The following is a 144,179-nucleotide window of genomic DNA, read 5'->3' on the forward strand; positions in this document are numbered from 1 at the left end:
AATGATTGACAGATGAGGTCATCTGAGGAACATTGGTTTGGAAGGATTTTTTTTTTTGGGGGGGGGGGGGCGTTCCCAAGTAAATCTGAAGAAATATAGAAGAAAAAATCGTTAAAAATATATGGAATGTTTCTAGATATTCGTTTCACCGCAAAAGTGATGTTGAGGGTATCATAAATCAACACAAATCAACATGCACTTGGATTTCAGGGACCCTTTGAAATATTTTACAGTGAGTGAACCAGTACCGCTTGTGACAGACACACACACGTATGCACACACACACACACATACTAGTCATGCTAGTAATACGTACACGAATACGAGTAGAGACAGTGGTGACTTTGATGCTTGTATACCATTGAACGGTAGAACGCCACCCTTTATTCACTCGTTAATCATGTTAATTTAAAATTATATTGTACAAGTCAATAATGTGATATCACGACAGTATTCTTATGAATTAAAAATAACAATGTATCGCGGTTTGCGATATTGCAAGGCTTTTTTTCCTCCTTAAACATTGCGATGGCAATTCTTACTTTCTTTTAACCAATATATCAACACATTCTACAAAAGAATTTTTAACAGAATGAATATCATCAGAACGCAATTACAATTACAAAAGTTATTCTGACTTCTACCTGGTGACTTTAATGTTAGTGATGACGCATTTTTTTCCTTCGAAAGGAAACAAGGGACAAAGTCTGAAAAATAAATACAACTGAATACTCATACATTTTTATCAAAAATCATTTCAGTAACTTTCTAGTACTAGGGGCGCTTTTTAGCCATTAAAAAAAAGTTCATCAACTCTCATGTATAGAATCATACATGAGTGAACTTGAATATTGAGAAACTTGAATTTCTAACAGATTCGGAGATACCTTGGGTATTCATTTCCATTCCCCTATTAATTCGACAGAAATACTGGTGTATCTGTACAAACAACTTTACCATTAACCTGTACACCCGTGTATGCAGATACACTCTAGAATAATACTCGGTCAGTAGGGGGGGGGGGGTATTCCTAGATTATTATGTCCTTATGAAAAGTTATCCATCAGATTTTAAGAAGTGTATAGCTTCTTGACAGCACGGCTTTAAAATGAAATCATAAGCGAGTATTTCATAGAGAAATAAAGCTCCTGTTATGGCGCATTTTAGAAGTCTTTTTGGCTTATAAAATCAGATGAAATATCAACATTTCTTGGCTGATTTGTTCGGTTCTTTTTCCCCTGTTTGTCATCGGAGCACGCCAGAGATAAAGATACAAAAAGGGCTGAATAAGTTAGGATTGCTGAATTAGGCCATAACTCATAAGTATATTGTCAACTGCACTTTATACGTGCGTATGCCAAGTATCTAGTTACATCTGCTTTATAATGTCTGCTGGTTATTTCTGCAGACAATGTTACACTGATCCTCACAAACATTGCCCTCGTTATGCCCTTAAAAAAAAAAAAAAAATACGTCGACGACGTACATATGCCGAATACTTTTGAGTTCAGCATAAAAAAGTAGAATTTTCACAATCAAACTTTGACCTTAACATTAAATTTGACACGAAATTACGAACATTCGAACATTTTATAATTTGTATATTATCTCAGACACACACGTATATACTTTTAGTCATTTTGATAGCTAAAGTAGGTTTATCTTTTTTTTTTAATAAGAACGAATTATCCATGGACGGACAGTCAATTAAAAAAAAGGAAACAAAAGCATGCCTTTCACGTCATTTCCTGTTTGAGGCGTAAGTGACACAGAGAAAGAGAGAGAGAGAGACAAAAGTAGGATAAATATATTGCCTGCTTTTCAAACAGCAAATCTGTACACTGTCAGCTTTCTCACGACACCATGTGTAGGGCCTACACGGTTTCATAAACTATTACAGCTGACATCAGTGACCAATGGTGACAGGCGATATGAAATCGAAATTCTATTGACAAGTACGAAAAAATACTTCATAAACATTACTTCACATAATTCTATCGATCATATTGCACATACCATCATAATTATCATTGATAACTTCATAGTACCACACAGAAAAATGATCTTATCATTGCAAATTTAAATTGTACTCTCAAGATACAACGCCAGACTCGATTATGTTTCAAAAATGATGAATCAGATCCTTATCAAATGATTGGTTGAGAGCGTGCACGTGACCAGGCATTTGTTTTGCTTAACATGCAATTTTGCTTATGACTGGCCAATAGTAAAGTATATTGACCGGTCATTAGCACGTTCAAGTCACAGTGGTGACCTGGCCAGACTATTTTAATAATTTCATTTACTCGCAATAAAGTTATCAAGATGAATGACAAGATCTGCTTCATAATTTTTATACTAAGTAAATCATACGCATCATTCTGTTCGGGGACTGCCCCCATTCGGTACCTTCCGAATACCCTCAGCTATCGTCTCGGGCGCGTTAGACTGTTCCATAGGTAGCTTGTGTGGATAATTCTCACTAACGCCCTCAATGATGTGCATTTTGTATAATATATAATTACCAAGCAGAAAGTTTGCTCATCAGCAAACATTCGATCTAAAAATCTGAAAAGAATGTCAAACGCGTTGCTTGATGTGAAGAAGGTCATCTTGTCGGCACACATCCACACATTAAAAAGAAAAGAATCGCAATGACCCTCTTAAGGAAATCTTAGAACATACTGAACACTGTTGAATATGTTTCCCCCGGCCCCTCACTGCCCATGTCAGCACTGCTTACCTCTGATATGAATTTCTCCATGTGAACTAGAGAGGGAGCTATACAATCTTTGACTATCATCATTCATCATTCAACAAGCCCTGCGGAACAAGGTGCAATACATTTACGAACCAACAAGACAAAATAAAATAATCCCTCCGTTGTCAGACAAAGGAGTTAATATATATAATATCTACCTTTGATAAAAAAAAAGCCTCTCTCTAATTCATACTGGTGATCACGATAAAAAGAAAATAATGGAGATGGTGCTGATGGAGATGAAATCAAGTTAGTAATGATGATCTATCATCCGTCTCTTTCTGTCCATACAAGCTCAGAAGGATGTAAAAAAGAATCCATGGTGTTATACGTTTGTAACACGGGAGCAATATTGTCGCTATTAACATTCGACACCACGACAAAACTCCACCAAATGGCGTAATTACTTCGGCTGTCTGCACACCGACTGGCCGTTGAGGGCAGCAGCGCAAACGATTCAATTAAGATTGATTAGTGTAACTACGTGTTCAACGTTTAGCCTATACTAGTATTTGTTTTGCTTTGCAAAATTCAGTGTATTTTTAACATCCTTAAAGTTCTTTCGGCTTACTTGATGATATCTTAGCAGGTTATTCATACTACACGCCATCGCTTTTCTTTTTTTCTTTCTTTCTTTTTTCTTTTTGCGTTTCCCACTGACATTTAAAGTATCTCCACCCCAGTGCTCGACAATGCTGGTTTACGACATGATAGTACTGGCTTATGTCCATTACTACGTTGAAAGTTTGAAATACTATTCAATCGATCGTTTTCACACTAGACATAACATAGACATCATTATACACTTTACATTGTTCTTGACACTAGGCGCAAAGTGCGTTAGTCCACTACGGTGTTGATAGCTCACAGCTCACTTCAGCCTTTCACACAGCGACAAGCTCGTGTTCTTTACAAAGTCTCATATAAACTTCTCGACATAATGAATTTCTATTATCACGAAGTGAATATTACTTGTGCAATGTTTCATTCCATGATTACATCAGTTAGTACTTTTTGTAACCATTTCTGTATTGTCACTTAGGTGTTTCGCAAAATTCTTTCCTTATCAAAAGTCCAACGTGATGAATGAGTGCATGAGCAGAAGATCAAGTTAGGAATACAGTCACACTGCGCGTGTAATCATACCGCCCTCTTTCGGTGGATAAACACATTGTGACAAGTAGGCCTTACAATTACCTCAGTCTATTATTAAATGTGTACATTTACTTGTATTATGTCTTAAAATACATATACGTTATTATAAATGTCGGTTCGACAGGCCGGACTACAGATGGACGATAAAGCTGTTATGACGTCACAATAATCTTTTCTCAGTTATGTGGCCTTTAAATTTCGACTCAAGGATTTACTTCCTCGCGAAGAGCACCTAAATATTATTAATATGCAAGTACGTTCATTAAATACTTGTGTCTCCACATTGGGTTGTGCTGATTTTTGGAAAACAAACAAACAAACAAATCAAAGAACAAAAGACAGAAAATACGAAATCATGGTCGGACTAGTCATTGAGAACATTTAGCAGTTGTAGCCGGATGAGAGAGAATTGATAAGTCTGGAAATCAATCATAATTGTTTGATGATACGACGATGCCAATCACTCGATTGTGACGTCAGCATGCCCATTGCAAAAAAAAAAAAATCCAGAGATCTTAAAACTTCTATGGGGGAAAAAAAAAAGACAAATGAAAATTTGTTGGCTTACGCTGAGGTCTCGAGTGATAGCTATGTGCGAATGAGAGGGCAAGGATGTTCCCTGTCCGTCCTGAGAGATAGTCGTGGCGTTTCTTAGCAACTCTTCCAAGCCTCTCCGCCGGCGTGCTATAGGCCTACTGTCCTCCAAGAAGGGAGGTGTGAGAGAGATATCTCCCCGCTCCAATCATGACCTCAAGCAATGACTGTTCGACTGCACTATATTAAAGACAAGCAAACAAACAAACAAACAAAGTTGCTATAGGCTTCCTATCACCTCCAGGCCTTGTTGACCCAGCCCAGAGTGTAGGTACTGCTGATGTCTGGCAGCGTCTGACCGAGGAAGATAGCCGGTTCCGAGCGGTCCTCCCAGGTGTGAAACAGCCGGAAGTTGGCCACCTGCAGCTGCTTGAGGACGCTGTACCAGAAGCGGATGACGTCGTCGTTGGAGCCCTGCACCTCGAAGCCGCTCCAGTTGAGGTGGACGTTGAAGAGGAGCTGGTGGATGCGGGAGACGGTGCCGTCGAGGAGGATGCTCTCCAGCACCTTCCACTCGGCGCTCTGGAGGTCGGCGCGGACGATGTCGATCTGGACAAGGAAAGAATGACAGATAAAGCCACCGTCTTTACTCATGACATGAGAAAAAAAAAAGAGAGAGTGCAGTTATAGCTGGGTATTAGAGTGTGTGATAATGAGGTCGAGCCACGACGCTAACACCGAATGATATCTCGGTCGGTTATGTATGTATTTTTCATGCACTACTTGTATCGCGGGATTTTAGAAGCAGTAATTCCCAAGCCCCCGTCTTTGCTAGTACTTTGTAGGTAAATCTGATTCTTCATTTCATGCTCATTGTGATACCCGGGTTATCTGTCACATGTCTGCGTTTGACAAATGGCTAAACTTTGCAAATACATAGTGGATAAATGAATTTTATAATTTTGAGGCTTGATTTGTTTTGTTGAATCCTGTAAGCTTTAGAGACGGAAACATAACATTCATGTTTCTTTTAGGGTTTTTTGTGTGTTGCAATACCTATAGCTAGATTGTATTCATGCAAACGTCATAGTGATACAATTAAAAAAAATCTGTCGTGTTCAGCATTACAGATCGTCACATTTGTGATCACCGTTTCTTTCATTTTTCAGGCGTTTGTTGGCGTCGTTTTTCCAAAGAGATGTATTAGATGTGGCCGTTAGATACTCACCGTATCGTGTCCGAGCTTCGCCATGATGGCGGACAGTTTTCTCGGTTTCCATGGCGACGAGCCATGGCTGTCCAGGTTGGAGTCCCGCCAGTCCAGGGTGGTCTTGTGAAACATGACGTTATGCAAGGTGGTGGGCTTGGCCGCAGAAGAGACTTGCGCCCTCACGCGGCCGCTGGGATCGAAGATGTGGACCTCGCACCCTCGTTCGGCCATTTCCATCTCGAATTTGATGTCGGACGAGCGTGCCCTATGACCGTGAATATCACCATAGATTTCCTTTAGTGCATTTTCTCAACCCATCGGCAGTATACACATAACAATCAATTTTGCTATTCTGGAACCAATTCAAATTTCAACTCGTGTAGTTTTTGCGTATATTTCGTAAACCGGAATCCTTGATTAAATTTTTTTTAACTCCATAGGCCTGTATTTGACGTAAGGATGAACAAAACAAAACAAAACATCAACACGTATTCATAAAAAAGAATATCTTACTCCAAAGCATAAATGTTGGAACAAAAACATAGAGACCTAAACAACAACATGAAAATGTGGAAAACACAAATCAAAAGTGCAAAAAAAAAACACGTACATTCGACCCTTTCTGTATTGGGGATTTTGGACAGTGTGCGCAATGCTATATAGGCTTTTCTGTGCTGATCGGCACTCAGAGCACACAAATGGCTTAACACAATAACCTAGCTGCTGTATAGATTTGATTTATAAGTAAAATTAAGTATAAATGATTACTAGCCATACAAGAACAATAGCTGTTTTGGTCTGAATGATTCAATGGGACTTTTATGAGAAATGTTTCACAAATCAACCAATGACAAAAAAGTGACGAGATGTAAAACTTGTTTCAGATTTTTAAATGTGCCATCTCGATGCCAAATGCCAGCTGAAGTTTAGAAGCTCTCGGAATCTAAACATGGATTGCGTAGACAATTAGTCATTTTCGAGCCACAATTATGCATCACGACCAATCACGCTTTGCACGAAGCCTGTTCTACTGCTCTACGATCAACTATTGACAACACTTTCAGGCCCATGCATCGTAAATTGCCGTTGCCATTGTATATAGACAGGTTAGCAGTGAGAGTAAGAGGGTTAATGAGCGTTTCTCACCCAAATGAATAGACGATACATCCGGGTCTCAAAGCACCCCTGCTATCGAAAGACGACCCCTCGTCGAAGCAAACCATCCAGGGCCAGTCGTTTCCGGTTCCAGCCGGATTGTTCCTGCCAACGGCTTGCTCCTCGCGGCATTGCACCTGGCGAAATGAAACAAACATGGACAAACAAAATAACGTAAGAATCAAACAATAAAAAGCTGATGACATCACTTCCTAATGACGTGGTGTCATGAGTCCATGTTTTAATTACGATGAGTAAATCTGGGCATCCACGTGACAAAAGTTTATGTTGTCTTCGTGATATTGGCATTTACTACCTTATCAAGTACAAGCTTTACTAGCTTCTCTCTCTATATATTTCATTTCCAATGTGAAAGTCTAATTCAAGCAATATATGAAGAGCTTGCTTCCAAAAGGCGATAAATCCATCATTTTCAATGGATTTAGCGCCCTTTGGAAGCAAGCTCTTTATATCATAATTGATTCTCCTCCAGCTAAACTGCTCGAGGAATGTTTAAAATACATCAAAGTCAAATACGTATGACACAGTCTTATTTTGTTGACATTAAAAACGGTTGTTTGTTTGTTTGTTTCATTTTCCTTTTGACAAGACGGCTGAATAGTTCATATTCAGCTGCAACAGTTGGTCTTCCATTCTGCGGGACTATTTCACCGGGTAATTGGCCCTACATAAAAATGAAAACAGGAAAAGGTGAGCGAAGCATGTGTAAAATGAAGGAATCCAATATTTACTTTCTCAGTGAAATAGTGCAGGGGTATTTCATTCACCTCCTTTTGTTTATTTTTTCCTACCCGTGACAATGCTTTTGATGATGAATATGAACCAGAATAGACGTATATCGCTTTTTTTGAGCGACGTGCGAGCAGCGCTGTCAGCGCATCAACGTCCCTCCTGAGTCGCCAAAAATTAACAGTGCCGTATCCTCGTGAAGATATTACTTTACGGCACTGCTCGCTAAACTTGTATTGCGCCCTCTATAGACAAATGCAGCACAGCCATTCTCGAAAAGCAAACTCCACCTCCTCACTGTGACAGCGAAAGCAAATTCTTGCAAACTACTAGTATTCAGTCATGCCAATTAATATGCCGTGAAAGAAGAAGATTTGGTGAATTTGTCTGCCTGTATGTATGTATGTGTAAGTGTCAGTGCCCTTTTTGGCATCTTCCGAATTTTCTAAGAGAGCAATGTACTGTGCCTTTTGATGAAATGTGAAATTTGGTAACATCTCACATAGCATCTCAGTCACACGACCTCATAGAATAATTATCTCGAGATAAAAATTCAGGAACGGCATGTCAGACGATTGAAAAGAGTCGTAGCAATTTTTCTTTTTTTTTTTTTTTTGTATTTGCTTTCCCTCTCTTCCAGTGTTCAATAATGTTCTTTGGGTTTCATCGATTTGGTTAAGTCCACTTGGGGAAAAAAATCTGAGGGTTTGTAATTTGTTAATTTGATTAATTATTGTGGTAACAATCTCATGTCTTTGTTCATTATTAGTGTGTACGCGCGTGTTAGTATAGTGTATACTCACCTGTTTTGTGGTAATGTACTGAAAGAAACGCCTGGTCTCTGAGGCTATGGAATGATCACGACTCGCCCACGGTTGAAGCGGAAGCCCGGCGAAGGAACGTTCGTCGCTCTATGTGCATGGAGATAGAATGGTTAATGAGCTCCGGTTAGATGTGGCTAATTTGTATTCACATAATGTTGTTCTTAAAGGTGCTGTAAAGTACGGTGTCTTTAAATACCCCCCCCCCCCCCAAAAAAAAAAGAAAAAAAGAAAAAAAAAGGGAAATACTCCACAGCTTTTCTTTTTCAAAGTATACGGATGGTGAAAATTAAAATACTAAGTACAATAATGGCAATGATTTCTGATTATAGCAATCATATCGTAATCATCGTCATAATGATAGAAATAAAGTTGGTGATGATGATAACTGCAATGATAACAATAATTTCATCAGCAAAACAGTCAGCAACAATCATTAGCAACATCGCAGCATTCCTTCGTTTTGTCTGCAGAATTTTGTTCTCGCATGGTCATGTTAAACCCCGGGATTTCGTGACACACCATAGTTCCTGCTTTTTGTGCTGACCTTTCATAACAGCTGGTTGAAACTTTGCATATAAAAAAATGCACACTTTGGTAATTAGAGACACAAAGGAAAGTTGGGAATTTATCCGTCCTATGCATTTTGATGAAAATCATGACTACAACACATGCAGCTAACAATCTTCTTCTATGTGTTGTTCGGGAGTAAAAAAAAAACTTGACGACTGCTTTAATTTAACGGTTGATGAGCTTTGGTTAATGGGTACTCAGTCTAAACCGTATGTTGACCAAGCGCCTATTATAATCGACCTCTCTTCGTTTGCCCGTGCAATTAGTAAAAATTGATGGGTAATTATCCAATCTTGACTGTTGAAGATGAGGCGTTCGATCACCGGAGAGGCCAAGAGGGGAGGGAGCCACCAACGTCAACAGACTGCTGGCAACATACCCTTCACCTTTGACCTTTGGTGTTTTTAATCTCGATGGTTGGTAGTCTATTTTTCTCTTATCTTGCTTCTGTTTATGCTGTTGATGTTTCTTACCCAGTAGACCGTACATTCTTCATAGTCCGTGTCATGGGAACGACCAGTCAATTTTCTTTTCATGAAAACATAACTCTCAGTAAAATTGCTAGAGATAATGCTGTTTCGCACTCCCTAACCACGCGCGTACTCCTGAGTCTCAAGAGTTAGGGTTATGGTTAGGACTAGAGTAAAGGTCTGTTGTTTTGTTTTATAAAGTATGAGAATGCCGATGGAGTAAGAAACTGCATTCGCGCCAAAATTGCTTTGCATAGTTCAAGGAAGTACATTTGTAGTAGTAAATACGTTTCGAACAGTTTGTCAAATTAGAATGGACAGCCAGCGCTTCTTTGCAGGAGCAACAGCAGCAGCAGATAGTATAGGCCTATACAGTAGTAGTAGTAGTTGTAGTAGTAGTAGTAGTAGTAGTAGTAGTAGTAGTAGTAGTAGTAGTAGTAGTAGTAGTAGTAGTAGTAGTAGTAGTAGTAACATCAGAGTACGTAGGAGATAATAGTGGGAGAAGGATATATAGTAGGGTTAGGAGTAATGGTACACTCAACAAAGAGAAATGATATAATAATTGCAGCGGCAGTAACAGGAGCTAGTGTCATTATTTATGTCAGCTGTTGTTGTTTACTTTCCGAAGGTGTAGGTCCATAAGCCCATGAAATAAAAATAAAGTGACACTCGAGAAAATAATACATTGTATTGTCATTTTCCGTTGCCAATAAATAATTTGAAAACACAATTTCGCGCTCCGCTATATACCGGTTTCTATAGATTAATGTCGATGTGTTTGTTTAAAGGCTGCCCGGTTTGTTTAAAATGGGTAGGCCAGTAGTCGTAAAATATTTGTTCTCGTTATATCCCGTACTTCCGTATCTGCCATCAGTACTTCACGTCTCTAATTGCTCCTGAAAGCCGGAATGATGTGTCAGGCATTGCAGTAATGTAGGATTGATTTTGTCGACGCTCTCTTCTTTTCAAGGGGGATCAGTGGCCCTGTATTTGGATTGCATTTTACCCGTCACGGTCGGCCTGGAATGAAGGAACATGGACGAGAGTATACCGGATTGATTTGTCCTTGCCCGCTAAATTGAATTTAAATGTTTCGCCTCGTCTGCAAGATCAAGAGATACCCTCCCGACGCAACGATAGCTGATGTTACCGTAATCACTTAATAAACAGCCGAACCATGTCCGAACTCGATACGGGGAGCGCAGCCTGCGCAGCGGGCGCGTTGATGCGTTAGCGGGCTCGTAGCGTGACATTTACGCGGTGTAAATTGCATTATCTTCGTTGTGACGTGATTAGAATGGAAGTCGATGGCTGTTGGAGCGCGGCTATATCAGCACTCCGATTATTGAAAATTAAATCCCACGACATCTTTGAGAGCGTTATTCTATGGTTTAATCAGATAATGGTCACGAGAGAAATGGCGCAAAAATGAAAGTGCAAAGTGCATGCACGGAAGTGTGAGAAAGAACGCGGGAATACATCAACATTGGCAAGGGAATACTGCCTATTAAGCTTGTGAGCCTTTTTCCGCGTTGAATTCTATTACGCAGACTTTAAATGCACCGTCACATTGATGACAACTCTTGTCCGGAACGACTGATTTGCCCAGCAAAGGGGTTTATCAACTCCATCATGACCCATATTCGCTATTATGCTATAAAGAAAGTTCGCTATAATACAGTCATTACCTCAGGGAACTCCATTGCAGTAAACATAATGGAACTCATTTGTCAGTGGCGAACATTCATGGGATTATTATGGTTGTAGAGATAGTGGTAGTTGTGGTACGCTGGTGGTAGTGGTGGTGGTGGTAGTGCTGGTAGTGGTGGTGGTGGTAATGGAGGAACTGGTGGTATAGTCATTGATAGTATAGTGGTGAAGGTGTTTATGATGGAGGCGTGATGCTTTGGTAGTGATGGTGGTAGCGATGGTGGCAGCTGTGGTGGTGGTGGTGGTGGTATAGCGACGGTAGTCGTTGTAGTGGTGGTAGTAGAACTATTGGTAGTGGTAGTGGTTGCATTGGTATCGTGATGAAGGATGTAGTTTTAACCAGCGCGCTTTCTTTTACGGTATCGATCAAGTGGTCAGATATTAACCTTATTATTGCCAATGGCATCTCCCATGCACTGGATGTCAACTATAGCTTGAAAGAATGGGTTCTGCGAGGATTAAGTTACTTATGATAGGCTGGGGCTCTTTCGTGTATTGGCAATATCGTATCTTTATTTTACATTTAATTTATCACTTAATATTCTTGTCTGTATGCTCATTTCCCTCTCTGCATGTACGTAGGGTGAGATATCGATCTGCCTGCAAATTTAGTTCGTGCAAACATGGCAAGTCATAGATGTAATCATTTCATGTTTATAGGCTTCGCAGTTTTACAATTATCAATGTAAGTGCGGTTGAGTAAAGATTGCTTTGCTGGCTAAAGGAGTAACTGTTGGTTGTGTTGATGTGGCACATTATGATTATGAATTCTACGCATTACAATTATGGATATCATTCTGTAAGCCCCAGGAAGTATAACTGTCACTCGTAAAACGCATTAAGGCGCAGAGTCAGGAAGTCGTCCAAACGGGACACACCCACCCGTTGTGGACAAAACCAAAAGGTGCTAATACACATTCATACATACAACATGCAATCCGCAATTTTTTTCTCGCTCTTCCCAGAATTCTTAGCGTGCATACATCACACAGTAAATTATACATGATAATAAAAATCACACGTAGAGTATAATGTGTAATATACGTCGTTGAGAATAGCCCCTCGTTTGTCTTTAATATCTAAAAAGAAAGAAAGAAGTTAATTCGGCTGAATATCGGACATGCAGAATCTTCCAGTTTCTTACGCAACTCCTTGTTTTTTATACGTGTACAGTATATTGTGGTAGAATGTTTAGATATTGATGAGATGGCTCGCAAACAGACACCTGCCCCGACCTTGTTAATTACACATCAACATCTCTGCATCTCAGAATCTAACTTTTGCCTGATTATGTTCAATTTGAATCCATCATACCTTGAAGAAAAAAAAAAGATTATTGAGACAGTTTCACTAATGAAACAACTTGCAATACTTCAACACAAATATGACTTTTTGATAAGCTAGACCGTCTCATACATTTAGATCAAGGCAAATCATCCAATTGTTGGCGAAGGCATGTACATCCATCCTGGCAAATAAAAAACAACGATATTCTTGCAGAATATCGCGTTGTCCTGACATTGGTTAGCATTCACGCTTCTACGCGGCACGAAAGACGAATTACAAGTTTACAGCTATGCAAAGAACCAAAATGATGGAAATTCGATTGTGAGTGCGCGTGGCAATTTAGCAGTCACTTCTTGCGCAGACAACTTATCCAATTTGGCGTAACGACTCCTTGTTAGGGGACCATTATCGAGAGATTTTGGCCGGAATTGCGGCAAAATTGAATTGATGGGTTCTCCGTCTTCTTCACTGCATTTTCTGCAAATCCTCGTGGGCTGCGGGACGAACGTGGATAGATAAGTTTGTCGCATAGCACTTTACCGTGACGTAACATTTAATGGTGAAACTAATGTGTGTAATTCAGAGTAGGGCGAGAATGACATCAGCAACTTTGTCTTAACTAAACAGCTGGACTAAAAAGCCTATACAACATTCGATTTCCGCCCAGCGCTTACATCTTTGGATAAGAGTTTTTACCAACAATGTCCCTCTCGACCCACGTGTAGAAAAGGGCATCAGGCAACTCTAGGGTAATAATAATGTCAAGGTCCTCTGGTAGAGCAGTGGCAACACTGAAGAGGCTACCCTGAAAGAAGACCTTATCATCTTTATCGTCATCATCAGAAGGGCGCAATAATGGAACCACGAGTAAGTTTTTAGAATTACCCTGAACTTCCACTTGAAATGGCACCATCATCAATAATCTAACAGTACCTATATACCCCCTATCAGACTAAATGATATGTTTCTCCATTTTTGGTCTATTAGAGTCAAACCGCCGTAATATCATAAAAGAAGTGATAATCTCTGAAGGGTAGAAATCAATGGCATCGATGAATAGAAAAGAGCACTCCGTCTTTTTTTTTTCGTATTAATATCGTGAAAACAAATATTGTCGGAGCCGTCCAGAATTTCCAAGCTTCAATCTCCGCAATTTGCGCAGACATGACATTCGTGTTTATTTACCTTTCCTTCTTCCCACTCTACCCCTCCCCCACAACCTTAAAACCAAACTTGACCACGCACGCGCAGACGTACTGACAGAGGGGGCTCATCACGTGACTTTAAATTACTTATACTTCAGTAAATGAAGTTTCGGCAATCGTCCGCCTTGTTTGGATAAAATCCTCGACAGCGTTTTTGACAGAAATATGATCTGAGGAGCATGCGCAGAGGTGGTCAGGATGTCCAGTACATGCATGACTTATAATAGTAGTGCTCCTATATTCATTATCGTCCACTTTTTGTGCCTTTCTTTCACCACTTTTGACCTTTGACATCCTCGATTTATTGGAACAGATTTTGGCGAACGTAATTTTCAAAAGCAGTGTTGTGAGTAACTGCGCCCACCTAGTTTTGTTCTAGAGATGTGGTGCAATTTATGATCAAACACTGAGTGATTATCATAATGAATATATAGACGTGGGTTTCCTAGCTACCTTTTAGTTTTGTTAGGGGGAATATTTGTGTTATTTTCCCGTCTTTCCCTGACCATGGAGCTACAAACCCTCGTAGCTCCATGCCCAGATCAACGGATGTTTTCCGGACACGTCTAGTGCATACAAAGGAGACCTCTCCAATGGCGATGATGCAGTCGCCTGGACTACCATCTTGGGAGGATAATCTTTAGCATGCATGTGATGTTATGCTAGTGGTATCCATTTTACAGATATCTCAAACACGTGGGTATTTATTTAAACACATAGTAATTTCTTAATGTAACTTACATCAGAATGCCGACACCAGCGAATTCATTAATTTCTTTAATGTTTGTTTTTGTTGTTGTTGTGACGAGCCTTCAGAGTATGGACGATTACTCAAAGTAATTCCAAGTCCCGCCCTGATCACCCTTGCCCATTGTCCCATGCAAATTCGAAACGCCACTGACAAATTGCTCGGCCCACCTGAGTCGACACCAAGGCCAATCTAATCTCCCCCATCGCGATCCAATCGATTGCAGAAAGATCGGGAAGTCAGGCTTGCTTGAAATCGGGATGATTAAACGCCGACAGTCAGTCGTTGATGTATATTAAACGAGAAAGGATCGCTTCGATCATGCGAACGTGATAGCGCCACCGCTTGGGACGATCCATTTAACATCCGGGGTCTACTCGAAATGCAGAGACGTGACTGGCGTTCCCAAACCATCGCTTAACTTGCAAGACCAAACAGCAAGGACATCATCGGTAAGATAATGATACTGGGGTCATACAGATTGAGAAGTTGATTAGATAGAATATGCATCTTCCTTTATTGCATTAGTTTTGCATTAGTTTTAACTCATGGCCACAAGAATTGTTTATATAGTATTGTGTCAATACAGAAAAACCATGACAACCGCTCCACATCATTTACTATACGTAATACATCACTGTACTACGATACAACCACAAATGAAATATGGAACACACACATCTCCTTCTCTTATTCAACGGTGATTATGATGGTAATCGATATTCTTTTGCAATGTCGTGCAATCGAGGTAGGCCTACTACTAATTCTGTATGTTGTGAACTCTATTTTTCTCTCTTTATTCAAATAATCATGATGATAACCATTAATCGCCAGCCCATACTGAGGAAAGGAGGGAGCTAAAAGTTATGCACAAAACTGAATAGATAGATAGATAGATACATACATACATAGATAGATAGATAAATAAATAAATAAATAAATAAAGAGATAGATATCATAGACAGGATAGATAGATAAATAGATAGATAGATAGATAGATAGATAGATAGATATCATAGACAGATAGATATCATAGATATCATAGACAGAATATAGATAGATAGATAGATAGATAGATAGATAGATAGATATAGATAGATAGATAGATAGATAGATAGATTTATAGATAGATAGAGATAGATAGATAGATAGATAGATAGATAGATAGATAGATAGATAGATAGATATAGATAGATAGATAGATAGATAGATAGATAGATAGATAGATGGATAGATGGATAGATAGATAGATAGATAGATAGATAGATAGATAGATGGATGGATAGATAGATAGGCCTGGGGAAACATGCAAACAAACTAAACTTTAGAAGAAATAGAGAGGACAGGAAGAATGATAATTCTGGGGATTAAACCAACATCCATCAGATTATGGTAAAGCATGACTCACCACAGTGAAAAGGAAATTGGAAGCAACAGAAAATATACGACAGAAGTGGTTATCATATTTAAAAAAAAAGAAATTGGGGATTAAACTAACGTATCTATGAGATTATAAGTCAAACATGACGCATCATGGCAGGAATGCAATTGGGAAAACACAAATAATATGCGACAGAAATTGGGGATTAAGCTTTAGAATAGCTATAAAAATTAATGTAAGCCTATGGATCATTGCAGGAAGGAAATGGGAAACAACAGGCCAATATGCAACAACAGAAATGGTACGGCTTAAAACGACACGCCACAACATGTAATAATAATATTGCAATTGCATACTCTATTATAAGCTTCCTTTTCTTAATCTCATTGGGATTATACACAGTCACATGTGTTATGCGCTATATAAGCTTTGTTAATTATCATCAATCATCATCAATGACAGAAACGGACAAAAGCGAGCTCAAAATATCTGAAGAAGAAAATAAACAATAAACAATAAAATCGAGCTGGAGCAGTGGGCGTTGCCAAGGGAAGTCGCAGATGAGCAGAAAAACAAAACGATGTGCACAACATTTACGCAAGGAATTGGATACGGATGGAGAAAGAGCCACGTTGGCGGGAAGATCGGCAGACGGCAGCTATGTGTCTGGCGGTGTGGGCGGACCAGAAGGAAATAAACAGAGAGTGTATGATAAATTGCTGATTATGAAGATTAGACATGAAGACGCTCTTATAGATAACGAAGAAGACAAGAACTTGTAATAAAGCCGCCAAAAAATAGAAGAGTGAGTGGATGTGGCGGGATCCATTTTTGTTTACATGACGGTGATCACGACGGTGCTCATCTCTCGACAGACACGTTGATGACACTGATAAGACATGCCCTTGTAAATATTATCGGTTGAGACTAAAAACACATTTTCTACTATGGGATTTGTTTTGGCATTAGATGGTGCGCAAATAGTTTCGCTTTAGCCTCCTTATATACCCATCGAGGCAGCGTGTCATCTCACAGTGTACAATAGAAGAGCAAAAATTGTGATTAAACCCAAATCCATTAGCTCTAAACTTTCCCGCGTGGTGTGTTAAACTAAGCCACCTGTCTTAAGATTGATTGGTTATTGTTCTTCTCTTTTTTCTTTTCCTTGAATGAAAGTAATAGATAGATGATGAAGAGTTTGTTCCTTTTGGATTTTTTTCTTCTCCATTCCCTGAAGTTATCAAACGGGATGGGTAAATATTTGGATTTGTGATGGAGATGGGTGAACGACGGGTGTCGAGGGGAGGTGAGCTTTGTTTGACGTGCGAGAAGAGTTATAAACAGTGGAGATGAGGTGGCGATGTAAAGCGTAACCATGGAAACAGATTAAGGAGGAGCAACTTATGGGACCGTCTTCGCGCACAATCAGTAATCGCAGGTCTCGCATGATGTGCCGGTATATTATCGCGCGGAGGCCTTCAAAGGGTCTTAGATCGTATTGCGACAATTATGAGATGCTTTTATGCTGCCATCCCGCTTTACTGTTTGCGACTAACGACTCACTAATCGCGCAGGTGCCTTAAAGGGCTTTTTACACTTGTAAATTTTTGCTTAGCCCCGGACCAACGGTGGGGCTAAGGGGGGGCCTTAGCCCCACCGTTGGTACGGGACTATCCTTAGCCCACTTTCTGTTTACACTCGTTTTTGCCAAAGTGGGCTAGCCCCACCGATAGTACGGTACTATCTGGCCCTGCAAAATAGCAGGGGTTAGCACCGCAATTGCGGTGCTAGCACCGCAATTGCGGTGCCAAGCAAGTGAGTGTAAACAGAACAAAAAAATAATCCTGGGCTAAGCGACGGAGACGAAGTGCGACCCTCACTGACCAATCAGAAACGAGGTAATCAAGTACTGCCGGTGCGTGCGTGTACGTGTACAGTACACAGCGTAATTATGAATATTCATGTGGTTTGGAAAGTCCGGGGCTAAGAAATACGAGTGTAAAAAGGTCAGTTTTCTCCTTAGCCCCGGACAAGAGATAGTACGGGACTAATTGGCGAGTGTAAAAAGCTGAAAAAATTGGTACGGGACTAACGATAGTCCTGGGTCAGAGAAAGTCCGGGGTTAAGAAACACAAGTGTAAAAAGCCCTGGTCTTAAAAACCATAAAAAGACGTTAGTAAGACGCTCTATGTCATCTTGTTTCACTCTATACGACTCTCAACGTTTCCTTGAAGAGCAAACAACGACAGGAGGATTAAACCACCGTACAAATACAAGATATCTTTATCATGTTTATGATATATCTTTCGCAACAGTAGATAATGGGTGAAGAAAGAAGTATTCATAATAACTTAAAATATTCTTGATTGAAGGGATCAGGGAAATACAAACTAAACAGAGAAAAAAAAACTTACTGAGAATCAAGGAAGCCCAAAATACAGTGCTTCTGTCGATTTTTCGCCATTTAATTGATTTGACATAGATTCATATGGCAAAACTTGATCAAAACCTGAGTTTCTTGTCTGGCATATGGCCTACCCGCACACAGGTCATGTTTGGTAACGTCTGTCCTCATGCAAACACAAATATATTTGAGTTACTAACAACAATTCTAACAATGAGAACAAACAAAAAACAGTCATAATTCAACTGAATCTCAGAGAAGAAGAGAAACCAAACACTAGAATATTCCCATGACGCCATAATGGCCTGCGAGCTCCAGGTTTATCTGTTGGCAAAATTATGGTCTCTGATAATTGAGCTTGACCGCTGTGCAGATCCGACGCAGAACTGTCAGGTGGTATGCAAACGCTCGTAATTAACAATCACATCATATGGTCCAGTTAACCCTCAGATAACTGCTTATTCAATATGCCCTTGCCATTGTTAACATATACAAGATGCCGACAACAATGAGAGGGTTAAGGGTTCGGGATAAAAACTATGAGACTAATGAATGCATGGGACGAAGAAAAGAATTTCCATCTCGTAATCGTCATTAGGATTCAGAAGAATTTGTCTATTGCTTTAGACAATCTAATTCCTTCCTGATTTTTTTTTTCATTTTTTTTTTGATAAAAAGGAATTGAATTGCCAAATAGCTATCCTTTTTAATATCGTCTTCTTCGTCTGCTTCTTCTTCTCACACTTTCCCTTTCTCCTTCATTTTCTTTCCTTTTTCTTCCTCCTCATCTTTATCATTTTTCTATTTTTTCTTCCTCCTCTTTTAACTCTCCTTTTTTCTTCTTCCTCTTCTTCTCCAAGCTCCTTCGTTTTCATCACCATCTTCTTCTTCTTCTTTGTCCTAAATGAATGTCATTGTACAGAAAACTCACTTCCACTGAGATGGGCTGGCAATAAATAAAGACGAGAACAGCCACTGCAGTGTGTTTGCAACCAATCGAAAGAAAAAGCTGCGCATTCTGATCATGGACCTGTTCTGATATAGGGGAGAAACAGAACTATTTACGGCGACTGGATGATATAGAATCGCTGTTCCTTCTGCAGTAAACAGGGCTGTAAATCAAGAGGAATTCCCATGGATTCCTGACCAGTGCCACAATTTTGAGGAAGAACAGCGAAAACCCCAAATTACAAATGGCATATGAGATAACTCCTTGGATATACTGAGTTCAAGTTTGACTGACTGTGAATTTAGTGGCAACCATTTTGGCAGATATAGGCCTACTAGGTCGGAATGACATCATGATTTCATAAAATATCGCCCCCTGCAGCTGCTGCTAATATCACCTCTTCAAAATGACAGAAGAAAAATGACGTGTTTCAAACTCTTTGAATCATCTTCCTTTTTTATTGTTGGTTCTACTATATTGTGAGAGCAAATATTACTGTATGAAGTTTAAATTTCTGAAACGCGGAAGATGGAACAAACCAAATTTCTTATTATTTTTTTTTTCTTACAATTTCATAAAGTTCGAACCACTGTCGAACGGATGAGCCGATCACGACTTTTCTTCTTTCTTTTTTTTTCACCAAGCGTTTCACTATCTTGATGCATTCGTTGAATCCAGATATACATTGGAGAAACTGTATACATCAGAGATACGATTATTCCAGTACCACGGTGAGTCAAGTCCGTTTCAAATGCGATTTCTAAAGAAAAGAGGTATACACGAGTGTTTGATATCAAATGAATAACTGACCTGAATATACTGTATCCTTTTTTTTTTCTACATATACACCAACGACTAGTTACTTTTTATCATGAGCTGAGATGAAATTGGAGAGCCACGTTCAATTTCACCGTTCAACAACTTCACAAACAGCCTTCTCCTGTGTCTGACGAATCAGTACAAAGGGACCACTGAAACCGAGATCGAGCACAAACAGCCAACTCTTTGGAATAAAGTACAATGTGTCTTAACAAAGTCTATAAAGCAGGAGGGGTTTCCTTTCCACCTCCCTGGTCTATCAAAATGTCTAAGGTTACTCCGCAATGCATGGTTCCAGCGATGGACGTAAATGAGAAACCGTCTTGGCAACGCTGCCACCACCACCACCACCATTTAACAACTTCGACGAGGCATGTATATAGCAAACTCGAAAGCTAAGAACAAGTGATTGTGCATTTGTCATAGAGAATGTTCAAGTGTGAAAATGACCTTTGTTTCCCTGTTGATTTTTTCTTTCTTTTTTTTTTTGCCCAAAATGAACGCATGCTGCATTTTGGCGTTAACTTGGGGAAGGGTGGATCTTTTTCCCCATGTATAGGGTCATCTTATCATATTCTTTTGAATGAACGAAGTGAAAACATCAGAAATAGTCCATTTCTTTATGTTTCAAATCCCATCTATCATTTCCCATCGGTGATACTTGAATCTGCCTGGAGATAGCGTTCGTTTTACTTCTTTACTTATGTTCATCTATTCATGTTTTCCCTTCAATATGAATGGTATGTATTTGATTTATATAGACTGCAGCTTCGGCGGAGAAAAACTCTTTATGCTCATGATAAGTTGAGAAGTGAAAACAGCACACACGTCAGAGGTTACAATCTCAGCGGAACTATACAAACTTTTCGTGGTACTCCAATATCTAAACACACACTTTATACCAAATATGTGCGTATAGTAATGCTGGATTAAAACTCAGCTAAGCAATCAATGGAGTATCAACACTCAAGCTTACTCATCACGATTATCAATGCAGAAATGTAAAGACTGCTTTCTGCCATTTCATTTCCGCATTTTTATCTGACGCATGTCAGGTACCTCTCAGTAATGGAATAACAACATGTTTTCTGAATCGTCGGACTTCAAAAAGTGATAGCACCAGCAAAACAAAACCACAACACAAAGGGTCAGGACTTTAGTGAACCGTAGAAGCATGATTCATATCCTCTGGTGTCGTAAATCGCCGACTGCATAGTATAGATATTTCTACTCAAGTTCAAGTGCTGTGCATGGTCATTCACGGTAGCAAAGAGTTATGTCCGACTCAGTAATGCATTTCAATTTACTCATACAGCCTATAAAATTTGAGGTTTTTTAATTTCACACATGAAATAAGGACTCATGTTACTTTGCAACAAAAATACGCCCATACAGTCTTTTTTTTCCACGGGGAATTGATGCCCATCCTATTTTTTTTTAATTCTTTGAATGTTTCCTTGTTATCATTTTCCGTTAGTGTGATTTTGATGGGCGGGAGTTGAGTTACTGTTTTCTAAGTTTTGTATGGGATGTGTGAACGTAAATGGTACATTTTGTTCCTTTAAAGATCCCAAGAATGGGCTGAGCCATCAGATCTGATTATACCTGCCCAAACTATAGGTACAGATAACGATAATCGTGCCTTCGAGGGAACATCGGCTACTGTGTCGTCTGTATAATATGATCCTCGTGTATTACTTAAAAAGCGATGGAGTATCATGCAGTTATGGAGTATCATGCAGTTCTGCTGGAAGCGTATCAGCTGACAACCCAATATCAACTGCAAATACATTTTAAACTCTTCTACATCTGGAAAACATACAGGGCCTCATGCGGCCCGAGAAAGTTGAAAGATTGCAACATGTCAACAGCAATCATATCACCAAGTATATATGCGAGATAGAGAGAGAAAAAATATATATGTATATCTATTAACCTTGTGACTATACGGACGGAACGGTTCTTTTACATTTGAAGGTTGAGCTTTTCTTGGTGTTCTTTTTTTTTCTATAGCTGCTTCTGCTGTTGCTGTCACAAGGGTTCGTAAAAGTCATGCTGGGTAAGTGGTCTCGACTTCAAGGGTATCGCGGCCGGAAGTCCCCTAGGAATGCTTGGCTCATTTAACGACATTAACCCTACTAGTCAGCTTCTCCTCGCCACACCTTTATCTATCTATCTATCTATCTATCTATCTATCTATCTATCTATCCATCCATCTATCTATCTATCTTTCTGTCTGTCTTCTTTCTGTCTGTCTGTCTGTCTGTCTATCTACCTATCTATCTATCTATCTGTCTGTCTACCTATCTATCTATCTATCTGTATATCTATCTATCCATCCATCTATTTATCTTTCTATCTGTCTTCTTTCTTTCTTTCTGTCTATCTATCTATCTATCTGTCTATCTATCTATCTATCTATCTATCTATCTATCTATCTGTATATCTATCTATCTGTCTATTTATTTATCTATCTATCTCTGTGTATCTACATATACCTATCTATCCATCTATCTATCTACCTATCTAGCTACCCATCTATTATCTCTCTTTTTTCTTTATTTCCATGGTCATTATTTCTTATTTGCTAATAATCTGTCTGTACCTATCTTAATCAGTTTATCTTTTCATCTGTTTTCCATCTATGTTACTGCCCATAACTGTATTTCCTTTCTTTTTCTTCTCTTCCCTCATTCTTCTCTCATTCTCTTGGGTTCAACTTCTGCCCTTGTTTCTTCCTCATCCATCGTCTCCTTTCCTTTCCGTCTTACCTTCTTTTCATTCTTCCTATCTTTCTGATAGTTCTGAAGGTTTTACATCCACTTAAAGGGATCGTATAGTTTTGGTTGAGACTTAACTTCAGGTTTTTATCATTTTTTGGTGAGATAATGAGAAACCTCTTATGAAATATGAAAGAGCACATCATTCCAAGAGGGATTCAATGTTTCTTTGATCAAAATTGGTTCTGAAATGGCAGAGATATCCAAAACAGAGCGATCCTAGTAAAGTGTGGGACCCACCTTTTATTACGATCGTTTTGTTTTACTTTATTTTACTCTTACTAACCCTAACCCTAACCCTAGCCTAATTTTCATCTCCACCAATACTGTACCATCCCTTTAAGCCTTCTCTCAGCATGTTATGTATACGCCAATGTCAAGATGGTTTAAACTGAACATTGGTGATCATGAAAATCGAGAATCAGGGTAAACATTGCATCATAGGCCTACTCAGCAACGTCATCGAGATCACTTTATATTATGGATATGTCAAAAACAGCTCTTTCTTTCTATGCTTCAGCAATATTCATTGCTAAAATGCGATTATGTACGCATAAGCAACTGAAATGTATAAATGCGAAGAGAAAACCATTCGCTGAATTCGTATTTCACTCAGGGCAAACCATAACCTTTCTGGGTTGACCGTGGAGAATCTTTTATCCTTAAAGGGATGGTACAGTTTTGGTTGAGATGAGAATTCAGGTTTTAAGATTTTGCAACATAATTAGAAACCACTTGATATACATTATGAAATATTAAGAGCATAGGAGGAATTAAAAGTTTTGATGAAAATCGGTTTTGAAATGGCTGAGATATCCAAAACAAAGTGATCCTAATAGAAGGTGGGACCCACCTTTTATTAGGACCGCTGTTTTATTTTGTGTTTGGATATCTGAGACATTTCAAAACCAATTTTCATCAGATAAACTTTAAATTCCTCTTAGAATTGTATTCTCTTTTACACTTCATGAAGTAGTTTCTAAGTATCTCACAAAAAGTTAATAGCTGATTCTTCACCTCAACCAGCACTGTACCATCCCTTTAACATTTGGTACACATGAACAGCTAAATCAAAATGACTAATGGCAGCGAACCTTGGTAAATGTCACTGAACTCAAACAAACCTCAACTGCAAAAACATGAAAACAAAACAAAAACGCAAATACGTGGCAGGTATAACAAAGACAGATTTTTCGTGTGTTTTTGCTTTTTAAAGTAGAGATTGAATTTTTGCCTTTTGCCTTGTTTTCCATTTATGCCGCCGGGAGCCGGGGATCTTGAAGTTGACTCCAGCTAAGTCTTCCTGGTGTTAGCCTTGACGAAGAAGAAAAGGAAACGCTGCCAAGTTCGCGACTTCTTGACACTAAGGGTTACCGGCATCCACTCTGGGACGAAATTGAGTTACCAGCTTGCCCGCCAGACAGTGTCTGATATGATAAGGGCATCTCTGGGAAGATACAAGCGAGTTGATGCAAAGACAATGCCCCAATATCGTGTATAGTGTTTGGAAAGTGCAGGCCATGCTGTACTGATGGTGGTGGCTTGTTCCCTACGTGTGCACGAGACTTTTGGCTCAGTCGATGGTTCCCATTTGTTATAATTTTCAGCCAAAAAGGCGTGCAAAAATGTGCAAGAAACTGTATACAGAAACTTTAAAGATATGTCAACAGTATCATTGATAGTTTGATAATGGTCGTGAATAGAATGTTGTTAAATAGTGGACCAAGTTTTAGGGTAATATGATAATCCTTTTACCTTAGTTACCAGTTAATTTTACACCATCCGATTCACTTTTTTTTATATTCAACACACAGTAAAAGAATGGCTAAAGAGCACTCGAATGGACCCTTAACTTCAAAGCCCCCTTTCATAAAAACTAGCATTCCTACACGTTCGTATTTCAGTCATCTAGTTCAGTGGGTTAGAAACATCCACTTTTGATGAGTAACATATCTGAAAGCTTACACTACAGTTGCTTCTTTCAGAATCTGACGGCAGCTAGAAATAAAAGTTAAAGAGATAGATATTTTCACCATTTTTCTTCTGGATGCCGGGTCACACATGCACGGTAGAATGACACTCTATGACCTCACTTTACTTACAGCAATTAGCTGTCATTGAGCGTCTGAAACGTTACGAAACAAAGCAAGCCAATTTTAAACCTCAGTGCATGTGTGTTTGACGCATTTCAAAACTTAGGACAGAATGTGTGAACCCTTGCTTCGATGGAGGCTGCCCAATATTTCTTTCACTAACAGTCGATACAGTGAAAAGCACGCTAAACGCTTTCCTATCTCTAAGCAAAATGTCACGTCCCGTTTTTATACGTCACTAAACGACGAAGCAGAAGAATCTGAGAAGGCAGATTATATTACCAGATTGACATGACCTAGGAGGTACAGAAAATTTTCCGGTTCGTTATACCATCCTGCATGAAAAACAAAAACGGGTGGCATTGATTGACATTCTATGTTGGCGCAAAGGACTTGTTAAGTTGTCATTCTTTCCTGTTTATTTTTTATCATCTATTTATTTCTTTTTTATTTATTTCCCTCATTGGCGAGACGAAGTTTCGACTTCGGAGTTAGGTGAAATTGAAGCAACACTGATTCTTAATCATGCGGTGAAAAATAAATGTTGGAAGGTTTTTACACAAAATGTCATTTCAGATGAAGGTTGAGTCGCGTGAAAAAAGGCAGTCAGTCGTATTGCATGTCTCTATATACACCTCAATATTAAACTTAACACAGCGATAAACAAACGTAAGTGAGTAGATGACACAGGCTTGTGCTGTGCTCCTCCCTCCCCCCCCCCCCCGCATTCTCTTCAAGCACAATTCTTATTGAACTGCGTCAACTTTTACCACGTCGTTGTGTCTATAAAAAATAAAAAATAAAAACTTTTAAATGACGATATGCCATCGTCACAGCCAAGGAAAACCGGGTCTCTCGGCTACCATTAACACTCTCCGCGACAGTTTGAGGACAAACGACTGATGCAACTACTCCCCTTCCGACCTCGGTAGTAATCTCTATACTCCGGAGTTACACTTTAATGTAATGACGAATATCAGCGTCATCTGCCATCCCCTCGAGACTAGGCATAAGGAGGTCGAACATCCTGACCGAATTATGTTCTGTCAGAGGCACATCTATTCATTTCGGGTTCATGTCGAGATGTGGCCGCCAAAAAGTGGTCTCGATCGCTCGACGCAAATCTCAAATTGGTAACGTGGTGGGTGTCGAAACCAGACGTTCAAATCGTAAAATGACATTGACTCTTTTCATTACTCCCTTTCCCTCCTCTTATCTCCCTCCCTCTCTCTCCATCTCTCCCTCTCTCCCTCTCCTGTATTTATTCATTTATTCATTTATTTATTTATTTACTTATTTATTCATTCATTCATTTATTCATCCATCTATCTATATCTATCTATCTATCTATCTATCTATCTATCTATCTATCTATCTATCTATCTATCTATCTATCTATCTATCTATATCTATATCTATCTATCGATATACCTATCTATTTCATCACCCTCTCTTTCCCTTTTCTTTCTCTCCATCTCTCTTTCCCTCTCTCTCTCTTCCGGGACGACGAGATCGAAACTCGACTAACTTGAGAAATTGACTTTACGTGAAAGAATGAGGCATTTACGTCAAAGTATTATAAAAACCACACACACACACTCACATTTGTTAACTCCATGATAAAGCGGCTCCCCTTACAGAGACTGTTTATAGCATGTGAGACGTTCATGTTTAGCCAGAATCGTTGGTAAATAATTAACCAGGCTGCATGGCAAGCCAGAGAGAGTGGAGGACGGACGGGGAATTAAAAGTTTTCGTGAAAATTCGCCACTCCAAGCCCTGTTGCGGGATGAAAACATCCATAAAACAAGTCTAGCCATGATAATTATAATAACGCTACCGACAACGGCAAAGCATACGTCGTTTGAAAAAAAAAGAAACCATGATTTATATATTTTAATATCGAGCCCCAGAAATCAACTTTAGCATCATCAATCAAAATGCGCAAGAAAAAAATTTCATCACGTCCTCCCCCCCCCCCCCCTCCGGTTGGTCAATTATGAAACGTAATAAAATACAGCACATTTCACAAGTATAGTCTCCGCCGTGTCTACTGAATAGATCTCTCAACTGGGCGACACGTGCCCCAAAATTGGTTTCCCCCAAATCGGCGATAAATCTGATCGACAGCTATACTTTAATACACTCTGCAAACTCGACTAAACTTGTAACATATCCAAAGTTTGATCCCACACACCGTGCGTACAATGTTAACTTTTGAAATAATATTATCGTAATGATATATAATACATATAAAAATAGTGATATAGTTGCTAGATTATTGATCAAAAACAAATATTGCTTAATAGCCTTTTTAGTTAAATATCTTCCTCTGCAAAAGTAATGAATAATGTGAGACCCCTGCGGTGATGAAGTCATAAACTCTTCTAATTTGCATGTATAGGCCTACATGTAATTGCAACCAATATCATCAGTTTTGTCGAGTATATGTAGACCATAAGATGCCATTAATTTTATCGTTTTCTTTCATGTCCGATTTTCATGAAACTTTTACTTACTTACTTACTGTAGTTCTTTTATTTATTCTAATAGTAATGATAATATAACTGATTAACAGAGTGAATTAGGTCTATAGACTAGCAGAGAGATTCGTCATTGTCCCACCCATGAGCTTTGTCATACAATTTTAAAGTTTCTGATGATTTTACAGAACAGTGATATCAGGAGTAGCCACATACACGACTTGCCGGTGATAATATCGTCAGCTTACTATTTATATAGTTAATAGTAAAAACAATATCATAATAATGATGATGATAATAATGATAATAATAATAACATTAATAATAATAATAATGATAACAACAACATTATTATTATTATCATTATCATTATTATTTACAATAACAATAATAATAATGAAGTAGAAGTAGTATCAATATCATTTTCATAATAATTACCATTACTACTGATAACATCATTATCACTATTACCAGGGAGGTGGAAGAGATCCCTGCTATTACTATTCTAAGCATTATTTGCACTTTTTTAATCAGAGTATAATGCGACCTTAGTTCGTTTATTTGTTCGTGATTGTGTTTTTGTGTTGTTTGTCTTGTTTTTGTTTCTTTCTTTCTTTCTTTCTTTCTTTTCTTAATGATTGAGTCACACAGTCCATAACTCCATAAAGTATCTGTTAATTCTGTTAATTACAGATGTCTCGACGTAAGACTATATTTCGCCATCCGAGGCTGCGCGCGCCGCTCGAAGATTCATAAACCCGGTAAACTGCCTACACTTGGGTGATTTATGGCGACATTGACCAACGTGGACGGATTTCATTAACAATGATTGACGAATGGAGTGAAGACTTCCTCTACAGTATGTTGCCATGGAAATATATATTTGAAATCTTAAAGAACGAGCGCCGAGAGAGAGAGGTGAATTATGTTATTCTGAATCTCTCTCGAGTGACACAGATTGAAGCATATAGAATCATGGCATTTAGTAGTATTGCGTGGGGATGAGAGGGACATTGTTTAGGTGTTCTTAAATAAATATGATAACGCACAACCACAAGGAACAGCAAAATATAGAATCCATCGTTCCATCGTGGGGCGGTAGCTCTATGGTTCCACCGCTAACCAGGAAAAGATTATGTGCTGACTTCAGCACAATGCTGGCAAGAATATAAGTACGATTTCGACAAAAGAATCTTTGGCCCGAATTCACGAAGGTGGTACAATCTTTGTACATGGTTTAAACCATGGACAAAGACCGTATAGTGTATGGGGCGCCAAGTGTCGCATGGCCTATTTCGTTACGAAATCAGTCATTTCGTCGACGAAATGTTAACATTTCGTGACGACATGACTGATTTCTTGAGAAATAGGCCATGCGACACTTGGCGCCCCATACAAAACTACGGTCTTTGTCCATGGTTTAAACCAAAGAGGTACTAGGCTCGCCTAGTACCTCTTTGGTTTAAACCATGGACAAAGATTGTATCACCTTCGTGAATTCAGGCCAAATGGGTGCTCATGATCGGTAGGTTCTCCTCGAAAGTGCTTTCAAGTTCAGATATCATCAACTAACAATTATAACAACAAATCTCTTCCTCTTTCTGTCTATTCCTTTCTCTATCTCACTCACACAGACATACAAACAAACAAGCAAACAAAAACCAGAAACAAGCACTTTCTCTGCAGTTGTGAGAAACGTTAAAGAGGTCATATGCAATGACAAGTGTTGTTTTCGATTCCTGAAAGACTGCAGCTCAATGAAGACTGACTGCACGGATCGACCGCAAGGGATTCTGGGAGAAGAAGACATTCTTCTCGCTCGATTAACATCCGTCTCTTCTCGCTTTCCGAACCGAACAATCTCGGGTTTCTTATTGCACGCTTTTAAAGACGCAGTAGCGAAGAGATGCTATGAAGAGGATGGCTGGCGCGGCCCGGTTCGGATATGTTCTAGAATCCCCGTAACGCATTGTGTATAGCTCTATCACTGATCTCTATGTTAGTACACACACAGCCGAAGAATTCCGACCGGAGTCGACCGCAACCGATGACCGTGAGCTTCGATGCACATATTCGCTGACATGGTGGCTGATAGGCAATATCCGTGGTTTGAAATGTACAAAAGTGAGCAGCGAATAAAGATTGATTCAGTTGAGAAAGTAATGTTTTCCCATGCTATCAGTCTTTAAATGGTAGGAATTTCGACCTAGCCCTGATCCCCGAAGCATCCATGTGTTCGTAACCAAATCATGAGTTTGTTTGTTGTTTTTGTTTTCGTGTTTTTGCCAGAAGTGTCCCCCCTTGGTTGCCCTGGCTAAAATACTTCGACAATGTAATATTTAGAATGCTGAGCGTTTTGAATGTAGCCTTTGCAACACGACGTGCGGCCCACACCTCACTTATTATCAGTGCAGGAAAATATTTTCAACATTTCAATCATTGTCGCTCCTGTACCATATCAAACGTCAGTCTGATATTTAACCCTTCGAGCGAAGAATGCTACGAACATTATTTTAACATCATTTTCACTGGAAACATTTCTGTCGACAAACATGACGAAATGGGCTGAGAATCCTTAGGTTGTTAATGTTACCATTCTTTAGGTGAGGGAACTTTTCGGCATGAGGTTCAAGTTTCTGGAATGCACCCCAGAGCATTTACTTGAGAATATCCAGCTACATACATCATTTAAAGAACCGTTTTACAGACGTCTTTACTTTCATTTTCATCTATATAATGAGTTTTATTTTAGTACACTTTTAACGATCAAGATGGTTGCTGGTATTTCTTTTTCTTCTTCTTCTTCTTCTTCTTCTTCATCATCTTCTTTTTTTTTTTTCTTTTTTTTTTGGGGGGGGGCGGTAAGGGGGATCATATTAATGTATCTCTACGTTAAAATTATTTTGTTTGTTCTCGACCGAATCCAATGTAACCTAAAACGCCTAATCTGTCCCCGTGGGTCGCCACCTGGGAAACCACTCTAGCGCTACGGCGACAATGTAGTTTGCTGACGTAAGTGGATGACGTCACGAATGTACAATGCATACATACATTCATAGAACATAAGATAATGCACCAATGTTTTTCAATCACATTGAAGGTCTTATTACCGTACATCAATAAAAAAGGGAAACCAAATTAAAGTTGAAGTACGAATTTATCGTTATGACAAGAAGCTTAATGGGCCAAATAGGAAGGATCTCTGTAATCTTTAACCAGGCTTATCTTTTGATATGGCACATAATATCCAAAATGATTGTTTGTTTACGCGTGTGATTTGTATAGACCCTACCGGACTCGTTCTGTTGGCAAGAAGCTGTCTTTATTCGACGTATTCATACTACTCATATAGTTTGACGAGTTTTGCCATGAATGTGGATTATGACGTCATCTTCCACGTAAGTGAGACAAAATTCCCTCCATAGACATATGAAACTCAGAAGAAAAAAAACACGGGTGGCATGGACCACTAATCACCAAGGCAACCATATATTATAATTTACCGTAAACTGACTTATTTTCCATTCATGATTGAGATGGGACGTTGTTAGACTTAATGCCTGCCTTCGTTAACAAAGCTTGTCCACTGGTTTGCCCAACATACCAACAACTAATGCACGCAGGTCAGACTCCGAATGCAGTGATTAGCTCATTTTTCCGTCCTCGGACATAACTTTAAATGTTGAGGCTACATTGTATATCTCCCAAGTGAGATTGCAGAACGTATTACCTTTCAAGATGGCACTAACCGACCAACACTGCACTTTGCGGTGTTTTCAAAATGTTGTCTTGGCTGCACCTGTTTCAATCGCACTCTTTTCCGTAGCTATGTGCTAGCGGATTGGCGGCTCGAAACACTTAACAATCACTGTAAATAATCTCACCTGCGCAGTCGTTCTTTGTATTACTAGTAAGTTAAGTCACCTGATACCCATTTGTCGTAAAGGGCGCCCTTACACCTTTGAAAGAGCCAAATAAACAAAATAAGATTCGACCAGTGCTTCGTCATTAAAATCAGTGCAGTGAAAATACTAGTTTGAAAAGGTTAAGATTTGTGAAAAGAATTGTCATTACATCTCTATATTGAGAAAAAGAGAAGAATATTTCCGCTTCATTTTGTTTCAGTTGCAAAGTTTGGAAGAGCACATTGACATAACTACATTATGTCGTTCTGAAGTAACTGATTTTTGCGAAGATGAATTTTTATTTAGGCCCTACCTCAACTGGGTCTGTTTTATTCATAGTTATTCTACGGGATAGCCTGTCTGTGAAAAATTCTTTCGATACAAACATTTTTCGAGGTATATCGCAGGAGGTAAATGTAGGGCAATGCAGAAATTGATTCCAGCTTTTACAGTATTGGTATAAATCATCAAGCACCGTTGCTTAGTAACCGGAAGCTGATGGGATATCAACACCATGAAGCTTGTGTAGGAAGAGGTGGGAAGATAGTAAATACACATTATACCTCACGATCACGCCTGATGAACCCAGGCTACAACCTCAACATACCCCCCCCCCCCCCCCCCCCGTCCCCAGCCCCTTCTCTCCACCACACCTAGTCTGGGCTCCATCCCTTTTTCCTTGGTGCGATATTTTGCCAATTGCGACAAACCAAGAGAGGGCGCAAAATTTCCGATTACGATTTAATCATGGGACTGCGCGCACACTTGCGCATCGCGCAGTTCTCGGCATACCGCAATCCTCGGGTGTCACGCCCTCTTACGGCTTGTCGCCTACACTGAATCACCGCTACGAGTAAAAGGAGTCCAAAAGCTAGACTATACACCACACCCCACGTCATCTCCTTCCGATCCAGATCTTTTCAGATTCGTTGGGTCAGTGGTGACCTGGGGTGAGGTCACACGTCTGTAGGGGTCATGACCTTCAGGTGCCCTGGGGCGGGAAGAAAGCACAAGGAATCGTGGTGCAGTCTGCCATAGGATCAAGTCATGTTTTTGCCCACAAATTTTTAATCATCCCCCCCCCCCGCCTTAAAATCAAGAAAATCTGTCGTCTCAATTCCCAAGAAGTCATACTCTTCAAGCTTTTGTATTCTCACTTTCGGAGCAGAAAAAGTGCAAGCTCATTTAAAATCGTAAAAGACGAACAACATTTCCCCCTTGTCTTCGTGCCTAGCTGTCATGCCTACTGATGTGTAGGGCATTCACGGGAGCCTGGGGGCACATTCCCGATTATTCTTGGTTTGGAAAAAAGAATTATAGCTTGTCACTTGAAATTGTCATTCAGGGGGCATTTCATTTTTGTTTTTACATATACATAGAAAGTGCACATATATTCAGAAGTACTGTAATAATATCAAAAGTGCATGAGTATTGACTTTTTTCCCCTGAAGTATTGACAACTAAGTCGATTTCGATCGATGTTGCCGGGAGCGGCGCTATTCATGCATTGCAGGCAGAATCAACAACCGCGGCTGTCCAGGCAAGGCCTCGCATACTCAGAGTGGACTGATAGAGCACTTTATTAACACTTGGCTTTTATGCGAGCAAAATGACTTGGCGGGCATCAGCTGGCTTTAAATATTTCATTCTATTTTCGCGATGCGAGCAATAGCCAGCATCAACTCTCGCTATCACCACGCGGAGAACATGGGGGATCAACTTGCACTATACTGTGTCAATCACAGCCGACGGCTTTTGTAATGATACCTTCAAGCTCACGTCTTAACTTTTAAGATGAGATATTTTGAGCTCGTATACAGCCCCGGCGTGGGTTTCGGATTGCTGTCACTCCACACCAAGTAGACAGCTATTACCACCCATTCAAATGGCTTGTGTTCTCGGCTTACATATAGTTTATAGCAATAATCTCGGCCTGCTCCGAGTCTGGAGGGAACTCTCCTCTGTATTAAACCGAGTGCCTAATCGCCATAATCGAGATATCACTTCGCGTGTGTTCAGAATCATCTTACAAAACCTCGAGCTAAAAGAAAAAGAAAAAGTTTTATTCATCGTATTCTTTGTCAGCCTTTTTCACTTTTCTCCGCACATTTTCATCCCTTCCTCCATTATATTACATGTTATACTTTCGCTGCTCGTTACTTTTTTTTACCTTCTTTTCTCTTCCTTTTCACTTTAGTGTGTCTCACTGAAGCTTGTATTCCCTCTCATGTTATGCCGTTATTTTACCAAATATGCCTTAGATAAATGTCATTTCAGCCAATAAAAAGAATCTTGCATTATATTGCGAAATCATAGTGGAAGCAAAAGCCCAATGCAAAATGTTTTCCCGAACAAAATGCATGAAAATAGATTTTTGATTGCGTCTGTCATTTCTGATTGGCATCATAATGTCATTGATACCAAAGCGGTGACGTATCATACTATATAATCCAAGAAAAGGGCATCAGTCTGTTACCCTATAGAAACATTAACGATCTTGTTGTCCGTATACTAGTAAATCATGTAGGCCTATAATGATAAAGGGTGTTTGTCGCACAGATTTCTTGTGTCCCAGTTTCCTGTGCGTGATAAAATCTACTTTGTAGGAGTAATCTATGCTTACCCGAGTACAATGGTGAATAAAAACGTGGCTTACCCACGACTTACAATACAAACTATAGTCGAAGTTTCTATTTTCAAACGGTTATCTTTGCCGTGCTCGAAACACAGATAATTATGACAAGTGACAATATTCAAGCCTGACAGAACCCGTGTGATTCTTTCACGTGTCTTGGATTTTATTTTTTTTTTCGCATAAAAGTCAAGATTGAATAGCATAACTATCAAGTGACATGGTGTATTAAATCCTCTAGCGCAAGTTACTGATTCAGCAGGTTTGAGGAGTGAAATAGGGTGCAAAAAGAAGAGTCGGTATTGCTTTGCTGTCTGCAGCGGATGGTATCAGGTATCAACTGTCACTAAGATTTTTTTTAAGATAAAATGTGAAAAATTCACAACATGGTCCCCCTGGCAAGACAGACCATGCCAACACATAGGCCTACACGCACACACACACACACCCATAGCTGCCGAGGACTTTTCGTCCGTCCGACCAGGGAGGTCTCTCTTCCACCTCCCTGGTCCAACTTCCCGCGACAGACGCTCTCTTAGCCCCGTGCAACCCGACGAGGGTCCTGACGTATCTATTACGTAATCGATATAGCCCAAACATAAACATGTCTGGACACACTGACCTCAACCGGTCAACAACGACAGGCGTGTCCTCGTAAGGTCATACGACAGGTGTTCTGTTGACAAATCTCGAATGGGGCCAAAGGGGATTGGGGAGGGGGGGGGGGGGGGTGGGGTGACGAGGGGAGGAGGAGGAGGGGCAGAGATAAGGAAAAGAGGGTACTTAGTCTAGCTCTCCAGACACCGCCTGATGACCTGTTATTATTGCCAGCGTACATATTAAAGGGATAGTACAGTATTGGTGGAGGTGAGAATTAGGCTTTTAACTTTTTGCGAGATACCAAGAAAACACTTATGATATAGTACAGAGCATACCATTTTAAGAGGAATTCAAAGTTTATTTGATGAAAATCGGGTTTGGAATAACTGAAACATCCAAAAACAAAGTAAAACAAAGCGATCGTAATAAAGTGCGGGTCCCACACTTTATTAGAATCGCTCTTTTTTATATCTCAGCCATTTCAAAACCAATTTTCATCAAAGAAACATTGAATTCCTCAAAGAATTACATGCTCTTTCATAATCAAAGAGTTTTCTCATTATCTCACCAAAAAATGTTAGAAACCTGAAATTAGGTCTCAACCAAAACTGTACGATCCCTTTAAGGTCTATACACGAGAGACATTGCTTGTGTCAGCAAATACAGTGAGAACAAAAATGACCATTCGATTATCAAGAGGGGAAATAAAAAGACTATATGACGCAATACACTCCATGGTATTCAACTGGCAGATGTTTTGAATATACTAACTGAGCTTAACTGACATCATCATGCAGCGCGCAGGCGTGAAGAGAAAAATTGAGAATGATGTAGATCTTTGCTCTATAGAGTAGCAACGTGACATTTTAATAGTGTCGGCTCTTTGAATGTTCAGAACGCGCGTGGCTTTTGCCGCTTTTAGATTTGTAATCAACGTACTACACTCTATGCATGCTGACGTTGCCCCGACTCTGCTATAATACGATACTAGTATTACATGCATGTGTGTGTTTGGGTTTGTGGGTGTGTGTGTCTTTCGGTGTTTGTCTCGCTTAGACTGACGAAAATAAACATCTTCGCTATTACTTATTCTTTGCACGGATCCAAGCACTCACATCCCATAAGCTGGTAAACGTGCTCTCTCCATGCGGTCTGAATACTCATCTAAGATTCAGTACGGACAAAAAGTGTATTTTTGAATCACACTGGTTGCGTGATCTATGCTTATATTATGACCTGAAATTTCATGATCATGTAGACACACGACAATCACAAATTATTGTGGTCGTCACCTATGTTCACGGCATAAGTCCTTCACGGCAGACACGGACGACGGTCTATGGAGAACACACCAATGGATACCCCACAAACCTAAGTCACTTCGGACAGTTGCCGATGGTCACAAGAGAGACGGGTCACTTGGAGGGATTAAAAATCCCGCCAGACCTTGTACGACAGTCTTTAATTGGCGTGTCTCACGGCTGGACGTTTAAACTTGGCACTACACTCTATTCGGCGGTGACCCAACATGCTTTCCCCCTTTAGAGGCTCACCATCCAGAGGCCGCCGCCGCCGGCGCGCAGTAGGTGGTCACGGGAGCGAAAAAAAAAGAAGAAAAAAAAATGTTGGCCCCAAAAAATATGGACAGTAAAACCGACAGACGAAAGTGGAAAGTGTTTATTATGAAGGTAACGGGGAGATAAATTCTGTATACTCTTGTTTTGGAAGTGGTGAGTGGCAACAAGGCTAAAGCGAAGGCCAACTCCCATCCCCGCTTCATGGCCACTCGTTTTTATCTCATTATGCTCTTGATTAGGCATATTTCGCATTTCATGAAAACCTACTTTACGACGTATAAATATAATTCATCACCATATCCACGGCCGAGCGGTATTTTTGTCTTACTTGTTATGTTTGCTGGATTTTTTTGTAATACTTCAATGTCATCATCATACCTGACTGCTATTATCATCATCGGCAGCTTTCGCATACTTTGCCGGCATGCTTACGCGTGTGTAATAAAAAATGACCTTTATGTGCACGAAAACAATGAAGCGGATCCTAAAACGGCCTCCTTCTTTACCAACTATTACTCTCTCTCTCTCTCTCCCTGTTCATTTCTCCCTCACGCTCCTTTTTCCCCTATCTCCTACCTTCTTATTTCCTATCTCTTCTCTCATATATCTCTCTCCCTCTATTTCTCTCCATGTATGTTTTCTCTTTTATTATTTTTTATCTTAAACAAAAGATAAAACCAATACAGGGCTCATCCCCATACAGCTGCCATACACACACATTTCTAAGATCTAGATCACGATTATATGCCCTGGCATCGTATCATTTTGTTTGTCTATCTATAAATAATCTATCCATTCCCATTGGTCGATGCGACGACCGGTTTGCGGAAGAAGACAAAAAAAAAGTCTGAAGCAAGACATCATGCAAGAAACAATGCTCAAAAACATTCATGAGCGTGACCGAAACTGTAAATACAATGGTCCACATTTTGACCCGGCATTAACTTTCTTTCTTTACTTTTGCAATATTAAGGGATTTTCTGTGGTATATTATAGCCACGATCTATTGAAAAACAAAATTGGGGCAGGAAATCTGGAGCGGGTATGGCATGGACTTGACGACTTCCTTGACTGAAGTAGCGGGGGGCTAGAGAGGCTGGAGAACCGATCTATACCGGTCCTTGTAACTGTCTATAGCTTATACTATAGGATCGGGCCATGGTCAGTTGCTGCTCAGTTTACCAGCTCGGTTGGCAAAGTTTAATTAAGCAGCTTATCATTTTCCTTCGGCAAGTCTCAAAACGGAGTTAATTTGATGTGACCCTTAAAGATTGATGACAAAATTTACCAAGTAAACTTGTTTTCTTTTCTTGTGATTTTGTTTTTCAATTTTTTCTTCTGCACGAATGCAAGTATCATCAAAGACAAACTAATTGAATAGACAATATTGTAGCCGTGTAAAATGACGATTTTGTAATGTATAGTCTCTTTCCTTCATAATATGATTCACATGAACTAATAAATGACTGAAATAATTGGTTCAGATAAGTGGTTCCAATTATCATGTAAATTAAGTTATCTATATACTCGCTAATTGATATTCAGTTGTTACTAATTTGGTTTTATATGTAATATTTCATGTGAGTAGCTCATGCGCATCTTCACAAATTAGCATGTTGTCACATCCAGTTTAGTAGGCCGATTTATTAGACGAAAAGTTTATAACAAGTCAGAGACATAGGCCACGCTATCGTGAGACGACTGGTAAGAGAGACTAGCCACGAAAACAACATTTTCCTGAGACTTGTACTTGTGTAGTCTTCGACGCGCCATAACTTGCTACAGAATGTACAGTCGTTAGTACACCCTAAAGAACTCAGGGATTCAAATTAGTTGTCGAGAGCAATATCGCCTGACGTCATACATTATTCCATCCGTCAAGCTCTGACTCTTGAAGTAAAGAAAAGAGTCCCAGACGATCGGCAAGCGATGTAAATCTGATTCTCCAAGAACTGACCAGTCGAGGGAAACCGTGGATATTAACTAGCGACCAAATGCATCTCATTTCGAATCGATAACAATTCTCCGCCAACACATTCCTCGTAAGTTGCGTCCCTTGATACGCGTTGAACTTTCGACGGCCTGCTCCTTCAACTGTACCGTTATTTTTTCTTCCCTATTTTTTTACACTTGCTGCGTTGACAGATAAGTAGCTCGGAAGTATTCCACTGCATTTAAGTTATAATTCCCCTGCATTTAAGTTATTATTCCCCTTGCCGCATGATGGTATTTGACTTTAACTGCCCCTCCGAGATTTCACAAATGGGAGGCATTCGCCCAAGTGTTATCCTTCGATAGAGGCCTATATTTTGTCAACCGTGGATCACGGCCGTTGCCTCAGCCCAAACTCTCTTGTCCCATTTTCTTTCCCTTTCTCGTTGTCATCCAGGCTCTATCTCTCTTGCGCAAAGCATGATCCCATTATAAATATTATTTTGTAATTTTCAACCATTTCCCCTGCCTTTACTAACCATAATGAAACCCTAGTTCCTTTATAAGTTGAAAGGTTGTTACAAAAGCAAAGTGAAACCGACAGAAGAGCAGAAATTTCATGAAGATGATGCATTTGCTTGAGTTTACTTACGAAAACGGGCAAAAACTGCCGACCCTTTGTGGTTCGCTCCAGCTGACTAGCAATAGTCAGCAAACGGTACGAGTACTAACAGCTAGGCACATTGTGCCGTACGCTTGACTGAACTAATAATGAGTTAACTTCAAGCGCAATTTGAACACAACGCGGAATTTCACTAGGTATACAAAGTATTGATCTGAATGTACGGCCAGTCGCACATGGGAAAATAAAAGAGTAAACATGGCGGGAGAAATTGGTTAAATTTTATAGGGTACATTGATCACTCTGTGTTTCATGAGAAGGTATAGGTGGACTGACTTTCGCTCGGAGACGACTCAGGCTGAGGAAAGATTCGTAAATATTAACGTGACTATGATGTTGTCACATATTCACATTCACGCACACACACACACACACACACACACAAACACACACACATACACACACACACACACACACACACACACATTTTTTTCCTCTGGTATTTATTTCATTTTCTTTCAGACAACGTTGAATACAGTGATCTAAACTATTCTTTCTGTACAAAATAACAAAGTATTCTCATAATTTTGAGACAATTCTCACAAAATACATGCAGATGACCACTTCTCCAAACCAAATACACCCGCATCTTTCCTCCCCATCTCCAGCGCCCCCCCCCCCCCACATCTCTCCTGAAGCCCCTTTGTAACGACCCCTTCGGGACATGCTCCCAGTAAACCCCCGCTGGCATATTCGCCCCCATATTTTTCCGCAATCACGGACCTGTTATGACAGAAAATATACATAAAGTACGCCAGGCCTACCATAGGTATCTAGGGAATTATCACCAAGTTTAAGTGTAGCAGGCGAAGAACGTTTTTTAATGGTCCCACCAACCTGTACTTGACATCCGAAATATCACATCCTGCTTCTCCGTTTCCATGGTTACAGAGTGGAAAATAAAGTTCACCAGCGGGTTACGTATAGAAAAATAGAATTCAGCTAGGCGAGGTCTATACATAGGCCTACATGGAGTAAAGTTCTACGTGGGGAAAGTAAATGGTAAATTCGCTTTTACATTTCAATTACTGATTTTCTTACATGATATATTTCATGTCCTGTGCTGTCTCGTACGTACTCCGAACTTGTGGAGGCGGTTATACCATTAGTTTCAATCTTTCACGTCACGAGGTTGGGCTATGTTGGTTCATCAACTCGTGTATGACCTGGCATCGAAAGTCAACGACCCACAGTGCTATCAGTATCATCAGGTGCAGAGGAAGTAACATAATATAGTAATGCTTGAAAAATCGGAAATGCAGTTGCGATAAATTCTTTCCCTACTTACAGTGTATGTATATACTAAGAAGAATAAATCCATATAGAATTATTTATTTCCCTAATTATTCCTTCGACCTCTTCCGATGTCGCAAAAACATAAGGTGTTCTTTGAGATTTATATACTGATGATAATCATAGAAGATAAATGAATAAACACTAAAACCAAAATTAAATCAAATCAAATCAAATCAAGCGATCTCACTAATTTGGAGAACTCCATGCAAAGATTCGAAGGAAAACTTCTTTTTTTTTGCGCCCATTAGAATGCCTCTCAAATCCGCACCGAGCTTGCCGAGTGATCGATCAAAAGGTAAATGTACTGGTGAGGCTAATTTCATTCTCGCTATATAGTCACGATAACTGGCCTTCGCCTTTTCCACGCATCGCGGGATCATCAAAACTTAACAAGCGTTACTGTCACCACAGAAGAGCGAGGAATGACTGCAGTTTGCATCCGAACGTATGATTGAAAGATAACCACAAGAGACCTTAATGACTGTCGTTGCTTTTGTTTATGGATTGACGTGTAACCAAAGAAATAACAGTATCTACTAGACTATGTATCTGGTTCAGTGTCGTTAATGATAATGCATTGTTTCCGGAGAATGGTCTCGCCTTTAGGAGGAGGCTCGCCTGCCAAGGGTAAATCCTTGGTGTCGCTATACGCAGAGTGACGGCCTCCCTTTCGCTAATGGACCGACCTTGGCTGTTAACGCCACATATAGCGTTCATTCGTTTAAGCATTACGCGTATCTGTATACGCCACATCAACTCATCACCATGTTAACTAATCAACGGTCTCTTTTCGTCTCCCTCTCTCTTTGGGTGTGTATTTATTCTATATATATATATATATATATATATATATATATATATATATATATAATGTGTGTGTGTGTGTGTGTGTGTGTATGCTTGCCATAATTTCTTTCTGATGGACCACCATCCCCTTCCCAATATCGAGCCCCCAACCCCCTCCCCCTTCTCTGGCCTTATTTTCTAGTAAGGATTTTGTCTTTTCTCTGTCGGCCTTTCTCGTTTTTTCTTCTTTAGATAAGTGTCGCATTCTCTATGTAACAGTCCGTGGAGCTACCAGATGAATTACAATTCATCTTCGTGGACAGAAACCACTCTTAACTCTAAAGACTTTCCCCTCCTCCTCCCACCCCCCCCCCCTCCATAAACTTTCTCCCCAAATTTGATGGTGCTGACAGTTTCATGTTCCTCGCAACATTTGTCATGACGCACGCTAGCATACCGCTTCCGTTCCCGACTCTCTTGCTCTGCGGGAATGCACTTAAAATGTGTCGGGGGCCCCAAGTCCATTCTCAGCGCTCCCCTTTGTAATGTTTTAGCGTCGAATCGGATGCAATAACTCTCAGGATCAAGCCACAAGGGGCATGATAACAGTTTCTCCTGAGGAATGAGTCAACGGCAAAAAGCAAATCGAGTCGTCTTGCCGAATAAGTGTTGCTTTACAGGTCAGTGATGTTTCATGTTTAACCGAAGAAAGCGGGGGAGAGAGACAGAGAGGGAAACAAATAATTTGTGGTGCATTCGCATGTGTTTGAGAAGAGCACTTTAACAGAGATGTGGCAGAACGACGCAGATTGATGAGCTTCTGCAATTCCATTTGCTCCCGATGCCGGCCAAGTACTTACCTCGCTATCAAAGGGTTGCTAAGAATGCATCCTCAACTCTAAACGACATCGGGCTCACATTACGCGGAGAGGTGAGAATCGCGATGTGCATGCGGGATGATTGCAATGCTAATTTTCTACCGCCACCTTGCAATCGCCCACCACCCATCACAGTCATGACAAGAGGGTGTCCCGATGATATCTGGGCCAGTAAACGATCCAGATATCATGTTTATTGATACAGGATAAATATAATTAAAACAGCGATGGACCACGAATGATTCATCGGGTCGTGTCGGCCGCGCGGACCCAGGATGTCCGACACCATCGTATCTCACCTCTTGCCACCAAGAGCTCCGTCCCTCCATGGCATGTCGTCTATGGATAAAGCGACGGCTTACCCGCGATGACAGCTAGATTTCTGATTAATCAGACCATAGATCCCTCCTCCTCTTCCACCGCCCCCTGCTTCCCGCCACTCTTTCTTCTACAAAGGGGTATGATATGAAATCGCTTGTCTTCCAGACGTTTTCGTTTTAATCTTGAACAGGTCGAGCATACTTCTTTTGCACGAAGCGTCGTGAATGATAATATAGGCCTACGCTTTATTGAAAAGCATGATATGCAAATTTACTAAGAAAACATATTGGATGAATACTGGACTCGTCGTATGATATGATATGAAAAAGTAGATATCTACAATAGACGATGAAATAAAGAGTACACTGCAAGCGACGTTACCATCACATTGCCCTCTTTTAAGCAAAAAGAACTGGGTCTCTACAAAGAAAACCAGCGTGATCGCGTCTATTCGATTTGGTTGATGACTACATCTTGTACTTCTTTTTCTTTCATCCATGCAAAACATGAAGAGAAAGAATTTTGTAGCGCGAGCAAGAAACGGGGGAGGGGGTTAGGGAGAAAGGGGGGAGATGGATACACACGCATTATGAAGGTCTTGGTCTCTCGAAGGGATGCTGTGGTGTGAAGATTTTCCCCCTCTCTGCTTGTAATAACTAGGACGCCCTCAAGCTCTGTACGCTATCGAACGAGAACGAACGTTTTTCCCACACCTGGTACTTAATATACCACAGATGAAACATACACTGTCAGACGAAATTCTTTCACCACGCTCATAGATCCATCTTCGTTAGGGTTATGGGAACAAAATCAACAACAACAACAACACACACACATACACACTGCACACACAAATATCATTTTACCTCTCACAACACAATGTCAGTACTGTACCGTCCTCATGCACAATATCAAATACTTGAATATCATTATGCTAAATTCAGTCACGTATGTATACTCTGCTAGGTATCATTAATAGCAGACAAGACGTACAACAGGCCGTCCGTAGATATCGCTTCGGACAGAAGCGGTACTATTAAGAGTTGAAGTTGCTCATCTCCTCAACTGGGAAGGGGAAAAGAACCTTAGCATCCATCTATCGTAAAGAGCAAGAGAAAATGTAAGACATGAACATTACGGGCATGTAACACCTTTAGACATCTCTGTTGTTTAGGAGGGAAGGGAGGAGGAGGAGGGAAAAGTGGGGAGGGGAAGGGGCCAACATCACATTAGCATCCGTCTTTCCTCTCCTCACATCGGCCTCATCAGCGGCGGGGACTCGGCCTGCTGGGCACCGGGTAAGTCGACACCGCAGGACAATTTAGCCGCGGGAGTTGTCATCGGTAAGAGCCATTTGCGATGGCTTTATGACTCAGACGAGGATGCTTAGGTACTGCTTAAAGACATGAAGAACTCAAGCACCACGCGCAGATACTTGAACGAGGAGCTTCAGTTTGGTAGCCAGGTGTAAGGCGATGTGGGGAAAACCGCGGCCCTTGCTAAGCCTCGTCAATCATATGATCGCTACATGGTTAAAATGTGTAGCAAGCCGAAAAAGGAAAAGGTAAGAGTACTCTTCGACAAAAATTCACCATATCAAATACGCGAAGGGATAGGTGAATTAATGGACGAAGAAATAGATAAATAAACGAATAATGAATAAAGAATAACGATTGAAAGAGAGGAAGGGAAGAGATTAATAGCACCTGAAAGAGCGCAAACTTCCATCAAGACTATTGGGTCACTAATAATCATAAAATTTTGCTTGCATCTAACCCAACGATTGTTACACTGTTTGGAAACGAAACTCTCAACTTCCCCATAGATTTCCCACGTACTTAAATTACCAGCTTCCAGTTCTTCCTCAATGAGGAGAAAATTGTTCGTCTTCCTGAAATTCTCATGTATATAATCATATTTGTACACAATTCTCACGTGTGACAGCCCTTTCACTCAGCTGTCTTATTTTCATGCATCCTAGCAATTTTTTTTCATTAATCTTCCGCATCATTTGTTATAGATGATGCCTTTGAGTGGGAAAAATAGAGAAGGAAAGATGGGAGAGAACGGGAGAGAGGCTAGAGAGAGAGAGAGAAAGGAAGGAGATTATAAAGACTACATTAAATTTCCATGCAGTGCCATCAACAATTCCACGCGCTACATCAAAGGCGGAAAGTCAATTTAGCTTTATCGAATTGGCATTACACCAGTCACGTTTGCAACGACAAACAGGACCAGTGGGTGTTGGCTCCAATGCCTCATGGTAACCATGGCAACGATGGAGGACACTCCTCACTCATTGTCACCAGTGACCCTGCAGAGAAAACCATGATAAGTTTAACCATGGTGGTTCCATGGTTGAAATGATAGAAACTGTTATGCCTGATACTGCTCGTTTGTCAGATTACACCACATCATAGAACTTTCAGCCAATCCTGTTGAAGAGAATTACTAATGAATCATGCATTACACAACTAAATACAATTACCTCTTCTTGGAGACAGCGCTACTGAACATGAATTTCTCACTAACAAAATAATGAGACTTATAACAACTTAATGAGTAGACGCTCGGGCGAAGCAGCTTGGCTTATAAGCAATGTATCTTGTTGAAAACCCTGACGCATTAAAGCGTCCTTGTCATTATGGTAAGTTGTATATGTTTCTCTTTATCTCTCTCTATTACTCTCACTCTCATCTCTATCTATAACCTGTTGATGGATATATAAATCATATATCTGCATGTGAATCCCTATTTTTCTAATCTACATACTACCTAGCTGTCTCTATCTATCTCTACATCTATCTAAATTTCTATATCTCTCTCCATGCACGGTATAACATATGCATTAGTCTATCTGTAATAATGATCAGTTGTATATGTTTCTCTTCATCTCTCTCTCTCTCTCTTTCTCTCACAATCATCTCTATCTACAAACCTGTTGATGGATATATAAATGATATATATGCATGACTATCAATATTTTTTTAAAATCTACAAACTACCTATAGCTGTCTTAATCTATGTCTCTATATTATCTATCTAAATTTCTATCTCTCTCTCCAAATACCGTCATTCTCCATCAGTCTATCTACAATATCTATCTCTTTCTCTCTTATACACACATATACATATGCACACACACACACACACACACACACACACACACACACACACACACACACACACACACACACACACCACTCTGAAAGCAAGACTGTCCGACGTTTCGATTTGTCCTCTCAATCGCATGCAATTAAGATCACGGCAGCTACCCAACATAAAAAAAAAAACCTGTCGCTTTGGATAATACAGACCGCGTTCATCCTCCGTGTTGTCTCTCATAATGATAATACAGAGTGCATCACAAGCAACCTTCACACATCGAAACTGTTCTCAGCTCGCCGATGGCGATAGGTTAGCGGGGTGTAAGACCATGCACTGTTCACACTTGAAATCTAAGCGACCAAAATCAAATCTTGAAATCATTATACACGTAGTATATTATCTCCGTTACAGGCAGTAACATAGTGACACTACAATTATCATAACAGTGTCATTTCTTAAGCTAGTGAAATACTAATCATATCGCTATTTGATTTCTCATCATAAACATATACTCAAGAACTATCCACCAATGGGTCCAATGTTTTTTTGAATAATTAAGTTCTCCCGAACAGCATTGGCATCTTGGCGTATCCCCCCCCCCCCTCTCTCTCTCTCTCTCTCTCTCGCACCGTATATTATGAGTTGTTGTTGTTGATGTTGTCGTTTTTGTTGTTGTTGTTTTTGTTGTTGTTTTTTTTTACCTGGATAATAAATCGACAGTTCACCCTTTCGTCAGGTCTTAAACCACCTGTAAATGATTCTCCATTTACATACATGTAAACAAGGAAAAACTAAAAATTCAATGAAAACACAAAAGGATCTAATGTCTCAATTTGTTTCATCCTAGAATTTGCAGTGAAGTTAATTTTCACATTCCGCTCAGAGGTCCTACAAGAAAGACTACGGTTTCACCGCCTACAAATTTCACGTGTTTTCTGAAATTTACCCGCAAACAATTTAATGTAATCCTCCTAAATGTTATAAAAAAAAAAACTTGTCCGGCCACCAAATGGAGGGTATTTACGTAGAGGGATTCATCCTCAGCAATCACACCAAATTAGTTCTTAACCTGTTAACAGGTTGGTTTTTTTTTTTTTCGTAGCTATTCCCCGATTTATCATTGGTACGACCATGGTAGGGTCCACAGTACGACAAAGTGATGGGGCTCGGGCTGGTCCATTTTATTCATAGGGGTAAGACCTTCAATCGTCACTCACCTATCAATCCTCTCGCTCCTACAGGAATTTCCTCCTCGTCCAATTCGACAAAAATGCGTCCCCAATAAATGAAAAGTTAACATTCGAGGCGCGAGGCCGATCGCGATCGAGCAATTCAATAAATTACACGAATTCGCTTTCGAAATCCGTCTGGGTGCGATGTTTACTCAGGCCATGTCGTGCCACCCTACAGTCCTTAGTGTTATGTGGGACTTCTTCTTCTCTGTTTTACTTGCTTTCTTTGTTTTTTTCTCTTGCTGGCCCGTCAATCTCGTAATTTTGCACAGCTGTGTTATTGGATGACGATGAACTCAAACTTGTCCAGTCACCCAGCTTGAAGAACAATGTCAAGGAAACTTTAAGAGCCTGTCATGTACAAAGCGGATGGTTCCTGACAACACGTGAGAAGCACAGTGGCATCCCATGCACTTGTATACGAAATCCGTCGTTCAATGACAAGTTCAAGTGCATTGTTCGTTCGGATGAAGATCCCGAATGTGAAAAGAGAAAATAAAGTGCATGTTTACCATGCTATATAGATTTATCTTCAGGCTGTAATTTCTCAAAGTCTCAAAGTGTCATCATGTCTGGATATTATTTTTGATGAATCATTGTTTACGTTCCAGTAACTTACTTAATATCTAATAATAATAATAATAATAGTAATAATAATAATAATAATAATAATAATAATAATAATAATAATGATAATAATAATAATAATAATTTTTCATTCGAATATAATATCAGCTCTACCACCGGCAGTAATTCTACGTAGTTTGGGTTCTAAAATAGTTCACAGTGTCGACCCATAGTTGTTGATAAAATTTATGCGTCCCAGGGTAAATATTCAGTAAACCGGGCAAAGTCTACCCTGGTTGAAATTCTATGATAGAAAATAACGACGCATTGTATAATTAATGTTTTGTCACCCATGTCCCCCTACAGTTTCTCCTATAAAAGTACATAAATATTGTCCACTTTGGCCAACTGGAAGCGTGTGTATAAGCTATGGAGAGAGGAGTTTCTTCATACCACGACTCATTCTTGTCGTTTCACTAGCTCTGACAGCGAAGCCGGTAATCGACAGTTGTTGGGAGAAGAAAGAGCAATGTTAGCGCCTGAAGGGGTAATCTGTCATCCGGAAAAAAAAAAGCAACGAAGTCCTCGATGTCTTGACGAGCGAGGTATTAACGTCAACCATTTAACTCGACGATGGTGATTACCCGCCTGCCAGGCAGTCGAAGCTAAAGATGCGACTCCGATGAGTCATGTAATACCACCGCTTCTCTCTGTGGTTTCTACCCAAAGCTCATAGTGTTCACCGGATTGAACAATTCGCGGTGATTTAGCTCAGTCAGTCTGACTCCGGATCCAGAGGACCCGGGTTCAGTTCCCGGGTCTAACTGGGCAGTATGGTGTGTAATCGATTATCATCTCTTCTAGTAAGAGGCAAAGGACTTTATCCCTTGAACAGGACATAAAATGGAGGGTCCCATGTGTGAGAGAGTCAGAACTCATGCACGTAAAAGATCCCGCTTCATTCATTCATCGCAAAGAGCAAGGTGGAAAACCCGGTGTAGTTGTCCCGCCTCACTTCCAACTGGACCCCATGGAAGACCATAAATAGTGCAGCTGAATATGGACTATGCAGCTCTCTTCTCAGACAGAAAAATTAAACAAACAAACAAACAAATTGCCTAAAGTCCTGTTTTAACAGACCTTACTCCGACAACGTCGGGACAACGTCTGCAGAACAAAATGATTTTATCGCTTCGAGCACTAAAACCTCAGGAGAGAACAAGGGGTACATTACGGACACATGCCGAAAACCTTCAGCAGGTATACGTTTCCATATTCTACCCGTTCATGAGCGAAGGGGGTATGGTAACAACCTATGCACGTGATCAACTAGCGATTTGTCATTATGTTTGGACTACTGCGCTTGCGCGTTGAATGTATCAAAGAAATTTTACCGCGAGAGCATTTTAACAGAAGAATTGTCGGGCCAATGTCGGGGTAATTATGTCGGGGTAATAACCCTAGCTGGCTAGGGTCGTATTTGGCAATACCGCAACAACGTCCGAGCAATATTTTGCGGGGACCGTTTTCAATAGGCAGAGTAAAAACAGATTGCCCGGAGGTTGTGGCGGTAACTCTGGTTTGAAAGCTAGGTTCTGTTAAAACGAGGCTTAATACTCCTTTTATGCTAAGCAAACTTCACGCTAAATATCCCAGGAACTCGAGGGTGAAACGCAAAGGGGAAACAACATCTTGCAAACCGTTTCGCGCATACGTCATATCGTGTGCCTGCTCTGCTTCGGCTGCTATGGGCGAGAGAAATTCAAGCAGGAGTTCATTCGCTAGCACGAAAGAAATTTCTTGCCGGTGTTCCCCGTTTGATTCCCCGTTGAATCTCCCGGGTGGTCATCCGAGTGACTAGCGTGAAAGGGGTAAAACTAGGCACACGACGCAAGACAACCAAAAGCTACCGATACCCTTTTGATTGCAAGTTCGAGACGCAGAATTATGGCCTGGCCCCGGTCGCGGCGTCCTAATGAAAGTTCCATGTGATACGTACCTGCTTACAGTTGATGCATGTTCTATCATAATTTGGGCAACATAAGGCTTACTTAACTAATAATGTCTTGGTAATGAACAAGGGGAATAACGTCGTCAGAAATTAGCGATCTTGTATTCAATGGAACCACAGGAACAGACGTGCCTCCGCCACCTTTCGTCGATGTTGAATTTCTAGATTCTTGCTGAGGAAGGATTATAGGTTATCTTATGTAAAAGAGATGTTCTCGTCGTGTGGACACATTTCTGAATATCTAATGGATGAAATTGATACACAAAATGATGAAGGAAAGCTCATCACATCTCGCTAATGTTCATCCCCACCGTTTGAACAAATCTGATTGGTGATTACAAACGAGCTTGATATACGTTGCCGACATCACAGTCATAACAGGCCTACATCGAAACGCTCACTACGTTCTGACGAAGATTGGACTAATGAATTAAATCACCTGCTGGACGAGTTGACATTCAGCACATAACCATCTCTTAAGAGCAATCACGAAAACAAACCCTGGTAATAGGAAGACATAGAGAAAGAGAGGGAGCAAGGGAGAGGGTGCAAGCGGGAGAGACGGCACTTTTTTTAGAGAGAGAAGGGAAGAAAGGGAATCGCGAAGGTCAAAGACCTAAGGCATCTGGAAAAACATTTTTTTTCTCTCTTTACGTTTGTGTTAATCAGGTCTTTCCTCGTGCACGTTTCCTGCGAGATTTAATACTTACAAATACGGACTGTAGCTGCAGCTGAATCCGACTGATGCGGTATATAAAATATGCAGCGTTGTCCAGATAATTCCTAGCTGGGCTTGCTATAGGTGACAGCAATTAGGTAACAACGCCAGGGAAAAGTATTACAGTGTATTATCTGTCGGCTGCTGCCTACGTCACTATGGGAGCTCGTTGCGTACGCGTTGCGGATACGATGTGAGCCTAATGAAAATGAATGCGTCGGGCTACTTAGTGTCTCCGTCGTTGGACTCCTTCAACATCCACAAACTGGGTAATTCGTTTTCATAAGGACTAATAAGTTGGAGAAAGTGCATGTGCCATGTGCAGCGTCCCTATCATGTCCTGTTTAGGAAGAGGCTAAATCTTGTTAGTTAGACAACATGCACATTACTGCAGAGTGCGCAAACTCCCGCCCTTTTATCAGGACTCCAGAGAATCTGCTCTGTAAACATATTATGTACCAAATTACATCCCTATTAATATACTGTCGTGTATATCATAATAAGGAATGTCCATGCCGATGCCTTACTTGGCTAAATTACACTTACAGTTCCAGACGAACCGAAGAGATTAAAAGATATAATAAAGCTGGCAAACTTCAAAGGAATGAATTAGACATGTTGGTTGTTTTCCTCATATGTGATGTAATATTTTTACATATATATTATGATAAGGTACTCGAATGTTTAACATGACATTGCATTTCATTCGTATATTATGACGCGTTTACATTCACAGTTACGTAGCCTTTGTACAACACGTTATCATCACTGCATTATTGATGTCCCATCAGAACACGAGCACCTGGCTACATAAATGAATAAAAAAGAAACCGGGAGCCACCACCGCAATGTTGGCAAGCCATTATGTGGTCGATTCTATTTTCCTTATATTCATGACATAGTAGGCTTGATGGGTTTCACAGTGGAAACCGCACTTTTTCAAAGGCGGGAAAACTGGGCTCTAGTCCGTGTCATAATGGTAGACTAATATCGTGCGCAGACTTCAGTGCATTTTTCATTCTATATGCACGACAACCATGGCACTGGTTATTTAGGTAAATACTTGCTTAGTTTTGTCCCTTTTTTAGATGAACAATAAACATCGATTCGAGATGAATTCAGTAATCTTTCAAGGTTCCATGGTCTCTAAAAAGTGGCATTTTGTACAAGAATGTTTCAATGTTGGGACAGCTGATTGCTGTTCTGACATAATGAGAAATCTTTCATTTATCAAAGCACGCGATTAAAGCTGGTCAAGACACCGCTCCATTTCCCAACTTTTTTCGTCTTGCTGAAGTTGTGGGTAATTATTAATGGCAACAGTTTCATGTTAGTTGCAAAAGGAGTGAGAATCTCGTAGATAAAGACGATACTTTCTATCGTTCCGTTTGTTTAGTTCCCATCCCATTAGGACCCCAAGACCAGCTAGTGCAGCTGAATATGGGCTATCCAGCCATCTTCTCAGATGGAAAATGAAACAGACAAAGCACAAGTTGTCAAGCTTAAAGCAGGCAGCGTGTAAATTGAGGGCTTTTTACACTTGTACATTTTTGCTTAGCCCCGGACCAACGGTGGGGCTAAGGGGGGGGGGGGGCCTTAGCCCCACCGTTGGTACGGGACTATCCTTAGCCCACTTTCTGTTTACACTCGTTTTTGCCAAAGTGGGCTAGCCCCACCGATAGTACGGTACTATCTGGCCCTGCAAAATAGCAGGGGTTAGCACCGCAATTGCGGTGCCAAGCAAGTGAGTGTAAACAGAACGAAAAAATAATCCTGGGCTAAGCGACGGAGACGAAGTCCGACCCTCACTGACCAATCAGAAACGAGGTAATCAAGTGCTGCCGGTGCGTGCGTGTACGTGTACAGTACACAGCGTAATCATGAATATTCATGTGGTTTGGAAAGTCCGGGGCTAAGAAATACGAGTGTAAAAAGGTCAGTTTTCTCCTTAGCCCCGGACAAGAGATAGTACGGGACTAATTGGCGAGTGTAAAAAGCTGAAAAAATTGGTACGGGACTAACGATAGTCCTGGGTCAGAGAAAGTCCGGGGTTAAGAAACGCAAGTGTAAAAAGCCCTGTAGTGTGATGGCATCTAGCAGAGTGGTCAAAAAGTAAACGAGGAGTATGTCGTATTTAAGGACTATCTGGGATTATCATCACCAAAATGATCACGTGTTGTTGCGACTTACACTTAAACATAAATGTCATAATGTCGGTTCGATTTCAATGACACATGAACCATTTCTCCTCGATCGTCTATTTCACTCTACCCATACCATCTCCAACTTGGTGTGCAATTGGACTTTAGTGTTCTTAAATGAAACCTGCCCTCTGTTTCGTACCGCATATAGTCTAGATTCAAGACTGGTGTTCTTTTTCCGCCCTTACAGCTCGAAACTTTCTACATGGGTTGATCAGGGATCAGTGTGATCTCTGGGATTCTCAGGAATCGTGCAATGACACCCTTACATTGACATGATCTGATGAATTGTCAGTGCGTGTCACGCTCTGACAACCTTGGGGAATTGTATAAAATTTTCTTGAGTCTTGAGTCTGGAGACCTTACCACGGCAACATCGCGACAACGTCCTGAGAGCAAAATTCCTCGCCTCGAACAATAAAGCAGCAGGAGTTTACAAAAGCAAATTGCAAAAGTTACTGCGACAACGGCCGACCAACATTTTGCGGGGACCGTTTTAACAGGCAGCGAGGGTAAGGGGAAAAAAAAAAGATTATCCGGACGCTACCCGGACATTGTCACGGTAACTCTATTAAGACCGAGCTTAAGAGGCCTAATGCTGCCCTTGACGAGCGACGAATCTTATGGAATCGAAATCGAGTGCGGAGCAAGGTGTACGTATGCAAGCCATCTTCAGTAGATTTACGGCGCTGCGCTTGACCTTGTGATGGAGAGCGCCAGGTATAGCAGGTCAGGCCGATCCGGTAAGTGTAATGATTTACACGAGAGAAAACAAAGGTTAACGGGCAGAAGATGTCCCTCCATGTAATTCAGACTAAACAAGACAGTTAAACTCGAGAGAGTGAAAAAAAATACACACCAAAACGGCGGGAAATTGCATGTCGTCTGTTTGCATCACCTTTGATGTCACTATTTACGGGGGCCGGACTGTGTGACAGGACATAAGTTATAATACGCGTTGCCCTATAGCTCTGACACAACTGTTCACTGTATAGTCTGCTGTTTAGGCTGTTGAGATGTTTTCTACAATTCGTGTGCATGGTATTTACGTCCTTATTATAGGTCAGTCTTGAGTGAAGACTATTTCCTATCAACACGTCTTTAATAGTGGTCAATCAAGGGAGTGGGATAGTTCAAATGGGAAGACACAAAACTGAGACGTGGTCAAGCAGTTCTGTTTTGAAATTAGTTCTTTGCAATCGTTTTGAATGTAAGAGCATTGGAAATCAGAGTACTCATCCGGTATGCATCACAATACCTTCAGGACAAAAAAAAATTGTAAAACTACACTTTCCGATAACTATTACGTAATTACTTATGATAAGTTGTTAAATTAGCTTTTATTCAAACAAATACTTCAACGCCTGAATAGAAAAACGGAACTGGTAAGATCATGGAGCCACTAGCTCCTTGGGAAGATATTGAACGTCGTCATTTTACGCTGGGAAAATATTCATGCAAGATTTATGTTCACCTGCAAATAACCTACATGACTATGCGTCCATTATCGTACGTGGCTGTACAACGGCCTTGGGGCAGAAAAGAAGGTGAAAAGCTGGCGGAAGCCCTGAAATGGCTTTTTAAGGCCAATTCATTTCACACGATGTCTCGAAGCCAAAGCCGGCGACGCCGTGTGCGACGAAGCATAAGCCACGTTATAGATCAACTCCATTGCACGGCCTCGAAAAAAGCCACAGGTCCATCGACATTCACTGAATTCGCCACCACAGCGCAGACGACCGAACTCGGCGCGTACTTGACACTACCGCTCAACATTCCCTGATTGATTTTTAGACCGAGTTTCCGAGGCATACTAGCGGGCCAGGCAATACCGCACGCAACGGGCGAGGCCATAGGGGGAAACCCTACAACAAGATGACGAAATCTTCCACTCTTTTCTCCTTCTTCTCGATCTGTCTTTCTCTAACCTCTCACACTCTCCGTTCTATATCTCCTTCCTCTAATTCTTTCGTTTGTTCGTTCTTTCTTTCTTTCTATATAATACAGTTTTCTGACTCTCGTCATTCTTATAATTATATTCACTTTATAATTATTCGACTCCAATGATATCAGTTTCAGCATACTTCGCAAGTTTACCCGGTTGTTTCATCTTCTCCTTCAATCTTTCATAGTCACAGGTCGTCCCTTTCACACAGTAAAATGTGAATGAAAGTGTGCTTGTGTGTGTGTTTGTATGTGTGTGTTTGTGTGTATGGCAGAGAGAGAGGGGAGAAGGCTGATTGCATTGACAAACGCAAGCTCAGAGCATACGGCATGCAGAACCTTTTTCAAATGAGGTTGGTACTGTGGCAAAGCGACTAAATTAGGTTTGAACAAACAAGCAGTGATCTTACGACTTCAGGTGTTGTTCTGCCGGTTGAATATAATACGTTTCCTTTTCCGTCAAGATCTATTCTTCGCAGTTTATTGCGAAGCTCGTAAATAAAAAGTATTGCAGTTTCTTTATCGTTTCGACTTGTAACACTGATGTTCATAAACCACGGAATCCACAGAATATAATGATTATCCATGGTCCCGTTTCTGATATAATTGGATATCCATACTCACAAACATTATGTAAAAAAATCGTATTAATCTAAAATTCCATGATTTCTTCAAACCTCACATCACATATAGAAAAGCAGACAGACGTGTAGCAAAATCGACAGACAGAAAGAAAGAAAAAAGAAGGGAAGAAGGATGGATAGACAGAAAAAAAAAAGAAAGGTGGTGACACGTGGTTTCAAAGCCGAGACCCCAATTAACTCGACGCGACCACAGGTCCCGCGGGCTAGGCTCCCCGCATTGACCAGTATTGTCCCGCTGAGCCCAGATCCACTCCTCTCTTTGGAACACAAAATCAAGAAGTTAAACAAGTTCATCCCCTTTGGCTTCTACACGGATTTAATTTCGCTACAATTCTCCTTTTTTATAAGAATAAATCATTTTCATTCGCTACTCTTTCTTCTGTCTACATCAATAGGTAATGCACGATTTTTCTTCCCCCAAAGAGTATCGAATGTACAACAGTCAATGAACAGTGATTATCTGAATAATGCTGAAATTATCGTCAACAATGGGCCGTTAAATGCGTAAATCTTTTGACCTCTATGAGTAAATTAAATCCAACCTCAACGTCCTGCCCGAAAGTGGGGGGGGGGGGGGGAACACAGTTTGTTTGGTCACTTTTTGTACAATAAACTTTCAGTTCACGCGAGTTAGTCAAGGGAGCGTATACGACCCGTATTCCTGTGTGCGGCATATTCCGGTAAAACTATGAAATTGAAAAAAAAAAGGGGAACATGACATCCAAGACTGTTCACCAAGCAAGACGGATTTTGATTGATTGATTTATTGATTAATTGATTGATTCATCTATTTATTTATGTACGTATGTATGTATTAAATTTGTTTATTTATGTACGTTTGTATTAAATTTGTTTATATATTCATTTATCTATCTATTCATTCATTCATTCATTCATCCATCCATCCATCCATCCATCCATCATTGCTGGTGATTTCAACATTCATGTCGACACTTCTGCTCCTGATGCCAGAGAGTTGATTGATGTTCTTGACTCATATGGTCTACAGCAACATATCCAGCAGCCAACTCATATACGGGGCCATACTTTGGATCTGCTCATTTCACGAAAGGAAACTGATATAATCATGCTTTCTGACGTCAATGTCATCGATGGTATTTCGGACCACTCAGCCATCACATGTCATCTTCATGTAAGAAGTCAGAAATCATCACGACAAACTGTTGTGTCCCGAAACATCCAGTCTGTAAAGGCCAGCTGCTTCATGGAGGATCTGGATAAAGCCTCACTGACGGATAAATGCATGTTGACCAATGCAGACATTGCCATCAACAACTACATCTCTATTCTTGAGGAGACTCTAAGTAAGCATGCTCCTGTCCGACAGCGTTCTGTAATTGTTCGTCCAAACACTGAATGGTACACGCAAGAAATCGCAGAAGCAAAACTGTTACGTAGGCAACATGAGAGAAAATGGCGATCGTCCAAGCTCGAAATACATCGACAACTGTATCGCCAACAATGTCAACGTTTTCAATCTTTGATTCGTACAGCCAAGAGGGAATACAACTCAGAACGAATCAAGGATTGCTCTGGAGACTCAAAACGACTGTTCAAAATTGCAAGTGATCTTCTGAACAGAAAGCAGAAATCACCTCTTCCAACACACACCTTTGCTTTGGATCTGGCCTCACGTTTCAACAAGTTCTTAACCAATAAGGTTGATGCTATACGTGCATCATTGCCAGATGTTAGAAGACCTTCTGGAGCGCGTCAAACTGCTACAGTAATGGACACTCTGACTGCTACCAATGAAGATGAAGTCCGAAGGATCTTGTCAGGGTCACCTGCGAAATCTTGCAAATTAGATCCTATCCCAACATCTCTTCTGAAGAAGTGTTTTTCTGCCATTGTTCCTGCCATGACAAACATCATCAACACCAGCCTCGCAACTGGAGTAGTTCCTGCAGATCTGAAGAGAGCTATTGTTCGTCCGACACTAAAGAAACCAAGAATGGACACTGAGTCTCTTCAGAGTTTCCGCCCAATCTCCAACTTGTCATATCTCTCCAAAGTCTTGGAGCGTGTCGCTTTCTCTCAACTTTCAGAATATCTGTATGATAACATGCTACTTGACAGCCATCAATCTGCATATCGGCCAAACCACAGCGTGGAAACACTCCTGACCAACTTAGCAGATGATGTACTACAGCAGATGGATAGGGGAAACGTTACAGCTCTAATTCTCCTCGACATGTCGTCGGCATTCGACACTGTTGACCACGACATTCTCCTAGACCAACTTTTTTCTTTGGGAGTCAGTGGGACAGCCCTGCGTTGGTTTACCTCATATCTGACAAATCGTCGTCAAAGTGTGATCATTGGTGATGCCTTGTCCCAAGAAAGCAGTCTGATTTATGGCGTTCCCCAAGGTTCGGTAGGAGGCCCCCTCCTATTCTCCCTGTATCTGCAGCCTATTGGTCCCATCATCAAGAGTCATGGCATCGGCTACCACTGCTACGCCGATGACATACAGCTCTATGTGTCATTTCCTCCAACCTCCACCTCGATGTCATTAGCTGTAAGACGCCTTGAAGCTTGCATCAAAGACATCCACGAATGGATGTGTGCATCTGGTCTAAAACTGAATCAGCAGAAGACAGAGGTTATTGTTCTGGGCTCAAAGCAAATGCTCGGCAAAGTTGACATGACGGACCTTGGCATCCACGTTGGTGATAACGTCGTCTACCCATCCCCCCAGACTCGCAATTTAGGCGTTATCTTCGATGTCAATATGTCTTTCAATGCCCATGTTTCTCACATATCAAGATCCATAAGATACCAACTTCGCAACCTCAGCTTCATTCGTAGTTATCTGACCAGAAGTGCAACAGAACAGCTTGTCCACGCTCTCATCTCCTCTCGCCTTGACTTTTGTAACTCTCTCCTCCTCGGCCTTTCCCAACGACAGTTCTCCAAACTTCAACGCCTCCAAAACTCTGCAGCTCGACTTGTCACCCTCACTAAGAAATCCTGTCACATAACTCCCGTTCTTCAGTCACTTCACTGGTTACAAGTTGAAAAGCGTATCATCTTCAAAGTTCTCTTACTGGTTTACCACACAGTCCATGGATCCTCGCCACTCTACCTCCAGAACTCCATACATTTATATCAACCCCCTCGTAGACTCCGTTCAGCTGGTACTTCACTTCTCCATGTTCCTCGATCCTCTCACTCCTGGGGAGACCACAGCTTTTCCCACGCCGGTCCTTCTCTCTGGAACAATCTTCCCCTTTCTCTTCGTCAGGCTTCCTCAACCAATTCCTTTAAGCAACTCCTCAAAACACATCTGTTTAATTCCAAATCGTGAATGAACGTGATTGTTATAATTGAGTCGTTTTGTACACTGTATAAGTTACTGTATAATTTGTACATGAAGGGTTTTTCTTATGTTCTGAGATTGATTTCGTTATGTATAGTAAGCATCTTGTTTTTGTTTGTTTTTCATTCGCTATTTCATATGTAAGAGCGCCATTAGCATCATCATTGATGGACTTTCAGCGCTTTATAAGAGGCCACTATTATTATTATTATTATTATTATAAATTCTTCAAGCAATTTTTTGGATGGAGTGCTGACGAGTCTAATCAAACCATTTCTAAATTCTAAATTTGCGATACCAACAAACAACAACATCTATTCGCTGTCAAGTGACAGTATACCGAAGCTTCCTTCGCAATCCTGGTAATTGATAAAGGAATCGCAAGCCAGAATAACTCACTCTCAGCCTATATATGACAGATATCTTGTTTGACTATTATTTTTCTAAATTGCGTTTCCCGTGATCATGATATGGTTTTGTACGTATGTTTGACTGATGAGATGAAATGAGTTTGTGATGCACATTTTCAATGCAAATAGGTGTAAGCACCTTACCAGCACTGCGTGTGTAACACTCAAAAAATACACAGACATCAACTCACATACTCACTACATTCGAAGAAAAAATGGTTCTTTTGAGCACCATTAAATCGTTCTCAGCACTGTCACAATAGCGATACATTTTTGGGATTTCGTGAGAACCTTTTTAAATGGTGCTTGTCAGCACATTTTTACATTGGTGCCCATTAGAACCTTTTCCAATGAAATGGTTCTCATGAGCACCTTTTGAATGGTGCCGATCAGCACCATTTTATTGCTAAAAGTGGTCATGAGCACCCTTTAAAATGGGGGATGTGAGCACCTTTTCAGTCAAAAAGGTGCCTATACAAAATGGTACTCACGAGCACTATTTCATTGGAAAAAAGGTTCTAATGGTCACTTTCTGCAAATGGAGCTGACAGGCACTATCTAAAAAGGTTCTCACAAGCACCAAAAAGGTGTCGCTATCGCGACAGTGCCGAGAACCATTTAATGGTGTTCAAAAGAACCTTTTTTTTTTTGCTCAGAGTGTGGTGTTTTGAACAAAGTTGGACATTTCTACAGAGAAGCCGTTACCTGGTCATTGTTGGTAACATTTTCAATGATGTGATGATCCACAGATTAAATAGGCTGCAACGTTATAAATCAAAACAACTATAAGAATGGAAATGTTTACAAAAAAGCAATGGCGGAATTTTCTGTGTTATCGTGTCATGAAAGAAATCCAAGTGTCAAAGAAGAACAGACCTATCGATGATTGTACTATATACAGCTATCAACTACAATTACTGCTGCTACCATGTATCATAAATACTACAGACACTGTATTTTCTACAAAAGATCACTATATAACCTACTGGGTTAATGTTCCGACACGCTCATTCACCGTGACTGAAAACATGTTGGTAGACTACGGGTGTATAAGCAACATAAATAATCAAGGTTGAAAAAAGAAAAGGAAGAATAGCTCGCATGACAATAAGTATTGAAGAGAGGAATATAAGAAAACATGTTTATAAAAGAAACCACAACAAAAAAATCGCGCGACATTTATGAAAAATGGGGTGGCATAAAATCATTTGGCTGTAACTCTGAGTGTGAACGTAACACAATTGCGGCAGACTTACAATTTTTGTAGAATTATCGACAAGTTCGAACGTTGATGACTAATTCGTCGTTGGTTTTTAATGTATTGTTGTGAAACACAACAAACATAAACCTTTTCTCTCCCCCCCCCCCCCCCCCTCTTCCGAGCGACCAAATTTCATTGACTGTACTTTCATTATTTCAGCTCGTTCGGAACTGTAATAGTAATCGCACAGACGTCAAAACGATTTCACTGGGGATCGTATAATCCCTTTTCATGCTTTATCTCCGTTCTGCTTCGAGCGAATTTAATCTCGTGGAGACACTGGCTTGGTCACGGTCGCCGGTGAGCGAGCGGGCAAAACGCAAATCAAAATTTGATCACTGCCTAGGCGACCTTTTGACAGACAAAGTATAAACGTTAAACTGAAAATATAATTGCTTTTTATCGATTCTGCTGCCATGTCTTGTACTCCAATTCCTTCACCGTGTATATCCCAACAGAACGGTTTTTCAATTCACATTTTGAAGACGTTGTCTATCATGCCTGCTTACATGTATTGATTAAAGTGGGGCCCCTTCGTAAGCTTACTTAGACACGTTAGAGCATGGAACATTTTTGCCATCTGTAATGTTAATTGTCTAAGATAAATCAGAAGCGTAACAAATACAAAGAAAGAAGGAAAGAAAGAAAATGTAAGAAATAATGATTGAGAAAAAAAGACTAGGAGGATACAGAAAATATTGCAAATACACCTGTATGTCGTTATTTTTATGCATTATCAATATCTTGATTTATATACTGAGGCTTTATACGTGACTTTCAGCTGAAATTATACAGACTGAAGGCAATGAGCATGATGGGTCTATAAGTAAAATGACAATAAACGGATTCCTTATTAATGGCATACTTATAAAGTTCACTTATTATACTTTGTAATGTCAATATAATAATGCATCTTCTGTGTTTAAAAAAACCCCAACAAATTGCATTTGCATGTTTGCAAATTCGTGGGTATATATTGTCAAAGACGTAAGCACTGGGCCGGATTCGAACTCTGTACCCTCTTTTTAAAAGTTGAAAATCTTATCCACTTATCCATTTCAGCTTTATGTCTATACAAGAGGGGAACGTTGCCCTCATATTTAGCACCCATGCACACAAGAGAACGCAATGAAGAAAACCGCAGCAAGCACGCTGCAGTGTCCTGTGCATCAATCTCTGCTCAAACATTCAGTTTTCCAAGCTGTTCGTGATAAATGTCGAACTATATATACTGACTTCGATTGCCAATATCACCCGGGGCAAGTTTGCTCTTTGTTTTGTTTTTTTCAGGCTTTTGACATATGTTTTTTTTTTTCTTTCTTTTAGAAGTTAAAGCAAGAAAAAGTCATTTCTTTGTACGGAGAGTGGGCACTTATCCCTTTATCAGTGCTGTCTCCTACGATCACCTGTTCACCTGTTTTTGCCCTCGTGGTCGATGGGGATGCTGGAAGTCTTACCAGCAATGTGCTCAGAAAGAAACGGAAATGTAGAAAAAGGGGAAAGGAGATCTACGCGTTTTGACAGCAAGAAATTGCGCTGTCCTACTTCGGTTAATGTGAAAGTGGGTTACGAGGTTTCTTCTTCTCCCCCCCCCCACCCCACCCCCTCCAATCTTTCTCATTCTATCTTTCTCAAACGGCATAGTAAGAGGTTTGTTGTCATCATAAGGGGGGGTAAGTTATGAGGAAGATGAGTCATACTAATGGTCACGTGACGTGATTCAAAACCATGAGGCTTGAACAGGGTTCTCGGCAGGAATTTCTTCACGCTTGTCGGCATTTATGCGCGCTGTTCTGGGGGTGGGTACGGGAGGGGGGTTCCCCCTCCCGCGCGAAGCGCGGAAGCCTTCGCTAATGCTCAATACAACACAGATGAATCGCCGCTAAAATGCCACTAAATGCGACATTTTCACGGAGATGTAATGAACGTTGTGAGGGGCATATTCTCACAGACACAATGCAGAAACTCCATACATTTTGTTAGCGGCAGTTTCTAAATAATAAATGAAAGAGAAGTAGGTGCCGATGGTGGAGGTTCCGATTTCTTTTAGGCCTTTCCTGTTTCACTGTTGCAATAATTAGCCGTCTCTGCATCGCAACTACGCGCGCCGTGTTGCTTTCTCGCCGTCTGCTCGACCACGTGGTAGGCCTATTGCATGCAGATGCGCGAGAAGCGATCGAGAACTTTCGGGACATGGTTGCACTTTCCTTTCTGGGTATACTGCGGTAGTTTGGCCGTGACATCAAAGAGATATCATACAAAAATGTACAGATGGTCATTATTCCGAAGGTTTGTTTAATCATAAAATGAAACGATTCATGAGTACTTCGAGGGTTTGTAATCGAAAACAACAACAACACCAAAGGTCGGTACTACAGATGAATGTTCAAAATAAAACTGATTTCGTTCGAAGATTAACAAACATTTTTTATTTTTTATTTTCCGATCAACGAACCTTCAGAAAGGAATCTATCATCTATCATCGTGATTGCTTCAGAATAAGAAAACACCCTTTTGGGGCCGTTGTTGTATTCCGAAATTATACTGGCAGAACATTCGAAATAACAAAACTGATTTCGTTTGGATATAAACGAATATTTTCTCCTTTATAATTTTTCTATTAACGGTCATTCAGAATTAAGAATGTAGAGTATTATTTTGCCATTATTCTTTCGGAGTAACGAACCCTGAGGGTAAGAAAACTGTAACCGTTTTCATTTCTTCTTTATCGTTTTCCGATTAACGATCGTTCAGAATTAAGAATCTAAAGTATTATATCGTTATTCTTTCGCAGTAACGAACCTTCAGAGTAAAAGAAAACTGTAACCGTTTTGGGGCCGTCGTTTATTCTGAAATTTCACTGACGGAAACGTTCGAAATAACAAAACTGATTTCGTTGTGAAATGAACGGACATTTTTTAAAATCATTTTTGGATTAACGAACCTTCAGAATAAGGAATATAGCATTATTTTTTCATTTATCTGTCGGAGTAACGAACCCTAAGAGTAAGAAAAGTGCAACTGTTTTTTGGGCAGTTTTATTCCAAATTTCACTGGCAAAACGTTTGAAATGACGTACTGATTTCGTTTTGAAATTTACGGACATTTTTCTTTATTCAATTTTCGGTTAACGAACCTTCAGAATAAAGAATCTATTATTATTTCATCATTACTACTTCTGTCGGAATAGCAGACCCTTATAGAGTACGAAAACACGCTGTTTTGTGCCGTCGTTTTATTCCGAAATTTCACTGACAGAAACGTTCGAAATAACAAAACTGATTTCGTTGTGAAATGAACGGACATTTTTCCTTAATCATTTTTTGGATTAACGAACCTTCAGAATAGGGAATCTAGCATTATTTTATCATTAATCTGTCGGAGTAACGAACCCTCAGAGTAAGAAAACTGCAACTGAGTGTTTTGGGGCAGTCGTTTTATTCCCAAATTTCACTGGCAAAACGTTTGAAATGACGTATTGATTTCGTTTTGAAATTTACGGACATTTTTCTTTATTCAATTTTCGGTTAACGAACCTTCAGAATAAAGAATCTCCAATTTATTATTTCATCATTACTACTTCTGTCGGAATAACAGACCCTTAGAGTACGAAAACACGCTGTTTTGTGCCGTCGTTTTATTCCGAAATTTCACTGGCAGAACGTTCGAAATAACAAAACTGATTTCGTCGTGAAATGAACGGACATTTTTTCTTAATCATTTTTGGATTAACGAACCTTCAGAATAAAGAATCTAGCATCATTTTATCATTAATCTGTCGGAGTAACGAAAAAAAAAATGAATCTTGGTGGCGATAACTGATGCTGGTGTAGAGAAAAACAAAGACAGCTCGCTCAAAAGATGCTTCCTTCTTTCAGTTTATTTTCTCCCCAGTCATTCCCATCGTTCTCCTCCCATGAACCCCTGCCATGCAGGGACGATGAACAAAACAAAATGTTACCGATGCTGCAATGAAAAAAAAAAGAAGAAAGAAACACGTCCTCAAAGCAAATTATCTACACTTTTCAAGTTGAACAAATTGATGTTCGTAATGAAGAATAAAAAAAAAAAGCACGACCTCAAGCAGTGGGGAAACTTGATATCATGGCTTGTGGAAATTTCCATGAAATTTCCACGAAAGCCAGGTGTCAGATAAAGAATGTCGCGCGTACTGCCATCTTGCTTCAGTGGTCGTAAACAGCGTGTACATAGCATGTAAACCAACTGGGAACATTGATGAATGATCATCATTTATTTTCTGCCCGTGAAGGCCCCCTAACCCACCTTTTAACAAACCCAAGCCAGAAGCACGTGGAGCATTACGTATACGTTGAACTTGAAAGACCATCATGACAGAATTACTATAAATTTCGGCCCGGAGAAGGAAAATGGAATATTCACGAATGACGTTTACAAATCCATAGAAATTGAAAAGGCTAAAATGGAACGCATGGCTTTTTAGATTAAAAAAAAAAATAACCCACTGAAACTACCAAAACCTAAATAACAATTTGCATTTGCTTACTCCATCGCAAGTTCTTTTTTCATTTCTTTTTTTAACGAAAAATGGAGTTAATTTTCTCTCTGCGGCAATGCTTTGAACGCATCTAATTTTGCGTCATTGCCGATGGCCAGCTTCCTAAAGAATTGATACGAATCCTTTCAAATATACGAAACAAAGTCTAAAGATCCTGGATCCTGGCGGTGAATTTCGGTGGTATTATAAATCCTGCTCACTATCAAAATTTAATCATCTGTTCATTGCGCCATTTTACCAACCAACTGTTCCTGAAAATTTCATCCTAATCTGTTCCCAAATTTTGACTTATTTTGCGAAAAAAGAGACAGACAGGCAGACAAACTAACAAACAAACCAAAGCAGCCAAAAAAAAAATACAACCTTTGGCGGAGGGGGGCATGCATTTCATATCGTTTGTTTTTGCGTAACCCGACAACAAGCGTGACAACAAGCGAGCACGTGTCAGCCTTCCTCAGCCTCCTTCGGCCTCCAACCCTCTCTTTCCGTCCTCTCTCTCCCTCTCACAATACACTGTATCGTTGTACACGCACAGGCGGCTGTAAGTGGCCGGCTGGGTGCTTGTGCATGTGTGTGTGGATCCCAAATCAGAGCGCATGTGAGTGAGCAAGTGTGTGATGTGGTGTGTATCAGCAGGGAGGTGAGACCTCCCTGGTATCAGCTAGTACGTCGCTCTGTTGAGCCGCGTTGTTGTGATAGGTGCGATGACTGCGTGGGTAAATTTTTGCACTTGTATAAGTATGTAAACTGCTGCTGCTTTCAACATCTAGCTTCTTTTCTAGCCAGATAATAAAGACTGAAAAAGGCGAGAAATTGGTCCGAACTTAGCTCGTCAAGCAAGTTACCCTTGTCGGCAAGTTCACGCGTGGTGTTACCCTTGTCGGCAAGTTTTACCCTTGTCGGCAATTGCTTCTTCAAACCGCACGCTTGTCGGGGCCGACAAGGGTGATATACGCTGGCGAGATCCCTGTTGAATGGAGAATGAGAATGAGGAAGAGGGAGGGGAAGCGTGCAGAAGGAGGAGGAGGAGCAGGAGGAGGAGCAGGAGGAGGAGGAGGAGAGAGAGAAAGAAAGGGAGATGGGGGATGAGGAAGATGGGAGTTGGCAGAACCGGAAAACGGGGGGCAAGGGTGAATCGACTCCTAAAGGTGACGCAAGCAGTTTGCATCTGCACTTATACATACCTGCTTCCCAGGAATGCATAATGCATAGTATATTCCCTTGTGGATTCCACTTCCAAGGACTGTAACTTGAAAGTAAGGTCGATGATGTAGTTGAAACGAAGGAGAAGGACATAGATGATTGTCTGAATATTACTGTCTTTTTCAGTGCAGATGGCAGTGTATAGACGACGTCTAGCGTATGAACATGTTTTAGAGATATGCTAGAAAGAAACAACTCGGTGATAGTGATCACCTGCTAAAATGACAAGTCTGAACGATATTGTGTATAGTGTGATGGATGTGGACTCTGGATCATCAAATATTCTAGGCATGGACGTGCTGACGAAAAAGTGAGGCCCAGTATGGCCTAGACACATACACAAGAGCGAATAACTGCTGGTAGTGTTCTTTACACCATGTAGCAATATTAAAGGACACAGAACGCCACTACTGGTTCCATTCAACACTTCACTTCATTTCACCTAAAACACACTTCAGCCTGAGCAAATATCACTGCGACGCGCAGACGGGTCACCTGCTCCAAGAATATCTAATGAACTTTTGAAAGGAAGAGCGAAATGGCAATTCATGAGCGTGTATACGCGACGTACTTAGTAAGTGTGTGCATGCGTGTGTGTGTGATGCGTGAAAGTCACACCCGTTACAGGTGTTTCTCGCGAACTGCTAATGTTGGAGATGTCCTCGTAGCAGGAATAATATGTGTTGGTAAAATACTGGACAATGAGGCTCTCGGAAGCGCGGTGCTCAATGCAAATCGAGTGGAGAAATGTCACCGTCCTCGCTGGTATAATAAACTTTTCCCAGTGCGCATTCACGCTCTACGTGCGCATTCACAATACGAGTGCGTCAGAGACTTCGTGCGACAAAGTTCGCTGTTCATTGATTGGCCCGCTTCGAAATACAATGTAGTAATGGATTGACCAACGCCCGGGGAGCAGCGAATCCCGTGCTTCGGTTTCTCTTAGTTTTCTCAGATAAACCCCCTTTTCGAATGTTTTCTGGAACTTAAGGAAAAGTAATTGAAACACAGTCGTTGTTGTTTTGTTTGTTGGTTTGGTTTGGTTTTTGTTTTTTGCACCGCGTGGTATGTTATGCCATGCAATTATTTATCGTAGTAAGAATATTCAAATTTTTGGAATGACTATCAATTGACAGAAAATAATAATAATATTATGGTTCGATCTATAGCAGTAGGCCTACCTATGCAGAGTATAGGGAGGGAAAAGTTGGTCCCATATGATATGTATAATTCATGTACTAGGTAGTCTAAGATCGTGATGATCATGCCCGTCCCATTAGCTACCTATCATTTTGCACAGTTCCATGCTACAATAACGATTGTTTAGGCTGCGTTTAGTTCAAGATTTTGTTGTTCTTTTTGTGCCTTTTCTTATTTCCTTCCTCCTCCTCTCGTTTCTGTATAGGAGGTCATTCAGGTCTTTGCAGGTGTTTCTTCTCCCGCTGTACAATCCATCTGTGCAGCTCCCCCTCGCTTTCTCTGTCTTTTCCAGTGCAACTCTTTCTGTTGCTTGCCATTTTCCTTCCTATACCTACCCCCTCACTGCCCCTCCCCTCTCTCCTTTCTTCCTTCCTTGTACATCCGCTCTTCCCCGCAACAATTTCTCGCAACATTTAGCACATGTCTGCATCACGAGCATGAATGAAAATAAATGTAGGCTGACGAGGTAGGCGAGCCGTGCAGCGATGCGTTATGTATATTACTGCTGTTACCTTCACGGAATGATATCATTGCGCTTCGGAGATTAATAGCGCGGGTTGTCTCACGTCGTTAATTTCGCAACTGCTCGCCGTGTGTTATAAAAACGGTGTTTGTTTTTTCCGACTGCTGTCACGGAGCAGATTTTCCCTTGCGCATGCCTCATGCGCAAGTTTATGCTTCCAGTAGAGCGTTGGTTCGTCGGCGTACTGCCAAAGCACTCGACGATGCTATAATACGTCTAGAGAGAGACATTAACCCCGGTAAACAAGCCTCTTTTCGAAGAACAAATTTACGAGCATTCTCGACAGTCAAGACAGTGGGTTACTACATCCTGTGATGTACACTGCTGACGAGAAGAAAGAGATTAGATGCCTAAGCTTTCAGCCTATCCTTCCTTCGAAAAGAGACGCGAGAAAAGACACAGTAAGAATACGCCATCAAACTCGATCAGAACATTATTTTCTTGTAACCAATCAAATGGCAATTAGGCCTACACTTTATCCTACATTACCCCTAAACATGACGACACATCCACAAGTTCATGTGCCTCCCTGACTTGATGTCAAAAAACCCGAATTTCATATTGAAAAAAGCGGGAAATTAACCACAACACGGGTCACGTCTGTACCGGGGATCACGTGATCCTCTATCTCTCGCATTTTCCATTTTGCCGGGTCTTAACTGGATTCATCATAACTGTTAGTAACTTGCCCCACGTTTACTTTTTTTTACACCTACTCCAGTCTATGACATGGACATGTATCCTTTCACCACAGCTGCGTCTGCTAATGTAAATAAAAGCAGGAAAGACGGAAAGAAATCAAGTAAGAAAGAAAGTAGGAAAGAAAGGCATTTATTTCCTTTCCTTGCTAAACGAAGCCAAAGACGAATTTGTCTGTCTCGACGCATGAAGAAATTCATCGTTTACATTACACGCGAATGGTTTCAGATCTACGTAAGATGACATGGCGAGGGGACAAAAAGTTCTCCAGTGGGGGCGGTGCGTGAACGTTCGTTTATTCCCCTCAGGCAGTCATTATGTAATTACATGAGGTTTGTTACAGCATTAGAAGGTAAGGCATTGATTCGATGGAAACGCCCCAACAATAGCACCAATGCTAAATAGAACCCATTATAGCATCATCATACATTGTTTACAACCATGCCAAACTCTTCATAATCCATATATAGATTCATCATTAAAGGCACAACGAATTACGGATTCAGTAAAATGCTTTCAGCGAGGGATCGTATAAGTCTCTCTGTGTTTACGATAATGGATTTTCTAATCAAGGAAAATGATTGATGCGGGGTTCCAATTCCTTCATACACTGTATCATCGTTGTCACCGATGATATTCCGGCTCATTAAGTGCGGTAGTTATCTCGACGAAAGGTCATGCCGTCTTATGGTATCAAATTTTACAAGCATGACGTCGTGCGCAACAACGGAATTGATGCCCGCTCGTAAGACGCGGATCGCTTAAAGCAGAATCATCGCCAATTCGGTTCTTGCTAAGAACTCCCTTAGTTTTTCTCTTTTCGTGTCTACTGTGGTCAACTCGTGCTCAAAATTTTAACGTATCGGGTTCCTCTTCATTCAGTTCTTATGGGAGAGCGAGAGAGTTCGTGAGTGAAATGGCAATTGTCGGCGGTTTTATGGCACACGGAAAATTGCAGCATTAATATTTGCACCTCAATAAACAAGAATGAGTGATGACTTAAATCGCGATTATATTACAATTGCTCTCTCGGTATAGACGTATTAATAATTATAATAAAGTCACTTGAACAATACATTACAGCAAGCCTGGAATTCGTGCAACGTCCGCTATTCCACAGGACCATTACATTATTACTTTAGGTATACTTTTAATGTACTGTTACCATTTCTACGATATGATTACTGCCACTTCTTCTTCCAATACCACTATACGATAACCACCACAAGTTCCAACCCTAATCTTTACTTATACTCACACTTTTCTATGTCTTAAAATGCTACCTCGCGTCTCCCGTTCCACACAGGGCCCACACACGTTATTACTTTTGACCAGTATTATACTACTACTACTACTACTACTACTATTACTACTACTACTACTACTACTACTACTACTACTATTACTATTACTACTACTACTATTACTACTACTACTACTACTACTACTATTACTACTACTACTACTACTACTACTATTACTACTACTACTACTACTACTACTATTACTATCACTATTACTACTACTTCTACTACCACTACATGCAGCCTACTAATCCTATATAATCTTCGCTGCTCTCACTATTTCTGTCTTACGTATAGATTTTATAACTATCAAAGCCACTTATACTTCTGATTTGTGCATACACCTTATATAGGATTAATCCTTTCTAAAATATATCATAATCAGTGACAATGGATTAAATCACAACAATGAATATATCAAATAAATTTTTCTTTCTTTCTTGGAATCTTTTTCTATTAACACTCTCGTGTTCCTTTCTTCTTCTTCCTCTTCTTCTTCTTCTTTTTGCATCTTCGTCTCCGTCTTTTTTTTCCCTTCTTTTCTCCGAAATTCATCCTCTCCACGACTTTCCGGTTTCCGTCTTCCACCTGTAAAACGTGAGGACCGAGACGTGCTGCGTCAGTGAGTCGATCTACGTCTTCCGGCGGCAGCGGTCAGAGTACCACTTGACCTTTCACCGAGGGTTCTGTGTGGCCACGTGACCGAGGTGACGTTTCAATTAAAATGCAAGAAGCACGTGAACTGTGAAAGCACGCCCTCTCATACTAATGCGGATGTAGTAAAAAAAATAACAACAACAACACAACACACAGAAAACACACACATACACTCACATTCACACACACACACATGCACACATGCACACATACGCTTCTTTTGCCATGTAGTAGGCCTATAACTTTTTGATAATAATTATATGTATTTCAATACCGAGGCTACCTAATCTTGGGCATGTTTCATAAAGATTGAGCGTAAGTTGCAATCAATCGCAAATTGCGTTTCATAAACAACTTTGCGATTGATCGTAAGTAACATTCAATCTACTGAATCTACTGAAAGTTACGTTTGATTTTTCTTTAAATCAAGCGTAAGTGTCTTTATGAAATAGGACTTACATTCAATATTGAACTTACGCTCGATTCAGTGAGTTACGCTCAATAAATCGAGCGTAAGATCAATCGCAACTCCCAGGCAATATAACATTTGATACTACTCCCTTAGAAGAAGTTTCTTCCTTTAAATTTCTTGGTGTTTGCGTCGATAACAAGCTTTCATGGAGGAATCATATTGATAACATATGTAAAATTATATCACGTAACATTGGCGTAATGAATAGATTAAAATATTATCTTCCTTCATCTGCATTATTAACTCTTTATTCTAGTTTGATATTACCTTATTTAAACTACGGGATTCTTGCTTGGGGTAATACATGTCAGATGTTACTTGATAAACTTCTTTTACTGCAAAAGAAAGCGCTTAGAATTGTTTTTAATTTACATACCCGAGAACATACAGATGCTTTGTTTTCTGACCATAAAATATTAAAAGTAAATGATTTGTATGTGTTTCAACTTGGCCAGTTTATGTTTAATTACAACAGTAACTTTTTACCTAAAATATTCCATGATTCATTTCATCGAAATAGTCATGTTCATAACTATCCCACGCGACGATCCGACGAATTTCATCTTCCATTAATGAGAACCGCACATGCCCAAAATACATTTCTTTATACCGGACCCAGACTTTGGAATAATTTAGATAATAGTTTAAAAGATTCCCCCAAATTTGTTACATTTAAATACAAACTCAGAAAATATTTACTTTCTACTTATAATCTTAGATAATTTAAATTGTTTTGATTTATGCTTGAGCCTTCACTTGTCCTGATGTCGCAGCACTTGACGTGTTCTGTGTGCAGACTTCTCTTCTTTCTTCTCTCCTCTTCCTTTCCTGTCTCTTGTTCTTCGTAGACTTGTTTTGTTACCGTCTTCTCTCCTCTCTCGGTACTGTCTCGCGTCTTACAGTGTATACGTGTGGGTAATCGAATGTGTGTACGAACGTGTTGTCCTTGTCATATTTTCCCGGTACACGTGGTTCAGTGAGCAGTGTCCGGGCACTAGCATTGGTATTCTATATTTTTTCCCAACCGGTGTATCTCAAAATAATTACATGTATATTGTTATAGAATAGTATATAATTTACTCATTATTTGTCTAGCGATCCACGTCCGACAAGCTATGCTTTTTAGTGGATCACTATTTTCCATAATCGAATTTATTTTCCGCTCGCCCACGAAGTATTTATACAGTGTTTTCCTAAATATTGTACATGTTATATGTTGTTCTATAATATGTCTCGTATATATATTACATGAATCTTATGCAAACGTTTGAACAATATTTCATCACATGTATACTTTGTACTATGTTTTTTGATTTTCGATGATTGGAAATAAACTATGATTGAATTGAATTGAATTGAAAAATTGAACTCTTTATCAAATAGGCCCCTTGTTTCGTAAACGATATTTAGCATACAGCCCTACTCTCACGCTAATCCCAGCATTCATAATATGTATCTGCGCAAGTTTCACTTAATTCCTTACCATGCAGTTAATAGGACCAATGTTGGCCAAAGGTAGGTAGGTCATGAGGCGACTGGGATATCTGTGGCACCATAGCAAGAGCGACAAAGCATACTGAAGTCGTGGGGTTTTTTTTTTCTCGTTTGCTTTATGAAACATTTTCAAAAAGAGCACCCTATGTCATGTACAGATGAAAATGGGTCTCAGTATTTAGAGGATCATGGCGTTCATCATGACCTCGCATATTCGATTAATAAACTCTTAAGTTTGACCTTTAACTCTCGGATCTTGTGCGGAGTATAGGTTAGGGTTAGGTGATGAAAGAACCCTATATAAAGCTGCCTCGTGCGTTTCGAGACTAGCCCAGGAGCCCCAAGATCAAGTGGGATATAACACTTATTATGCGTATAGAATAACAACAACGCCATGTAACCGTCTGTGTGTAGAGTTTATAATGAGCGGCACGGTGATCCCGCGCGCTATCATGACAGTGTTTAATAACTCCGAACCCTCAACGTTTAATTTCAGTAATGATTAATATAGCGATCACAAGCTTCTAAACGCTTGTAATATACCCTGCCTACAAGTTTTTACGGTCACTTAACAAGCTTAGGCGGTGGTGTATACTTGCCAATTTATTTGAACCAAAAAAGCCCTATCACCTGTCATCCCGTATTTGCACTTCACACGCCTGTGTCGTATAGCTGTCGTAAAAACAAGTAAAGCGGTATAAAGCGGGCCCAATTTATCGCACGAACGTTGTATCAAGAGTAATAACAGTTGACCGTTAGGTGCTTAATCAGCGGTTGTTTAGCACTCGAAAAATGCCGTGCGAAGTTCATTACGACATGGCCCTATAGATAAACTGATTATCTAACCAAGTCGTACTTTGGGGTTTGAATGTCGCGGGGTTACGGCAGAGGAATGTCCAACATCATGGCTGTATTGTTATGTTCTAAGTAGATAGAAACTGATGAACATTACGGATCAAAATGATCTGAGTTTCATTAATCACGCTCAAACAGTCCAATATGATTTTTTTTTTCATTTGAGCATTCCTTGCTCTGTTGGCCAATTGTATGACACAAACTCTTGCAAAATTCCCTTCAAATACAAAACACCATGCATATATTGTGTGCCATATATATTTCTTTCATAATGTGATAAAGAGTTTGAAATTTTAAAAGTCATGAAATGTATACACTATTTTGATCGAAGATGATATTTGCTGTGGGTCATTCTGTGTAACACCTATAGTAAACCAGTCATAATTGAAATTCGTAAAATCCTTCTCCCTTTATACTTGCATTTTTATCTCTTTGTTTACCTTTCTCAAGATGTAAACGCGCAGTAGTAGTAATATCATTGTTCTGGAAGAGCCAATGTTTGACGAAAGTGCACATGCATTCATCATTTTGACTCTTTTGTTTGGAAACTCGTCTTCATCGTATGTAAGAGAATATCTCCGCTAAAATGTTACCATAGATACAAAAGTACATTAACCCTTATATTTGCATGAACCTTCATGCTGAGAATTCTTTTTCTTTTTTTTCTCAATGCCCTTTCCCTCATCTATTGAAACCAAAGTAAGATGATTTTGCCCCGAATGTCAGTGGAGACTTGAAGCAATCTCATCGACTAAGTACCATCGGTAGTCATGACTGCCCCTCCGCGGGTGAGTAAACAGTGAAGGCATCCCGGCGAGCCAGTTTAGTCACGGCTGGACTTCGCAGCACACGCCCATCACAGTGCAGTGACACTCACGGAGTTTTCGCTCCCCGATCGCGAGGAAGAAGACAAAAAAGAACCATCTAAAAACAAGGAAAGTGTAAAGAAATCATTCTGGTGGACAAAATGAATGTAGCACAAAGTTTTGGTCTTTGTTCTGTTCTGTTTCCACGCACGCCGTGAAATTTGTAGAGCGTGTGGTTCCGTCAGATCAGGAATTCTCGTATTAGTACCTGATGCGATGCATGATTATAATCTCCGAGATGGATTACAGTAGTTCATTAGGTTGGCTGCTGGGCTCAATTCACAAAAAACCTCTTTCCCTCTTTCTCCTCCTCCTCCTTCCTCGTCGTCTATTCTCTCTTTCTTCATCATCTTTCCTCTCAATCTTCTTCTTCTCACTCGCCATCATTGTCTATGCAATTGTATCTCCCCTTTCTTCCCTCTCTTCTGATTCTCTCTCATCTTCTCTTTCATTATTCGTCTTCCTCCTCCTCCTCCTTCGTAGTAATAGTAGTAGATGAATCACTCCTCGGGCTGATAGAACACGCTCCTGTCTAGACAAAGTTTTATCTTATGTTGGTCATTTGTTGCTATTAGCAAGCTTTAGATCTGCGACGCAAACGCTATTAGGCCAAAAATGGTGTTTTGCGCATGCGCGAGACAGCTGTTTCCATTGTCCAACCCGGGAGGCTGCGTCGTCTTAGCGTTCGCGTCGCAAATCGAAAGCTCGTTGCTATTACGCCCTGTTGTGTCTGCAGATTTCTGCGGTCCAAGGGTGATCCAAGTGTGCGGACGTGGTATGACAACCATTTACAATCATTACATTGGCATCATTCATTGAAGAATGAAATGCTCGTTAAGGAAAAGTAGATGAAAAAAAACCCCGAAAAACTGCTGCCGCTGACATTTTGCCAACACCCCTTCAATTCTCTCAGTGTTGAATGAGGCTATTTTTCTGACATATCATCCACCACACAAACAAGTTCCACTACAACCATGTATGGTTGGCAAGTAATTAGGAAACTAAGAAGAAGACAAAAGAAAAGTGATGATCATGGGTAAAACTCTTTTAAGCACCCGCACTAAAGATAACTATGTGCAGTGATTGGAGAGATCATAGAGCTACATTAGATCCACTGAGAGACCAACGACATGGACGACTGTAGTTTTACCTTGCAATAATCAACGAATAAATGGGACATAGATGCCCAACATTAGATGGGAGCAAACAATTTGTTCTCTCCATTCAGCTTCAGGTCTATTTGCCCTCAGCAGAGAAGGGGGGGGGGGGAATATATCTGAGTATACCCGCCGAGTGCTTGGTATTTAAATATAGACATTTCACACAGCATCACGACGTGCCTTTACGTACGATTGAGTAACAGTGTTTGCTCTCGCCATCCGCTCATCATGTCCCCTGCGCGATTTGACCGAGAAAAACCATCAGTGAGTTCGCCGTGGAGTCACGTGTGTGTGTGCTCAGGTTCGGCCAAGATCAATACTCTCCAAAAGACAATGACAAAGACTTCCGCACTTGACAGAAACCACACACACACACACACACACGGAAAACATAATGAGTACATTAGATTGGGAGAGAGCGGTTCATATGGAAAGAGAAATGCAGAATGAGATTATGTGACCTTGCTGGTCTGAGCAGGAACTCATGAACGGATGGAACGCCATGACATTGAGACCGAAATCTCGCACAGTGACTCATCTTTACCACATGGGTCAATGTACCCAAATATACGAAACATTTCAAGCCAGCCACATCCCGTGCTAGGCGTCGCGTGAAAAAAAAAATTACCAGTATGTCCTAAGAAGCACGTCCACTGAGACAGACACACCATGGAAACATGTCCTTAAACAATTTTAAAATAACAACAACAAGAAGAATCGCTCGTCGGCTAACGCACATATATTTCTGAATCCTAAGATTTTCCGATTCCAGGCAAAATTCATACATTTTCTCAATGTTTACTCAGAAATGAAACCTTCCAAACAAACACAGGCAAAAAAAAAGACAACAGAGTCCTCTTAGGGCATTCAAAATGCAATTGATAAAAATAATGTTCTAAAGAATGGTACGAAGGCAGCCATTTTTCCAGATGTTTTGATATCTTTCCACGACAAACGTATCTCACAAATAGGCCTATATGTTTGGAAAGCTAACTTCAGGAATTAACAACGAAAGTTCTGTATTCTATATTCTTCGACACATTTGTTTAAAAGCTGACTATGCTTTAGCACTCCTTGTATTGCAAAAGCGTTCTTTCTGGTATTCTTCAAGGACGATTTACTGTAGGTCTGAAGCGATGACTTGTTAAGATACTGATGCTCTGCCCATGTCCAATGAGTTTTAGCTAAACCATTCATTGTGAGGTCGATGATATTTCATAGCAGTAACCACAATGGCTGTTGTAGTCACAAGTTCATGGAATACCCTTAAAAAACACACATCACGGAGGCGAAATGTGCTAGCGTGGAGCAACAGATCAATGAACCAAATCTTCGTCGATTGTCCACGCTCCATCACTTCAGTTAACCAGACGCAAAGTGAAAGAGATTCTGGATGTTTTCAATGGTTTGCGGATCACAATAACAAGGTACTTTTATAGTCGACGGAAATGATTATTATAGCGTGTCCATGGAAACGCGGGGTGCGACTTCAAGACGGGACGGGACCAAATTGAAGGAAAAAACAAAAGCGTGAAAATAAAGGAAATCTCGCCTTGTCTCCGGGGGCGTATGGACGCCACATCCTGATTGTCAGAAGTATGAACAAGAAAAATAAATCCTCGGGCTGACAGTACAAGCTGACAGACAAACATGAACTAAAGAGCGTGCTATCCTGCAAATCATAACAGGAACGATGTTATAAATAGCGGGAATTGGAAAAGGATTTGTTTGCTCAGCAAATCGTTTTCTCGTGAGTGTATGCAATAGGACATCTTCGATCTAAACGATCAACAGTTGTGAAAACGTAGAGCGAACAAAAAAGAAAGTTCACCTCATCGGCTGAAAAACAGCACAAGTTTTGCATCAATCGTGCAAAACGCAAAATCCTTACTAACCCACCACTATGTTGGTACATTGTACTTCGCAAGCACACCAAAAACAAGACGTTGTGCAAGGGTGTAACCTGCTCAAGCATAAGATAATGTGTAGTGATTCCATATTCATTGTTATTTCACAGAAAATCGATCAGGCCTACGGTCTTATGTTAGGAAGGATAAGCCCTCTACTGTTAGTACATATTCTTGCGCTTTGTTTGTGAATTTACGTTAAATCACATATATTAACGCTGACCATCATCAAAACCATCGTCAAGTCACGGTCGAAACAATATGTATGGCCAATTGACAAGGATTTCATTTTTCAATTCCTTTCATGATTCACTGGTAAGCCGTTAGCGATACGAGATCCTGCTTCACAAAAAGTTTGTGACACTCCATTAAATCAGTACATTTGCACTTTGACAGTGAACAATGCATGTCATGTAAATGAAACCCACTACCTTCACCAAAAGGTGACGACTTTACTATAGCCAAAACGAAATTGCATTTGCTCGTTCTATGGTGTTTTTTTTTTTAATGTCACGATGACTTAACCCGTCGTCATCGAGGTTTATATCATTCCTATTGATTCTAATGATGCCAAATCCGGGTCTCCGCAGGCAACGGGTTAATCAACAAAGTTAAAAGAGGGAATTCTGTCCCAGGATGGAAATGGTTGGGTTGCGAAGAAGGAAACGAGCCCAGAAGAGAAAAAAAGAACTAACTAGGAATGGTCGTCGCTAGAAATAACCACGGAAGTTTGACCAGAAACTTGGACTTCCCTCCGCTTGCAACAACAAATTCTGTCAAGTTTATGTTTCTGTGTTTTCAGTCAAAAAAGACCGTCATACTTACTGTTTGTCTAACAAAGTTTCACATGTCAAATGCTACTGTCCCCGTCAAGACTGAAGGAAGCGCTTTGCTGACATCTCGTCCAACACGCGTACGTAATTGTAACGTCACCGTGGATAAGTGTTAATGTTAAATTCACTGTATGATCATGTACACATGAAGCTATCTACGTCAGTAACACAAATAGCACGATTGGTTTCAATCATATAACATAAAAGTTCTCGTGCTGCACCAACTCGAACACAGTCACAAAAAGTCCTCTCTCGCATATTTTCAAAATGCCACCAGCAAGTGTCATTACGCTTGACAATGCTTTTGACAGAACACACACACACACACACACATGAATCATGGAAGCATTGGACCACAATATACGAGCGTCCAGTCCTTTGTTTCACTTGAGACAGATGAAACTTTGTATTACATATTGTGCCATCAAAAAGTGACTTGTCAAAGAAGCGTAGTGATCGATGATGATGATATTCATGATCACAATCACACTAGTCATAACAGGCAGGAGAAGGAAACGAGGGAACATTATCTAAGTTAAATTCTTTCTGCTCCCGTAATAGTTACCGGTCACAGGTGGAGATGATCAAGAATATGACTCACCTCAGCCACCGCTGGGTATTCGTCTCCAACCGAAGATATCCGTTTCGATAGCAACGCCTTCCTCCCCATCTGGTATTGCCCCACTCCCGCCAGGTTCCCCGTCGACCCCCCACTGTTGACACCCCCAATCAAATTGGAGTCCAGGGCGTGGTTCAACACGCGATCCTGTCTCTCTGCGTTTCTCTGCTCGTCGTTAATGTCAATATATAGCAGTTCGTTGTCGTCATCCTCGTCGTTCGCGGTGCGCCGGAGTCTCTCCGAGCTCTGCCGGCGATCCTTTGATCCGTCGCCGTACCAAAGTATATTGTCGTCATCGATGGGTAAGTGGTTATCGTACATTCTCCGCTTCGGTGGTTGCCGATGCGATCTCGCCGCCGAGGAGGATTTGTTGGCGAATTCGTACTGGAGATGTAGGCATATCAGCATGAACAGGCAACCGATCGCTATCAACTGCACGGCAATCCTGTGTCCCAGCGAGCGACCGAACGGTCGGAACAAAAGTGTGAACGACCTCATCATCATGGCACAGGAAGTCTCGCTCCCGCCGTTGCTAGGGAGGAGCGCGAAGATGCGGAGGGTAACGCTATCAAAAGACTCCGAGGCTCCAATGCGCAATTCCTGCGATGCGGCTAACGGCTAATCTCCCGCGAATCCAGGCTTGCTTCTTCGTCATGGTAATTAGAGACCCTCAGATTACGTGATGTCGGGGGAAACAAGAGTTCGTCTGTCGTAATCAATTTCATTGGGCGCTGAGAAATACAAATCACCAAATTTGCACTGAGGCAAAGAAGATTACAGCAGTTTCTGACGGAGACAAAAAATAAAAGAAAGTGTGTCAGGTAGTCGGTGATACAGAAGAGTGAGCGCGCAATGACGCGCAATATGAACCACGCCTATCCTTCAGTAATCCTCCCTTTCAGAGATCCTCTCGACGTTCGGGCAAGGTGTCTGCAAAACGGCATGACGAACTGATGTGCGATACGAAATCTCGAGTGCTGCTACATACGGGATGAAGTCTTAGCTACATTATTTAAGGCATCTGCGATCTGATAATTGCATGCAAGGAGTGCCAACCTGAGATGAACGTGGAGGTGAAACTGGAGCCGCTCTTCCATCCTTCATCATCACCGGTCACCCCCTGAGGCGCCCCGGCACGTTTTTGCCCTGATTTCGTACTCCTCGTCGGGAAGTAGTTGTGCCCCACGGTAATTCTTGCGGCTGCTCCGTAAAGGCTCCCCCGCCCCTTGATAGCCTCGTTGGATTGCGCGGGCACGGCTAGCTCCTTCTCCCTGGGACGAGATGCATCAGAGAGGGGCCGATGACCTTCCAGCGAACACCTTGAACATCTGATGACACAAAGGAAGAAAACAGAATGGAAACAAAGTGAGGACTTCACACCCAATGATATGACTCCTTGACAACGAGTCTTTTTTTTCTTCTAATCGTCCAAATGATATTAAGCCCGTAAGCATATCCCCCTTGTTTGCGAAAATCGTAAAAGAGGTCATCAAGTCCTTAATACATTGTCATCGACTCATTATCTTACAGTATGAACGGTGATATGAATCTCAATCAAATGATTGGCCGAGAGCAATCACGTGACCAGTCCCTTATCTCACCTAATGACCCAACTTTACTTTCACCGGGCGTTAGTATTATACTAATGACCCGTACTGACGATGGTTCGTCCGCGCTCAGCCGCATTGTCTGTCCGGTACAAAATGAAGTGAAATTGTTTCTGTGTGCAGTTAAGTTAGCTTTGAGCTGATGCAGGCCTGTAAATCTTGCTATAATGGCTTAAAATGCAAACATTGAATAATGTTACCATTGCTGAACCAGGATTTCTCAGGGGAATTATAGGATATAATTTCGTTCAGAAGCCGTAATCCCACTCAAGAAAATTACTCATCGACAACGGTCTCCACCACCTGTATGTTCGTATGTATAATATATTCAATTACATATATATATATATATATATATATATTGAAACAAGGAAGGAAAAACTGACCAGAAACAATTGTAATAATAAATAGCGAAAACTTTGAGCAAAGAAAATGGGTTTTTCCGATGAAAACCCATTTTCTTTGCTCAAAGTTTTTGCATATATATATATATACATATATATATATATATATTTATTAATATCAAATACTCTCGTTTATATTCTGATGTGAAGGAATGATTTCGTTATTTTGTACAAGTTTTGTACAAGTGGAGAAATAATTCCAACTGAAACTGATATCCAGCTGATATCGATCTGCACAAACCCGCGTCAAAAGCATCGCGTATATGGTACATGTATAAGCTACGACTGTACGTTGACGCCCAATACATTCGTGATGACTCTAGTACGACTAGTGATGTTTTCTTGACTCTGCACACACACATGGTTAGCACCTGGGGGCTTGATGCAAGGTCACGGACGGCGGTGTTGAGCCGCCAAAGCTCAATCTTCGAGAACTGATGCCCAACAAAGGAGAAATGCGCGGGTCGATTTCTCGAGTTGAGTCTCAAGGTCGGATGTGTTTTCCGGCGGTAATCTCAACCAGCTTCAGTGAACGTGGCGTTGTAATGAGCAACATTAAACCCCCTGGATTGGGGTTTTCTTTTCTCTGTGTGAAATCATAGAAGGCATTTCAGTGTACAGTCTTTATCATTTTCTTACAACATTTGCAACCTTTTTAGCTGTTTTTACGGGTAATGACGCCCATAAAATTATATGTTACTCAGAGTAATCATCGAGGACTTTTTTCCGTCTGTTCTATATAACGGCAATTGATCTGTACTTCTTGTCAAGATAATGAACCGAAAGTTCATTGGTTATAATTGGAAAAACATTTTGTGATATTTATCTATTCCTTGATCGGTTTTAATTCCGATTGATGAAATTGGACACGAGTGAACACTTAGATGTTGCAAGCGAATTATCCAATAACCTAATAGTCGCGGTCCTTTTCCCACCGAAATTTAATTTGGCTTATAGAAAATGTGAGTTCATAATTCACGCCACAAGCAAAGTAGGTAAAAAAAAACGCTTTTCACAAGAATGACAACGATTATATTCTCATTAGGAGGGAATGATCATGATAATTGATATATAACACAGCAAGAACAAGGTTAGGAATAGACAACAACAAAGAAATAAAGCAAACGAGCGAAAACAAAAACCGACACAGGGGGAACATCACCAGCTTCTAAAACAAAATGCCAAAGGACAATATCAGAACCCTGGACTCCCCAAGGAGGGTTCATTTTGTGTAGAATTTGTTCAAACACGAAGGTCGCGGGAACTTTTCTCTCGACATCGTTTCGATATTGGAGCATTTTCTTGGGACACATCGGCCCAGTCGATGTTTGAATTGGAAGAGCAAGATGACAGAAATCGATCGAGGCCTGCGAAACTATCAACGCAGGGTGACAGTTTTATGCTATCTGACAATTTTGGGCACGTGCGCCAGTAAAAAACAAAAACAAAACAAACGGCGACGGATAACAGAAATGAGATAAAGAAAGGGGGAGAGACAACTAGTGGTGAAAGATAGGGAGATGTAGAGACGGGAGAGATAAGATGAGATAAGAAAAGGCAAAAGAATGAAGACACCGTACATATAAGTGTATTATAGATTGGAGGATGATTACCATGACATCTCAAATTTGACCGCGACGTGTTTGACAATCTCGCATTTCATTGGCCATGGTTTATGGAAGGTTATCGTTCTCTCTCCGAATACGAAAAAATGGACATACTTAAAGAAAGAGGGTTTGAATAGAAAGCTGAAGGATTAGTGTGCAAAGGGAAACAAATGGAAATATATAAGATGTTTGCGGTTAAACGCATCACAACCTTGGTAGACGTGATATTCTGCTAGCCTGCTGGATGTGGATTTTTTTTCAGCGAGGAGAGATTGACATGAACAAAAAAAGAATGATTGCATAATACAAGTGGGAAGAGCATTCAAAGATTGTAGCTAGGTCCATCTCGAGAATGTCCACAGTGAGTGCATCTTTTACTCAACGACGTCACGTAGACTCGCGAATTTAAAGATAAATGAATAGGCCTATATCGTAATATCTGTACATCTGATTACATTTATTCATTCAATTATATATATTTTCCTTATGTGTGTATGTGTGTGCATGTCACATTATTATAATGGGTGTCATTTATATAGGTCCTATCTATTATTACCATATTTTATTAAAACTCCTTTAATTGTCTGATAGAGCTTGAAATCGGCCATTAAACAAGTAATGACAAAACTACACACACTGCTGAACGGACCAAATCAAAATGTAGAGACAGGAGCGTCCATACATACTGGTTTATACATCAGTGAACAATGGGCAACTGCTCAACCCTGTGGTTACTCATCAACAGCTGAGATTATTATTTCCATTATTCAAAGAGTGATAAAACATGTATTTGACCGTCCTGGTCATCGCATTTTATATATGCATACATATCTTACACTCGTGACAATACTGGTTCAGTGAATCAGGATTAACCTTGTCATAATGAATGAACACCGACGTGCAATATATGCTGTAAAACTGACCACAGTTTGACCCGTGTCTCGCATTCCGATGCCTATTCATCTTTTCTCTTTTATTCTATTTTTTCCTGCTCGTGTATGATATCAATGAACCCCCTTATCTGTCACACTGTGCCCCCCCCCCCCCCCCTGGACTGGGGAAGAAGATATATCTTTTCTGGCTCCGTTTCATAAACTGACATATAATCGAGTATGATTGTAGTATACGCTGCAAGAGTCGCGGTGATCACAACATCGACTAGCGTAATTGAATGGTTGATTTCGAGAGATGTTGCCATGGCAACCGCAATTTATTGCAGGGCTCGATGGCACACCGCTTTAGGACACCGATCCAAACTGATATTTTCAAAAGTATGATGTATGACATTGGGAGATGCAACGGAGTTTTGTCACAAAAGCCAAATGCAGCCCTCAAATTAAATATAAATATGAATTCTATCCATTGAGAAAACAACTTTTCTATTACTAGATCCCTTTGTCCCTTTCCCGGCTCCACAGTAAACACATTTAAAGATGAACTTCGGTTGAGGACTTTCACTATTGTCTTCCTAGATGATGATGATGATGACTGTACGACACAAATTGATTTTGATAATTATGATTGGTAACCATTCCTTGCTTGTAAGACGCAATGACATGTCCATGACATATTTCTTCAGTCTCTTCAGTTGATAACCATGGCTAAACAAACCAAAATTCAATATTACAATATTCCTCGTCATGAACCGAATGCGTTAATCAAACTTCCTTGCTCAAAAAGCATTTTCATGTTATTTTCGAGTCATATCACTCGAACACGCTAAAAAACAAACAAGCTAATTGTATATTAAAACGTCTTGTGCTGTGAGGACAAACGTGGTTTACACTGTATGAGGAAGCTCGGGTGAAAATCCAGCCCATGATCAAAAAGGCTTGAGAAATAGTTCAGAATTAAGCAAGCCAAATTAAAGTGAAAGGGTGATAACGATTCAGCGAATCAAACCTTTGCAATGAAAATGACGCTAGCGTAGCTGAGTTTCACAAGAAGAATTGCATTATAACTATATGAACAAAACAATAGAAGAGATATTGTGACGACGATATAATCGTTTTGTCTAATATGTATATAGTATCCCTATTTTTATTAAACTCAAGTAAGACTTCATTGTTTTCGTTCGACAATGGTGGAAAACTTCTACCGATGCGTTTTTGTGACGTCACTCCGCCGATCATCGTCAACTTCAATACGGAGTGGTTGGAGTCTCCCTTTAAACACGAAGCAAATGTGTTCGACGTGACTGCAATACGTGATAATATGACAGCACTCAGCAGGATGGAAACTTGATGCCTTGCCTGTGGGAGTTGTGTCGAACATCTACGATGCCCAACACATTAATTGTCATAATGGTCCAACAGGTAAAGGCCAAACGAACAATCGCAGACGACAATCCAAGTCGACAGGCTCAAGAGGGAAAAGGGCTATTAAATTTCGCGGGGGAAAGTCGCGCGAGGTCCATCTACAATGTTGGACTGATAGGGTGTACAGTATGTATGTCGAGGAAGGCTGACGACGGATTGGACAGGGCGGCTACGAGGTCGAATAGCAGGGTTCTCGGCAGGAATTTCTTCACGCTTGTCGGCATTTATGCGCGCTGTTCTGGGGGTGGGTACGGGAGGGGGGTTCCCCCTCCCGCGCGAAGCGCGGAAGCCTTCGCTAATGCTCAATACAACACAGATGAATCGCCGCTAAAATGCCACTAAATGCGACATTTTCACGGAGATGTAATGAACGTTGTGAGGGGCATATTCTCACAGACACAATGCAGAAACTCCATACATTTTGTTAGCGGCAGTTTCTAAATAATAAATGAAAGAGAAGTAGGTGCCGATGGTGGAGGTTCCGATTTCTTTTAGGCCTTTCCTGTTTCACTGTTGCAATAATTAGCCGTCTCTGCATCGCAACTACGCGCGCCGTGTTGCTTTCTCGCCGTCTGCTCGACCACGTGGTAGGCCTATTGCATGCAGATGCGCGAGAAGCGATCGAGAACTTTCGGGACATGGTTGCACTTTCCTTTCTGGGTATACTGCGGTAGTTTGGCCGTGACATCAAAGAGATATCATACAAAAATGTACAGATGGTCATTATTCCGAAGGTTTGTTTAATCATAAAATGAAACGATTCATGAGTACTTCGAGGGTTTGTAATCGAAAACAACAACAACACCAAAGGTCGGTACTACAGATGAATGTTCAAAATAAAACTGATTTCGTTCGAAGATTAACAAACATTTTTTATTTTTTATTTTCCGATCAACGAACCTTCAGAAAGGAATCTATCATCTATCATCGTGATTGCTTCAGAATAAGAAAACACCCTTTTGGGGCCGTTGTTGTATTCCGAAATTATACTGGCAGAACATTCGAAATAACAAAACTGATTTCGTTTGGATATAAACGAATATTTTCTCCTTTATAATTTTTCTATTAACGGTCATTCAGAATTAAGAATGTAGAGTATTATTTTGCCATTATTCTTTCGGAGTAACGAACCCTGAGGGTAAGAAAACTGTAACCGTTTTCATTTCTTCTTTATCGTTTTCCGATTAACGATCGTTCAGAATTAAGAATCTAAAGTATTATATCGTTATTCTTTCGCAGTAACGAACCTTCAGAGTAAAAGAAAACTGTAACCGTTTTGGGGCCGTCGTTTATTCTGAAATTTCACTGACGGAAACGTTCGAAATAACAAAACTGATTTCGTTGTGAAATGAACGGACATTTTTTAAAATCATTTTTGGATTAACGAACCTTCAGAATAAGGAATATAGCATTATTTTTTCATTTATCTGTCGGAGTAACGAACCCTAAGAGTAAGAAAAGTGCAACTGTTTTTTGGGCAGTTTTATTCCAAATTTCACTGGCAAAACGTTTGAAATGACGTACTGATTTCGTTTTGAAATTTACGGACATTTTTCTTTATTCAATTTTCGGTTAACGAACCTTCAGAATAAAGAATCTATTATTATTTCATCATTACTACTTCTGTCGGAATAGCAGACCCTTATAGAGTACGAAAACACGCTGTTTTGTGCCGTCGTTTTATTCCGAAATTTCACTGACAGAAACGTTCGAAATAACAAAACTGATTTCGTTGTGAAATGAACGGACATTTTTCCTTAATCATTTTTTGGATTAACGAACCTTCAGAATAGGGAATCTAGCATTATTTTATCATTAATCTGTCGGAGTAACGAACCCTCAGAGTAAGAAAACTGCAACTGAGTGTTTTGGGGCAGTCGTTTTATTCCCAAATTTCACTGGCAAAACGTTTGAAATGACGTATTGATTTCGTTTTGAAATTTACGGACATTTTTCTTTATTCAATTTTCGGTTAACGAACCTTCAGAATAAAGAATCTCCAATTTATTATTTCATCATTACTACTTCTGTCGGAATAACAGACCCTTAGAGTACGAAAACACGCTGTTTTGTGCCGTCGTTTTATTCCGAAATTTCACTGGCAGAACGTTCGAAATAACAAAACTGATTTCGTCGTGAAATGAACGGACATTTTTTCTTAATCATTTTTGGATTAACGAACCTTCAGAATAAAGAATCTAGCATCATTTTATCATTAATCTGTCGGAGTAACGAAAAAAAAAATGAATCTTGGTGGCGATAACTGATGCTGGTGTAGAGAAAAACAAAGACAGCTCGCTCAAAAGATGCTTCCTTCTTTCAGTTTATTTTCTCCCCAGTCATTCCCATCGTTCTCCTCCCATGAACCCCTGCCATGCAGGGACGATGAACAAAACAAAATGTTACCGATGCTGCAATGAAAAAAAAAAGAAGAAAGAAACACGTCCTCAAAGCAAATTATCTACACTTTTCAAGTTGAACAAATTGATGTTCGTAATGAAGAATAAAAAAAAAAAGCACGACCTCAAGCAGTGGGGAAACTTGATATCATGGCTTGTGGAAATTTCCATGAAATTTCCACGAAAGCCAGGTGTCAGATAAAGAATGTCGCGCGTACTGCCATCTTGCTTCAGTGGTCGTAAACAGCGTGTACATAGCATGTAAACCAACTGGGAACATTGATGAATGATCATCATTTATTTTCTGCCCGTGAAGGCCCCCTAACCCACCTTTTAACAAACCCAAGCCAGAAGCACGTGGAGCATTACGTATACGTTGAACTTGAAAGACCATCATGACAGAATTACTATAAATTTCGGCCCGGAGAAGGAAAATGGAATATTCACGAATGACGTTTACAAATCCATAGAAATTGAAAAGGCTAAAATGGAACGCATGGCTTTTTAGATTAAAAAAAAAAATAACCCACTGAAACTACCAAAACCTAAATAACAATTTGCATTTGCTTACTCCATCGCAAGTTCTTTTTTCATTTCTTTTTTTAACGAAAAATGGAGTTAATTTTCTCTCTGCGGCAATGCTTTGAACGCATCTAATTTTGCGTCATTGCCGATGGCCAGCTTCCTAAAGAATTGATACGAATCCTTTCAAATATACGAAACAAAGTCTAAAGATCCTGGATCCTGGCGGTGAATTTCGGTGGTATTATAAATCCTGCTCACTATCAAAATTTAATCATCTGTTCATTGCGCCATTTTACCAACCAACTGTTCCTGAAAATTTCATCCTAATCTGTTCCCAAATTTTGACTTATTTTGCGAAAAAAGAGACAGACAGGCAGACAAACTAACAAACAAACCAAAGCAGCCAAAAAAAAAATACAACCTTTGGCGGAGGGGGGCATGCATTTCATATCGTTTGTTTTTGCGTAACCCGACAACAAGCGTGACAACAAGCGAGCACGTGTCAGCCTTCCTCAGCCTCCTTCGGCCTCCAACCCTCTCTTTCCGTCCTCTCTCTCCCTCTCACAATACACTGTATCGTTGTACACGCACAGGCGGCTGTAAGTGGCCGGCTGGGTGCTTGTGCATGTGTGTGTGGATCCCAAATCAGAGCGCATGTGAGTGAGCAAGTGTGTGATGTGGTGTGTATCAGCAGGGAGGTGAGACCTCCCTGGTATCAGCTAGTACGTCGCTCTGTTGAGCCGCGTTGTTGTGATAGGTGCGATGACTGCGTGGGTAAATTTTTGCACTTGTATAAGTATGTAAACTGCTGCTGCTTTCAACATCTAGCTTCTTTTCTAGCCAGATAATAAAGACTGAAAAAGGCGAGAAATTGGTCCGAACTTAGCTCGTCAAGCAAGTTACCCTTGTCGGCAAGTTCACGCGTGGTGTTACCCTTGTCGGCAAGTTTTACCCTTGTCGGCAATTGCTTCTTCAAACCGCACGCTTGTCGGGGCCGACAAGGGTGATATACGCTGGCGAGATCCCTGAATAGTCCAGTATGTTATGAATGAGACATTGAAATTGACAGCGTTGGTCGTTGTGAAAAGGAACCTTAGCCTCGTCGCAAGGTTGCGAGGTGATTATTTCTTCCCGCCAATGCGGATGGGAAGTCACAATCTATAATTCGACGAATTTAACCAAAAGAAAATGTTGATCAGAATGGAAGGTTCATGCGCAAAAGAAGAAGAAAAGAAGAAGGAGAAGAAGTAAAAGAAGTGGAATTTAAAAAAAAAATCGAACTGGTTCTAACGTGAGATATATATCTGATATAATTTCAATGATAATATAATTGATCATCTTGTAAGCGCTCTTATGTTTTCAGCTGTCTCAAATTTCTGTTCGCAGTATTCCGATGTATGGCGATGACGGTGATGACGATGGCGATGACGGTGATGACGATGATGACAATACCATTATCATTTTTGAAATTACTTCTATTATTATCGTTTCATTATTATAAGTAGGGCCTACATTATTATCATTATTATTATCATTACTATTATTATTATTACAGGGGCGGATCCAGGAATTCTGTAAAGGGGGGGGGGCGTGACTAATATTTCTGGTGTCACTTCCGGGTTTCATTTCATTTTTTTTTCTATTTATTTCTTTTGTTTTTGACGAAAATTAAAGGGGGGCGTGCGCCGGTTGCGTCCCCCTCTGGATCCGCCACTGTATTATCATCATCATCATCATTATTATTATCATTACTATTATTATTATTATCATCATCATCATCATTATTATTTTCATTATTATAAACATTTCATAATCATTATTGTTATTATCATTACTATTATCATCCTCACTATTATCATCATAAGCAAACCTTATTTCTTACACTCGACATATTTTCTTTCTTCATTCTGTTGCAAACGTGAATGGCACTACGCTACAAAGCCCGTTCCCACATTTCACCTGCATTCACACTCTCATAGGTCATTCTCGAATTTTTCTCTCTCATTCTCCATACATCTCTTCCTTTCTTCTCCCTTAAAACTTATAGCTGCCTGAATAATTTAGGGTATTCCCCCTCAAGGCAGTGTTCACTTCGTTCACACAGTCTGCGAATGCGTCACGCATCGTGTATCTTTTGCAGGGGGGATTAATCGATTGTCAGAAAAAGGCGCGAATCCATCTCTTCAATATTTCAAGACTCGCGATGTTGCGCTCTTCTTGTTGCCATAGAAATCGACGACAGACAGAGAGATACAGCACGTTGTCGTTCCGCTCACGGCAACTCCGGAGATGATTATAGCTCAGTCATAAAAGAAAAAATCGTCGAGAGGTGCCTGATGTCTCCATGACACCTCCCGTTTTCTGCTGCGGGCAGAGAGGGTCGAGGTGTCCCTCTGCTCCACCACCCGGAATCATCAACTCTACTGATCTCCAGTGAGCAGTACTTCAGTCTACATCGTTCATTCTGAATTGAACATTATTCGCGAGCCATCACTGCGAACTTAAAAAGTTTAATACATTCAGGAGTTGAATGCCTCCACAGCAGTACTTGGTATATCCAAGGAGTTATCCTTGGTATATCTGAGCTAATGTATCCACTTTCAAAACTAGCACAGTGTATTTGGAAAGCTTTGTCATATTTGTCGAGCCAACCCCTCTACTATAATTATGAGTTACTCTTTGAATAGTCTACACGGAGTTTGTCATCTCGTTTATTTTTTACTGACAGTAAATTCCTGAGAATGATGAAAGATTATACAAGTGAAATATCAGCGATATCTAAATAAAATGATTATAAACAATACATAACAGTTATATCTTTGCAACTGATTAACAAATTGCCCTACATCGACGTAAATAAGCACTGAATTGTTCAGTGTTTTAGTAGTAGCCATGATAATAAATCATGGGCGTATATACTCGAGCAGGATTCGAACCTACGACCTCCTGATCACCGGACAGGTGTCATCTCCACTAGACCACCGAGCTTTCGCCCGACAGCCAGTGTTGGTTCTCATCCTTATAGCGTGCAGCGGGTACTGCGTAATTATTCAAATTCATGAAATTCTTCCGTCGAGATGTTTTTCATATCATTTTTTATTTACGTCGATGTAGGGCAATTTGTTAATCAGTTGCAATGAATACATGTCGACGGAAGAATTGCATAAATTTGAGTTATTTCTTTATTATACAAAACAAAACAGTTGACAAAGTGATCGCCTCCGTCAAAACTATTAGTGTTTTCATCACCCTAAAGTGAGCTGCGTTCTTATAATATCTATCTAAACGTCTAAATTACACACGCACACACATACACATACAAAGACACCTACAATCACATGATCACATGTACAATATAATACATACAAAGAAGATAAAAGTACATAACTTCGTAAAAGATAATAATGCATTTTGACAATGGGATTGAATGCATCATTTTTAGATATCGCTCTAATATGTTTTATTTGAGTTTTTGTCTGTTTGTCTGTTGTTTTCTTTCCTTTCCTTTTCTTTTCTTTTCTTTTCTTTTCTTTTTTGGTACTGCGATCTCCATTTCAACAACTGCCTTTCATGGGCGAGCTGTCTTGCCCCCACCTCCCCCCCCCCAAAAAAAAAAAAGAAGAAAAGAAATCTCCACTTTCAGGTATGTAGGCAATATTAGGACGAAATGGATAACTTACATATATAAGGTAATAAGTGCAAATAATGACGAGAATCACAGGCGGCCGCCATTTTGTAAAATGCATGTAATGCTATAGGAACCGAAGAACGAAATGTTCCCCTTCACATCCAGTGTCGGAAAGTTTCGTAACATTCGTCATGAAAACCGATTTTTTTTTTCTGATAGGAAAGAAATGTATGTACTGTACTCGTTATTGTTGCATATCTCAAACTTGTAAGGAGAAGAGATGAAAAGTTGAGACATTTCTCTCTTTTTTTTCACTTCGTTGGTGAAGTGGAAGCATGACTGACTAGTCTCTCAACTTTTATGATCGGCAGAAAGAGGCGTTAGAGCCTGGAGGGACGAAACTATGCTCGTTCTGCAAATTATAATCCAATATAACTACGAGAATTGCGGAGTTCCTCCCTCCCCCTCCCCATCTTTCTCTTCATAATGTAATAACATCAAACGTGGCGTTGTGATTGTAATAAATTCAATTGCTCCTGGACTTTGCGGTTTGCGTCCTGCAAATCGGCAAGCTTTTGATAAATACGGGATATTCGCGAAACGACATGGCTTATTTCAAATTTGACGCTCAGCGTAATGCTCTGCGCTAGATTCGCGGCAACATTTTGCAGCAAATCAGTCCTGGCGGTCTGATTTTCTTTTTCTGTTACATTCCACGAGCTGTTAATGAAATCGAGAATTAGTTCTGACGTTGTTAGGTTGATGGAATCCAGGATTAATTTGAGCATCCTTGACACTCTTTGTCGTATCCGGTGCATCCAAACAAAATACATGAAATAAAGCAGGGTACAGTGATAAACAGTTCGTGATATTAAAACTATTAAACACTCTGTAGTTGGATGAGATTGCTAGAGTGGGAGAATGTTGATTTATATTGATTTACTTCTAGCCAGTGATAGGTGGCTATAAAAAAGTTGTAAAATTGATGGAGAGATCTTGAAGGATAGCTTTGGCAATGTCCACAAAATGTAAACACTGTTTATCACTCATTCGATGGATAAGAATGCTGAGAAAATCACCGAACATGTCATCTTGGTATTGTGAATAACCGTCTATCTTATCCTCTGCTTCCACTTTCCAATTCAGGTTTACAGGCTCTTCTGCATATGACATTTCACATTGCACATTAAAAAAAAAAAAACCCAACTGCATTCGATCTAAGTGTCGATGTTGCTGTCGTTGTCGTTGTTGTTCATACTGTTTTGTTGCGGTTGTTGCAGTTGCTCCTTTATTGTATTGGGGCCATGGTAGCCTGATAAAGCATGACCCCAGGGCTCGGTATGTTTTAATAGCGATGATCCGGTTGCCTGGATGGGGCCAATAGAAGTTGATTTGGGGCCACCTGATTTTTTAAAAAGTTGTTTTGTTTTGTTTTGTTTTTAGGCTCGATCGGGCAACAAAATTTCAAAAATGGATCGTTACATTTGTTTCTGTTTGGGGCCACCACATGTCTTTTTCGGGCCACCAACATTTCAGATTTTAAGATTTTACTATAGCAACCAGAGGAAAAAGTTAGTGTCGATCCCCGTATAGGCTGTAAATCAAACAGTCTCGAAAAATATATAGATATACATATATGCCAGAGAGCATCAGAGAGAATAGTCTATATCCAGCCTGGTACATTGATTTTTAGCTGATACGACAGGGCAATAATTTTGACGCTACCAAGTCGTGGAGTCGTAGCGAACATTCACCCCATCCTCCTTCTTTGCCAAACCCGCCAAGCACCGTTCATCGGCGTGCTGAAACTGACCTACAAATTATTGGTACGGGTTCTTGTTGCAAATCAAAGGTTTGCGTCGCTGACGGCTCAAGAACAAAAAAAAGAAGAAGAAGAAGAACAACAACAACAACAACTATTTCAATAAGCACCTATATCTCTATAGAACAAGTACAAAGCACTATGTCGCGAAAACGAAATCATGCACATCTAAAAGCATTCCACGTTTGAAATTGAAGCTAGATCTGTCAAGTGGACTCAGCCGTGCAGGACACATTCTTGGGGAAAAGAATGAACGTTGATTGCAAAATTTCGTACGTCAGACGTGCTCAGATCTGCTAGTATAGTATGTGATGATCGAACGAATTCCATCGACAATATCGGGTTGATAGAAAGGATTACAACATATCGTTGTAAAGATCATAAAAACGGTGAGGAGATTGTGTTTCGACAATGATTACGATTTCAACCACTGTTGTCGTTTTTTTTCTTCAAACCAGCAACAGTTTTAACTTTTACCGTCACATATCATTGGCCACATTTTCCCTATTTGGACTTCACTCCGTTGATATTTTTTTTTTCATCTTGGATAGACGATATCAACAATCTCCAATTAGCGATAACATCCTACAATCATGTAGCTCATGAATATTGGGCAAATTGGCAACGTTCATTGCCACTGGTAAATGAGGAATGATTAGTCGTAATTACTTCGTAATTGTCAGATGCTATATGTCTCTATACGTTGGATTAATTCTCTCGGTATTACCGCTGAGTGCAGTTTCCATGGCTCTCATGCGATCCAATAATTGAGATTGAGTCTGCGCATGCAGACTGAGTGAAATGATCCTAATTGTTTGAGAATACACTGTAACATGTGAGGCGCAAAGAGGAACTGAATATAAGCACCTTGGGCGATGCATGACTCTTTTATATCATTTTCATTTATTAAGTTTCAACACAAATTATACAGTGTTGTATTTGTAACATACATCCATTGAGATCAATGACAAGTAACGCATATTTGTAAATTCAGTATAGACTATAATAATATCACATGATGCAAAATGAATTTAAATCAATCTAAAGTACGTTACATTCATAATGGATGTTTAAGATTATGTGCGGGGGAACCTACATGGAAGCATATAATATGCTTGTGAGGGTATAGGTTTCCAGAAAAAAAAAAGTCAAACACAATCAGTTTTACACACACACACACACACACACACACACACACACACACACACACACACGCTGCACGCACTTGCATGCGTGCAGTTTCTTACAGCTGTATATGACAATTGTGATGTTTCTTATGTGATGACATAGAGCCTATGCATTGTATGACTTGCGATCATCGTTAACATTACCATCATCATTATTTCTTATCATTACAATCACCATTACAGTGTATTACCATTACCGTTGTTATTATCATCATCACCGTCGCCATGTTCACATCATCTGTAGTAGTATAGTTAACGCATAAACAAATACATGGTAGCATTCATAGTGGAGGTACTACATTGAAATCTACCCTTGAAGACAGGGCGTTAATGTATGCTGCTCCGAAATTATGGAATAATCTTCCTCTGTTTGTCAAGCAAGCAGCGATAGTTAATGGGTTTAGGTCCAGGTCAAAAACTCATCTTCTAAATATGCTACTTAGGTTGCTAATATTCATGTCATGATGACTATATATATATATATATATATATATATATATATATATATATATATATATAGCTGTTACCCTGAGGAAGATCCGTGCAAGGGTCGAAAATTTGGTTTACAAATAAATGAAGTTGGATTCTAATGCATTATGTCAACTTGTTTGTCTTCATCGTCTATATATATATATATATATATATATATATATATATACATATACATATACATGTATATATCATGTTATAATGCGCAGTGGAGTCATATTTATAGTATCTAAGTAATATAAAATTTCTTTATTATCATCATTATTACAGGTATAGAATCGTTGTTTCCATTTGTTGTACTGCTTATAGCCTCCTTACATGAGCATAATTTTCCTTTGTTATCAATGCTCTGTTTATTTATTTATTTTTTTGACAACAGTAATAGAAACACTACAGCAGTACATATGGACAGTGTAGTGGTAAACAGGGGACTGTATGTGCTACCGTATTATGATAAATGGTGAATGATTTCAGATACACTGTGATACATTATTTGCACGTCAAATGCAATATTAGCCGAAGTGTTGTTTCATTCCGCAGAGACCGAAGGCTGGGGTAGAGAGGAATCGCATGGGGCTGAGTGATATTTGTTTGGCAGCTGTTTGGAGTGCACATTATACATGTATTTCGGAATAGCGCAAGACAGCTAATGAAATAGAAAGTTGTTAAATTAAAATGCACTTGAAATGCACTTACGCAACAGTAACCGATCATTCATAGTGAACGACGGTTTATTAATATTTGCAGGTGTAATTGTCAGTTATCCCTTGTAAATGTTCTGGGAACAGTAAAATCATTCTTATCGCTGGATATATCCATAATACATATACAGTAAAACTTGTCTTAGCGACCACTTGTCTATAGCGACCACCTGCCGTATACGGCTACTAAATACAATTCCCTCCAAGAGAAAAAGCATGTTAAAAACTCTGTCTATATAGCGTTCTTTTTTCGTCTCCTTGGGTGGCCGCTATAGACAGGTTTGACTGTAGTATCCCCCATGAGTCGATATTGTTACTTTTCATCAGAATATACCGCACATGGATGTCAGACCGTCTTGCCCAGCCAACGAAAGCTCTTCCGATTTTACCTCGATCGGCGAAACGTGATGTCGGGTCGGGGATACCAAGTTTTGGTGGTGGTTGTTTGTTTTTCTTGCAAAATTCACACGCCGAGACTAATTCACTAAATATGCAAATCTGTTCGCCCCGATACATTGATATAATGCCTCATCACTGTCTACCCCCCCCCCCCCTCCCCTATCATTAGCTATCCAGTATATAGCGGTGGAAATCCACCGAACAATTATTTACAATTCAATTCCTTCCTCTTTCCAGTAGTACTTCCGCTAAGCCCATAAAATGTATACCCCCAAAAAAAGACAAAGATGAATAGTTTTATACATTTCGAACCTGTATGGAGACTTACAGCCACTGTTTACCTTTGGGAGCAGTAATTAAAAAAGTGTTCGAGTTTTCACATTTGATGCATATGTGAAGTTCACTTGTATCACAAAACATACACGCACTCTAGATAAAATTTTTGCAGTAAAGCTACAAAAAGGAGATATCACTCATTTTCTCAATAAACCATAGCGGTAGACGATTTATTCTATATAGAAACGGTTTTAATTAAACAATTGATCACATTATGTTTACTTAACGATACTTAACAACGAATACACTAATCAACATTTTTACATTGGATGTTTCTATCCCTAACTCACATTGTCGAACTGCTTTGAAGCACTAAAGCTGGGGGTCCATTGCAAATGGTAGATAGTGGTTTTAAGTGACTTCATAGCTGTGGTTTGCGCATCACGCTTCATTTTTTGATTGGTCACGTATTCGTCAGCGATATATCATGTCCGAAGAGATAATGGCACTCACGGACGAAAAGAAACGAAAAAGAAACTTGAGACTAGTGATAATAATCTGCCAAAAGATATTAGCACTCCGACTACCACTGGCTGACATGGTAGATTCCACGTTCGACATTAATCATTTTCAGATGTATACATTTTCTATGCGATGTGCCGAGAGATTTATACGCGAATTTATATACGAACGCCTCAAAGAGAGGAAAACGAAATAAGTTCGGTTTGTTTTTTGTCACGGTCGAGGGGCCATGAAAGGACAATTTAGGTCGTCAATGTCGGGGTTACCACCCCCTCACTCTTTAAGAGAAGAGAGGGGAGGGGTTACCTCCATATCAATTATGATGAAACTGACATGAACCCGCGAATATTTTTTGCCATTCAATATTTTGACGCCTTGAATGGACGGGCAATAAACTTTGAGAAACGAAGATTGGACGCTTTCACGAAAGGAAGATGAATCATTTCAGTATCCTCTTTGTTCGGCCAATCTCAAAAGTGTCAAAATAGGAATTCAGGTCTGACTGAATGTCAGTGGGTCGTCCTTAAAAACAGTTGGAGTCACAATATATGCTGCCAAGTATAATACGGAAAGGATTTGCAGCTTTGGTTTGTTTAACACAAGAATCATACTAAAGGGACAATTTTCTCAAACAAATTCCTTTCCGTTTAATACGAGTAGTGGTGTTAACACCGGAATATTTGAGTATGTAGGACAGCATGACATACATGAAAATATCGGATGCCACATACTACAAACATAAAACATCCTATGAATGTTGCATTAAGGAGATTGTTTTGTACGTTAGAATATCTCCCCTTTCACTGCTCATAAGAAGACAGATATTCTTACTGATACCGCTTACGGTATCATCAAGGACGCAATGCTGTCCTTCAACACAGAGGCACTGATTCCATGTTCTTTTTTTAAGTAAATTGTATTTGGTGATGGGAGGGGATTTCCAAAAATCCTCACAGAGACCTAGGTCACTTATCTGGCTTATGAATGATACATTTAACTCGACAAAGGAGCTAGGGCTAGATATTGCAAGGACACTGTCATCTATGGCGCGTATAACAACATTTAATTAGTACGTTTTTATAAAACATTAAGAGGGGAAAAAACCCTCATAAAAAAGGAAGTAAAAACGTCTGAAGCACAGACGTAGACATACAAAGAGCACTACTGGTTGTCTGATCTTGAAGTGCTCTTCGTTTACTGTCAGTTTTATGCATTTTAGCCAGGATCATCTAATTGCCTTGTCGGTATTTGATTATCTATGATTATGATTACAGTGTATTCGATCATTCTTAAATAGGTATACTGATTACTAACATTAATTGCGAAAACAATAACGAGTTCACAAGAGCAACCGCACATTCATCGTTTTAGATTAACAGCAACTTCGCTGTTAAAGATAATGTTATACATGTAATCCCACTTATCCCCCTCTGTATCCTCTCTCTCTCTCTCTCTCTCTCTCTCTCTCTCTCTCCTTATTATGCCGTGATAACGTAGAGTGCAGTATTTTAGCCTCGATATCACCCACGACAACATAATGTGATGTTGTTCCCCAATAATTGTTGCATAAAAAGCACCTGCTCGTGTTCGGAGAGCCGCTGTCCTGCATAGACACAAACATGTTCTAAGACATAAGCTTCCATCATGTGCATCGCACCCAAGAAGATAGGAAGCAGCGAAAAAGAAAAAAAGACTGATGTAAGGAGCGTATAGAGCTGAAAACGGGACTGGCGCCTCAACTTTCCGTTCTACTATCAATCTGCCCCACCCCCCAATATTGCAAAAGACGTCTATGGTATGGTTCGCGTGTCATGAGGAGTAACGTTGTAGTGTGTAGATCTACTAAACAAAATGGCTACATGAAAAAAAAAGTAACTTATCAATGTCTAGTCGTGCTGTTGTGAATTGTACATCATCTTCTTTAATGCCAGACTATTACAATCTAACTCTTTAGCATAACATATGGACTACAGTGCGTGATTAGCGAGAGGTAAACACGATGAAAGAAGTTCTAAATGAAGATTTTCTTTAGAGAATATTATATATATATATATATATATATATATATATATATAGGGGAAAGGGGGGCAATTTGAGCCCCCTTTTTTACATTTTTAAAAATATCTCAATAAATAAAACATGCTGGAGCATGATAATACCACAGGTAATAGTAGTAGATAGGCTGAATAATACCATGTAGAAATTATGTTACCAGCTATTCCAATTTGCATATTAATTGGTGTTTAATAACTACAACAAGGGGCTCATTTTGCCCCATGAAAATGGGGTAAAATGAGCCCCTTTTCAAAACCATGTGTAATTAATCAATTTCTGTTCTGTAACAAACTGTAATGAATTTTGCTTTTCTCATAAGTATTCTGGAGTATAAAAGTGTTGCTATAGCTTAATATCCCCCTAATTAATTACCACATTAATTAAAGCAATGTTAATGACATAGCTTATGTGTTTCCACCATGTTCTATTTCCGTAAGTGTTGTCACACAATGCATAGTGTCTGTTTTATATGATTTGTTAGCAATAATTGCTTACAAAACCTGCTGTAAAGTCTAAAAACTAAAGAGAGATCAATGCCACAGCAGCAAACACCCCTGCAAAACAACTTTTGACAGAGATAACAACCAATGAACTTGAGTTGATGGTATCATCAATTTCACCACATGCTTCACATTTTTCGACTTCATTGTCATCCATTTTGGGTTTCATTGTCACTAAGTGGAAGTTCCACTGGCTCATCAAAAATATTCTGTTTCATCCCTGTCTTTCCTTTGTTATCGATTCTTTCTGTTCTGCTTTCCTTACAGTCTTCTTTTAGCCTCTTCACTCTTTCTTATTCTCACCCAATGTTCCAATGTACCGAATAATGGCACAAATACTTAGTGCAAGATGCATCCTATTATTGTAGGGCCACATACACCTGTATTCTCTTTAAATGTGTGCTTGATTACATGCATTTCTCTTATTCAGGTATATTTCATGAAACATTCAATTAAAATCATAAATTGTATTAAAATTTATTACTCGATCCATTATTCACAGTACACAGCGTCCATACATAACAGAGGGGGCTCATATTACCCCACGGGGTACTATTCCGTACATTCACATCCAGGCACAAAATAAAAATGATTTTCTCTAGAATTATTTCATAACTTGCACATACTATGGCTACTTAACACAATCAACAAAGAATATAAATAATTGAAGCAAAGGGGTGGATAGGGTACTGATCTTTCCAAAGTGGACATGCCACTTTCGAGATGAAATTCCTTAGTGCTATGTGTTTAACTGCTCCTCCTTGCCATATGAAATAGGATGTAGGTGAATATTATACTGCAACTTGTGGCAGAGATAGTGGACTAACATACCACAAAGTAGTAGCCAGTTTGGCCCAGGCACATTAGAGCAGTGAGCAAAATTCCTCAAGGGGGCTCATTTTACCCCGGGGCTCAAATTGCCCCCCTTTCCCCTATATATATATATATATATATATATATATATATATATATATATATATATATATATATATAATATGCATACATAAAATCTATATTAATCTAAATAATATCAAAATTGGCGTCCAGTCGAGTTCTTTGGCGCGCTCTGTCGGCGCAGTGTTTTTTTTTTTTTCTAAATGTAGCTGCCACTCTTGCCTGAATCTTTCTGATGTGTTTGATATCGTCTCTTTTAACTTCTAACGTACAAAGACCGAAAAATAAAGAAACGTTTCGACCCGTTGAGAATAAAAAAATAAACTGTCTGCGGAGACTTGCTCTACCCATTCCCAACCCCCTCCCTCCCTCATATTATGGAGTTTGAATTCAAATACAGTGTATATAATGCAAATTGGTTTATTTTCATCCCCCACCTGCGACATCAAAGCGGCAGACGCAACATCATGTAATGCCCCTTTGCACTCTCATCGGTGGAAATGCTGACTCTCCGTATTCATCGTGGCCATGAGACCGTGACCTTCTTAATCACATTCATATTTCATTTTTTCATTATTTCATTCCCACGCTTCACATAATAACATGACGCAAACTCAAAACATGCACGTTGAGAACATAACAGCTAATGATCAAGACACGGCCGTCTCCCATTACGGGCCTATTAAAGGGATAGACATAGTTTTGTTTGAGATGGGGAATTCAGATGTTGACTTTTTGTGAGATAATTAGAAACCACTTATATGAAATATTAAAGAGCGGACAATTCTAAGAGGAATTCAAAGTGAATTTTGATGAAAATTGGTTTTGAAATAGCTGAGATATCCAAAAACAAAGTAAAACAAAGTGGTCCTGATAAAAGGTGGGGCCCATCTTTCATTATGACCTCTTTGTTTTCAGATAGCTCAGCCATTTCAAAACCAATTTTCATCAAATAAACTTAGAATTCCTCTTAGAATTGTATGCTCTATAATATTTCAGAAGTGGTTTCCAATTATCTCCCAAAAAGTTAAAATGTGAATTCCCCATCTCAACCAAAACCCATCCGGGCAATTCCACATCGTGTTCAAGGTGGCTTACAGGCCTACAATGATGGTATATGGGTTTTTGGTTTTCAAAATGGGCCTGATTTAACTTTTAAAGTTTACATGTTTTCATAAAACAATGAAATTAGTCATATCTATGTACTGAAAATAGATGGAAATAGTGTTGATGCATGTAATGGCCTAACTGGTCTAGCATAAATACATACATGAAAATTTTCATCACTTTTTTTTTTTTGGGGGGGGGAGGCAACACGGACAAATGGTAGGTCTATCATTTGCATTAAATGCTTTATGTGTTGAATTATCCTACAGCAATGGCGGCATTTAAGGAAAAAAGCTTTGTACACTTTAGTTGGCAAATTCTCGACTAAAACGGTTTTTATGATATTTTGTGCATAAATCATTACGAGATTTGTGTGTTGATAAATATATATAAATATTTTTCATTTATTTAGATGAAAGTTTGCTGAAACCATGTCCATTCTTTCCGTATGAGTTCACTCAACCCGTTCTCAAGGCCATCATAGACATTGACAACAGGCATGAAAGGTGTTGAATTGAACTTCTACAGGGCGTATGAAAACGATTTTCTTGCGTGCTGGATTCGCAAGTGACGTACCTCGGCACGGAGTGGTGTAGTATTGACTACCCCTTGCGGCCACCCGCGAAAACATGACTAATACAGCACGTATACATAGGGCCCTAAAGGGGAGTCTTCCAGCCTTTCACTGCTGTGAGCATTTGGTCGTTGTAGCAGCCGTGAACGGGAAATAACCTACTGTTTAACCTTAAATTTCTTTTTATGTAATTAGACATAATGAAAATGATAGTTTCATTTAAGAGAGAAAAAAAGTTATACGCTGTCTATGTAGTCACTATCAGAATACCATAACCCTGATAACTTGTCTTGTGCGAACCTTTCAAAATCTTTATCTACTGAAGCAAAACCTAAAATTTAAGCGACAGCTTGTCAAGGTTTACATCAATATCATTTTCCCCTCTTAACTTGATTTCAACTGCCTCGAATGCGCTCAACACTATGTAATAATGACTGTTTACACTCTCCAATGATATTGTTGTATTGCATTTTGAGACTAAATTCAATATTTGATATTAATATAAAGAGCAAAAGGTCGTAATTTGACGCTTCTGTCATCTCGAACCCTCCCCATCCCCCACCCCCCATCCCCAATCCCTTCTCGACAATGATTAGTAAACCAGGGCTAATATTTTTAAGCGCGCGCACAATCACGCTGGAAAAGTTATCAATCGACAAAGTACACCTTGTGATGCTATTATCATCACCATCCTCATTCGAAACACGCACGGAGCTAACTGGTATTGACGTTTTGAGTGTATAGGAACATCAGCTGTAGTTCGCGGGACAGTCTCAGAGCGGCCCATGCAGCAGATATTCCTGCGCAAGAAAGCTGTATCTTGGAACACGTGGGACAATGACCGCAGTTTTTTTGGCATTTTATAATGTTAATCAATAGGCCTATACTGTTTTGTTTCTTTGGGGTTTTTTCCCCATTGCAGAGCTGAATGCGTCAACATATCTGTAAATTCGTCAATTCATTCATACCTCTTTCATCTACAACTCTTAGCATGTGTATTTACAGATGATGGGTCAGTGGTCTCTTCAGTCATGACGTAGTATATAGGCCCTATGTGTATTACATAGCCTATACATCACATCACGTGGTTTTGACATCAGCACTAAGTCTTGTCCGATCTGTCCGCGCGCGGGGCAAGTGAAATTATATGTTGGGCTATTATAAACATACTAAAAGTTACTTGCCCAACCAGCCAGGTAACTGATTTTAATAATAATGAAAATCCGATGCTCAGCAAGTCAATGAAAACAAAGACGGGGGAGAGTAAGTGCTTTTTCTTGAGGGCAAGTAAAAATCTGAAAATTGATGCTTTTATAAACTTGCCAATGAGCCAGTGAAGAAAAAGCTAATATCGGCCCTTGTTTTCTTTTATAACTTCAATCTATCCGACCATGTGTTATCATCTTCCTCTAACACGTATACCTATCTCATCTGATGACACCCATGCCAGTAGTGGACGTGGGTAATACTTACTACAAGGAAATGTCTCATTAAAGTTAATGTACAATCATTCGTTTATTTAACACACGTCACCGTGAATCTAATAAACATCCATCAATGCCGAGGAAAGACTTTAAAGGCAAATTGGAGGTCGGAGCTTGCAAACACCAAACCTGAATTGTCATCTTAAAAACCTCGAGTTACGCGTATACCGCTTGGTAATGGGATATGCATTTCAACATAGAATTGCACGAACTTGGATTTTGCTCTTTTAAAACGAAGTTGATCGAGAGAGAGAGAGAGAGAGACCTATATTTGTGTTTATAAGATGACTGTCAAGTACAGAGAACAAAATATCATGCAGAATTTGCTCGAGGTAACAAATATGCACAGTTAAAAAAAAGTTTAAAATAGTTTAAAAATTGACCAATGTAGGCACTGTACGTACTCTTTAAACCGTCTGAGACAGGAACGAATAGGGTGTGTCGGCAAGCGTTGTATATGATGAAGACTGATGATAGATAAAACTGTATGCTTTCTGTAAGGATGGTCTTTGAAATGAAAGGAGTAAATTTGCAGCGTTTGACGGAATATTATTAGCCAATGCGAGAACGGACTTTAAAACTAATTAAGTATAACTGTCTGTCCTCCGAACGTCTGATCGGAGACCCGAATACATCAAGCTCGTTTTAATCAAAGGCCCCGACTGACCATTGCGAAGAACTCTGTGCGAGGGACTGAATCACATATTTCACTGGCCTAACAGTTGCCTTGTCGATCTCATGAAATCCTTTTACCGTAACGAGGACATAACTTTGCAATGTCCAGCACTATATTTATTAAGATAGAGATTATAATAGTAATTAGAAGATAAAGTTGTAATAATAACAATAGCAGCAGTAATAATAGTATAATGATAATGATGATGATAATAACAATGACATTATGATAATGACATCCAATAGTAATCACGATATGCAGTTGTGAAGAGCATGATAATCTAGATCATGCAGAGTATAGAATCTTCCGTGCCAGACTAGCTGCTTTGCAAGTGGAAGAGGTCATGTTCCGCAATGTCTGGTGCTAATTGGTAGTTGGTTTCCTGGTGATGCGTGATATTTCATTTCATCAATTTTGCCTCTTATTTGCTTTATTAAATAAAAGCTCAAATATCAAGATACTTTGTTTTCATGATCAAGATTAAATTACAATAAAAGATTAAATATGAAAAAAAAAACGACTGCCCTTTTAACCATTTCATGCCACGCGGAAATTGTGATTCTAACATCAGACGGCGAGTAAAATTTGACATGAACAGGAGTCATTTTTCAGCACTTACTTCAAGAAAATTCCGTTTGAACTGCCCTGTTGTGAAGATCTAAGTCATATACAATATATAGATTATCATTAGTTGAGCCACACAGAAGAGAAGTCTGTCTAACTGCTGACAAAAACTATGCAACGGCAACGTGATGAACACGAAGTGCAACGTGATGAACACGAAGTGCAACGTGATGAACACGAAGGGCAACGTGATGAACACGAAAGACAACGTGATGAACACGTAGGGCAACGTGATGAACACTAAGGGCAACGTGATGAACACGAAGTGCAACGTGATGAACACGAAAGACAACGTGATGAACACGTAGGGCAACGTGATGAACACGAAGTGCAACGTGATGAACACGTAGGGCAATGTGATGAACACTAAGGGCATCGTGATGAACACGTAGGGCAACGTGATGAGCACGTAGTGCAACGTAATGATCACGTATCTTTAGGGAAACGTAATGACCACGTATAAGGAACACATGAACAAGACTGAGGCTATAAATCACACTGCAAACAGCACGAGAAAGTTTCGATGCACCAATCATCGCATTAAAGCCCAATGTATCTTCACCTCATCTCCTTCGTTGTAGATCTCTCGTTTTCATTGTTTTCCTTTAATTTTCGTCTTCTCCACTACAATCATCATCATCTTCTTCCTCCTCTTCTTCTTCTGTCTGCACTTTTCCATGATTAAAGGTCGACAGGTGCGGAGAGGACCATCCGAGACACAACGTTCGTGTAGAGACCGGGGTCAAAACGAAATCTCAGCTGGTTTCGCCGCTCTACGCTCTAATTCGATTGATGTACAACAGCGTGACATCAGAGTCAGCAGACATCATCTTCTGCAAGGGACTAGAACTAGCGACCAATGATGCTTCCATTCTCTTGACTTAGTCGCCATTCACAATTTTGCTTGCTCATTTTCTTTTTCCGGTCTCAAGTTAAATCCTCAATTTATGCAACATTTGCCAATAAATTAAGAATTAAACTTGAGACAAAACTTAATACGAAGCTAAAATCAGTATATGTAAGCAAATATTATGCTCCCTTTTAATCATTCTAGGAGCAAATAAAGAAAATCACAAAATTAGCCCATTTTCCTCCCCGATAGAAAAAGCAAAGCAAACGAATTAACATTCAATCATTAATTGCTACCGTTCATAGGCACTAATCAACATTCTCATCTGTGAATTATCACTACTTGGTCACCCTTCTGAAAGTCACCATAAACTCTTTTGAGTTGTATGTTACTTCTGATCTGGTGCACATTGATAATGAATTTTTCCTCATATAGGGTAAAGACATTAGCCCTCCGGGGTTTTTATTGGGGGGTTTTTCCCGAGCACTAGCAGAAGATCGAAGTCTCGCAAGGATTGGCAACGATAAAGCAAGATGCTCTTTGAATTTCTGTTTGTATTTTGTATATTACATAAATTTAGCTATTCAGGGCAAGGGCAGAATACTTTCTAGTTGATTATACGTACACATAGACGTCTTAAGAACGTATAGGATACGTTGGAAGGGGGTACTGACATGATTCGGTGGTCCACAGAATGTTTTAAATGTGGGTTTCTATACGATTGACGGGCATTTGGACGTAACTGTGGAGCAATCCCAAGCTATTAACAAAGGTGGGAAACCCTCTTCCTAAGAGCAATTAATCCCCTCACACATAGGGACGCCTTTTTCAAACATTTCATTGTCATTGCACATAACAGTCTCATCTCTGGCTATGATCGGGTTATGGAAAGACATCTCGATGAGAATGAATGAGAACGAGTATACCGAGGTTTCCAGTGTCTCTATGAAACAGATGATATACACATATTTAATAATCATTTAATGTTACTGAAATGAGGCCACAACGTCACGAATGTCGAATGAAGTCATCATTCTCAAATCGACCGTGGTCAGAAACGAAGATTTTTTTTCTTCGCTTTTCACTTGTTTCAAACGAGTAAATGCAGAGAAAATGATTATGTGTAAGCCAGTGCTATGGAATACGTCTAAGATGATGAGTTCATTACCTCACTCAGATAGCATCATGTGCATGCTGTTGCATTCTTGTTTACCCTTTTTGTGAAAACACGTATCCCTTTTCCGTGTTCATTCATTGAATAATTCACTCACTTCTGTTTATTGACGATTTGAGTAAAACTCTAACCTTTTTGCATGTTCCTTTGGTTTTATTCCATTTCACAAAATCGAGAGGAGGTTCCCTTTAACGTCATTTTCCCCCCGACGGTACAATTGAATTGAACAAATATAGAAAAATTCTGCCTTTTTCATGTCTAATTGACCGTAAACTTGGACTTCCAGTACACACTCCTGCCCTTCCGTAGAACATGACTCCACTGCTAAAGCGAGCATTAAGTCATCACAGAGTGTGCTATGATGTTTGACTTTACCAGTATTTCACACGTCCAAATAGGGCCTACAATCATACTTATGTTACAGGGCTCGACATTAGTGGTGGTCCCGTGGGCCGGGGCCACTAAAAATTGAAGTCGGGCCACCAAATTTCCAAAAGGCTTACGATTAAAAATGGATTGTTATGTTTCTGTTTATTTTTGAGCTACCGAAATATCAGATTTACAGATTTTAATGGCCCGAACGGGCCATCGAAGGGAAAAAAGTTATTGTCGAGCTCTGACTTAAGGATGTACATATTCTACTCACATATCTTTTTTGATAGTAGGAGATTGAACCAAAATTCGCTGACGATTAGTAGGGCCTACGGCATTTGATTTTTCCTGTATTTCATGTGCATGAAATCGTTAAATCGACGGGGTACATAGAACGGTCAAAAGTCGGATTTTAATATGGACAGACGGATTCACGCAACTCATTTTGCCTCTATTTTTCTTTCTTTTCAAAAGTCATTTATACCAGCCAAATATTGTGCCTGCGGGTTTATAATTGCGGCTGTGGGCTACACGGGGTACCCATGCATATGAATATAGATACACGGGCGTCAAATAGAACCACGAATAAAGGTACACAAATCTACGCGACTAAACCTTGCATTCGCTCAATTAGCAGGCTGAGCTATAGGTTGATAAGAATGCGAAGCAAGCTACAGTGAAAATGTAATGTGCTGCTGTTATACAACGTAGGCCTATAACAAATATACCGTGTGTTCTAATCGTCGTCACTGAAATAGTTTCACAATCGACGTGAGGTCGAATACGGGAGCAAAAGTTGATTTGCTTGTTCATTTTTGTCTGAGTAGGTTAAGCGGAACAAAACGAGGAGGTTGTAGAAAAAAGAAAGAAAGAAAGATTCAGGCTGTCGCACAGACAAAAAAGGAAAAATCGGCTTTATTCATTGTTGTCCTTCACGCGTCTCAAACACATCGCATTGTAATGGCTCAGTCAATAAAGACTTCGGCAAACATTGCGACAAAATATGGAATTCATTTTGGCCGACTAAAAATCAGCTCACGGCATGACACTGCAAGCAGCCCCGCGAAGTGTCAACAATGCGGCATGAATAGAGCGCCTACGGGCACGACATTTATCTGTTTACAATTCAGACGGGAGCTACATGGGGATATTTCGTGTGAAATCAAAGAACTAAGAGCAGCCTAATACTACACGTCACTGTCTACGGACATTCTTATTTCTTTATTTATACAAACACTGAGGAAATCGCAGGCTTATCTGTCCTGTTTGTAAACTGTTTCAGAAATTGTCAATGCTCTCTCTCCCTCGGCTTCCCAAATCCTAACTGGCATATCGAGCAGACGATTGTAGGAAACGAACCACAGAATTCATCATCATTTTTTCCTCCCGCAGTGAAGTGAAATTGCGCGGGAATTCCAGAATCCATGGAATCAAGTTTCGGGTTTGAAAGCATAAAAGGCATTTAACACTGAATGTCACAAAATCTTCATGGTTACGATCAGGGCATGACAGGAAGTCTCATTTTGTTAGAGAAGTACTAGTCGAGAACCTACCAGGAGACAGACAAAAATCAGGGTGCAAAATACTCGTCATCAGACAGTCTATGTTTATCAGCAAGGACCACTGAGTGTTTGAAGACTGTGTTGACTTTGATCTGTCAACATTAAGGGACCGAGTCTGAAGAGTCAATCTCATTAATTGCAACAACAACAACGACGACAACATAATCATCAAAGTCATTTGGTTTGGACGAAACTCACATCCATGTTGAAACAAAAAGAAACAAAGAAAAGGAAAACACTGTTTCCGGGATACAACCGTCCCGATCGTCTCTTACGAAAATTAAGCCATCTCAAAGATCTTTTGGTGCATTGGAGTTCACATTTCAACCAGCACAACTGGTATAAAGTTGATTTGTGATTTCAGTTCGATAAATCATCTTGTTCTTCGTCTTTGCCATGAACATCAACAAAGATTTATCCATGCCACTTCGGACATTAAAAAAAAAACTTTTTTTTTTCGTTCAATGAACTAACACCATATCGTCTTACTCACTAGAGATGATTTAAATTACAGTGATTTCTTATTTTAATGATTCTCTTTCTACCCCCAACCCCTGTTCCCTTTCTCTCTAAAGACACAAACACACAGTTGTCACACACACATAGAAAGGTCCCTGAATACTATGAGTGTGTGTAAAATATAATAGATGACCATTAACAGAAAGGCAGAGAGGGGAAATGTCTAAGGGAGAGAAGAGCACAAATTCATGTGTTTGAATATCTAAAAATATATTACATATAAATATATTTGTATAGATACAAAGGGAGAGAGATCATTTATGGATGGAGAGGTTTCATTTTCACGGGAATCCTTTAACAGATACGTTCATTACTATAATTTTATACATATTATGAGGAGCAAATTCAAAGCGCGTTTTCTAAATTGCTCCGAACGAGGAACATCATCGTTCACGCGTGCGGACCAGAGTAAAAGGGTAATATCTATTTCATGACACGTCTTATCAGCTCAAAAAGCATTATATTGTGCGATCATCATCCTTTCAAACTCATGTATGCCCGTTCAGTGTCATGGAAAATCATTCAAGCCAATCAGACCTAATCAGTACTGCTAATGCGAGAGACCTTTCAGTGATTTATACGCACTGATATTAAAAAGCGCCATGAGTATATAAGATTATGAGACGTATAAGAAAACAAAAATAAAATCAACACCACATCGTCTGCTCACGGCGTGTCACCTACCTGCGCTGATATTGAATATATTCCACATTAATACTTCCAGGGGGAAAGTGCCATCACAAAAGCACCCAGTGTTTGATCAGCCATGTTTGAATCCAGGTGGTCGGAAATGCCCGCTGCACTCACTCAAACGGCCAAATTCTTGCGTTCACTCGCACTTCAACCTAAACCGGGAGCCCATGTAGATATGCCTCCCACTCCGTCCCTGGGCAGGCCAGTGAATAGCTGGTTGGGGTGACTAGCAGTGAGCACTTATGTACTGCGAGCGATGCATTCAACTGAATACGTCTTGGTGTAATATCGGCAAGTTCATTTTTGGTCGTACACCATTGTACTTGGCAAGCCGTTTGAAATTGAAAGAGCGCCGCCACACGTTCATTGTCAGGACAAGTTGTGACTGCCCGAGACGAGGTGGCGTAAACCGCCTATATACAACATTTAGTTTGGGGAAAATTCATCTGGCCTCATATATATTAAAGTTTGATATTTCAATATTTCGAAGGACACAATTTCAAATATACAATTAGTTTACAATAATTCAAGATAGTAAGCACGTAAAGTGTGTGTGCGTTCGTGTGTGTGATGATGATGACGTTTATTACGTAGAGGAGTATAATCTGTTATGGGAATTTTACCTCCGATTTCAAAATTTTGACTTTTCTTGCAATGATCGGTCAAGATCAAACGTTGAGACTTCGGTATCCTTCTGTGAGATATTTTAAAAGCTATATTAATTTAAGGAATTTAGAAGTGATGTATAGGCATGCCTATAAAATTGTCGACTGACGTCATAATCTAGATGGAAAAGTGCTAAAGGAAGGGATAATACTTCTAAAAGGACAAAACTGCAAGAATATAGAAAGCGTACTCATACACTCTTCGTGAGTTTTGAGCGTAGCAACTCCAGATTTCTAACTTCCATCATGTGCGGCATACAACACACGTCTGCACACTCCGGGTACACAGACGGGCTCTGCTTTTACTTTAAGACAGGTCGATCTGGAATGAATTAACTCGAAGAGACGGCAAAGCAGTGGTCAGATGGTTTGCATTATAACCAGATCGACAAATGATTTCTGTGGTTTTGTTAAGGGAGGTCTATAAAGTTTTAATTGAATTAAGATGAGAGAAATGATCTAAAAGTCCACGCAAGTCTGCCAGCTAAGGCCTGTAGTTTTGTTTGCCATGTCATTTTCTGCGATTGTGTTCGCACAGCACATAAGTACGCTTATATAAATTTTGCTCTCATTACTTCTGTGAGTTTCATATTTAATTTGTTATGTTTTCCTGACTTCATTTTTTTGGATATTTTCCCCTATCTTTCTGAGCTGTCTTGTCCTTCTAGTCATTAGCAGCTTATGGACTTTCTTGTTCCACTATTTTATGAGTAGGCCTATCCGTCCTTTCCTTGGGGTGCATGATAAATGTGTCTCCATCTTTATAGGTATAAAGCGATAACAAAGCATCGTTGACGTATATTGGCAAAGGGGCCTCTCAAGTTCAATGGTCAAGGAGAACGCATTTCCACAACTAAAACTGCGAAATTAATCATCTCTCGAACATTGCATGCAGGGTGGCGTAGTATCAGCATGCTAACACCATATGTATTTCTCTTTTCGATATCGTGGAGAGAGAAAATGGGGTGCCTATACCCATAACAGACAAAGCGGGCGGTCTTCATTGACCGAAAACCGTGCCGGCTCGGAAAAACAATTAAACAGCCGCGGATCAGAGGATGTGATGGAATGATAATGAGTGCGCTCACTTTTTTCTTTGTTCTTCTTGGCAGGTTCACAGTTTGCCTGAATTCCCCGCCCCCTTACTAGTATACCACTCCACTGCAGTCGGCTGCAGTGAAATAGTATTCCATAGTTTTTCGTCCTCGTAGTAAGAATACAGAACAAACTCGTCAAAATCTCTATAAAGTGTACTCTCTAAAAAAAATCGAGTGAAAATTTTCACTCTAAAAAGAGTGAATACAAAAAAGAGTGAATTTCGAGTGAAATTGGAGTGAATTTTGAGTGAAAATGCTCATTTTCACTCATTTTGGAGTGACGTCAGGGATCACTCCAAAATCTTCGAGTGATCCCTGACGTCACTCCAAAATGAGTGAAAATGAGCATTTTCACTCAAAATTCACTCCAATTTCACTCGAAATTCACTCTTTTTTGTATTCACTCTTTTTAGAGTGAAAATTTTCACTCGATTTTTTTTAGAGAGTATATGTACAACAATCTGGTCTGGCCTTGCTCCCAAGTATTGTGCCATCTCTTTCTAGTGGTGTGAATTCATACACCACCAGAGACCCTTTTTTTTTCATTAAACACTGTGCAGTAACTGCAACTTCGAACAATTACAGTCATATCTAGTGGTGGAAACTCAGCAACAGCTTATCAGCAGCGAACATTTTAGGTCTGTGTTTGTTTGTTTTTTTTGTTTGTTTGTTTGATTTGATTTCTTTTGTTGTATTTCGTTTTGTTTTCTTTTTTATGTTTTTGTTTGTTTGTGTGTTTGGTTTTTTTTTTGTTTTTTTTTTTTTGTTTGTTGGTTAAACTGTAACCGCAATCATTATGTAGTAATATTGCATCGCGTTTACGAGCCTCTATCCGGCTGATTCGACATAATTTTTAGTGCTTCATATTTGCCTGATTAGTCAATGAGCTCCGGGAAATTGTGACTGATTACTGCTATTGGAGGATTAATTTCCTTCGGTGCTGTGAATACATCGAGAGTGTAATAAAATTAAGGTCTGAGTTCAGCCACTGTGCACTTTCTTATTGTATCAATCTGCGCTGTACAGTTATGTCGATCTTGTCGTAGAAAGCGAGAACGCGACACCTCCGCATTATAACTCCGTGGTAAATATGTTTGCAGGTAGACCGGACGATCAAAACAAACAACGAAACAGAACGATGGAAATTTGATTAGAAAAACGAAATACGAAAATTATGGAACTTTAATGTTCACAAAAGCATCAAATATCGATCGCAATTACACGTTCGAATGATAGAGGCGGAATAATGTCGTCATCTCACAATCGTCCTATATTGCTTTGCTTATAAATATAAATAAATGACAGCATGGGGGGTAGTGGTGATGTAGCTACAAGCCCCTCCACTGCAATCCGTTATCGTTAGATTATCAAATTGATTTACAATCAGTGCATGTGTGAGAAGGAAATTTATTGAATTTCTGTTGTAACGCATGGTCACTGCGAGCATCGATATGACATCGATCGTCACCTCATCTCATTAGCATATGATCAATATCACTAAGTAGTGGGGGTTAAGTTTTTGAAATCATACCCTGTGACTCTGTGATGTAAAGCGCTGCATGTGACAGAGCTTTATACAAATGTAATTATTCAACTTCAACTTAGTCGGCCAAAATCCAAACGAAATTCACATGAAATTACCCATTTCAGATAAAGATAGAAACTTTTTTCTTGTATTAGAATTAAGAATCAGCTATAAATCCAACAATGTAGGCCTAAAGGTTTGGGAAATTCTGTAAGCAATTAAAAACACATAATTTTATATGAACAACAAAGATCTCAGAATGGGGAAGAACATTCTATATACTCTGCCTCATAAAACATTAGCAATGGATAATGTAAACCATGATAGAACATGCAGAGCTAAACTACGGGAATGTGCATTTCTGGGACTTGATGAGTTAAAGCCATTGTTCACAATTTCAGCGAAATTTTATGACGTCGAAGTAATCTGCTGCGGAACGTTGTTGACTGACAAGAAACTATGGACAATATACACTGATGTACGTGAGGGTATGGAAGATTTGCCGTGCTATGATGTGGTAAACTTGCACGTTTGCATCTATCATACCATGTGCAGTACTCGTATTTGATTTATGGTTCTCGTGCCAGCGAAGATTCCACTAGCGAAAGTTTTATGAAACGATGATTTGTTGAAATCGCAGTTCCCCAGCACGCCCTGCTGCCAACATAAAATAATGCTGGTGTCGCAACTCTGACGTCATGCTCACGCACACTGTCGCTTGAGAAAGACTGACACCCAGGCACGTACACTTTAACTCATGGATGGCAACTCTTGACACATAATACTTTTTACTCTTCATGTGGCACATAACATAAAGGAAAGTGATCAGCCGACCTTGGACTCGTTTTACTTACCAGCTTTCAGCTAGTGGCGACCAACTCTCATCACGTGACTCAAAATAACTCCACGTCACCATAAATTAAGATGACGACAAGTCATTTTCTGTACGCCAGTAAATCCTCCATCGCATGTACAGAGTGTGTTTACGTAATGTTACAGTATATACACCCCAGACGCTAACGGTTCACAGAGATGAATGGAAGGCCGGTCAAGAAGTGGAAGTGAAAATAGACAGCTACATAGACGGTCAGGGGAGCGTATCAAGAAACCAGTACTGTGTGAAAACGGACAATATGGGGTAAGAATGAGAGGGAGACCACACATTAGTGAGTCGGAATAAAGAATCCCTCCTTCGAGCCATCGGCCCGGCTTTCCGAAGCGAATCGAGCCATGATAGGGTCTTTACTACAAGTGAGAAGCTTTGGAGCTCCTCGCTACAAGAAGAGGTGAAATCAAGAAACAAAGAGAGAAATGTGGGATCCAGGGGGTGCTTGAGGTCAGCTTTCTAGCCCCTTTCCCTCATTGTGCGTCATCATCTTCGGGAATTGGTCTCTCCGCCGATGATGAGATGGAGGTATTATATAGATCATTGGCCGGGAAAGAAGAAAATCTACTCGTGGTCTTTTTAAACTGGCCTACCACCAGCCGTTTTCCATTGTTAATACACAAAGAAGTCTTCAGGATAACGCGCTTCACAGCGCTATAGGCAAAACCTTTAATCTTTCCTTTGTTCCGGTTTTCTCTATTGAAGCCAGTATATATACAGTACATCTCTCTAGAGAGCGTTTCCACAGCATTGTATACCTATCAAGTTCTGTTCACTTTTATCTAGCTTTTCTGGCCTTCAATCTATATCTACCTACAAACATTATAACTACCTATCCATCTATCTATCAATCAATCAATCAATCAATCAATATTATCAATCAATCAATCAATCAATATATCTTTATCTATCTATCTATCTATCTATCTATCTATCTATCTATCTAACTATCTATCTAACTATCTATTTATCTATCTATCTATCTATCTATCTATCTATCTATCTATTTCTCTATTCATCTATCTATGTTTCTATCTATCTATATATCATACAATCATACATCATACATCCTTGGTAACACGGTTGCAATATTGTTATGGCTTAATTTTTGTTATTGTTCTCTTAATATCAACACTTGAGAAAAAACCGTTTGTGAATACAGCATGAACTTTGTTCCAGTTTTGTTTTGTATCTTATTGATACATACATACATACATACATACATACATACATAGGCTATTTTTACAGCGCGTATATCAACAAAGGTAATCCAATAATAGAGGGCAACTATTTCATATTTTTGTCAACTATGGAGAGCGCAATGTTGGATGTGGGGAAAGGAGATCTCTTCTTCTCTCCATCGGTACCTAATTGTATTGACAAAAGGTTTAATATCATGCATGATTGAGCACATTAACTTTAAAGCAGCAATGAAAAGTTACACTTTTTTCGAAGTTTGAGTGTTATCATCAAAAAACATGATGTCTTGGTGAAATGGGTTAGATCTGTCGATGAAAGTGGACAAACATGCTAGCCTGCATGACTGCAAGTTTGTGTCTATATTATGGCTTCCTCTCACATTTTATGATCCATGCCCTTTAACATGGCCACGTGTCCGATAACTTGCATGGTCACTTTCCACAAAAGCTAATTAATCCACACGATTCACTGTCTTCGTATTCAGGACATACATCTGTCGTTGCGAGCTATGTGTTGAATATGCAGAGAAAGAATGGACTGTGATATGTTGGTTGGTCTTTGTGGGAGTGACCAAATTATCGGACAGATGGCCATGTTAAAGGTTTGATATGAACCCTTAAAGGTTAGAGGAAACCCAATACACATACCTGGACAGTTGTGTAGGCAAGCCCGTTTATTTGGCCACTTTCATTGACAGTTCTCATCAATTTCAGTGAAGACTTCAGTGTTCCGTCATGACAACAATCAAACTTGTGAAACGTGGGGAAACGAAAAGGTCGTCGTTATAGACAGGGGCCACTATAGACAGTGTCTTGAACATGGCTCTTGAACGGTGTCTTGAAACCCCCCCCCCCCCCCTTCTGGGGGAGGGGGCGGAGGGGGTTCATTAATGGCCACATACGGCAGATGGCCGTTATAGACAGGTGGCCGCTAAGGCAGGTTTGACTGTTCTTACTCACTAATATTATGCACAACATTCACACAACCATTATGGACATATTCGGTTTCAAAACACTGTAACTTATCTCGACCATATTTTGAGGGGGTGAGGGGAGGGTTCTTCCAAAATAAGAAGAAAAGATGATTCAATGGGTGATGCAATGAGTCAGGTCTATTATATCAGTTAATATAAAACATCATTAGGCGTATATTAGCTGAAGTCCCCAGGTATGGATGAAATATACATTTACATTAAAAAAAAAAAACCCACCGAAACCGAGCAGGTCTATATTCTATAGCAAACCAGTCATTATTGTTTACGCAGTTAGAAGACACTACAAAAGCTTACAAACGTTATCACGATCTCAGTATGCATGTATATTCAAGAATCTTGATCATATTAGTCCCAACTTTGATGAGAGCGTCATAAAGGCCTAATGATTTTTGTGAAGTTGCGACGAAATGTCTGCGATGTCAGTTAAGATCTAAGAAAGTGCATAGGCTCGAGATCATCAATTGAAGACAATAAACAAACAAAATGATGAAATAGACTCTTCGTGCTTCCGTGGACCCTTGGTCATAGACGAGAATATAAGGGGACATGGCATTAATGCACATCTATCTCTTTATGCCAAAAATTAAAGGGGCGCCCGTGTCCCCTTTCGTTTTTCTTATTTCTTTTGTTTTTGATACAAAATAAAGGGGGCGCACAAGGGGCTCTCCACCTCCCCCTCCCCTCCCCTCCCCTCCCCTCCCCTCCCCTCCCCTCCCCTCCCCCTCCCCTCCCCTCCCCTCCCCCTCCCCTCCCCTCTCCCTATACCCCACTGTCATTGGACAGCTCCGTGGTTATTTCCACAGGACCGATTGACTTCCGTGTTTTGATGTTATTTTTAGTCAATTACGTCATGGATAGGTGTCTTGTTGTTCAGTTTTACGACTACACGACGTACATGATGACAGCCGCTATGCGTGTTCCGTGTGTCTAGTCTGCTGCTGGGAGTACATGTTCTGCCCTTACTTTAGTGGTGTAACCGATCATCCGATCCGATGCCGATCCGATACCGATCATGCATGATCGGCAATTTTTTACCGATCGCCGATCTTCGAAAAAAATCGGTGGATCGGTGACGCATTTAGCGCAAAAAAAAAACCAAAAAAAAAAAAAAAAACGGACTGCGTGTCACAGCGCACCGCTCATGAACGTGACTCTCACAAATACGAACATATCACTAAATTACAACTTACGATGAAAAATTTTACTTTTTGATAGTACAAAATTATATTATAAGGTGTAAAATATTATCCTTCCGTTTATGACATAACTATTGATACTTTTCACGTAACCGATGTTTATACTTGCATCGGCTTTTATCATTTAGGGGAATTTGCTTTTCAAGGAGCATGCACGCAATTTTAAAGGAAAAAAAAAACGAAAAATCGTAGGAAGGAGAAGAAAATATTGATGCAACTAACGGAGCGGCATCGCGCTGCGTTTTGCTCAATTTTGCGGCGCTGAAATGACGTCTTATGTTCGAAATTTTCTTTAACGCAGTACCTCTTTGACATGATTATTGAGTATTGATGATAATCATAATCAGGGCTGCACACTAACCCATTTTTTCTGCCGGTCCGACCTGTCTCTGTAGGACCAGTAAATACCCCGTTTTACCAATTTTTTTATTGGTCCGAACAGAAAATTTACTGGTCAACAACAACCTAAAAAAGTATTAAATGACTTGCAAATTTATTTTCATGTTTTTTGTCGACACTAGTACCCCCCCCCAAAAAAATACATTTTACAGATTAATATTTTGAAAACTTGCATTGTTTACGGATCATTACATTGAGAAGGAACGAAAAGGATCATTTGCGAATTGAATTGTTGATACAAAAAGGAAGAAAAAATAAAGAAGGGATTGAAATGCAGTTTTTAACTTTTCTCCGAAAATTTCTTCGCGTATCTTGTATGCGTTCTTAAAAGTACACTGCAGGGTCGAATTTGTGATGATTTGTACTCCTATCTCTTCTTCGTGCGTAAAATCATTTTAAAAGAATTGAATGTTTGCTTGTGAATTAAAGTGTAAAATGATTATGAACAAACTCAGATTGTATCAAATGCGTTTGTGACTTTTTGTAAACATCGGCGCACGTGGAGTAACACGCGTTTATCATACTTAACTTGCTGCGCATTTGACACTCTTGTTGCTCAGCTGGACTGCGATGATTTCATGAATTATTTTAGCTGTAGTATTACTATTATCTGATGCACGTGCCAGAAGGGGTTCTTTATTTTTCTCCCGATATTCTCTTCGCGTTTGTGCATGCGCTCTTGAGAGGTATGTACGACAGGGTCGAATTCACGATCCTTTTTGCGCCTATTTCTACCTCAATATCAGCGGGATTGTGACGATTTCATGAACTACTTCGGATGTAATCTTTTGTGATGAACACACCAGAATGGTTGAAAGTGCGCCTTATATTTATCTCCCGATAATCTCTTCGCATTTCGTAAATGTGTCCTCTCGGATTAGAAGATTGACACGGCCGAATTCATGATTCTTTTTGCACCTCTTGTTTCCTCAAACTTCAACGGGATTGCAATGATTTCATGAATTATTTCGGCTGTGATCTTTTATAATGCACGCGCCAAAAGGGGTTGAAAATGTGTATTTTATTTTTCTCCCTAATATCTTCGAATTTCGTAAATGCGTTCTTAAAAGATAATCAACACGGCCGAATTCACGATCCTTTTTGCGCCTATTTTTACCTCAAATTGTGACGATTTCATGAATTACTACGGCTGTAATCTTTTACGATGCACGCGCCAAAAGGGGTTGGAAATGTGTCCTTTATACTTTTTCCCGATAATCTCTCCGCATTTCGTAAATGCATCCTCTCGGATTAGAACTGAGATATTCACGGCCGAATTATTCTTTTTGTGCCTATATTGTCTCCTCAAACTTTAACGGGATTGCGGTGATTTCATGAATTACTTCGGCTCTGAACTTTTGTGATGCACGCACCATGCAGAAGAGTTGAAAATGCGTTATTTTTCTCCCGAATATCTCTTCGCATTTGTACATGCGTTTTTGAAAGATACACAGCATGCACGGCCGAATTAGAGATCCTTTTTGCGCCTACCGTTTCCTCAAATTTCAACGGGATTGCGATGATTTCATGGATTATTATTCGGCTGTAATCTTTATGATGCACGCGCTAAGAGGGGTTTTGAAAATGTGTCCTTTATTTTTTCCCGATATGAAGATTCTTCAAATTTCGTAAATGCGTTCTTAAAGATACAACACGACCGAATTCATGATTCTTTTTGCGCCTATTGTTTCCTCAAACTTCAACGGGATTGCGATGATTTCAAATTATTAATCGGCTGTAACAATTATGATGCAAGCGCCAAAAGGCACTGAAAATTTGCCTTTTATTTTTCTCCCGGTAATCTCTTTGAATTTCGTACATGCGTTCTTAAAAGGTAAACGACACGGTCGGCCGAATTCATGATCCTTTTTTTAATCTATTTTCTCCCTCAAAATCAGCGGGATTGCGTTGATTTCATGAATTATTTCTGCTCTAATCTTTTGTGATGCACGCACCAGAAGGGTTGAAAATGCGTTCTTCATTATTTTTCCTCCCGAAAATCTCTTCGGAATTGTTCATGCGTTTTTTGAAAAATACACAGCATGCTGGGCCGAATTCGAGATCCTTCTTGCGCCTATCGTTTCCTCAAATTTCAACGGGATTGCGATGATTTGATATTCGGCTGTAATCTTTATCATGCACGCGCCAGAAGGGGCTGAAAATATGTCCTTGATTTTTCTGCCAATAATCTCTTCGCATTTTTATGCGTTCTTAAAAGGTATAGGCCCTACGACTCGGCCGAATATCACGATCTTTTTTGCGCTTATTTCTACCTCAAATATCAGCGGGATTGCGATGATTTGTGCATGCTTTTTTTTGATAACCAACAGGGCATGCAGGACCGAATTCAAGATCCTTTTTGCGCCAATTGTTTCCAAATTTCAACGAGACTGCGATAATCTTATGAATTATTCTTTTTCCCGATAATCTCGTCGCATTTTGTGCACTTTTGTTACGTGATAAATACCAACGATCATGCATAAAAAAACTCCTTTCACAGCGACGTTGATAGTGCGATGCCGCTGCGTTAGTTACACATTCTCATCTTCCTTTTTTCTTTCCGTTCTTTTTCTTCTAATCCGTGTGATCTTTAAAGTTACGAAATAGGCGAACGAAATGATACAATGCGATGCAAACATACCTTTACAATTGTAAGTACGTGATAACTATATGTCACAGAAGAGAAGATAATTTCTGACATTGGAAATCATCGCCACGCAAAGTTAAGCTAAAGCCAACATTGAAAGTGCGAAGGCATTTATACGTTAGTTGCAGCAATATTGTCTTAATTCTTCCTCCGAGTTTTCTTCTTTTTTTTACTTATAAATCACGTGCACGTCCTTGAAAAACAAAATCGCCGAAAAGATAAAATCCGATGCAAGCATACACATTAGTTACGTAATTTTGTCACAAATGGATAAAATGATTTCGTATACTTTTAGTAACATGTTTCGTCGACGCAAGTTGTAACGTTAAAACTGTACGATCCACTGGTACTATTTATGTTCGTATTTGCGAGATTCATGCACGGTAAAAGAGGAGTACCAAAACGAACATTTTTTTTTTTTTTTTGTAAATAATTTGCTTTTAAAAAATGCTAAAAAAAAAAAAACCATACCACGGAAGCGCGCCCGGGAACGGGGGGGGGGGGGGGGTAGGGTCGTAAAAAACAAGCAAACAAACAAACAAAAGCCGCAAAACACGCGAAAATACGTTGCCGATCATTTTGCCGATTTCCGATCCGATACCGATTTATCGGAAAATTTGCCGATCCGATTTTCCGATCCGATCATAGCTTGAGCTTACACCACTACCTTACTTGCAAAGAACCAGGGAGGTACCTCCCTGAAAGAACATTCAACCGAAGACTGTGTACGGATACAGGTATCGCGACTGATTTCCAAGCAAGCTGCGCTTGGAGTTGGTGAGTACCCATGAGTCAGATGTGTACTTATATTTGTAAAAATTTGTCCCAATTGGCCTAGTAGGCTAGCTGGAATCTCGACGCACTGGCACTGCACTGGTCGCCGAGCTGAACTGCAACGGGGGCTGCAACGCAGGGCCTACGTTGGTTGGAAGACAGCGCCAGAACCCGTTTGGAGCACAACGCCAGAGTCTCGGGTCTACCGTTAGCGTTACACTTGTTCAGCCACTGCGATACATAACCCACTTCATGAGTTGACGAGGTTACAACAAACGTTCCATTTCTGCTTTTAGTTTTAATCCCACGACTGTCGCAGAGCAGCTGGTGCACGCAGTGAGGGTATTATTAACGTGTTCACTGTGTGGTCATCGGGATGATGTCATTCCCGAAAGGGGAAACTTATCAGGGTAGCTTTACTTTGTTTTGATGCTCAGTCAATAGACAGGCAAGCCTGGGCTGGGTACAATCAATTAATGAGTCGTATTCTGTGCTCGTGAGCAGATAGTGTATAGTGATATATTTGTAAGTTTTTAATGGTGAGTGTGTACTAGAGAGGTCTAGCATGCCATGCTGTGTAAGTGTAATTGTAAAGACATTTTGTTGGACATTTCACCGAAACTACCATATTTTGCGTATCTATGGTGAAGACCATCCTACAGACAAAACGGTGCTGGACAGATTCAAGTCTTGTGTAGCTGTGATTTGATATACATGTATGAATGCTCTAAGCGCCTCTATAGTCCCGTGTTGCACCTGAATGTATGACATACTAGACAAATTCATGACCTTACAAATTAATGTTTGTGATCTAAATTCTAGACATGGTCTTTGAAATATCATCTTTGAGACTGATTCAATGTCTTCTCCCATTCAGTTATTTATTTGTTTTATTGATTAATCTATTTCCACACTCACATTAAACTTTAAAAAAATAGACCTCTCGTCTACAAACAGAGTCCATATCCACAGTTTGTTTATCTTCAATTGCTGTATTCATGATTCATTTCGCTATAGACATTAAGAAATTGTAGACATCAATAGACATGGAAAACAACGAAATTTTACTCTACAGCAATGAAATGGAGATATGCTCAAAATGGGCTCTTATTCCATGTTTGATCCAAGCCTTGGGTGTGATAAATTCACACATGTCAACTTTTTCTGAATTCTTAGCAGTGTGATGTCATCCAGACAAATCTGTCAAGCATACAATGTATTTTTTAATTTATTCATGAATTTCTGTTCAGAAAAGTTGCATAGACCTTATATTAATAAGTTGTTGGGAGGAGAATTACATTGAGTTATGATGACCACAGTTGTACTGACTATTTCAAACTTCAATGAATTGTGATTTGCTAAGAGAGTTATTGTCTTTCCTGTTCACGTCGTTGTGTTGTTGTTGTTTTTTTTTTGTGCTTGCACTATCTTGGCATTCACATGACATCTGAGAAATCCGGAGCGTCTTGTGACAGAAGCGACGATGGGGGTGTTCCACAAGTGCCAGTTTGTGCTGGATTTCGACGCCAGCAGGGTGAGCTACAAAGTGCGCCAGGGGCTGAAGAACAAGATTTTGCAGGATGGCGGAATGATAGGCTACACAGTATCACGGAAGGTAATGATGATATTACTGGCCACTTACATTGTACAATGTACATATTATACATAGTGCACAGGTCCATCTTTCAGTGCTCAATCATGGCGCTTCAATAACAACACTCTAACAAAACATAAGAGAGCAAGGAAAAAAGTAACAAACAAAGTGACAAGCAAAAAAAAAGACCACATTTCTCCTTGACGTAGAAGATTACAGTAATGTATCATAATGGCTAATGCAGGGCTCGACACTAACGTTGGCCCGGTGGCCCGGGGCCACCAACATTGAAAGTCGGGCCGCCAAATATCAAAAAAGGGCAAATTTGGTGGCCCGCCTCAGGCCACCAAAATTTTTTGAAAAGTATGTCAATTAATTCGTAACTTTTTGCGCCGGAAATTAGCATTTGTTTAAAGGATGGATGAAAAGGACTGAATGAGTGCCTGAGAGTGAGTGTTGCGAGTTTGTTGAGGTTTATTTATGAGTAGATGTATGTCCAACTTCCAATTCTTACTATGACTGGATAAAACTTAGATATTTGACTCATTAAAAAAAAACAGGACTTGTAATGTTCTTTTATTGTTTTTTTTTTTTCGGGGCCACCAAATTTTTCTCTCGGGCCACCAAAAATTTGAAATTGAGGATTTTGGTGGCCCCATCGGGCCACCAAACAGAAAAGTTAGTGTCGAGCCCTGGCTAATGCAAGAGGAACAAATACGTTTTCAGTTTGGATATGAATGTTTCTGTGAATGAAAGTTATTGTAACGTAATGAGTGCATTATGAGTGGTGTCAAGGTACAGTTAGAATTAAGTACACTTTAGATGGTAGCAAGCAATTTGCCATTGCTCCATCAAGTGCGGAGTCAAGTTTTATTGTGTTTGTTTGTTTGTTTGTTTGTTTGATTTTGTTGCTTATTTGACCCTTATCCCATCGGTTCTTTTTATCAGAATTGCGATGCTGTACACAATATATTTGATATTGGATGAAGATTTGCATATTGTATCAGATTTTCATGTATATCAAGAACCCACAAATCATCGTAACTCAAGGATATAGAAGCTATAGGATTTGATAGGATTAAATATAAAAGCGTAGGATCCATAAACTGCCAGGGTGGTCCTCGCAGGCTTTCAGCATGTTGCTGCAACATGCTCAAAGTCTTGTGCAAACATCCTCAAATCTTATGCAACATCCTCAAAAAGCCAGCAACACGTTGCAACATCCTCAAGAATGTGCAACAAGCTCAAAATAAAATGTATTCAAACGTGTGGAAAACATGTGCAAAATACCGTATAAGAAGCATCAAACTACCTGGTACTTAGATATTTGTGTGCATAACATGAGAGAGAACATTACATGTAAGCAGCACAAGGAGAGATAAGCTGCGAAATATTGTGTACTACAGCTTGTGATGTGTGCTCCTTGCACATGTATACAATTTCTGCAATATCCTCAGATTCTGAGCTTGCAACATGCTCAAATTTAAGTTGTGGACCACCCTGAACCACTGCAGTAAACATCCTACAGGTTTAACACTATGGGCTCTTGAGTGTAGAATCTACACCACTGCCCTGTTAGTTTTGATAAAAAACAGTAGCCAATTTTTTTTCTCACATTTTTGATATAATACCTTTTCACAATACTAACAGAGCTAAACTAGGCCATGCTTCAAGCCACAGAGCCCATTCAAGGTTGTTTTAAAGATCAAATCAGTGGTTTCCTGTGTGGTTTTCTCTCAACATACTTTCAATGCAACTCTATTTCATCTCATTAAACTCCACAAAAATGATTTACAATATGTACAGTACCCGTACCTACAAACCTCTAGGGTGAAGTATCAATTTACAATATATTGTGGAAAGTGTAGTAACCACTATCTGTGCCAATCAAGAATATATGCATGCACAATATTGCACATCTTAAAGGTCCAGTTTACCTTTGGAGCAGTGATTTTAAAAATGTTCAAGATATCACATTTGATGCATATGTGTAGGTCTGTTGTATCACAAAGCATCATACCATATAAAATTTTTGCAATAAAGTCTAAAATATAAGGAGATATCAGTATTTTTCTCAATAAACCGTAACTGTAGACGGTTTAATCTGGAAGCATTCTTATTATAACTATTTTTCACATTTTGTGTATTTAATAATACTTAACATTGATTATATGGATTCAATTTTTTACAGTGGTTATTTCTATCCCTAACTCACATTTTAGAACTATTTTAAAGCACTAATGCTGGGTTTTTGTTTCATCTCCAAATGGTAAGTTATGCCTTTAAGCCAATAACAAAGTATGTAAGTTGCCAAACAGAAACCAGCAAGATTTCCATAAAGTTTGGCATCTAAAGCCCCCCCCCCCCCCCCCCAAAAGAAAAAAAAAAAAAAAAAAAAAAAAAAAATCCTGTTTGCCTTTCCACCACCAACACCCCAATAAATATGATCCATAGAAATCAAGTGATAAAGTGATTTTAGTAGTTATCTTCGGTATGAGCACAGGGCTTTATCACTCATGGTTGCTTCGTTCCACAAGTGAATCATTCCACAATGATTCCAAAGTTTCCCAGTCTGTTGATTTTGTGAACTTAAAGCCATCACTCCTTGAATTATAAGAGGCTACTGTGTTACATATATATGCGAGTTTTCTTTTTCCGCCTTGATCTGCAAGTTCCTGGGAATTTAGGAGTGTGGGAAACAACAAAGGTATCCATGTATTGTACATTATTTCCTTGGCCTGCAAGGCCAAAGGGCTAGGGAGGGGGTCATGTAAAGAATGCAAAGAAAATGTATCCTTCTTCTTTCTTTCGTTCTTTCTTCTTCCTTTTCTATTTTTCTCCGTAGCGCTTCTTAAAGAGATAGTTCATGTGATAATGTGCTGTATAGATATTGTGAATAATTAATTACTAATAATCTCTTTCTCTCACTGGCGGCAGAACTGTGGCAATGCAGTTTGGTGAATGCCCACCATGTGTGTCTTTTGTGGTTTTGATTGATTGAATTTTGGTCTATTGTCCATAGTGGAAATGTTTTAATCAAAAGAATAAGTTACATTCAAGTAGACACAAACACTTTACCCAGACTTGAACTGAAACTGAAACATACTGACATTCAACACAACACCATCACGACTTGATGCATTTAACCAACATTTACAATGTTATCATAGCAAGGACTGTTACATAGCATTGTACATGTGTGATTTTTGTACAATAATCTGGGCCTATCACAATGTTCAGTGTTATCATTTTCTATAAAAGTATGAGATGAGTCAGTCAGTAAATGTAAATAAATTATTTAAAGGTTTATATCCCACCATAGAACAAAAACAGAGGTTAACCAATTTCACAGGTACATATAAAGGCCATCAGGGCCAAGGAATGGAGTATATAAAGTATTCTGACATGGAAGGATTTGAAATGCTATTAGGGAAGGTCATAAGCTGCTATTAACTTTGTGGAACACTGATAACCTCCATGAATTTAAGAATTTAAAACCTTGTTGTAGTGGACTTCCAGCATCAAAAGTTACAATCTGTTAATGTTATGGTCAGTCAAAGACCTTTAAAAACATGAACCTTTAAAATGAACTGTCCATAGTAGACATTTTCACAGCACCACCGCCAACAAAATATAACATTGGAACTTACATGAATTTATTGTGCACTGCTTTGTCAGCTAAATCACATTTTCCATACAAGTCACAAGTCATTGCTTTATTCAAATGTAAAATTTAAACAAAGTTTAAACAGATTTATTCTATTCAGTAGACTACATGTATTACAAATTTTGTATAACATCATTGTTCTGTTATTTTGTAGTGTGTACCATCCATACAACAGTGTTTTCCCAGCAGAGAGCATAAATTGTAAACCCAGAAACATTTGCAGCATGAAATTTTCGCAAATCTCCACTGGCACTCAATGCCTTGTGAAGACGAACACTTTTGTGTGCATTTTACTTTTGCAAATCTTGGCTCCTTGCAAAACTTGTGAAAGCTTTTATTTATGCATGCAAATATGTCTGGTTTTACAGTGGACTTAACAAAATATTCTGCCCATTGGCAAACACAATAAATGTTCCACTATCATGTAGTCTTGTTTATCCAACCCCTGACTGGTATTTGACGAACCCTGCACTTCAGTTGAGGTTATTACAAATGTATGTATGGTTTGCATTATATATCTTCATGTATCTTGTGTTCCAGACTACCCACATGGTCATCGATGAGGGTTCCAAGGCCAGCTTCAGCTACAAAACTCGCAAGGCCCAGAAACTTAACATCCCCATCGTAGGGATGTCGTACATCGACGACTGTCTGTCATCCTCGAGGCTCCTTAACCCAGCCTCGTACCTCATCGTGGATACACAGGCCCAGGCCGGCTTTGGACTTGGCAAGATTGTTGGTGAGCATGTCTAAAGGAAGTGCCTTTACAAATACAGTCCGACCTCTCCTATCCAGCTTCCTTTTATCCAGATCTCTCTTTTATCCGGATGCGATCTTGGCGAGATTTTTATTTAATATTTTTTTTTGGTCATTCTCATAATTATTGGGGAAAGGGGGATTTCAAACTCAAACAAAATTCCTACACAAACTCACATGAATTACATATTATTCTCAACAAAATAAACATACATTTACATCTTATTTTCATCTAAATAACATGCATTCAGACATTCACTACCCCCAAATCAGCGCAAGAACATGGACCGAAAACTTTTCATTATCAGGGCATGGCACAGGCGATCGTTTTTCGGCAGCTGCGTGTATTAAACATTGAGTCTCCCATATCCGGCCAAATCCCTTATCCGGATTAGTGCTGGTCCCAACTTGTCCGGATATCAGAGATCGGACTGTACAGTATTCAATCACAGGCGGCCCCTTCACCTCATGGCTCCTACAGTACTTTGAACAATTTACATCAGTTGCAGTTACCATGACTACAGCAGCTGGACTGCAGCCAATCATCATTGATAATTTGAGTTGTTACCATGGAAAAATGATGGTATATAGATTTCTAAAGCACAGAATCTATTATACTGTGAACTGGTGCTGCAAGAACTCCTGATGACTGCCTCTTATTTGGGCATAATGATACAAAAACAGCAAACATTCATATGGGTGTACCCCTGGAGGGCATTTCATGAAGCGTTTGGTGAGACATTCTTTTTTTTTTTTGACTAACTTTTATAAGTTACTGAAATCCTTGCATCTGATTGGCTAAGAGCAAATTTGTCGGACAAAGTGCTTTATTAATTTGTCATATTACAGCCGCTCTGTGGTGCTTTCTTAGCCCAAGTTTTGAACATTTGATAATGTCAGTGAATGAGCTGTAACCAAGTCTGAAATCTTCAGCCATAGGTTTTGGAAGTTTTGTTGATGCACTTGACTCATTTACAAATACATTGTACAATGTATCTTGCTTTTTTCCTGTCAGAGTGCTTCAGAATATCTTTCAAAAAGTTGCAAACTGTTAAAGGGACTGTGCAGTACTGGTTGAGGTGAGGATTCAGGTTTATAACATTTTTTTGTGAGATAATGAGAAACCTCTTTAATATGAAATTTGAAATATGAAAGAGCATGTACATTGTAATTCAAAGAAGGATTCAGTGTTTATTTGATGAAATTTGGCCTTGAAATGGCTGAGATATTCAAAATAGCGATCCTACTGAAATTGACAGGTCATGACTTTTATTAGGATCTCTTTGTTTTTCGTTGTTTTTTGATATCTACACTATCTCAGTCATTTCTAAACTGATTTTCATCAAATAAACTTTTGATTCCCCTTAGAATTGTATGCTCTTCAACATTTCAAAGAGTGGTTTCTGAATATCCTGCAAAACGTTAGAAGCTGAATCCTCACCTCAACCAGTACTGAACAGTTCCTTTAATGCATCACTGTGACTCTTAGCAGACCCCCACCCCCTTGTGTATTGGTGTACATAGCGCAATTTTTCTCTTTCATCCAGGCATTGGACAGAAGAAGGACCGTAAGACTGTGATTAGGAAGAGGCCGTTACATGTGGATCTCTTTTCCGTCAAGTAAGTCATACCCAGGCAAACTGGAGGAGGTTTATTCTTCTGGGTAAATAGTGAGATACGATCATGAGAGTATTAGAAAACCACAAGCATTGGCATCACCGCAGTGCTGGTGACACGAAATATGTTCCCACAATACTTGCTCTGGTCTTATATTATCCAAGGACTGGGGGTTAGGATTAGGGTTTTAGTTAGAGTTCTTAATGTGAGGATTAGTATTAAGGTTGCATTGTACAATGTATGTTTATGTTTATACATAGAATTTATGTTTGGGCTGAGCGTGCAGATATTTTTTTGTGAGCAATTGTCACAGGAGCAAATGTTATGAAACCGCTATACTGGGCTACAGTTTTATGAATATTTTTGTTTGTTTGTTTGTTTGTTTGAACCAATAAATTGTTAGCCACATTGTAGGACATTGAACAGTGTATCAATGTAAACATATTTCATAACTAGGAGCATTAGCCATCACAGTGCGGAGCTACATTTTAATAATTTAATTTTTTGTAAAAAGTTTTACATTGTTTGCCATGTGGTGGAATATTAAACAGTCATGTGTCAACATAATGCTTGATAGTTTCAGGTTTCATCATGTTACATATTAACCCATTACTTGCTGCTTGTTAGTACTCGCTTCCAATGGGACGTCATGTTCTTCTTTTTCCATTTTCAGCCCTCAGTGTTTACTTCACATTCGCTTACAGCACACTTTAACTAAAACTACTAACCTGGTATCGTATGTGTAAGTCATGCACATGGAGCTAGCATTGTGCGATTAAGGTCTTATGCTAAAAACTATGTGCTGGGTTGCTCTCACAACGAATATGCTGAGATATGCAAAGCTTTTTTCTTCAAAGAACGAGTATGTAGAATTTATCACCTTAATCAGGGAGTTTGCCGAGACAGATATACTATCCTCATGATTTGAAATCTGCAACATCGTATGATAACAATACAAAACAAAAGACTTAAATTAAGATACAGCATATACTTGCTGATATTGTGGTATACTACATGTTTATGTGTATATACATGTATGTATAAAACAAAACGTAACTATATAAGGTACAACTGTACTTCTTCAAATGTGTTTTCTTTGATCACTGAGTATATTCAAACCATGGATTGTTCTATCACTCTATTCATTTGTCTTACCTTGTAGAGTCTATCCCTGGAATTCGGGGGAATCCCCAAATTTTCCAGGAGAAGGAGGCTATCATTTGGCCAGGAGTGTTCTCCTTGATGTAAGTATCTTTTAACCCCTTCAGGACTGGCTTCTTCAAACCATTATTGATGTTTCGAACAGATACTGTGTTGATGGTAATGTGTGAGTTAACCTCAACCACTACTTAATCTTCCTGTTTATACCCTTTATTTGACTCTTTAGAAAATAAGTAAAGAAAAAAGGAAAAAATAGAAATAATGCAAACAAAAAACATGACTTTTGAGGATTCTGTCTGGAGATTCTTTCCACCAAAGCAAGAGGAATGGGTTGCCGTTGATCCATTCTGAGGTCGGACCTGCAGTCCCCCCACACTAAAAAAAAAAAAAATGTTCTGTGGCCCCTGTCACGCATTTATGATTGTTAAGCTACCATGAGGAAGGATGGAGACTTTTAAATTTGGAGGTTACTGTGTATATAACTCCTTCACTGATGATTATAGCCAAAATAAATAATATGCTGTAGAAGTCTGGAATTTGTGGAATGTTTTCCTCCAGGTATGTGCAACTCTTTAGCATGCACCACATATAATTATAATGATTTGTATCCCATTCCTTTTTTCCCTCTTTCTTTTGTTAACAGTCCATTAAGGATGAGAAGAGTGGTAGGCGCATCTTCTACCAGCTTGAGTTGCATGCCGCTGAGAAGAAGGTTGGAGAAAGAAGTGAGGATGAACCAGACTCTGCCTACCGGTTCAGAGTGTTTTCTCACCATGGGGATGTGAGTGAGCTGAAGGTAAGGTTTTTCTATGGTCTTCTGTTTTGCAGATAGCATACCTCCCCTTTTTGTGGTTGCACTGTATATGCCGAATATTTCATGAGGTTTTTACTTTTGCGAATTTCATAAGTTGGGTGCTCTTCATGAATTTAAAGGGTGTGTACAGTTCTGGTCGAGGTGAAGATTTAGCTTTTAACGTTTTGTGAGATATTCAGAAACCACTCTATGAGATGTCAAAGAGCATGCGGTTCTAAGGGGTATCAAAAGTTTATTCGATGAAAATCGGTTTTGAAATGGCTGAGATATCCAAAAACAATGTGAAACAAAGAGATACTAATAAAGTTGGGGCATGTCGCCTTTTATTATTAGCACTTTTTTGGATATCTCAGCCATTTGAAAACCAATTTTCATCAAATAAGTGTTGAATCCTTCTTAAAATTACATGCTCTTTCGTATTTCATAAGAGGCTTTTCATTATCTCACTTTATAGGAATGTTCAAAACATGAATCCCTACCTCAACCAGTACTGTACAGTCCCTTTAAAAACACACAAAAGTACTGACTGTGATCCTGACATGAATATGACATGCACGCATTTAGGAAAAATTAGTCTTGCTAAATATTGATTGTGTGCAGTATACTGTTTGATGGCCCTTGCTATAAAGTTATGTACATGCTATATGTTTAAGGAGCTTGCACAATAAAGCTATGTTTGTGTATTTGCTGGATTGTAGAGACTGAAGGATAGATAGATAGATAGATAGATAGATAGATAGATAGATAGATAGATAGATAGATAGATAGATAGATAAATAGATAGATAGATAGTTTGATCTATAGATAGATAGTTTGATCTATAGATAGATACATTTGTAGATAGTTTGATCTATAGATAGTTACCATTTTATATAGTCACCAAAGATATATTCTGTGGTTTATTGATTAGTTGATTGATTGATTAATTAGTTGATTTATTGATTATTTGATGGATTGATTGACAGACAAGGAGAAGAAATAGATGTTGTGGTGATAGGCAGATATAATGCAGATTCTGTTATTGACATTGCTCATCTTCTCTTTGACTTTCGCTCCCTCACTCTCCAAACATTTTACATCATCACTCAGATGGTCTGTTGATAATTTATTTGATCATGTTAATGGTTTTGAAATGACATTTTGTAATATCTGGTATTTGTTTTTTCTTTTTTTTTGAATAACAGAATGAGGAGAGTGGCGTCCAAGAGTGCCGCTACCTGAAGACGAGCGCCGAGGCGGTGGACGTTTTTCGCCAACTCTACGAGCAGCGGATCAAGCCCCCGTGGAAGATGAAGAGGTGCAAGCAAGTCTTCTCCCGGTGGATCGGATCACCGACTTTCAGGAGGGTGAGTCGGTCTGGCATCGCGAGGATTTGCAACTCCCGTTCCCTCTCGCAAGGGATACAAAAATAGTTTTCCAATTTGCTGAAATAAATTAAACAGTACGTGCAAAGTGTAATTCTACACATTGCTCAAGTTAGCTTTTGTAGACAAAGTAAAATTGGGTGGAACATTAGAGGTATCTGAAATATGAGATCTAGAGTAAGAAAGTTATGGTAAGTTACAACGTCATGTTTAAGTGTTATTAGGAGTGACCATACGTGCAAACTGGAAGAGGTGATGTCATCATTTCACATTTGATATTGTACACAAAAGTGTTATTAAAATCATGTTCTTGGTCAATAATTTTGCGACTTCAACCCCTTTCCCCCAAAAAGACGTCTTGTTTACATTATCAACATTCACAAGACTACCATACAGCTTATTGCAATCAATTTGACGTCAGTAAAGGAATGCAAGTGAAGATCTGGGCACAGGTCATAGGGAGGCATGAGAATATTGTATAAAGATTATACAAATTTTCTGAATTACCAAATGAAAATGATATTTATAAGATGTGCTGAACATCTTGCTACCATATTATTTTTTTTTCCATTATGTCTTAATTAAGAGATGTCAATTTGTGGGAATTACAAAATGATCTTTTCATTTCTGATTTCTCTTTAAATGATTCTATAAATGGGACTGATCACAGGCTACAGGGAGAATAGTGTCGGAAAAAAAAAATCTGTAACATGAAGAAAATGTGACCCGAGAGATCTTTTGATGTCCTTTTATATGCGACTACATAGACCAAATTTGAGGCTGGATCCCTGGGGAGTGACAAGCTGGAGCTGGAGGTGTGCGCCATGGTGGAGCAAATCTGGCAGGAGGCGGTCGGTCAGCTGACGGAGATCTTGGCTGGCCCCATGGAGAGGGTCTCCCTGGAAAAGGTGGGTGGTCAGAATAGGGGCGAAAGAGTTGTCGGTCAGCCTACGGGCTTAGGCCTCTCCACCACAGCCATCCTAGTCTAGTGTGATATTACTATTCTAAATCCACAAACAGGACTTCAGCACTTGTTTCATGATGATGTTTGAATGATAATCATTAGTTGTTTGCTTGGGGTTTTTTTTAATTTAGAATAACAATGTTTCACTGGAATTGGGTGAATGGTATACAAACAGATCCCACATCAACAAATTTTTAACAAAGTGAACTCCTTCACCTTATCAGGCTGCTTTTTTCCCCCTCTCTTTCTTTTTTCTGTCTACATCTTTATTCACTTTGAGGACACAACTGTATTGTCCGGAAAGTGCAAAAAAAAACCAAACAAAAACAAAACTGTAACACTTGTTATGTTGGTGAACAACAAAAAGCACAGAAATGAGAAGAAAAAATTTAATGAATTGAGAATACATTCTGAGAGAGAATTGTTTCAATCGAGAGTTTCAATACCAAGGCAGAAAATTACCAACAATTTGTGCAGAATTTAGCAAATACATCGAATGCAACACAAACAGTCTGTACAGTCACTAATCACTCCTCCAATATGTTAACTATTAAAATAATTAGTTTGTAGGTAAAGTGTATGTTTCATGTGTATAGCTTCTTATTATAAATTTTCTTCTTTTTTTTTTAAAGGGAAGTACTGAAAAGTAGTTACTCCAGTTGTACCTTTACAATTTAGGTTTTTTATTATTAAGGTCCAAAAGTTATGTCACTCCAGAGCTGCATGGATAGATTGTAATCATTCTATTAATAAGATACATGTCATTTTTGGATTAGTCTAACCTCTCTGAAGTCACTAAAATGATTTTCTGTTTGTTTTGTTTTTTATTCCTGTAAGGTTGAGAAAGGAGAATCTTTGCTTCTTCAGCTGAGGGAAAGCCTCGACAAGAAGAGTCCCAGCAAGCAGATCGAGGAGCTCAGTCGGGAATATTACTCCCAGATCCCTCACAAGAAACAGCTGGGCATTAAGACTAAGCAGGACATCACAAGAGAGCAAGGGATATGTCAGGTAAAAGCCAGAGATGATAACCCCCCCATCTAGCTTTACATGTCTCTTTGGTAAGGTCTTACAGTAGACATTCATTATAGATTGTTTGATATTGTGCGTGTGGGTGAAAGATGATGAGCAAAACAACTGTGCAAGGTGGTTCCATGACATTTGCTCCTGCAACAATTGCTCCCATGAAATATTTACACACTAAGCCAAACATTAATTTTACCCACAAACATAACCTTCTTACCCTAATCCTAATGCTAATCCTCACACTCACATCAATCTAAACCTAAAACCCTATCACAACCCTAGCCCTGCCTAAGTCCTTGGAGAAAGTAAGACTGGAGCAGTTGTCGCAGGAGCAGAATATGTTGTGTCACCATGCAAGAAATGAGAGGAATAATTAATAGGAGTTAGCGTACTAGTATGACAGAGTCAGATGTTGATTCACTTATTCTTTTATGATATATACTCTTTGGGAACTCTTGATTGAAAAAAAACAAACAAACAAACTCAAAGTGAGGGAGATTGTTTAAGTGTACACAGTTTACAAGTGCATCTATCATATACTGTATACGCCATATATTTCGCGTGTCTAAAATTTCGCGAATCAGGAATTCCCGACGATTCCGCGAGTGGTTATATTCGCGATCGTGGAGTCCTGTAATGAATGGTGAAATGTACCCGTGTACATCACATCCACATCGGGATCAGAGTTTATATTTTCACATGTCTGTAATTTTGCGAAAAGCACCTGACTCGCGAAATTCGCAAAAATAAAAACCTCGCGAAATATTCGGCGTATACAGTAAATATACAGCTTGTGCAATATTTTGCAACATACAGCTGTACCTGAGAAAAGTATAATTTAACTACTCAATGCTGATACTCCATGAAACCACTTTAAATTTCATTCAATTTCAATTCATTGCAATTCAATTCAATTCAATTCAATTCAATTCAATGCAATGCAATTCAATTCAATTCAATCTAATTCAATACCATATACAATATTGCAGTCAACATTGATTATTTACATGTATCATAGACCCCTGATAGGCTTTTGAAGTCCTACTGGATTTGCATCATTTGTCTTCAAAGCTGGTAAAGCCCTATTGCATTCCTTGTGCAGTATCTGTGAAGGGGGACATAATTTGCTTGCCTTGGACACATTTTATGATTTCATGGTTGAAGAGCGGACTGTACTGTGTACGCCATATATTTAGCGATTCCGTATACATTCCATACATTGCTACGTCAGGCAAACTGATGCATTACACGTATGTTACTTTGAAAATGAGTGTAATGCCTAACCAACTGAGAAAAAGGAAAGATAATTTGTACCTTGAGCTAACTTCGCACTGGCTTATTGGAAATCTCTTACTGCATAGGACAGTGTCTTGTTGAGTCACCTCTTTGCTATCTTTTAAAGACAACTGGTTTAATTGGTGTATGCGAAAAGGCTTCCAAAGTACATTCCCCCCAATGATTTAAACTCAAGGTGTATCCATCAGTCATGTTAAAGTCCTGTCCTCTTGCTCACCATCCAAATGTCCAGTTGATTCGAGACATCCGCAGCGTGAGTGAGGCCACCGACTGGTCAGTTCGGGGGAGGATTGAGGCCAAGTACCGCACCCTGAGGTGTCACATGGAGTTGCTGGGGGAGGGCTCCCCGGAGAGGACTGACATCATTGAGCACATAGAGGGCAGCTTTGTAGGGTAAGTGATTTGCTTGGGAAAGGAAACATTGATTTTGATTCTCTGCCGCTATCATTTCCCAAGAAGTACACCATTTACAGAGGACTGCCGTTACAAGGAAGTCCTCAGGACTGACAGTTTTCTTTCATCATATCAAAATTTCGTTATAAGTGCAGCATCGAGATTTGTAAAGCGACTGCATGGTAGATTATTCCATGAAATCATTTATCTTCAGGGAAATTCTGTGTATGTACAGAATTTATGTGAACTCTCACTTTCCATATACAAACTCCTGGACTGATGCCTCTTTGCAATATTATAAATAAGACAGATTGTATATGTTGTAGTAGTTGTATGCTTCTAACTTGGATTATCGTGTCCACCCTTTTTCATTGCACGTATCTCAAATCGTTGCTGGGTCGACAAGACCTCGTATCTACAAAATGTCAAATGTTCAGGAGAGCCAAAAAACATGGCGCCCAAAGCACTATAGCGACTGGGATAGCCTTTCCTGTGACATGCCGTGGTGGCTTCATTTTTTGGAGTAAGACAGTTGGGATTTGGACAGGACATCACTTAACCCATTATTTGACCATTAATTCAAGAAAGTCATTTTCACCAATGATTTCAGATACAAGGTCTTGTCACCCCAGCGACGAAGTGTACAGGCTCTTTGGTAGAGTGTAAACTGCATGGTTGAAATGCACACCAGTTGACCTTTGCTTTCAGTCATGTACAATATGACCTTTGCTTTCAGTCATTACAATATGTAGTTTAGCTCATAGTGTGTGGTTTATGTGGCCATCTTCATACAGTAGAGCTTGTGTGATGTGAGAGAAAATTAGTCTCATGCGAGTTAAGGAGTATGTGTGCCTATTGCACTTCATGTTGCTACAAGAGCAAATGTGACAGACTTTCTCCAAACATAATGAGTACCTTTTGAGTCCCAGATACTTACTGTAAGCAAATAATATCATGATTTCTGAAATTAAACTAAGCAGAGCTTGTTCCTGAGTAAGAGCTAAATCTAATTATTGATCATCGGTCAGCCTGTTAAAAATCTATTTTGGCACAGATTCTACATCTGTGACTGTGCTGGCAAAACTAGATTTTTAACCGGCAGCTGTGGCTTTTGCCCCACCCTGTAATTTGATTAAAATCAGAAAATGAATGAGTAAAATTATTTTTTCTCTGTTAATGGCCTGCAGAAACTTGAAATTAAGCATAAATTGACACCAAGTTCTCTTTGTAGCTATGAATTGATCCTGTCCGATTATGGAATCAACTATACATTTGTATTAGTTCATGAATGTCAATGATGTTGATGACACAAAAACATTTTAAAAGCTTGATTTTCAAAGAGCTTGTGGCTTTGACATAGGAATACAGTGCACTCCCATTACAACAAAGTCAGTTGTAACGAAATTCTGGTTACAACAGAATATAAATTTAGGCTGCAACATTACTGGCTCTTTATTTTCTTATTGTTTATGTTTGGTTATAATGACATTTTGATGTAACAAAAGAAAACTGCCACTCCCAAGGACTTCATTATAATGGGAGTCTACTGTATTTTATCTTTATTATGCACAGAAACCAGTCCATAACTGTGAGGAGGGTGTTTGCTATCAGCCGATTCGTGGAAGATGCAAACTTTGCCCGTCACCTTGGCAACCAGAAGCTCCTCTTCCATGCCTCCAAACCATCCAGCTTCCTAGGAATCCTTTCTAGGTTTGGTTTGCATGTCTGAATTCCTTATGTTTAAATGATGATGATGATGATGATGTTGATGATGGTAGTGGTAGTGGTGATGATAGCGATGGTGGTATTGTGATGGTGATGGTGTTAGTGATAACGGTGATGATGGTGATTATGTTACTGATGATGTTGATGATGGTAATGGTGATGATGTTTATGATGGTGGTAATGGTAATGATGATTGTACTCTCTGGCTTATAGCGGTGGTAATAATGGGGATGGTGATGATGGTTATTCTGGGTGATGGTGATAGTTGTGGTAATGATAGTTGCGATAATGGTGGTGATAATGATGAGCGTGGTGGTGATGTTGGTGGTGTAGTGATATTGGTGGCAGTGTAATGATGATGATAGTGGTATTGATTATGATGGTGATGGCAACATCACATTTTTCTACTGTCCATGGTTTAAAAAAAAAAATGTGTCTGCTGTACATGGTGTCACCCCAATTTCTAATACATAGAATTCCAGTCACTTCCTTTATCTAAAAGTTACCCCTCTTGAAGAGAGCTACCAGCCATGATTACTAGTACTGTAAAACGAGAAATGTTCGCGTGCATTTCAATTTCGCGAATTTCGCGAGCGCCAAGATTCGCGAAATTAAAATGCACGCGAAATTTCTTATCTACATTATATGCATTGAACGCAAGAGGCAATTCGCGAAAATTTCTTGCCGCGAAAAAGGCCGTCGGCCCCAATTCGCAAAAATTTTGTGCCGCGAATATATCATGTTTTACAGTATCTTAATCTGGCAAGGACTTTGTGATATGATTGTGTACATCAAATTACCGATCTGTTTGAATTGTATGAAGAGATAATTAGCAAATTTTCCTAGAGGACAAAAAAATAGGACAGTTCATGTGGCTTCTAGTCAAGCTGAAAAAAAAAATGAAAAAGAAGTGTACATGTAGTTTGTTGTTTAGTGGATTTGTTACATAGATGTGGCCTTCATACACATTTGCGTTCGTACTGTGCAAAGGAACAGTGTGATTTAAGATGCTTTCACTTGGTATCCATGGTTACAGAGGACTCCTGATGCCCAGGATTGTGGTCGATGACCTAGGAGGAGGAAGAACTGATGCGGGAATGCTGGGACATGGCATCTACTTTGCTGACAGTGCCAGGTAAGGGACTTGTCAAGCCAGTGAATGGAAATTTGTGATGGTTGTGATTTTGGTACCACCACATGCTTGGAAGTATACATGATGCAGCCTACATGATACCGCTATCCTATGACGGATTATCTGGAGGTGATGCAGTGAAGTGCAGACTAGTCCTCAAACAGCCCTGAAATATATCGGAATATTTGAAAGGGAATTACTGTCTGGCAAGTAGTGTAAGTCATTGGCCTTCCTCGATATTAATCAAACCAGGCATGAAGGTGACTATTGGAATTTACAAAACATGCACATTGCATCTCCATATCATCCACGAATCTCTTCTAGAAAAATGTGTCTGCTAATGTGTCTGCCCCTGTGGATCCTCAATGTCCATGTTCATTGAACCATGCCTGACTGAGAGATAATGATGCCCCCCCCCCCCCCCCCCCCCCCCCCCCCCGCCTTTCGCAGATGAAGTGTTTATTTGAATTATTCTTGCAAAAAAAAAAATGAAATTGCAATGATTTACAGTATGTCAAAAAAAAAAAAAATTACAATCAAATTTTCACATTGATAACTTCCAATGGATTTAACTGTATGAACCTTGTTTCAGGGTCTTAAAATGTAACATTTCAGCTATGTTTTGCAGAAAACCCCATTCAGTTTGGCTAAATGTTGAAAGAAATGTTGATAGTTGTAAAGCATATCATGAGTGTGATTCTTCCAAGTTTAGCAAGTGGATGCTCTTGGAAGTGCATATAGTAACATGTGAACACAATAGACAGAACTTGGAGTTAAGGGATTCTTGACGTGCTCGACAAAATTCCTCATTTCTCTTTAACCACTGAAGCAAATTGGATGGGGTTTTCTGAAAGATTTGGGCAATGAGTTAAAGTTTCATGTTCCCCCTGCAGCACCAGTGGCAAGTATGCGGCCAGGAGTGGTCTCAGCCACACCCGTTTCATGGTCCTGTGCGATGTAGCCCTCGGCAGGAGCATGGCTGTCACCAGGTACCAGCCTGACCTGACGTGTCCTCCAGAGGGCTTCGACAGCGTCCAGGGAGTCGGGGCAATGGCGGGCGACGTCCAGTCAGATTTTGGGGTAAGTGGAGAAGTTGGATATTGGTATCAAGAGTGATCAATACCAAACTAGAGAAGCACTCTGAGAGCGCAGACCTCTGCCAAGCAGCTCATTTCCACCACTGACCTTGTTCTTCCGTAGAGATCAGTGATTTCCACCCATACATACGCGTGCTGACAGTCGCTCGATTTTCCAATATAGAAGCCTTTTGTTACGTTATCAACTTCTAGCTGCGTGGTGTGCCTCGCCTTAGCAGAAGCTAGAGCACGCACTTAAGTGCGCGTATGAATTATGAAAACGTCAAAAATTCGCAGCTTGAGCTCCAAAATTCATCGACCCTACCTGCCAAAATATTGAAAATCCTTCATAAAATCCACAAATATTGCTAGATGACTACCAACATTTAATCATCTGTTACTGGTGTCATTCTCAACCTTTCCTGTAAGTTTCATCCAAATTTCCCAGCAACTTTTTGAGTTATTGTGCACACGGACAAACAAACAAACAAACAAATGCCGAAGAAAACAAAACCTCCTCCCTTGGCAGAGGTAACAAGAAAAGAGCTGTGCTGTCATGGAAAGTATAGACTATGGGTGTTTGTATTGACTCTCTAGCCTCTAAACTACCTGCAAGCCGTCCCTTTTGAAAAATCACGGACCTCACTCGCAGCTGCTCTCGTGTGTGTGTGGATGTGTCTGTGTGTGTTTGTGTGGGGTGAGGTGTTTGAAAATGAGTTTGTTTCTCAGTCTGTTTCATGCTATCCTTTCCCACCAATTTCCTACTAAAAGAGATAATGTAAAAAAAAATAATAATAAAAAAAAAAATATATATATATACATATTATATAAAATGTTAACACATAATCTTGGACGAAAGAAAACACACCAGTTTCCTGTTTTACTGGCATTTCCGAGTATACAGCAAAATCCAAATGGTATTTGTCTTTTGGTTAATGTTCCAAGTGGATTAAGCTTTGTATGTGAGATAACTAGTCTGAAACATATGAATTTATTGGGGCTTATGACCATTATATCATCTTGAAATTAGATAAACTGGATGACATACTCCTAGAGTATTAAGTACAACTGTATGTGACTCCTCTCCCAAATTTAATAAAATGTGCCATTTATCCAATCCATTCTTTTGTACTCCACAGGACAATGAATTCACCATCTACAACGTGGACCAACAAAGACTGCGTTACCTTGTGGAGTTCTCTCTCCCAGAGGATGAGATGGAGGGCATCCCTCATCTTCCGCCTCCTCTGATGCCTGAACCTGTTCCCATGGAAACCACGGATGACTACACTTCACCCCCGTCAACAGCTGCACCTGTTGGTAAGTGGTGCAGCCATATGAGGTTGCCATTTGAAAGTTCACTTGACGTAATATGTGACGTTTGATAACATGTTCATGCACTGTACTGTAAAACATTTTTAATAATAGCGGCATGAAATTTTCGCAAATTGGAGTCGACGGCCTTTTTCGCAGCATGAAATTTTTCGTGAAGTGCTTCTGGCATTCAATTCATATGGTGTAGACAAGAGAGTTAGTGTGCATTTTAATTTCGCGAATCTTGGCTCTTGCAAAATTTGTGAAATTAAAATGCACGTGAACATTCCTCGGTTTACAGTAATCAAGAATTCTTGCATGTGGAATCAGTGGCATAGAAATTTCTGTCTTGACAATAAGAAGTGATGCATGCTCAATCAGGCATTAATCTAGTCTGGATACACTCCAGATTGGGAGTGATCCCTCATGCAATTTTTTTTTTTTTTACCTTGAACTCTGGCTTCAGTGAAAATACAACTATGCTTTAGAGGCCAATTTGTAGGCATGCACCATGCATGTAGTCTAGTATAGTGCAATGTAAATCATGCACCACCTGTAGAATGCTTGTGTATCACAGCACAAGAATGAATCGCACTCAGAAGGCGAGGTTCTAATTTTTTTCTTCCAGATCTGACAGATGTAATGGCTGTCCCGAACCCCAACGACAAAGTGACCACTGGACTACAGACGAAGGGTAACAAGCCCATCCCCTTGAAGAAGGTCTTTGTCAAGGCCAGAATGATGGACCTGGCTGCTCAGGTATGAAAACTTCAATCTATGAAAAGGTCATAAGGTCAGAGAAAGGGAGACTTGCAAACACTGCTGGTTGTTACAAAGTGAATTCAAGGTGGTCCTCGCCATTATTTTAAGAGTTGCACTTGTCGTAGGTATTAAGACCGAGAGATTGTACTGAGAAAATAAAATGTTTCTGACTTGTGTCTTGTAACTAAGTTTATTCTATTAACTTGGTCATTCTCCACAATCTCCTGAGATTGTTTGCACCTTGGCCAAGAGATTAACTGTCAACAATGTTTTCCGTGAGCTGGCATCCTCTGCATACAGCAAAGTAGTAGATTTACAGTATTGTATGTATTTGGGTGTTGTTGTTTTTTTTTTTGGGGGGGGGGGGGAGTGAGAGGTTCAGAAAATTAAGGAGAAATTGGTTTGCTCTCTCTCTGACAAGGATAGTCATCATTTCTTTCTCATTTCACTTAGGATTTGTAAACCAATAGTACCACTGGCCATTAATTGTCCCGCATGTCATATATGTAGTCAGATAGAGTGTCAGGAATGTGTTTGTAATGTGTAATAGTTGTAGCAGTCTTCTTCTTCTGGCATGTGGCACAATTTGCCTGGTTGATACCGTTTGCTGATCATTGCTAGTCACCGGAGGTGAACCAAGAGGGGTTGGCATCATTCGCCCGTTTTCTTGTGTGGGTGGGTAGGGGGACCACTGTTACGTGTGCGAAGCCACCACAGCATGTCAAAGGAATTAAAGGCTATCCCATTTGATATAGTGCTTTGGCTGCCATGTTTGTTTGTTTTTTGCTCTCCTGAACATTTGACTTTTTGTAGATACGAGATCTTGTCGCCGAGCGACGATATGTATCTATATTTGTCCTCCTTCAGTACAAGAAATTTGATATGATAAAGGAAGTGGCATCCATTGAATCCATACCTTAGGTGATGATTCTGCATGAGTATGACAACAATTTTTTTTTCCTTCCTTCAGTACAGCAAGTTTCATATTGAAAGAGAAGAGAATAATTTGTGGCATTTATTGAATCCATGCCTTAGGTGGTGATTCTGCAGGAGTATGACAATGTCAACACGGTGCCCATCGAGGCCAAGTATGTCTTTCCCCTGGAGGACTCAGCAGCGGTCTGCGGCTTTGAGGCCTTCATCGCTGACAAGCATATCGTCGGCAAGGTGAAGGAGAAGGAGAAGGCGCACAAGGAATACCGGGAGGCCATCAGCAAGGGACATGGGGCGTACCTGATGGACGAGGAGGCACCGGTGAGACCCCCACAGGAGATGGGAGAGGGAGGGAGGAAGTGTTGAAGGAGATAGAAAGAGAGATGGATAGATGGATAGATAGATAGACAGATAGATAGATGGATGGATAGAGATCAGCCAGGGACACGGGGCGTACCTAATGGATGAGGAGGCTCCGGTGAGACCCCATGGGAGATAGAAAATGAGATTGATGAATAGATACAATGTAGCTAAAAGATAGATAGAGAGATAGATGGTGAGATAGATGGATAGATAGATAGAGATCAGCAAGGGTCAAGGGGCTTACCTGGTGGATGAGGAAGCCACAGTGAGACCCAACAAGGGATGGGAGAGGGAGGGAAGAAGTGTTGAAGGAGGAAGGAAAAGAGACGGATGGATAGATAGCTAAAAAGATAGAAGATAGCTGGATGGATGGATTGATAAAGATCAGTAATAGACACAGGGCATATCTGATGGATGAGGAGGTGAGACCCCATGATGGGAGGGAGTACATTGTACATGTAGAAGGTGACAGAAAAAGAGAGAGATAGAAGGATGGATAGATACATTTATAGAAAGATGGACAGATAGATAGATAGATAGAAATCAACCAGGGACGCGGGACATATCTGATAGATGAGGAGGCACTGGTGCGACCCCACTGGAGGCGGTAGGGGGATGGAGAACGTGTAGAACTTCGCAGATAGAGAGATAGATGGATGGATAGTTAGATCGATCAGCAAGAGGCACAGGGCATATACCTAATGGATAAGGAGGTGCCATTGAGACCACATGAGAGATAAGGAGGGAGAGAGAATTGTAGAAGGTGGTAGAAAAATGGAGATGGATGGGTATATAGAGAGATAGATAGATAGATAGATATACTGATAGGATATACATATACTGATGTTTGTGATGAATGAATAAAGCAGAATCTTTGACATGTATGAATTGTGACACTTTCACACATGGGATCCCTCTCTCTTATGCCCTGTCGCATAGGAGGGAAGAGTGTTTTTGCCTCTTACTAGAGAGACAGCGTAATTGCACACAACATTGCTCAAGTTGACTCACTAGGCTTCCGACCTGAGCCATTTCATTGCAAGGCAGATATGCTACCAACTGAGCTACCTCGCCAACAAATTATGTTGAAAAATGTTCATTTTCCTCTCATACTTTTAATCCAGGACGTATTCACTGTCAGCGTTGGGAACCTCCCTCCCAAGGTTTCTGTCGTCATCAAGATCACATACGTTGTCGAGCTGTCTGTAGAGGGCGACAAAATTGCCTTCAACCTTCCCGGAAGCGTCGCACCGTGGCGCAAGGACTCGGCAATGGCTGAAGAGACACAGAAGCATGTTACCACTCTGAAGATCAAAGATTCTTCTCCGATGTGAGTTTATCATCACAATGAGAGTATATTGCCTTGAGTGTGTGGTCACAAGCATTGTTTGGTATGCTAGGTATGAGGTAATGATAATATAATGTATGCCTGCTTTTTCTTATGTGGTCATTTCCTGTGAGATGGTATGCTATGAATACAAATCATTATGTTGACTAGTGCACGCTATGCATTTCTTTCTTTTTATGGGCCTGTCAGAGTATAATGTCCTTCGAAGGACTGAATACTCTTATTAACCCATTGAGGACGGGCTGATTTTGCTACAACACGCATTTCCCATGGACCTCTGCCCGAGTATACTCGGGACTCGTCCTCAACGGTTTAAACATTGTCTTTAGGTGGATTGCCTCAGGCGATATTATTACAGTATCCCCCTGTAGAATTAATTTTTAGAGCAATTGCATAATGAAGAGGTGTACAAAGTGATAATTTTTCCCCAGCATGCATAAAGATTTTCTGTTTTACTGCAGACAACATATGCGTAAAGGGGATATATCCAGAAAAGTTTTGCAATAGTGTATACACTTTAGTTGTGAAATGTCTTATGCAATGTACAGATCAGTCTTTCTCGCAAAGAAGTTAAATAGTCAAAGTGTTTGTAAACTTAGCATCAAGTAGAATTTAACAAATAGGTAAGGTTTGATGATACTTAGGCCAAAAAAAAAAATTGTTGTATTGGCGTAACCCGCCCGACCCTAAAAATTCCGCCGACCCCATGTTTTATTATTATTTTTTTTTGCTATCGATATCAAATATCTTGTTGATTGCGATCACGATCGCACTAACCCGGAAGTGGAAATGGCTCTGGGGATATCGGATGTAGGCGAGGGAGAGATCTAGCGCATCGCATAAGCCTCGCTTGATCAGTAC

The 144,179-nt window shown here is 39.8% G+C and overlaps 1 protein-coding gene across 1 annotated transcript; it reads right to left on the reverse strand.

Annotated features, from left to right (window-relative positions):
* Positions 1-2,427: 2,427 nt before the first annotated feature.
* LOC139729957 (probable methyltransferase-like protein 24) lies at positions 2,428-108,884 on the reverse strand. The gene is made up of 6 exons (XM_071640875.1): positions 108,625-108,884; positions 77,648-78,993; positions 8,369-8,476; positions 6,807-6,952; positions 5,679-5,925; positions 2,428-5,059 (listed from the first exon to the last, which is right to left on the reverse strand). Exons 2-6 carry the CDS (start codon positions 78,167-78,169, stop codon positions 4,745-4,747), a joined length of 1,338 nt encoding a protein of 445 aa, XP_071496976.1. The 5' UTR covers positions 78,170-78,993; positions 108,625-108,884; the 3' UTR covers positions 2,428-4,744.
* Positions 108,885-144,179: the final 35,295 nt, after the last annotated feature.

The sequence above is a fragment of the Diadema antillarum genome, unplaced genomic scaffold (genome assembly GCF_040938485.1).
Source record: "Diadema antillarum isolate AM-2024a unplaced genomic scaffold, OU_Dant_1.0 seq00000275_RagTag, whole genome shotgun sequence".
Lineage (NCBI taxonomy): Eukaryota > Metazoa > Echinodermata > Echinoidea > Diadematoida > Diadematidae > Diadema > Diadema antillarum.

Bases quoted from the DNA above. Each gene is read 5' to 3' on its own strand.
- LOC139729957 (XM_071640875.1), bottom strand. From the start codon at position 78,169: ATGATGATGAGGTCGTTCACACTTTTGTTCCGACCGTTCGGTCGCTCG. The intron at 5,926-6,806 runs GTGAGAAACGCT...TCACGGTCATAG, and splicing joins TGTATCGTCTATTCATTTGG to GGCACGCTCGTCCGACATCA. The intron at 5,060-5,678 runs GTGAGTATCTAA...TTCCTTGTCCAG, and splicing joins CGAAGCTCGGACACGATACG to ATCGACATCGTCCGCGCCGA.